Source organism: Physella acuta, unplaced genomic scaffold (assembly GCF_028476545.2).
Source record: "Physella acuta isolate Inbredline_101_S28 unplaced genomic scaffold, ASM2847654v3 ptg000236l, whole genome shotgun sequence".
NCBI lineage: Eukaryota > Metazoa > Mollusca > Gastropoda > Physidae > Physella > Physella acuta.
In genome coordinates this window covers 46,483-163,717 of record NW_026731755.1, presented here as the reverse complement: position 1 = coordinate 163,717, position 117,235 = coordinate 46,483, and the positions used below count along the sequence as shown (strand labels likewise).

Sequence of the window (117,235 nt, the reverse complement as noted above, 5' to 3'; positions counted from 1 at the left end):
GGCGTAGGGAAGGGGAGGGGGTGCGGGGTATGGGTGACAATAGGGGGCGCCAAATGGGTTTGAAAAACGAATTGAAAGTTTGAGGGGGGTGGGGTGTTAATTGAAAGTTTGAGGGGGTGCAAATGGAAAGTTTAAAGGCTGTTCCCGAGGGGGGCGCCAAATTGAAAGATTGTCCCCGGGCGCCAGGAAGGGTCGTTATGCCTCTGGCATTCATTAGACACATTGGAGTGTAACAAAGATTACGCCTAAATTTTATCACAGCCGTTACGGACAAACATTTTGTACTAACCTATTAATCATTTTATGGGACGGAGTAGCCTTGCTGTTTAGTGAATTCGATGCACCTAATACTATGCAAGTAAATTAATATCTGCTGCATAGAGCTGTTTAGTGTCTGACTAAATGTGCTAAAGTGGTGAATGTACGGTTAGGAAATAGCCTATAAACGATATATTTATCTACTCGATACTTGCGAGGCTAAGACAGAGGGGTGGGATGGGGGTCGCCTTGGGAAAAAACTTGAAAGAGACAACAAAGCGCCGTTACGCAAACATAGCCAATTATAAAACTTACTCAGGGGAGATTATTCTAAGTATACGCCCTAAAAGTTTACTAGACATTTCTTTTAAGAGCAAAAACAAATAAACGTATATAAAACCAAAGTTTCTAGTATTGTATTATTTTTTAATTATTTGTACAATACAGAATAGTACAGGATAGTACAGGTTAGAAGTTTTACAAATATCTCAAACACATATTAAAATTGAAAAATGTACAATGGATTTCGGCCCTTTAACCAACGCCGCAAAGAAGTACCGCACATCACGAAAGCCCACTACATATCTAGCGCCTTCTCGAGCTATGGACTTTGTTTTAGATAACGGGGCAGGTAAGGATAACTCTTTATCTTTCAACGATGAAAACTTTAGCCTAAAAATAAACAACACTATTATTAAGTTACTTTTCAGCATCCTTATCATCAACGTGATACAGTTTCAGAGGAATACATTTTTTTTTCTAGAAAATGTTATCAATGTAAACACAACCCACATTCTCTCATACTGTGAACTCTGTTTACGTAAGCAAATTAGTTCACGTGACATACACTTAAGTGAAGAAATCATGTGATTTTTTTTTTTTTTGCACAGATTTTAAGTATTGACATGCTTAAGTAGCATGCATTTCAGTTCTGCATTTCCTTATCGAAACTCTTTTTTCAAGATGTTAAATATGCGAAGCTAATTTTTTATTAACCATATTTATTTGTATACAATTATTTAAAAAATAGGGTTATGACTAGGAAAAAAAAGGGAGTGTTTAAGTTTTATTTGAGAGTATCTCAATACCTTATAATAAAAACTCAAGTTGTGCCGACCGCACCGGGTGACACCATTTAGGGAGTTAGGGTTAACAATAATGCTACATCTACCTGTATTAATAACATAATATAGATAAACCTCTTTACATTGTGCACCCTTTAAATCTATTATCCGGGAGAAAGGGGGGGGGGGTGATACTTACTGCAAAATTTACACAGGAGACAAAGTTTTATAGAATATTTTCAATCGATGATAGGGCAGAGGAGCAGCGACGGGGGTTGGTGAGTACAAATATCCCCGTCCGCCGACCCTAGGGGCGCCAACATGGGTTGATAAAAAATTAAAAGCTCATTTTAGCTGCAGTTTTGAATTATATATATAAAATATATGGGGTATGGGGGGGGGGGGCCAAATTGAAAGTTTGTCCCAGGGTGCCGCGAGGGGTCGCTACGCCTCTATGACAGGGGTTAGGTGATACGCCACATCTAATAATTTACTATGAAAACTTTGCTTTTTCCACTTGAATTAATACGCGGATTAAAATAATATGTGCTCAAACTCACGACATTGGCAATATAGGGGGGGGGGGGACGGGGTTGAAACCATGAGGCTCCGCACAGGGTGACATCCCCCTATCGACGCCACTGGTAGATTAACATCCTATGATTCTGTTACTTTTCTGTTTCATTTTCCATGTTTACACCAGGGCTAGTGTATTTTATTTTATTAAGGAAGGGAGACTATGAAGGAACTATTATAAAAACGAAAATTTCCGGTTACTGTTCTTTAAAACAAGATGGCGCCCATGTCAACATATCTGTAGAAATTTGTAGAGTTGAATGTTAGTTGTTAGCATTTAATTAATTTTAAAAGTAATTTTATCTTACGTTATTCATTCACCTAAATTAAAGCAAGTTAACTTGAAATTGTAAGTAGAGAGAATCTACTTAATTCCGCTATACATTTAAACATTTTTTAAAAAATCATGGGCATTCCATTCATTATCTTGCCATGCATGCATGTAGATTGTAGATTGTAGTAGACTAGTAGTAGAGGAACGGCAAAAAATCGGGTAATCTATCGTTTTGGGTACGTAAAATCGCCCGCGGCTATTAATGTACGAAAACATTACCTCATTGTCAAGGCTTTAATAGAAGTATATTGTCATATAAACCTAAATCAATTGCTGCTAAATATATCGATATAATTTATTATATAGTATATGACTATATAGGCCTAGGCCTATAGGCCAGAAATTAACTTTAATCAGCAGTGTCTGAGAGCAAGATTTACTATATATTAGTATATAGATATAGGGCCTAAACAGCAGCCATTTTTAAAATAGAGGGGCTTCCCCCTGAATCTCGCGCTATAAGCTTATAAAAATAAAACTTAAACAAGATGGCTGCTATAGTAAATGAGTATGGTTGCATCTGTTGGAAACATCACTAGTCTTCATTTATTACTGAAAAGCTGTAATTCAATTGTTTAAAAACAGGTACATAAATTACACAAGGAAACATGTTTGTATTTTAATAAACATAAATCCTCCTCAAAATGTGAAATAATTATTAAAATTTAAGGAGTCACCTGTTTTTCACATTACAAGTCGCGGGCGATTTTACGTACCTTAAACGATAGATTACCAAAAATCGTCCCCGCAAATCATAAATGCCAAAAATGGCATTAATTTTTTTCTAGTTTTAAATATCATCTTGAATATGTATTAAATTGTGGTAAAACTCCATTTTAGCGTATTTTATTTGCCGCTTCATGTTCACCTCCAGTTGAGCGTATTTTATTTTAAACACAACCAAAACACACAAAAATATCAGGGATTACCACATTCACATTTTTTTATTTGGTTGTTTAATGAAATTACACCAGACAATTACAATTGACAAAATATTCTGATCAGAAATACCAGATATCAATGTTGATCCAGGTTTATTTGACGTCATTTCCGAAAACATAATTCAGAGTAAATGTGGCATGTTTAACAGTTATTACACAAAACACAATCCATTCGGATTACACTCTGGGACTGTCACTAAAAATGATAGTTATCCATAATATCGTTGATGAGCAACTGTGCAGTGACGATTTGTTTGCAAGAACGCTACTTTACTCGAAAGTGCCAAATTACTACCCTTGCATCAGCAAAAGTTTTAACAAATACTGGTTAACTCCACATGTAATGAACTATTGAAAATCATAGTCGTCAATCAGAATAATCGGATTATGTTAGGTAAAGATGACTTTTTTTTACCTTAACATTTTAAAATCAGGAGTTCTTTGTTAAATCAATTTATATTTTATAATTAGCAGTCAGGGTTTTTAAACTTGAACAATTTTCCATTTAACTAAATAATAAGGAATATTTTAAAAATGGTTAGATCTTGGGGATATTGAGGATAAAAATCACTAAATATTTGAAAATAAAGTCAAATATTTACTATATTCTAATAAACTTTAGCTCAATTCTATCTGTGATGTATATCATGAAGTGTTAAACATCACTTGTATTCATATAATGGGGAGGAGGGTCTTGCAGTGATAAGTATGGTATTTTAGCTTAAAAATACTGTTTGTTGTTATTTTAGCAGTAGTAATTTACTATGTTGACAGATAAGATTTGGTTACATTAACTGGTATAGAACAGTATTCTGACATTTTCAGGTGTACTATGGTGACAGCTAAGATTTGATTACATTAACTAGTATAGAACAGTATTCTGACATTTTCAGGTGTACTATGGTGACAGCTAAGATTTGGTTACATTAACTAGTATAGAACAGTATTCTGACATTTTCAGGTGTACTATGGTGACAGCTAAGATTTGATTACATTAACTAGTATAGAACAGTATTCTGACATTTTCAGGTGTACTATGGTGACAGCTAAGATTTGGTTACATTAACTAGTATAGAACAGTATTCTGACATTTTCAGGTGTACTATGGTGACAGCTAAGATTTGGTTACATTAACTAGTATAGAATAGTATTCTGACATTTTCAGGTGTACTATGGTGACAGCTAAGATTTGGTTACATTAACTAGTATAGAACAGTATTCTGACATTTTCAGGTGTACTATGGTGACAGCTAAGATTTGGTTACATTAACTAGTATAGAACAGTATTCTGACATTTTCAGGTGTACTATGGTGACAGCTAAGATTTGGTTACATTAACTAGTATAGAACAGTATTCTGACATTTTCAGGTGTACTATGATGACCCCATACTAGTCTACTAACCCGCCAATAGTGGAATAAGTCCGCTAAGTTAGAAAAAAAATTACTATTTCACCACACCGTTCTGCTTTTGTCAAACTTTGTTCCGCTAAATTTGGTTTTAAATTTTTGAAAAATCTTAATTAAAAATGAGATTATTTCCCTAGTCATAAGTTTCCATTTCCTTGTCCTTTAACATGTTGAAAATGTGAACAGTGTTGTGACACTTTTCAGGTGACAGCTATGCCAGAGACCTGGGTGTTGATTGAGGTACAGAGTGTTGATGTAAGCAAGAGCAGTTTAACAAACATGGAGAACAATGAAGGAGGTAAATATATTGACTCAGTTTAAGTGTTGTAAAAAAGAAGAGTTTGGATTGAAAATGACAGGTAAATAGATTTACCCTGTTCTTTATACTGGGCGAATTCATCCACTACAAACTTCTAATCTCTGTCAATATTTAGTCTTCACTGTGTCCCCTATCTGTTAATCATCACTGTGTCCACTCTATCAGTTAGTCATCACTGTGTCCACTCTATCAGTTAGTCATCACTGTGTCCACTCTATCAGTTAGTCACCACTGTGTCCACTTTATCAGTTAGTCATCACTGTGTCCACTCTATCAGTTAGTCATCACTGTGTCCACTCTATCAGTTAGTCATCACTGTGTCCACTGCATCAGTTAGTCATCACTGTGTCCATTCCATCAGTTAGTCATCACTGTGTCCACTCTATCAGTTAGTCATCACTGTGTCCACTCTATCAGTTAGTCACCACTGTGTCCACTCTATCAGTTAGTCATCACTGTGTCCACTCTATCAGTTAGTCATCACTGTGTCCACTCTATCAGTTAGTCACCACTGTGTCCACTCTATCAGTTAGTCATCACTGTGTCCACTGCATCAGTTAGTCATCACTGTGTCCACTACATCAGTTAGTCATCACTGTGTCCACTCTATCAGTTAGTCATCACTGTGTCCACTTTATCAGTTAGTCATCACTGTGTCCACTCTATCAGTTAGTCATCACTGTGTCTACTCTATCAGTTAGTCATCACTGTGTCCACTCTATCAGTTAGTCATCACTGTGTCCTTTATCAGTTAGTCACCACTGTGTCCACTGCATCAGTTAGTCATCACTGTGTCCACTCTATCAGTTAGTCATCACTGTGTCCTTTATCAGTTAGTCACCACTGTGTCCACTGCATCAGTTAGTCATCACTGTGTCCACTCTATCAGTTAGTCATCACTGTGTCCACTCTATCAGTTAGTCACCACTGTGTCCACTCTACCAGTTAGTCATCACTGTGTCCACTATCAGTTAGTCATCACTGTGTCCACTCTATCAGTTAGTCATCACTGTGTCCACTCTATCAGTTAGTCATCACTGTGTCCACTCTATCAGTTAGTCATCACTGTGTCCACTCTATCAGTTAGTCATCACTGTGTCCACTCTATCAGTTAGTCATCACTGTGTCCACTCTATCAGTTAGTCATCACTGTGTCCACTTTATCAGTTAGTCATCACTGTGTCCACTCTATCAGTTAGTCATCACTGTGTCCACTCTATCAGTTAGTCACCACTGTGTCCACTCTACCAGTTAGTCATCACTGTGTCCACTATCAGTTAGTCATCACTGTGTCCACTCTATCAGTTAGTCATCACTGTGTCCACTCTATCAGTTAGTCATCACTGTGTCCACTCTATCAGTTAGTCATCACTGTGTCCACTCTATCAGTTAGTCATCACTGTGTCCACTCTATCAGTTAGTCACTACTTTGTCCACTCTATCAGTTAGTCATCACTGTGTCCACTCTATCACTTAGTCATCACTGTGTCCACTCCACTCTATCAGTTAGTCATCACTGTGTCCACTCTATCAGTTAGTCATCACTGTGTCCACTCTATCAGTTAGTCATCACTGTGTCCACTCTATCAGTTAGTCATCACTGTGTCCACTCTATCAGTTAGTCATCACTGTGTCCACTTTATCAGTTAGTCATCACTGTGTCCACTCTATCAGTTAGTCATCACTGTGTCCACTCTATCAGTTAGTCACCACTGTGTCCACTCTACCAGTTAGTCATCACTGTGTCCACTATCAGTTAGTCATCACTGTGTCCACTCTATCAGTTAGTCATCACTGTGTCCACTCTATCAGTTAGTCATCACTGTGTCCACTCTATCAGTTAGTCATCACTGTGTCCACTCTATCAGTTAGTCATCACTGTGTCCACTCTATCAGTTAGTCACTACTTTGTCCACTCTATCAGTTAGTCATCACTGTGTCCACTCTATCACTTAGTCATCACTGTGTCCACTCCACTCTATCAGTTAGTCATCACTGTGTCCACTCTATCAGTTAGTCATCACTGTGTCCACTCTATCAGTTAGTCATCACTGTGTCCACTCTATCAGTTAGTCATCACTGTGTCCACTCTATCAGTTAGTCATCACTGTGTCCACTCTATCAGTTAGTCATCACTGTGTCCACTCTATCAGTTAGTCATCACTGTGTCCACTCTATCAGTTAGTCACTACTTTGTCCACTCTATCAGTTAGTCATCACTGTGTCCACTCTATCAGTTAGTCATCACTGTGTCCACTCTATCAGTTAGTCACTACTTTGTCCACTCTATCAGTTAGTCATCACTGTGTCCACTATATCACTTAGTCATCACTGTGTCCACTCCACTCTATCAGTTAGTCATCACTGTGTCCACTCTATCAGTTAGTCATCACTGTGTCCACTCTATGTTAGTCATCACTGTGTCCACTCTATCAGTTAGTCATCACTGTGTCCACTTTATCAGTTAGTCACCACTGTGTCCACTCTATCAGTTAGTCATCACTGTGTCAACTCTATTAGTTAGTCATCACTGTGTCCATGATATTAGTTAGTCTTCTTATTATCAGTGTCTAGATTTTGTCTCCTAAAGCCTTATCTCTTACACACCATGATTTATGTTCTTGTACTTGTTGTCATATTTATGTAGAAACTTTATCAAACATAATAAACTCAACAAAAAGTAACAGAGATTATAATATTGGTATTAATTTATTATTAATATTAATTAATTGGTATTAATTAATGAATAAAATTAATTAATAAAAATTATTTATGTATCTCTGTATTAGATAATGTAACAATGCTGTTGTTCAAAGTTGTCATTTCAAATTTACAGATACCTATCAGTGTCAGCATTGCAGAGTGGCGTTTACAAAACTTGCCTATTTGAATAAACATTTGAGGTACCGACATGGTGGCGGTGGAATTACCAACGGGGCTCCGGATCTGATTGGTGACGCCGGTGAACTTTCTTCCCAGTCAAATAACTTTCCCCAACACCGGATCATGTGTATGGCAGAAACACCTTACACGTGTGACGTGTGTGGTAAATGTTTCACGCAGCTTCGGGATTTCCAGACACACCTTAGAATTTTCACTGAAGAGAAGCATTACTATTGTGTACAGTGTGGTGAATGTTTTCAACAGTATCATGCTGTACAGAATCATTTTAGATGGCATACAGAAGAAAACCATTACAATTGTGGTAAATGTTGCAAACAGTCTACACGTAAGCCACCATTGTTTTCTAAACACCCAGTGCACCCTATCATAGCAGAGACACGGGGGAATTGTAAATTATGCTATTTAACTGATAAAACGATTAGAAGAACATTTGTGAAGTGTAGTGTGTGTGATAATTTTTTATGTTTTGTGAAAGGCAGAAATTGTTTGGCAAAATATCATGTACTTTAACATAATTGAACTATTGAGGTACAAAAATTTATCGGTTTAATTTTAATAGAAAACAGTGCAGTCATTTTAAGATGTGTAAAAATATCTATTTCCTGATTTATTTTAATATTTAGAAATATTTAAAATGTTTATGTTTATATGTAAATGGATATAAAGTATTAAATTCTATCATTTGTTTTTTATTAATAACTTTTGGATATAAGTTTTTTTTTAACTATCTCTCTGTTTTTATGATATAAAATCAACACTAACAGCTATAACCTAAATCCCTAATCTAATATCAAACATGATACAATTACCAAGAAATTGATGGATGATGTATTAGTCACCTATTGTTCTTGCTTGACGTATAGTCAAAAGCATGCTCTCTGCTGCTGAAAACATCACCAAAAACCCTCTGTTGAGATTTAACTTTGACTTTGTGTAATAATATTGTCAAAATTAACATTCTTTATCTGTTGGCATTAAATGTTTTAAACATCAAGTTTTTCTTCGGTACTTTTTTAAAATTGACCTAACCTTGTGGTACTCTGTACTAATTACAATCAAATTGATGAGGCTTGGAGGTTGGCATGGTCGGATTGTTTACGTTCAAAGTTCAAACACCCACCTCCTCTCCTTGAATGCTGGGGACAGTCACTCATCTAGGAGAGACAACTCCAAAATCAAACAACTCCTGTCTTGTAGTTTGTTCTTGCTTGGACACATGCTATTTTTCATTTATATTAGGTAACAAAACAGGTTTTGATTCATTTTAACAAGATCATTTTTTATTTAAACTTTAAAAAAAAAACTGTACTTTACTAGGCAATGCTGGGTCTTGTTTGTATAAACATTACCAGAAGAGTGGGTGCTGTAAAAACACACAAAAATAATTTGGGATCTGATTAAATAATAGCCTATCAAAGTTACTTCTTACAAATGTAATACATTACTGTAACACTGGGTTGGCTTATGTCAAAGAACTGTAACCAAGTATTGTTGTCTTGGATTGCTTTGAATTTTTGTGACTGTTTAGTATGTGCTTTTGTTTGAGGGCTGAAATAACACACAGCAAAGTTACCTGGATGGTGTGGTCTGATTCTACACTATACCTGGTCACCTGTTGGGCATTCTGTACATTGTCTAGGAAAATTAAGAAACAGGAGGTAGAACATTTAGGAACGCCATATGGGACGGTGTGGCCTAGCGATGGAGCGCTAGACTGCTACTGGATAGTTTCGAGTTCGAATCCAGGTTCAAGTTAATGGAACGTCCCTGAGTCCACCCAAATCTGATGGATACCCAACTCACGTTAGGGAAAGTAAAGGCGGTTGGGCATAGTGCTGACCACATTTATATGCGGATGTCAAGAAACATAATTTCCACTTCATCTGTCTATGGATCGTTAGGTCTAAAGATGAATTTTTACTTTTATAGAAAGCCATATTCTGTCTTTGCAGAGGTCACTATAATTAACTATTGAGCTCTACTGCACCTTCCCCCATGAACTAAGGTTTCTTCCAAGCATCTAAAGAAGTGTATTTTATTTTATTTTTTTAATGCAGAAATAAATGACAACTTATTATTAAACAAGACGTCAATATTCAGAAATATAGAATAAATATAGAATCTTCTGCTTGTACTTGTATTCCTGATGGCAAATCAGCTGGTAGTGATGTGACGACTTGATTGTCCTAGCAGCCCCCAGACCTATACTGGCGAGATTCTAGTCACAATAATTCTGTCAGGCTTAGCCATGCCGAACAGGCCAGAGTAGGGGCTTTGCAGTGTTCCAGGTCGTAGGATGTGTAAGAAACTTGTAAGGTAAAAAAAAGGCATGTCTTGGGAGACGGCAAAACACACACTGGTGACCTCTTAAAGTGGACGAATATGGGTGAGCTCCAACATTGAGTAAGGAGCACTGGCAGCACAAGGTGACACCAAATTTTAAAATTTACTCTCACGACGCTTTTTTCCGGTTAAAATAAAGAATTAATAGGACAGGGGTGACACCACACCAAAAAGTTTTAGTTTTTTGTGGGGAGGGGGTGAAACCCGACCTAGTGACGTCACTGTTAAAGAGGATTAAGTAATAACAAACTTCAGCCTACGTAGCCTCTGCGGACATTGTATTGGGCACACGATGACCATAGACAAACATGACGATCAAATCGAGAACTCTTTTGTTGCACGTGTAGGAGAGGAAGATAAACACTCCCTGTAGGCCATTAATGACGATTGAAATAAACCTAAAAAAAATTACGTTGTTGAAAGTATTGAGTATTTGCAAAATAAAATCAAGTTATCAAAATTATATTAAGATTTTAAATTCTATTTAAATTTACAAAGTTATAAATATATATAAATTTAACGTTTTTGGACCTTTAGTCTTAATACAATTACATAAGTTCACAATGTGACTAGAAACGGTAGTTTTTCTAAAAAATTATTTAAATAATGTACTAATATTTTTAAGATCTACCCAGTGGCGTAGCTACCGTAAAGCTAGCGTAAGCAAGGCATAGGGGCCCAAGGCAAATAGGTGGCCCTTTCCTTTTTCGAAAGCCTGGGGGGGGGGGTGCAGATCGAAAGTTTTGAGGGGGAGGTGCAAATCGAAAGTCTGAGGGGGGGGGGGGGCAAATCGAAAGTCTGATGGGGGTGCAAATCGAAAGTTTGAGAGGGGGGTGCAAATCGAAAGTTTGAGAGCGTTGGGGGGGGGTGCAAATCGAAAGTTTGTCCCCGGTCGCCGGGACAGGTCGCTACGCCTCTGAGGGGCCCACTAACACTTTTTGCATAGGGTCCCAAAAATCCTAGCTACGCCACTGGATCTACCTTAAGGCAGTGACATCCAAAGCCTCAGCTACAACGGCCAAAGTCCAAAAGGCGCCTGTAATGGTCGAGAGTTTAGCGTAGATGAACACGTCTTTGACGAGGTCGCTGCTGGAGTACATGGCAGATTGCATGCGGCGTGTCTTGTGGATGATGCAGACGGTGGTCAGGAAAAACGACAGGTTGCAGGTGATGATCACGGCTAAAGGTCCCACGAGAGAGAGCCCTGTGGAGATTGGAGTTAGACCTAGGAGTCGTTTTTGTCGATATGTATGCGTTTTCATTTTAAACAGCTTTGTTTGACAAGATTAAAAGTGATGAAATATATAGCTCAACAGTCTTAATAGAAAATTGGATGATTATGCATTGGAAATCAAAGTACAAAGCCTGTGCCTTAATTTGAGAAGAGTCATATTATGGCCAAGAATCAGAATCCCCTCTCCACACAGCTGATGGACCCAAGGGACAAGACGTTACTTATACAGCTTGGAATCAGCAGTGTCAAATAAGCTGCCGAAAGGAAACCAAAGTTGGTTATCCTATCGTCTAAGGGGTTTTACTCCTGTTTGATTTCGGAGTTTTCTCTCCTAGATTGGGTTTCTGTCCTCAGTTGCAAACCTCATCTGCTAAGGGATTTGAAGTACGCGACTAATACAATCGAGATGCATGCAGCACACAACCACCACCACATCACCAGCAGACTGTGTTCCTTTCGTATATTATTATACTACGGTGGACATTCACAACATTCGCGCGGGGGGGGGGGGGGGGGAAGGGCGAGAACAGAAACAGATTAATCTATACAAATTATATTTTTTTCTATTTTGTCCGGGGGGGGGGACATGTGACGTGCTCCAAGGGCAGCTGTTTGAAAGAAACTCAGCGGCCAACAGAGTCCATTGTATTTGTAAATGTCTTTAACGTGTGAGGTAACTAACACTATCTGTTTAATTACTGACTAGCCATCGGTACCCGTTTCACGTGAAGTATAGACCTATATATTTTAAAATGTTGTACTTGATTAAGAAAAAAAAATAAAAAATAGTTATTGGTCAAAACGCAATGTGCTTTACTACACGCTGAACGACATTAGTGACAAAGCAAAGAAATAACTAATTAGCTAAAAATCCGACACATTTAACATAACACAGGCACACACTGATTGAGTGACTTAAAAGATTCCGTAAAAAACTCGACTATTCGAGGGGGGGGGGGGGACCGGAAGACTTTCTTCGGGCTCCGCCCCTCCCCCCTCCTTTCCCCGAAGAGATGCCTGAAAGAAACACTGAACTAGAGCATGAAACCAAATCAGTTTACCAACGAGAAACGTGTTATCCATGTAGCAGCTAGTCTCCCCATAACCTGTCTTGGTGCCGTCGTACACAACCAGGTGAGTCGCCACCACGGCCACACACACCACAGTGGGGACAGCGAGGGAGAGACCAACGGTCTTCATCAGCTCCACGTTCTGCTCCCGTGGGGTGCCGGGGAGGACGGGAGTCCTGGCCGTGAACACTTTGAACATGTGATGGCTGCAGACCAAAGTCCATGAGAACATCCAGAGCCAGAGGAAATGGGTTGTAATGCCGATAGTTGTACACAGGATGCCAGGTGCTGTGCTAAAGAAGTATTTTAAAATTGTGAGTTAATTCAGAGCAGGCGTTAAGTTCCTTCTATTATACGTGCACGACACATCGGAAATTAGAAAAATTGCTTATTAGTATTAGGAATATATATATATATATATATATATATATATATATATATATATATATATATATATATAGATAGATAGATAGATAGATAGATAGATAGATAGATAGATAGATAGATAGATAGATAGATATAAATATATATATATATATATATATATATATATATATATATATATATATATATATATATATATATATATATATATATATATATACATATATATATATATACATATATATATATATATGTATATATATATATATATATATATATATATATATATATATATATATATATATATATATATATATATATATATATATATATATATATATATATACATATTCCAAAATAAAATTAAAATGAAGATATTATCTTATAAAAATGATAAAAACATAAACTAAGCCTCTATGTTTAAAAACAATAGTCGCCATTGAAATTGGAATTCCACTGTTGTCGACATTGATCATCATCATTTTTAGGTACTCAACATAGTTTGGTGGACTCAGGGACATTCTACTGACTTGAACCCGGATTCGAACTCGAGATCTCCGGGTTAGTAGTATAGCTTTTAGCAGTGTCGCAGTTTAGCTCTCTACCGCTAGGCCACGCCGTTGCACTCGATTTCATTTTACTTATAGAAAAATTCACAAGATTTGAATAATTTTTGCCTATTCATAAGACTTGGTACAATTTTAATTTTTTTTTTTAATATTCGAAATTGGTCTGTTAAAGTATAATAATATGTTTAAATTTTAATCCATGAGGCACGTTTAGACGATTCTTCGCCTTCTTTAAACGACTTGGATAAAGAATTAAGACTTCTTACTAAATGTGTTGCGTCTAAATGCAGTTTAAGTCTATTTGAAATAACAAAACATTTAGTATATAATACACATTGGCGTATGCGTGGTTTGTTCATGAAAATGTGGTAAAAAATAGTTATAAATTATTATATAAATTTATCACTGGGCTTTCTTGTCTTCTTCTTCGTTCTTAATTTTAGTGCTGGAAGAGATTTTCTCAAACACAATCAAGTAATAGTGCCAACTTCTTATGCGACATATAGGCTGTTGACTCCGATTTCAGCCTGCTTTTCTGTTGGGTCTTGCTCCCATTTCCTTTGTCCAATCAAGAACAAACTACAAAGCAGCAGTTGTTTGATTTTGGAGTTGTCTCTCCTAGAAGAGTGGCTGTCCCCAGCTATCGAGCCTAACCTGCCGGGGGTTTGAACTCGGGACTTTTCGGTTTAGCAACCATGAACTTTACCGACCCGACCACATCGTTGGGTTTCTAGTCCGAGAAAGTCACCCCTGTAGTAATAATCTAAGACCAGATGGTAAAACAGCTTACGTGTGCGAACTGACAATGAGCGAAGCCTGAGCCAGCATAAGACTCAACGAGAGCACTACGTTGTTTTTCCCTGCCCTCGTGCGTAAAACCGGAAACACGGTGTAGGCGGTGACGGTTAGCAGCAGACAAACCATGGAGCATCCCAGACAGGACATAGTCACAGCGTACTCGGCCACTTCCGTTAAAGACATTTTATTCAGTCGTGAGGCGAGGCGTCTATGCTTCGTTAAACGGTCTAAAAAATCGCGGCAGATATTAAGAAAGCCGTCTGTGTCTATTTCTAGTTGTCTCAAATCCCGCGGATCAAGTATTGTTAATGTAATTGTCTTGAAGTATATTTTAACGATAAAAGTTGGAGGTATTGTAGTTTCGTTAAGAGTCATGCTGTATTGCGACATGTTTAAGCTTACGAAAGGGCAATACAAACAATTTGAAATTTTAAGTTCTTGGTCCTTTTTTCTAAGAACCGCTAAAGGTTTGCCTAGTAAAGTAAATAATGAGTTGCTCATTTCTTTTTCTATTTCAACTGACGAGCAGCTGAACGCGTTTGAATGTTTATATTTATCGCAAAAATATTCATCAAAATCTCTCGTTAGAACAGGAAAACTTGAATAAACGAGACTCCCAAAATATGTTTGAATTTCTAGAAAGGTTAACGAGTGAGTGATATTCAATTCGAATTGGTCTCTGTCAAGGAACTCGTTGGATTTAATAGTTCCTGTGATGTAGAATACAGGTGCAATAGAGTTAAACGTTATAGATGTGTTGGCTTTGGGTATTATGGTGTCTATAAATAGAAAGTAGGATGCACACGTTTCATTGAGTATACCAGCAAGCTGAAATTTAAAATAATAAATGCATAAATATAAATATAAATATATATATATATATATATATATATATATATATATATATATATATATATATACCTATACATATATATATATAAATATATATAAATATAAATATATATATATATATATATATATATATATATATATATATATATATATATATATATATATATATATATATATATATATATATATATATATATATATACCTATACATATATATATATATATATATATATATATATATATATATATATATATATATATATATATATATATAGGCATATATATATATATATATATCCTGCTACATATATATATATAGTATATATAAATATACTACCAATCAGATTATATAATTTGTACGATTGTTTATAGCACATAGCCTAATTACTACCAATACCCTACCTTACTTAGGAATTCCGTTTTTATTAAATGTATGGACGATACATTAACAAAAAGACTGTACAGTTTTTCACTTTCTTTGGTGAGGGTGTACCAGAGTCTAGGATGGTAGTCCAAAAGTTTTATGCCTGGGATCGCTCTGCAGGTTTGGTTGACAGGTTTTTTACCTGGTGCGCATTTTACCTGTAGACACTCACCCTAAAATTAGAGCATTTTAAATATCTGAGTTAACGTTTGTTTTAAAAAATATTTTTATAGGTCTACATTAAAAAAAAAGTTAATATTAGTTGTTTTTAATAATTTGATTCTGACTTTTAAAAATATATTTTTTTATAAAAGATAAAACTGCTAACAAAAATAACTCGGATAGTCTATAAAGATCGCTTGATAATTTTTATTCTAAAATGTTGTATATATATATATATATAGCTCTGGTTTAGAAAAAAAATAATTTAAAAAAAATAGTTTTTACATTGGCTTTGAAATTTATTTTTAAAAAATTAGTCTAAATTTACATAAATAGAACTTAAGAACTTTTTTATCTTCCATAAAAACTGATTTTTAGAAATTATTTAAATTAAATTTTCAAGCCGATTTCCATGTCAAAAATTAAAATAATTAGAAATTTTATTAATCTACTTACCCGCCAACATCACAGCTTGAAACAAAATGGCTTCAAATTTTAATGGAACCAAACACCTTAAACCTGTACTATGTGTAATACATTTTTGCCTACATAACTACATTGTTCTCGAGATACCTAAGTTACTAAAGCCAATGCAAATATAGAGTAAACTACAAGTAACAAATAAAATAAACACATACGCTAGGAGACTGCCACTCGTTAACATTGCACTGTTCGTCTTGTAAATTCTTGCGAATGTTATTAGCTTGATGTTGGAGTCTGCCAAAATTGATAAGAAGCGAGAAAGGGAGGTAAACGCTGCCATTGAATACTACAGATCGACCTGCTGTACAGCCTTGTCTTGATAATCTCCTGTAAACAAAGAAACTGCGATTATTTAATAGACGAATCAATTCTTTTAGAAGCTGTTCTTCTTGCATTTTACTTTTCATGAATCATTGAGACTAGAAGAAACTTCGACTCGAAGTTTCTTTCTAAATATTTCCACTGGCAATGTCAATACAGGCTCTTCCAGTTCATTTAAATATATCCATTACCACACATTTTAAACCTCCCCCTTTTTTCTCTTTACTGTGGATCGAAAGCCTCCGCTGACCTAGTGGTTCTACTTTTAGGTTTAACTCATCAACCCCTATGATTATCATCTGTTCATTATCTCAAGCTTTCAACATTCTGTTTTTGTCACAGTAATTGTTATAAGTATGTCCCAGTACCGTCCTTTGTATACTCAATGTTTACCGTGTAGCTAATGTGAGGCAGTTAACGACAGATAGAGACAAGACAGGACTTGTCGTCTATGCTGTCTATTATAATAAAGTATCAAGGTTAACTCAGAGAACTGTGTTTAAGTAATATAAAACAGGTAGGTCTATACATTAAAAACAAGTTAATAAAAAGTCTAGTGACAATTTAAGCGCAATTTCCTCAATTAATTTTTTGTGACCGAACGAAAGGATATTTTTTTGCGCTAAAAAAAAGACAACTATATTAACCTATATCAACGGAAATAGTTTTATTTTAACGAGTAGGCCTACACGATGCTCAGTTAAAACACCCGTAGATGTTTGCACCCCTTTTCGTTTCTCTCCACGCGAGCAGAGCTAGTCCCCGCCCCCTCGCGAGATCTGCGCGAGTCTGGCCAATGTCATCAAAGGGGGGAAAAAGCCTACACGATGCTCAGTTTTAACAAGTAGTAAATATCATCCTAGGCCTACAAGATGCTCAGTTTAAATAATTAAAAAAAATGTTTGTGACCGAACGAAAGGATATTTTTGAAAGCTTTCTTCGGAAATATTGGTCTAAATTATGGCAGGAATCGATTGGTAAATGTTTCAAGTCGCTAAGTGGTCTGGTTGCCGAGATATGGAGCAAAAACTGCATTTGTTCGAGGTTTTTGGGCTTTTCCTGGAAATCCAGGAAGGAATTCCGGGAATTTTTTTGGCCCACAATCATCCTTGGAACTTGCTTAACATATTTGCTTTTGGAACTAGTCCTCGATATTGTTTCGTTGAGGAGGAGATACGACTTAAAGGCTGCGGACACACATCCACACATCCATCCATCCATCCATCCATCCATCCATCCATCCATCCATCCATCCATCCATCCATCCATCCATCCATCCATCCATCCATCCATCCATCCATCCATCCATCCATCCATCCATCCATCCATCCATCCATCCATCCATCCATCCATCCATCCATCCATCCATCCATCCATCCATCCATCCATCCATCCATCCATCCATCCATCCATCCATCCATCCATCCATCCATCCATCCATCCATCCATCCATCCATCCATCCATCCATCCATCCATCCATCCATCCATCCATCCATCCATCCATCCATCCATCCATCCATCCATCCATCCATCCATCCATCCATCCATCCATCCATCCATCCATCCATCCATCCATCCATCCATCCATCCATCCATCCATCCATCCATCCATCCATCCATCCATCCATCCATCCATCCATCCATCCATCCATCCATCCATCCATCCATCCATCCATCCATCCATCCATCCATCCATCCATCCATCCATCCATCCATCCATCCATCCATCCATCCATCCATCCATCCATCCATCCATCCATCCATCCATCCATCCATCCATCCATCCATCCATCCATCCATCCATCCATCCATCCATCCATCCATCCATCCATCCATCCATCCATCCATCCATCCATCCATCCATCCATCCATCCATCCATCCATCCATCCATCCATCCATCCATCCATCCATCCATCCATCCATCCATCCATCCATCCATCCATCCATCCATCCATCCATCCATCCATCCATCCATCCATCCATCCATCCATCCATCCATCCATCCATCCATCCATCCATCCATCCATCCATCCATCCATCCATCCATCCATCCATCCATCCATCCATCCATCCATCCATCCATCCATCCATCCATCCATCCATCCATCCATCCATCCATCCATCCATCCATCCATCCATCCATCCATCCATCCATCCATCCATCCATCCATCCATCCATCCATCCATCCATCCATCCATCCATCCATCCATCCATCCATCCATCCATCCATCCATCCATCCATCCATCCATCCATCCATCCATCCATCCATCCATCCATCCATCCATCCATCCATCCATCCATCCATCCATCCATCCATCCATCCATCCATCCATCCATCCATCCATCCATCCATCCATCCATCCATCCATCCATCCATCCATCCATCCATCCATCCATCCATCCATCCATCCATCCATCCATCCATCCATCCATCCATCCATCCATCCATCCATCCATCCATCCATCCATCCATCCATCCATCCATCCATCCATCCATCCATCCATCCATCCATCCATCCATCCATCCATCCATCCATCCATCCATCCATCCATCCATCCATCCATCCATCCATCCATCCATCCATCCATCCATCCATCCAGGGCAATAAACACAAATTATATACACATTTCCAATGTATAAGACTGCAAGTAAAACCCAATTCAGTATATTTGAAAAGGGCTACGGAAAATGCCCGAAAATCACTTGGTCGGATCAGTTTTACCCAAAATTTATTTTCCATAATGGACAATTGCCTGAGTAAGACGAAAACCTGAATGGACTAAAGCCATAAATGCCAGAAAGGACGTTTGTCCGAATAAGACCACTATCCTAATAGAAATTCGCTTTAATGCGACAAATGACCGAATGCTCCTACAGCTCATAGTTGGCTACTCCTCTGCGCAAAATAAAGTTCCCTTTCAAGCCTGACGGTTTCTGTGACTTCGGCATTAGAAGGGGTAGTGTAGTCAGCACTATGCTCAGCCGCCTTTACTTTCCCTAACGTGAGTTATGTACCCATCAGAGCTTGGTGTACTCCAGAGTTTCTTCCAGGCATCTCTTCGGGGGGGGGCTTTGCCCCCCCGAAAAATTTTTACCGCCCCCCCGAACGAAATGAAATTTATATAATTTATATAGAAAATATATACTTTTAACAGTGTCCGCCCCCCCGAAGATTTCAAGTGCCCCCCCGGAGAAAAAAGTCTGGAAGAAACACTGGTGTACTCAGGGACTGTGTACTGACTTGAACCCTTATTCGAACTTGAGACTTACGGGATAGCAGTCCAGCTCTCTACCGCTAGGCCACTCAGTCTCATTCACATGGTCTAGGTGTAAATAATTTTTTGTTATGCTTGACAAAAAGAAAACAAAAAGCGTTACCGCTCGTCTTCAGGTAGACACGGCAATGTAAACACCTTGTGTCTGAAGGTGTGTGTCAGGCTACAGCCTAGCTGGAATTCCAAGGACATCTTGACCAGCTCCAGCTGTGTTGTTGCCTTAAAGACGTCGTCAAAACGGATACACTGGACGCTTAGGTATAGAGGCTGGAACTGACGTTGTATAATAATGTTTATACATATTATTTTGCACTACATATTATATATATATATATATATATATATATATATATATATATATATATATATATATATATAGGCAGAGAGAGAGAGGGAGAGAGAGAGAGAGAGAGAGAGAGAGAGAGAGAGAGAGAGAGAGAGATTCCAAGAATAAATTTACTGAAGCACAGTGTTTCTTCCAGACTTTTTTCTCCGGGCGGGGGGGGGGGGGGGGCGTCAATTATTTTCGGGGGTGCGGAATATGTTTTCTATTTAAATTGCATCTCGCTCGCGGGGGGAGGGGGGCGATGGACTTTCTTCAGGTTGGGGGGGGGGGGGGCGGCGGAAGAAACTGCTGAAGCATATCACACAAAAAAAGCTGTGAATATAGATTTTGGGACAGATGGTCAGTAAGACAGGTAGATTTACTCAAACATATCAAGGTCTATGTTAAATGCGAGTAAAGTACTCATTAGAGTTAGATGACTCGTAACCACACCCCTAACGTATACTATTGATCCAACCTAGGCTCTACAACCTTTGAAGAGCGTTGGTCTGTCATTTTACTTTCTTCTCTTCAGACATTTCTGCTTTCTTCTTCTTTATCTAGACTCCGAAATTTCGCAGGTCTCCTCTCCCACTCCACAGTGAAGGTAAATCAAACCCTAAATCAAACCCACAATTCTTACCTCTTGAACCCAGTTGCACTTTGCGCAGTACACATTCCTGTACACCGCCTGCGTTTTATTGTCCACAACCCTCGTCAGCAGCTCGGCCGTCACGTTCTCGGCACTGACGTCACCCTCGCAGGCCTCCCTCACGTCCTCGTCACCATGGTAACCGTCGGGACACGCCCGGATGTAGTAGAACGTGTAGTGGGAGAATACCTCACAGCCCAGCCTCGATCTCTCGGACACTTCCGGGTTCGTCTGTGTCCTCAGCGGGGTCAATAACTCGTTTGAGCTCCTGTTAAGCTTCACGACTTCCTCTTGTGTGAGCATGCGCGCTTCGACCCCGTAAGGAGGTGTGTAGTTGTCTGACACACTTGGGCAGCACAGTCCGTACACACTGCAAGTTTTGTTACAGAAACAGAATGGACAGTCCATCAAACTGCATCTCCAACGAAACAGGTCATTGATGTAAACGACTTCATCTCCTCTACACCTCAGCGGACAGTAGTTCCGATATACCTCATCCCCCGGGATCAACGTACTGTTTAGTGTGAATACTTTTTGCTTCAGCTTCCATTCCTCATACTCTACCTCCATGGGGTCTTCTGGATCAAACCACCTGTAAGCCTTTTCAGGTCTGAATTCTTCGTTATGCAATGTTTCAGAACTTTTATTAAACTCTGTAAATTCTACTGCTTTCAACATTTTGTTAAATGTGGTAAAAATGAATAAAATACACATTTGGCGTATGAGATATTTAGAATTTAAGTTCAGTATCATCATTACTGTTGTTGAGATTCCTTTCACTACTCTGAAATTTCCATCGAAGTCCAATAAAACATTTAAAAAATGGAACGGACTAAAAAAGATCATCTTATATACTTTTTAAAAACTTTAAATTATTTAAGCTAGTTCCCAATGGTAAGTTGATACTTCTTTCCTAAGACGTGTCACATTGTTTAAATCAAATGAGCAAACTGAAAATAAACACTTTTTAAAAAATTTGGTCATCTGGCCTCATTTTGCGACAACGTAAATACAATTTTTGTTCTGCTTTTGTATCTACAAAAAAACAAAAACAACAAAAAAACCAACAACAATAAATTATTAATCAGCATTCTTTTGATCAGTTATCTATGTCAGATGTTACATTTAAAGTCATACAAAATATTATATTTTCTGATAAGCACATTCAGATATTCAAAAAAAAGAAAACGAAGTAAAATATTAATTTAGAGGAACAATACTAACAGATTTCCCGTAGTTTTATAAGTATTGATATCTTAATATAAAAAGATTTTAAAACTTTGGAAACAAATACACATTTAAAAACTAAACTTAAGGTTATTTTGTATAATAATAGACAAAAGAATATTAAGTTTCAATTCTTGGAACATATTTTTACATCTTGTATTTTTAAGTTAGTTATTTCAATCAGAAAACAATATCTATTTATAAACAAATATAAAGGGAATAAGCATTTTTAATTACAGAAAATATTAAATTACTTGTAGTTAATAAAATATTTATAGTGATGCGAGACATGACGATATATGTCGTTGTTTTCTGGTTGTATTTATCATTGTTTTCTTCTTTTACGGTCTCTCCAAGGGTAGGCCGACTGGGTTAAACAAAGACTGACTTTATTGAAAATAAAATCTCAGTGTAGTCACTTACAAAAGCGTACACAGAGCTTTGATGACATCAGTTACTTTGACCTTAGGGACCTTGGTCATAGATGACCACAGTGGGGCTTTTCACCAACTATGTTTTGTCCACAGAGGGGTTAGATCATATAGGCTTACGCCATACTTGCTAAGGATGAAATTAAGAAAGGAAAATAGTCATGAAATTATATTTTAATGTGCAGCATGATGTTATAATATAATTATTCATCATGTATAAATACAAGTCATCATAACCACTCCAGTCATAAGCTGCAGCATATTTTATTGAAAAAAATGTATGCAACCATTTGTAAACGCTTCGAGAATAGATGTTAGTCTTAAAGAAAAAAACAAATGTACTGACATATTTGGATACTAATTCACATATGTCTTTTCGATAAACATAAATGTGATCCTTTTTACTTTCTCGTATATACGAACTATAGAGAAAGTATCGTAATCGTGAAAAAAAATCGACCTCACTGATACGGAAAAACATAATTTTGCAATCTTGTCCGTATGTCTGTGTGTCTGTGTGTAAACACGATTACTTGAGTACCGTTTTAGCTAGGTTGATGAAATTTTATATATTAAGTATTTTATCAAAATCGCAGATCCGTGTCAACTTTAGAGCGATTTCCGATAACCGGAAGTGGTACTTTTTCTACTTTGAATTTTTCTACAGCCTATAACTTGAGTACTATTTCAGATAGATAAATGAAATTGGATATGTAAGTAAAAGATCTAATTCTCTACCTTCTGTCAAATTTTGAGTAATTTCTGTTGACGGGAAGTACTTATTTATGCTATTTCCAATTTCTCAAAAAACGCATGTAAATTTATAAAGTACTAATAATATTGCGTACTATTATGCACATCTTTATTTGGCGTTCACTTGGTGTGCAATTCTTTTTTAACGAGATTATATTCTATTTTAAAAAGTTTGAGTATTTAAAATGGATTAAAAATAATGTCTATATCTCGAGTTGCAACCCCCCGTAGTGTTATATTAGAATATTCGAGAAAGTTTAGGGGAGATCACTCCCGGTTTATTAAACTATGATTTTCGGCATGCTTTTTATAGTGTGCTATGTATTTTCAAGTAGATCTACATTATTTATTTGTAAAAATGCACTTGTCGCATTATTGATATAACTGTTATTTGCTATTTTTTTAGTACATGTTTATATCTAATTAATGGCATCCCAAAGGAAATTTGTCAAATAAAATTGTATTATGTAAATCAAGAATTTAAAATAAATAAAAATAATGTCTAAAATCATTATTATAAAAACAAACTACATCTGGAAAAACCGCGTGAGGCAAAATCCCCGCAGTGGTAAAACACAGATAACCTAAAACATACGCCATTACCGGATTTATATTCCTTTTCAGCACAATTTTTAGCATGCCCACTAATAGTTTATAAAGAAGGGCATAGCTCTCTGAGAAAGGATCAAATGTCTGTACCATATTGTTTAAAGGCTATAAAACTAAACAGGGCGACGTGACCTAGCGGTAGAGTGATAGGAAACCCGATAGGCTCAAGTTCAAATCCGGGTTTCAAATATACCGATCAGTATACGTTTGAAGAATTCTTTACTAGGCCACATAAACGCACACAGTTTTAAATAGAAATTAATAAATGTTTTTTGAAGGTGTGAAGTAGTAGACGATAGTAAAGCTTAGTACATTGTGGTACAGTAGAGTTGACGATGGTAAAGTTAAGAAGATGATAGTACGATAGAGTAGGCGATCGTACAGTTAAGTAGACTTTGGTATAGTTCAGTAGACGATGGTAAATCTAAGTCGACGGTGGTATAACAGAGTGGGCCATGGTAAATCTAAGTAAACGGTGGTGTTACCGGTCAGTTGTAGGTTAGACAGAAATAGGTTAGAATAATCTAGAATTAGGGGAGAGTGTCTGTGTGAGTTGAGTTTATCCTAGAATATTGTTAACCCCGTTGTGTTTATGTCTTGTTATCCCAAGTTCGAATGCGGTATAAAAGCTGGAGTGAATGATTGTCAGGGGTTAGTTGGTAGCGGTTAGGACGAGGGCTACTCTGGAATGTGAATATTTGAGACCGAATAAAATTATCGAACGTAAACCTGAGTCGTTTTTGAGTTGAAACTAACCAGGACGTAAAAGGTGGTGCAGTAGACGATTGTTAAACTAAGTAGACAACGGCTGAGTACGTTGTGTATACTACATTAGAGTAGACGATGGTACAGTAGATGTTTTGTACATAGAGTTACGATGGTAAAGATAAGTAGACGATTGAACAGTCAGTAGAGTAGACGATGGCACATCTGAGAAAATGATTGAACAGTTCAATTACAGTTAGCACTTTTTAAATATTTATTTATGATTCACCATTTCAACACATAAGCTGGATAGGCTGTAAGCTTTATTCATAGATCAACTTGTCTTATTAAACAATCATAAATAGATGTACCCGCTAAAAATCTTGCGTACCTGATTGATTATTCAGGCATGTAAAATATCTATTTAAAGTAGGCCTATCTATCGACTTTAATTTTGGACAAACCAAATGACTCTTTGTATATGTCATACACAAAACACGTTGTCTTTATGAATCAAGGATATAAAATTTTTTTATTAAAAATCCATTAAAGTCGACGATCAATTGCGTTGTAAAATGAACGTATGACCAACGCGGTGTTAAGTATATAAAAAAATTAAATTGATTAAGTGGTAAGAATCCCATTGGCTGTTATTTGCTTAAGATTAACCGAAGCATGAATTGAATCGACCTTTCTGTAATCTGAACGCTTGTTCCTATTACGTTATTGCCATTGATTATGTTATACTTGGTCACGACAAGCCCAAGTACAGAGGAACCTTTGTTAACATTTTGAGTGCTGATGTAAGTGTGGATTTTAATTGCAGATGAATAGACAAAAATTAGTAAGCGAGAATGTACATGTTTTGACACTTTTTTTTTCGGGTAGAAATGGAATATTGTTAGTAAAGAACATTGAAAAAAATGTTATCTAAAAATTCAGCTGTAGATAAATGCAACTTCGATTTGTCTTAGAACGTGCAAAACATTACACTTTAATTCCGAAATACCTTGAGTTTCGTAAGAACATTCATGTGGGTAAATTAGACATGTAGGGGTTGTCTAAAGGCGACTTGGCACTTTATTAGGGATGGGTGGTTCGGACTTTCGTGACGATGTGTGTCGAGAGGAAGGGGAGGGAGGGGGGGGGGAGTTGAGAGTGTAACTATACACTATTGCTTATCCTAAATATAGTGTTATACACACACATGTTGCGGTTATTTTTAATTATTTTTTTAAATATTAAAAAAAAGTATGAATTGGTATAAAATTGTATTAATATATTCAATGTCGACAAAGTTCATTATATATTTTATATTAATCGCCGTTTTTCAATCAGAAAACAAAAATACAGTTTTAAGGGGGGGGGTTGTGCTGTGGTGCGATGTTTTTTTTAGGGTAGATGGGGCGGAAGCAGGCTTTGTAACTGAAATAGCAATATAAACAGAAAGTGATATTTCAACGCCAAGGGTAGACAAAAGTACAGAAAATAGTGCAAGTAAAGGCTAGCAGTCAGACACCATCGAGATCCGAAGCTACCATTCCACACGGCACCTATTTACCTTCGCCTTCCATGCATCAAGTCAGACGTGTAACCGCTTCTGCCAATCAGCCCTAAAAAAAATAAGGCTTTCATGGCAGACCACGTCGTAGCTTTTTTTTTTTTGCAGGTAGACGTGGGGTGGCTTTGACCCTTGACCCGAAAGGTCAAACCGCTAGCTTTCATAAACACAACAAGGACCATTATTCGACCACACAAACGACACACACTAATACCGGGACAACGATACAGACAAATAGTAGCTTCCTTTAAATGGGTGTAAACGTGTAGATGGGGTGGAAGCAGGCGTTGTAACTGAATTAACAATATTAACAGAAAGGGTAGACAAAGGTACAGAAAATAGTCCAAGTAAAGACTAGCAGTCAGACACCAACGAGATCCAAACCTACCATTCCACACGGCACCTATTTTTAGGGGGGCGGATCTAGAATTGTATTACCAAGTCGAATGAGTGGGGTGAAAATCATTATCAAATGCGTGGGTGACGCCTTATTTTGATTTTTCAAAGAAATAGGATATTTATAACTATCAGTATGATTTCGAGGAAATTTTTATATTTTAATTATTCTATAAGCATTATATTGGTAAGAGAGAGAACTGTCTAGTATTAATGAATACGTACATAATTAAATGCTAGACCATTTATGCAGGATCACGTTGAATATACCTTAGGTCTGACAGATTTGAAATCATTAAAACATAATTATATTAAAGTGCCTATTTAATTAATTTAATTACTTCAACTGATTTAGGCCTAATATTATCCCGCCCCATGTGGTGTCCCGAACACCACCCACACACGCTGAACATGGTCTCGGCTCTCCATGCATGGGCAACCTTTCTTTTTGTATCTGCTACGGAGTGTATAGTCTAGAAATTAATTAACCATTCTGGAACTACGCCATACCGTGCTAGATTGGAGACAAACAATGAGAGTTTGCTTTCAAGGAATATATTATGATAGGGGTAGGTTGAAAATAATTTAATGGTAGGCGTACGTGTGGCTTTGTGTGCTGAGGGGGAGTGGGGGTGGGGGGAGGGGGGCAGAGTTTCTTCCAGATCGAAGCCCAACCCCCCCCCCCCCCCCGGAATAAATTCAACCGCCCTCCCCCCCCCCCCCCCCGAACGAAATGAAATTTATATAATTTATATAGAAAATATATACCTTTAACAGTGTCCCCCCCACGAAGAAAGTCTACCGCCCCCCCCCCCCGAAAATTTTAAGTGCCCCCCCCCCGGAGAAAAAAGTCTGGAAGAAACACTGGAGAGGGGGGGGGGGGTCAGATAGTGTGACGTCACTAACTTTGGCCCTAACTGTGACGTCATCAGTTGATTCAAGTTACATTTCATGTAGGGATTAAATGTATTATATTTTCAATATGAAATCGACATGGTGAGTAATGACTACTGATAAATATACGTAGTGAATTGATTAGGGTTGATTATTTCTTACATAATATTGTGGGTGTGGAGGGTATGACCGCGGTTTAATTGACAGGGGGTAATGTCCAGGTCCTATGATCTCGGGTTAGCAAACGCGGTCACTACCACTAGATCACGAAGTTTGTGTATTCATTTTTCTAAATTTCATACTTCTTTTCATATTTTTTGAAGTACCAAAAAGAAATATATATATATATATATATATATATATATATATATATATATATATATATATATATATATATATATATATATATATATATATATATATATGCATATATTGGCATATTCCGTTTGTTTTAATCTATTCAGAAAGAAATCTACATAAAGTCACCTTGAGCTAACATATAGTTGTTTAAAATGTCATTGTCTAGGAGCTAGGGGCAACACGAACGTCATAAAAAATAGCTTCCTCGTAGCCCCCTATAAATCTTGGGTAATTTCTCTCTTTGTTCATTTCATTCTTACTGAGGCGTGGACAGGCCCCCTACAGACCAATATGCTGACACTCCTCTAGTATGGAAAAAAAACCCACAACGGAACTAGTATTTGATTTCAGTTCAATGTAATATCAAATAGATATGACTTAGTCTAGTGTTGCAGCACACGATTTCAAACACGTAAGAAATATAGACTTAAACAGTTGTATATATATATATATATATATATATATATATATATATATATATATATATATATATATATATATATATATATATATATATATGTATGTATGTATATGTATACATATATATGCACATATATGTATGCATAAATATATATGTATGTATGTATGTGTATATAATAAATAAATAAATATATATATATATATATATATATATATATATATATATATATATATATATATATATATATATATATATATATATATATATATATATATATATATATATATATATATATATACATATATATATATATATAATATATGTGTATATAATATATATGATAGCAAAATAGTAGTCTCTATCAGTAAAAAATCATTTCAAAATTGTTAAAATGAATATTACTTTAAACTTAAAATTTCCTTTTATTGTTGAATTTTTTTTTTGTCACAACGTATGTATTATTTCTAGCGTACTTTTTCCACTGAGGAAATAAATAAAATGTTCACATTAAAGTGGAAATGTAAACAATGGGTGAAATGTAGCTGTGTGTTGCTGTCATTAGGGTTTCTACAGTACGGATATGCTGCAGACCTAGGTAATATAGAAAACTATCGTTCATTTAAATTATGTGTCCGATTTAGGAGTGCATGTTGTTTTTGCGGAAAGGAAAGAACTTGAAATAAAAACACTATCTATCTATCTATCTATATATATATATATATATATATATATATATATATATATATATATATATATATATATATATAGGCCTATATATATAGGCCTATATATATATATATATATATATATATATATATATATATATATATATATATATATATATATATATATATATATATATATATATATATATATATATATGCGTGTGCGTGTGTGTGTTAACATTTAAAATTAGACGTGGCTATTTAAAGCTGGTGCAACACCTAGCAGATACGGCTAATACAAATTTACTCTAACTCTATCTTAGGTTGCGTCCAAACCCTAACTGACCAAGCTGGATCAATAACCACACCCAACTACCCGGAACCTTACCCTAACGACGCCAGCTGTTCTTGGACTATCACTGTAGCAGCCAATCAAATCATAGACCTTAGGTAATACCTGCCTTCTAGTATACGTTTATTTTCTTTATGGAGATGACTTAAAATACTAAGCAGATCTGCCCAAATTTGTGAAGCTAATATTAAAGTTACACGTATTAAAAATATATATTATGTAAAGGGTTTCTTCCAGGCAATGTTTTTTCGGGTAGAAAATTGAGCACAAAAAGTGCGCAATGGAATTTATTTTCTCTAAATCGAAAATTTATAGCAATTAGTAATTAATGAGTACATGTACATTTTTGGATAATTAAACATTTCTTCACGAAATATGACAACATTAAAGTATATTAATATTATAGTTTGTATAGCGCATTCTTCTGTTGGCACATTAGTCGGTTACGCACTTTTCCTTTTGCGACTTTATCTAAGAACCATCTCGGAGATATGCCTCAAGGATACTCTTTTAGAAAACCCGTCTTAACAATCTTAATTATTATACACTAGCTCCTTATGTTTTACATTTTTAGGTTTGCGAGCTTTGATACCGAAGCTTCCTGCTACGATTATGTTAAGATCTACGACGGGCCGAGTGCAATAACGACGCCTATCGGGACATACTGTGGTTTTATGGACAGCAACAAAATCAACAGCTTCTTAGCCAGATCCACTGGGAACAAGATGTTCATAGAGTTCAAATCGGATTCTTCAAGAGTGCTAGCAGGATTCAGCGCTACCTACAGAGCCCATGGTATTTTACTAGTTACTATTACTCATCTTGGTTCTACATTGAGCATGATGCAAAAACAAAATCCCACAACGCCTTCCTGTGCTGGTCTAGCCAATTGAGTTAATGCCAGACTGAATTTCTTCCCGGCATCTCGAAATGGAATTTACATAAAAAATATTTACTTTTATCAATGTCCACCCCTCCCCCATCCCCGGAAATTTTAGTAATCCATTACCCACGAAAATTTTAAGCGCCACCCCGGAGAAAAAAAGTCTGGAAGAAACACCGATTCCAGATTTTGCCTGTGGTCAACACCTTTCTTCCATCTCTCTAGTCCACGTCAACAAATGACTTCCCCTTTTTCGCTTCCCAGCTGGAGTTTGGAAGCATTTTATTTGATGGTTTGTTTGTAAAATTATTGAAGATAATTAAAGTATGGCTTTATTTCTATAGAAATCGAACTTATTGTTTACTTAAATAAGCCTTTAGGATTTCGGTGTCTTTTGAAAATAGTAAACAAAGACCCCCCACTTCAGCCTACAACTCCCCTAAAAAATTGCTGTTGAATTTTTCTTGAAACATCGATATTTTTCCAAAATCTTGTCAGAACTCTGTCAACATAAAGTGTTTTAATCAATTCCTATTACAATTGATTTAACCTGTTTTCATAAATGCGAAATAACGGCTAAAACACGTTTTCTAACATTGATTTTTTTAATGCAAAAGTGTGACGTCACACCATCTGAACTCCCCTTCATCACACACCGTCACAAAATTACGGACCCCCCTCCCCCCTACGAGTGTGACGTCATTTATGGACGACCTCTAAGTGAAAATTAATTTCATCATTTACTCTTGTTAGTTGCCAAAATTTTAAATTTTAAAAAAGGAACAAAAAATGTTTATTATACAATTCTTTTGTAAATTTAGAGCTTTTAAAACCGATCAGTGTGGCAGGTAAATGATGCAGAATCAGTTCTAAAATACGATGTCACCAATATTTTCTTTCCTTGTCATTTTCTATTCTCTAATGTGTGGTGAATCGCAAAAAAGCAGCTTAAAAATGAATTGCTATGCAACTCGCCACAGTCGGCTTTGTCTGTCGAAATTCCTATAAATTTTTACCTAAAAAAATTACTTTCCTCCATTTTAGAGCATCTTTAACATCTGATTTGGGTGTTCCATTTTGACGAAAGCGTATTAGTGTTAACGCAAAGTACCGCAGCGTAATACCCACCTTTTGTCTTTGAGGTTGTTTAGTTAAATGCAAAAGTTCTCCTCCAAATACTGCTAAATACAATTAATAATTTTACATTGCAGAATGTAAAAGCTTCACCTACGGTCCAGACAATTGCGAGAACGCATGTACGTGTGTACAGAACAACACCAGGTACTGTAACAATTTGAACGGGGTGTGTTACTGCAAACCAGGATTTTCCGGAAGCAACTGCGAAGTGGATTTCAACGAATGCAGCGACCCAAATATCTGTGAAGATCCTTACTCAACCTGCAATAACACAAAAACTGGCTATGAGTGTCTCTGTAAACCTGGGTTCGAGAAAAACGAAACAACTGGAGAATGTTACGGTAAATATGCTTACATCATTTATAAGATTAAAATAATTGTTAAATCAATATATATATATATATATATATATATATATATATATATATATATATATATATATATATATATATATATATATATCGATGGTATCGGTCAAAAAACGTCTATCTCAAAAGAATTCAAATTTCTGTTTTTTTTTGCATAAATCAAAAGCCAGTATAATTCCTCGTAATGCCTGAAAACAGGACATTCTCCCCGCCCCCCCCCCCGTCAATTACCACCAGGACATTACCCCCCCCCCCCCGGAGTAATTACCCCCTGTCAATTAACCCCCGCCCAGTAGGACATTACCCCCCTAGAGTTCGGGTTAGGGCTAGGTTTAGGGCTAGATTTAGGGCTAGGGTTAGGGTAAGGGTTAGATTTAGGCTTAAACCAGTGTCTAGCGTTGGTTTTGGTTTTGTGTTAAGTTTTAGACTAAGGTGGATGCTTAGCTTTTGGTGTTTTTCTTAAGGTTATTATTAAACTTAGTATATAGGCATAGACTTCTAGTTAGAGTTAGGATTCTAACTTGAGAGGGGGGGGGGTAATAACCCGGGGGAGGGGGGTAATTGACAAGGGGTAGTTGCTCTGGGGGGGGGATTTCCGGGGGGGGGGTAATGTCGTATAGCTGTCTTTCATTTAGTTATTGCTACTCTCGGATGAAAGGTTCTAGCGTAATTGTATCTAAGCATTGGAAAGATAGCTCCACAATAGTACTACGTGGTAGGGCGCCCCGCACTCTTTTGTGTCTACCTTAGCACACGTTTTGGCGTCCTGCACAGTCGGTTAGTGCTGCTGCTTGAATAAACGATCACACTGCTTTAGGGGCGTGCTCTTGCGCCCTGGGGTTTTCAGGATCCGATGTGCTTTAGTAAACACAATGGCACCTGCAATGTTTTGACACCGTACGTTGTAAACGTTTACTACAATCGCTGAATAAATCAAACGAAACCAAGTGCGGTAGAGTGACTCATGTGTCCCACGAGTACCCCCACGACGCCTGTGTCACTTAAACGTTCGCCGAGGTGTGTACAACTTTACATTTATTGAGGGGGATCAAGTTACACTTAATGATTTTATTCAACACAGCGGAGAGCGTCGGGGGAGTGGAGGGGGTGTGTGGTGGTGGGCGCAGAAGTGTGGAACTTAGACCTAAGAACAATAGTGTTGACAATATTCATACTTAGATTAATCGAGCTTCAATCAATCGATCGAAAATTATGAGTTATTTAACATATATATATATATATATATATATATATATATATATATATATATATATATATATATAATATGTATATGTGTGTTTGCATGTATGTGCATATGTGTGTACCTGTGTGTGTATGTAGGCCCATGTGTGTATGTATGTATGTGTTTGTATATATGTGTGTATGTATCTCTGTGTGTGTAATTATATGTATATGTATGTATGTACATATGTATGTATGTATGTATGTATGTATGTATGTATGTATGTATGTATGTATGTATGTATGTATGTATGTTTGTATGTATGTATGTATGTATGTATGTATGTATGTATGTATGTATGTATGTATGTATGTATGTATGTATGTATGTATGTATGTATGTATGTATGTATGTATGTATGTATGTATGTATGTATGTATGTATGTATGTATGTATGTATGTATGTATGTGTGTGTGTATGTATGTATGTATGTATGTATGTATGTATTTGTATGTATGTATGTATGTATTTGTATGTAGGTATGTCTGTGTGTATATGTTTGTATGTATGTATTTCTTTATGTGCATATATATATATATATATATATATATATATATATATATATATATATATATATATATATATATATATATATATATATATATATAATTTCACAACTATATTTTGTATATTTTACTGTTTCAGTACCAATGGTAATGTGCAGGCAAAGCAACTGTAAAACTAAAATCTGCTCACACGGGTGTGGGCTGACTTCGGCTCTACCTCCTGTAGAACAGTGTTCATGTCCTAAAGGCATGAAATTGGACTCGGTAACACAGGAGACATGTACAAGTGTGTCAAGTTCTTTATTGCATATGGGGATTAAACTTAGAGGGGGATGGATGCTAATTAACTTGCTGTATGGAAGATAAATTCATTACTGACGTCTACACGAATGACTACTTGAATTAGATATAAATATATTGACATACTCAAACAAAATTAATAAACAGTAAAGTTTCCTTTTCAAACCTGACGGTCTATGTGGCAAGTGAAGTAGAGTTCACTTGTTTCTGTGACCTCGGCATATGAAGAGATATTGTGGTCAGCACTATGCCCAGCCGCCTTTTACTTTCCCTAACGTGAGTTAGGTACTCATTAGAGTTGGGTGGACTCAGGGACGGTCTACTGACTTCAACCCGGATTCTATACCGCTAGACCACTCTGTTCCACTCAATGCACATACGCTAACATACACATAATGATACACACACGCCAACACACACACATACACACGTTCCCTTATACACATATACACACATAACTTCAAAAGGGTTTCCTTATCTCGATGGAAAAAAAACAAGTTCCATATGCTTAGCCTAAGAGTAGGAGTAATAATAAAATAAAGTTCGTGTTTAGACCTAGTGATCCACTGATAAGAGTAAGTAGAGTTCATTTTTCTTGAAACTCGGTAAATGATGAGTACGGTATGTTCAGCACAATGCTCAGTGGCGTTCACTTTCCCCAACGTAACTCAGGTGACTATTAAAGATGAGTACACGCAGGAACACTCCAGTCACATGTCCGAATCGAGATCCGAACTCTATACCAAACGCTCTACTATTTGACCACGCCTTCCCACACGCATTAGCAGACACATAACTTGTTTAATTACCTCGAAGCATATACTAATTAAGTTCAATATGTATAGCCATATTGTATAGATAATTAATCAGAGGACTTGTGTTTACTTATCTCGAAGCATATTCTAAGCAAGTTAAGTATGTATTGTCTTAGTGTAAAGAGAAGTAATTATCTAGATTGCCCTGACTGATATAGAGAAGTAATTAGACGACTTTATATCTAGATTGCCCTGACTGATATAGAGAAGTAATTAGATGACTTTATATCTAGATTGCTCTGATTGGACCTACGGCGAGGACTGTCGGTACAGCTGTACGTGTAACACAGCCAACACAGAATATTGCAACAAGGTGAACGGCTTGTGTAACTGTAAGCCGGAGTGGACCTCGCCTACCTGCTCTGAAGACGTCAACGAATGCGGCTTCTCAAAGTCCCCATGCACGCATGACCATAGCATCTGTAGGAATTTGGTTGGATCCTATGAGTGTCTTTGTGTGCCGGGATATCGTGTCATCAACACAACCCTGTGTGGAGGTAATTGTTTTGTTTTAATTAATGAATGCTTTTTCATATGGTTATACTATGAATTAAACATATAGGCCTAAATATACAGATGCACATGCACACAGACACATACGCAAACACATACAAATACACATGCATGTACACATACATATGGATATACATATACATATACTTATGCATGTGACACACAAACAAAAAACATACTTTAGTTAAAAATTTTAATATTGATTGAACATCAAATAAAAGAAAAAAAAACCACTCTTCTCATTGTGTTTGACTAATAATTTCTCGTTGTGTTTTTTTTAATAATCCACGTTTGCATACTTCAAACACTAATTGTTATCTACTTCAGACTGTGGAGAGGTTTTCAACAATGAATCTGGGCAGATTGACTCGGGTCGCTACTTAGAAGCACACACTTCCATTCAGCTTTGTAATTGGACAATTAAGGGGACTCCTGGAAAAGTCATCTCCATTCAGTATGTCTAAGTGTAGTTTATAAAATCTGTTAACTATTTATATAAAAGTGAAAGTATAAGCGTGAGTTTGTCCTTTTTTGAATTACTACACCTTTCATCCGATAGCCATTAAACTTTGAGCAGTTGATAAGATTACTCCAGGGCGGGTTTCGATTCTTCTCTATATACGGTACATAAAAATAAAAATCGATTGAGGTTCAACACCGTTCTTCCGATCGCCATGAGACGTTAGGGAGTTGATAAGAAAACTCCATGCGAGGTTTCTGCACAAAAATCTTTTTTTAATTTCACATGGGCGGCACCCCAGGAGGGCGCGATATTTCGCTAAATACAGTATATAAAAATAGAAGTCAGATGCGGTTTGACACCGTTCGTCCAATTGCCATGAAACTTTGGGTAATCGATGAGAATACTCCCGAGACAATACATTACGATTGCGTGACACGAAGCTTTTCCGTGAGCGCTATGACGCCTAGGCTCGTTTTAAACAGTGCGATAGACTACGGAAAAGATGGGGCATTATAGTTGTTAACTAAATCAAAACAGGGTGCAATATGGCGCCTGCGTTCGTTTTAAAGAAAACCTACAATATTGACACGGTGGCACACGACATTCGACTACTGAAACAAGCCAGTGGTGGTACGCGACGTCCCTGCGGTAGTGTAATCTGACGCTCCCAAGAGCACCTGTATACGTCCCTGAGAGCTAGGCGGTGAGTGATTAACGGTGATATTTCTGTGAGTGATTAGCTTTCAAGAGGCGTGCTGGGTGCTAGTGTAGTAAACCAGTGCACCGAAAAATATACTCCAAGCGCAGGTAGTGTTTACATTTACGTAACTCATTTTTAGAAAACAGCCACTGCGGCACCGTAACCGTGTGCACTTGAGATAGGTAACATGGTCACATGTCTAAGAATTAGGATAGGCAACACATTGATGAAATTCTCTTAAAATATTGCGTCGGACTTTCTACTGAGACCACGGCAACGCACGGGGATGGGAACGCTAATATATATATATATATATATATATATATATATATATATATATATATATATACATGTATGTTTATACATGTATGTATATATAAGGATGATTTAAGCAGCACTTTATTTTCAGACTTCTAAGCTGGACGGCGTACTGGTATGATTCTGATTCTATCCAGTTTTACTCTGGAAGTGGCTCGAACTCAGTACTCTTTGACAACGTTGTGTACTATGACTCTTGGAGTCGTGTGATCAGAACAACTAGCACAGAAGTGTCTATTAGACTACAGAAGGGATCATACAACCGGAATTCACCTACATTTTTAGCAAAATATTTGGTGCACGGTATATTATATTTTACTTTTCTTTTTTAAAGGCAAAGCATACAGGCGAAATAGTCGTAAGATTTTATGTATTCTGATATCTTTGTAAAGTATTTTTTTCTTTCTGTTTATCTATCTCTTACAAAAACCCTTTTCACAGTTTTTTTTTTTTAATTTTATTTTTTTAACGCTGTCTTTAATGTGCTGTTCCTGAAAATCATGGTCTATTTTGTCATTATTCACCATCGAGATCGAACCCCAGTAGGAGTCAACGGCCTAAATGGCGCATAAAAAGTTGACACGTAATACATAATTGTGTTGGATGGAAACACTTCCAACAATATAGTTAAAACAAAAAAGAAGAGAAAGACAATTGAAGATCGTAGAATTATACACATTTCACATGAGGTTATGTGTAAAAGAAAACTGCGCAACGAAAAACTGCAAATACAATAATTATACTAATACACTTTTATTTCGTCATATTTCGTGGTTAAGTGTTTTATTATGCTACTGTGTGTCTCTAGTCACGCCGGAATTATGTTGTATCTAAAAGTTTTCCCCACTCTAAAAGAATTTTAAAAATAATTTCAGACTGCCCAGAAGACTACTATGATTTCAACTGCTCGACGCCGTGTTCCTGTGTTAAATCTAACACACAGTCCTGTGTCAGCACTACGGGGGCGTGTAACTGTAAGCCGGGATGGTCATCTACATACTGTTCTCAAGACATAGACGAGTGCAACGACCCGTTGGCGTGCCCAGACTACTCAAACTGCATCAACACGCCAGGCAGTTTCCGGTGTGAATGCAAGGAAGGCATGCAGATGGTTAACGGTGCATGCGTCGGTAGGTCGAGTTGAACGTTTTAAAAACTTTATGTACACCGACCAGTGTTTCTTTCAGATTTTTTCTCTTGAATCTTTACGGAAAGGGGGGGGGAATAAACTTTCCGGTTGGGGTCCGATTTCAATATCTGTGTGTGTGGGGGGGGGGGGGGGAGATTGGTTAAAGTATATACTTTGTCTATACATTCTATTGCGTTCTCTGAAAACGTTTTAATTACAAGCTTTTTTGTAATAATTCACTAAAAAGGAGAAAATAACTGATTTTCATTAAATATATAATTTTAAACTATTATTTAAATAACTATAAAGAAAAGCGTAAGTCTCTTCCTAAATACTAGTAAAGTTATCCAACTGATCACGTTTTTCTATATAATTATTTAAATAGTAGTGTATCTTTATATATTTAAAGAAAAAACATTTATTTTCTCCTTATTGGAGCAGTATTACATAATAGCGAATATCAAAACGTTTTTTATGCATTTAAAAAAAATATAAACTCTGTTTACAGTGATGGCAAATGCAGTTTGCACTGCGACTTCGACAAGAAATTGTTCTCATGTGTGTGTTAGCATCACGCCCATTACCACTCGTCAACTGACAGCGATATGTTACTGCCCTATCGGCAAGGAAGTAGATGATGACGGCAATACGTGTGTCGGTATGTTTATAAGTGTTGACTAGATGATATGTCATTTGTGACACTTAGCTAAAAGTCAGACCCATTTTCAATATGTTTAATCTCTACATAGGCGTAGCGGCTCATTGCGGCACCCGGTTGATTTTTCATTTTTTCGACCGACATAAGTTTGTATACATTTTTTCGGTGACAGGAAAGATGCTCAACGGTAAAAAAACTACCACATGTACATAGTAACATAATAAGACACTTTTCCATGAAATATGACAAAATTGAAGTGCATAAGTATAATTAGATGGCATTTGCGCATTTTCCGTTGCGTAGTTTTCCGTTTGCGCATTTTTTTGGGAACCAACAACAGCATTTTACTTTCCCGTAAACCGAGTACAGAGGAAGAAATTTTGACAAAAAGTCATGCATATTACTGAGTCGAATTTAAAAAAAAATTGTCTCTGTGTATGTCTGTAAACACGATAACTAGAATGCCGTTTAAGTTAGGTGGGCAAAATTAAATTAATGATAAAGTATTTGATTGTATGTGCTTGTTTAAAAGATCGATAGTAACAGGAAGTTGTACTTTGTTTAATGGAAACACAATAACTTGAGTTTCAGTTAAAAAGACAAATGAAATATAAATAGCGTTGTCAGTTTACATATTGCAATATGTTTCCACAGACTGCAAAAACTTTAGATATGGACCCGATTGTTTACGGCAATGTTCCTGTGTCCGCAACAACAGCCTCAGCTGTAACACAAGGCAAGGCTATTGTAACTGCAAACCAACATTTGAGGGTTCAGACTGTAATGCTGATGTCGACGAATGTTTCCGTGGGACCTACACTTGCCCCGAAAATACAACTTGCACAAATACATATGGCGGATACAAATGTGACTGCGACTATAGATATGGCTACTATGAATCTAAAAACGGAAGCTGTCCACAGCTTGGTAAAGATGTTTTTTTTTTAAATTTTACATTATGATTATATTATTCATCCAGCGTCTTTTAACCTTCAGCAATACTACTCTTTCTAATGTATGAAGATAAAATGGACTCTGTGTCTCTGTATGTATGTAGGCCTATTTGCGTTTGTGTTACGTTTGGGTTTTTGGTTGTTTTTGGTTAGGGTTTAGTTTAGAGTTAGGTTTAGGGTTATGTGTTATGTGATATTTTTTTCAAAAGTTTATAGTTGCAACGGGCTATATGGAAAAGAAATGTATTTCCTAAACCCGGGAAATGCCGGGTATATACTTCTTAATAAACACATAAGTCACGGTCCTTCAAAGATATGTTTTTCACGGAGGCCAGTGCAGGACCTGGCTGGGATGGCTAGTTAGGCTACAATTATAATACAGATAACTCTAAGAAAAAGATATACAAAACATGGAGTAACGTAAACTCTATATATAGATCTAGATACGACAATCTGTTTAAAAAAGAAAGCAGTTTATTTATTTTTGTTTCTACAATTTATTTAACCAGAAGAAAGTTGGTCTATTTGTTATGTATTTTTTAATAGTAAGGCTTATTTTCAGATTAGTTTACAACTCTACCATAAAGTATTGTAAGCTAACCCCTTCTCGCAACGATTATCTGTCTCTTATTATACGCATTATGGTACACATTTAAATGAGATAGACTGCTAACCCGTATGTCTTGAGTTTGAATCCGGGTTCATGTCAGTAGACCGTCCCTGAGTCCACCCAACTCTGATGGGTACCTAACTCACGTTATGGAAAGTAGAGTTGGCTGGGCATAGTGCTGACCACACTATCCCTTCAAATGCCGAGGTCGCAGAAACAGGTGAACTGTAGGCTACTTCATTTGCCCCATAGAGAGACAACTCCAAAATCAAACAACTGCTGCCTTGTAGTTTGTTCTTGGTTGACAAAGGCTTTGGAAGCAAATTCAAAAAGAAAAGCAAGCTGAAATTGAAGACAATGGCCTCAATGACACATAACCAGGCGTAGTCGAGTCGGCAAAAGCTCATGGTTGATAAGTTCGAAAAAGTCTCGAGTTCAAACACTAAAAATTAAAAACGAAGAAGAAGAAGATTTGCCCTATATATGCCGTCAGTCTTGGACGGGGAACTTTACGCATTCAAATACTAAAAATCACATTGGTAACTCTTTTTACATGCTTGTATTTAACTCACTTCCTCATCAGTCTAGATCGAAACGCCGGAGCGAAATTGCAGGCACTTCTACTTAACAGATACGGTTCATATTTGGAACGTGGGTCAAAACATGAAGACAATGCATCGTGACATTAAATTTGACTTAATTAGATGCCGAATTAATTTTTTATTAATTAATTACAATTTCGACATGTCTATCCACACGCGTCATCACGGCAAAATCGCGTCGTCACGTTCAATAGCTGCGCAATGGTTTTTAGTCATGAAACTCTATTGAAAATTAAAAAAAATGTGCAGTACTAAAAAAATTCATAAAAAATGTTTAAATAACAACCTTTATGTACTAATGCACTAAAAAGTAGAAAACAAATTATAGACTACTATTTAAATAACTATAAAAAAGCGTGGATCTCTTCCTAAATATTAGTAAAGGTATCCAATAGACACTAAAGTGACCCACGCTTTTCTTTATAGTTATTTAAATAGTAGTCTATAATTTATGTCCTACTTTTTAGTGCAGTAGTACATAAAAGCTTGTTATTAAAACGTTTTTTATGAAAAAAAAATTCACATGAGTTTTTCCAGACGTTAAACAATAATCACGAATGATCAAATGTAATATTTCATTGATAAGATTAGACTATTGTGTTTTACATTGTTAGCTACCCAGGTAATGAATATTAAGATACAAATTAACAATTTTTTTCAGGCTGTGCTTTCAAATTAACGAATTCAACGGGTACTATAACTAGCCCTAATCCTACTTACCAGCAGTTTAGAAATGCGAACTGCATCTGGGATATTACTGTAGACACCAAGCAGGTTGTCTCTCTCAGGCAAGATCTCTAAAGAAAATTATTAAAATTATCTTTACTGGGCCTATTCATATTTAAACATTTTTTTTGTCAGTTGCTCAGTCTAATTTGAAAAAAAAAAAAATTATTGCTTGTGCACATTAAACTATTATGGGCCTACTTATTTAAAAATGATATTTAAATTTAAAATACTTAGGCCTATTGCAATCAATTTACATTCACAACATCATTTAAGACATTTAGGTAGGCTATAGATTAAGATTTTCTGTGGACAAAATATAAATTACTGTAAAATGCAAGACGAAAAAATTAGTGATATGTTGCGTATTTTATAAAAACAAAAATTATTATAAAAAACATTAGTTTTTATTTTTTATATGAAATTGATTTAACTACCTTATAACATTTAACATTCGTGTGAAATAGGAATGATGTGCAAGTGAAATTTACTCAAAACTTATCATGTCTTTAATTTTGCACTCAACTTACAGGATATCTAGTTACCGAATATATTCTGATGCCAAATGCACATCTGCTTATTTTGAAGTCTATGATGGAAACACAACTGGCAGACTAATAGGAAGATACTGTCAAACCATTCCAGATATACTTCGAACCAGAAAGAATAAAATGACTATTGTTTATAAAAATGAGTACACATATTATGATTTCCATGGATATTTTACTGGGACCTATATTTCGCATGGTATAAAAGACAATGAATGTTCATTGTTATTCTCAATAAGTATATATAAGAAACTATACATGTACATTCATTTATGGCATATATAGCCCATTCATATATATATTATAAATCCTTATATATTTTATGTATTATGAAATACAATTTATAAGTGTTTTCTTAATTACTTCATTATAGACTTACGAAAAACAAAATTTATTAATACGTTTATCTTTATTTTTTAAGTATGTCCCAGTTTCTATTACGGGACCAGTTTATGTGACACTAAGTGCAGATGTGTAAAAGAGAACTCGCAGTATTGCGACAACATCAGCGGCATGTGTGTCTGTAAACAGGGTTGGACCGGCAGTGACTGTTCACTTGATGTCAACGAATGTCTTGGTACAAACAACAAGTATTGCCCTCCGAACTCTAACTGTTCCAATACAGTTGGTAGCTATAGCTGTGTCTGTCACCTTGGGTATGTGATGAAAAAAGCAACTCAGACATGTGAAGGTAATTTCAAAGATATTTTACTGCAATATCTACATGCATACTTAAGTACAAATCTAAAAAGTTTTAACATAATAGTTATCTTTAAAATTATCTTTTAGTTGTTTCATTTAATAATTCATAAAAGACATCTAACATGAATAACAGACAAACAACAAATATTTATTTGTATTAACAGCAGCCTATGTCCTAGTAGGGACGACAGGCAAACATGACATGATAATTAACAGTATTTATTAAAAAAAAACTTTTTAAATTAAAAATAAAATATTGAGCGTATATTACAAATAGATTTGACACTAAGATGATAACATCATATTTTTTTAACAAAAATTCCAAAATACATTTAAATGTATTGTAAAAGGCTAAATAAAAGCATTTATACATTTTGAGAAGGGAGGGTAGCAAACTCTGCTTGATTAAATTTACTGCTGATTACATTTTTTTTACCATATACCCTGCCTTGATTGATTGTAGCAAGCAAGGAGTGTGTCATCAAAAAATGTTCCCATGGTTGCTACATTAAAAGTGTTGGTGTGGAGGTTTGCACCTGTCCTGAGGGCTTAGTACTTGATAACAGCACACAGCAGTACTGTGTTGGTAAGGCTTTTATACCATTGTCATATCTAGGCCTACGTCTTCTAGTCAATTATAAATTATAGCCTACTTGTTTTATAAGTATGAGATCATTGATTTTTTTTACCTGTATCTGATATTTTTATATTTGTATAGATTTAAAAATATCTTTAACCTATGTAAGCCCTGCTAGGGGGGATACCTAAAATCTACCCTACTAGGCTTATCTAACTAACTACTGTCCGGTTAGTGCAAGCCCGGCTAAACCCAGACTGGTTAACAACCTAACCTTAGTCTAAATAATTAAACTACTAAAAAATAAAACAAAAACTTTAACAATATAATAAAATTTATTTACCAAAAATATGGAACCAAAGGAAAATCACAAAAAAAGAAGAATAGATAAAAACTACTGACGCAAAACAGAAAAAATAATTTATATCCAACACAACAGGACAAACACTATTTGCAATAAAACAGAACCAAACAAAACCAAACAAAACCAAACACCCAATTTCGGACTACGTCCTAGAAAAAGGAAAACAAATAAATTAATTACTTTACAAAAAAAGTTATACACAAGGCACTAAGTTGACACAATTGAAAATAAAATGGATATTATACAAAATGAACTTTCAAATGAAAGTAGTACAAAGAACACACTTAAACGTAAATATCAGGTCACTGAGCATAAAACTACTAGTTCAAGGCACACAATAATCAGCCTCAACAAGAGGTTCTCATAAAATATGTAAGTAAAATCTAGAGATAGATTCTAGATTCTCTAGATCCATGACTAAAATCTAAACCCAGACCACCATACTACCACGTGGTCTAGATACATCAACCATTGAGATTTCTCAAAGTCGAAGTGACTAAATAGTACGTAGTCACTTCGTATATAAAATAAGAAAACCATTAAAAGGAAACCATAATAAAACAGTATAAAGATAGCTCTACTTTACCATACACCACATAAATGTGATACAGAAACACTTCAACACACAGGCCTCGACATTACCGCTGAATGTCCCTCCCTGTCCACACACCACATTCACGAACAAAAAAAACAATTCTACGCAAAAGAAAATAGTCCCTAATCCAACAATAACTAACATTCAGGACATAAAGCAAAGTGGAGCAACAATCCAAAACAAAGTTTGCATAAATAATAACATTAAAATATAAACAAGACACAATAACCAGGCTACAAACCATTGTAAAATCAAAATCATATCAGCGCCATAATAGCGGACTACTTAACTAAAAACCACAATAATCCTCAAAGGAACACAAAAAGTGACACTTACCTTTTTGTAATAAAATAATAATTAAATAACTCCCCAGCCCCTTACACCTATATCAGCCTACTTTAGTATTGAAAGAAAAACTACTGTATTTACAATAAATTAGTAATTAATTAAAACTAAATAATAATTAAATTTAAATTTTTAAAAAATTCCATTTAACACTATATATATTTTAAATACTCCAACAAGTTCTATTAATATATTTTGAAAATTAATGTTGTCTGAAAAATGAGAAATTCATTTCAATAATATTTAATAATGTTTTGATTTGAACTCTAGTTCCTTACTATCCCTATGGAGAAATGGCCAAGGATTCTTTACTCAACAACAGTGCCACAGATCTTCAGTCCTACCTAATCAGTGAACCAATCTACTTTGAGTCAGCAGCACCATTCAGTGGTAATGCACAACCTGCGGCTTATGTAAGTTTATTCTTCTACATTTGTAGCCTTCATTATAGACCACCTAAGGTATATATAAATAGTTTTGCTAAGTCAATTAATCAATGTAGATTTTGATTTTATTCTAATTCACACTTTCTATATATTTAGTCACAATATAGTATCAGAATTTATAAATATTTGTCTAGCCCAGGGGTCTCCAAACTTTTCAGTCCGAGGGCCACCTTAACTATCAAATTTCAGTTCGGGGGCCAGTTTCTTCCAGACATGTGATTTTTCTTAGCAAAGTTCCTCAGCCATCACCAACAAACATTTTTTCCATGGACAAAAAGATCTACGCGGGCCGGATGAGAGGACCTCGCGGGCCGGGTGCGGCCCGCGGGCCGTAGTTTGGAGACCCCTGGTCTAGCCTGTATTGCATGTAGACTAAAACTTGAAAAGAAAGCTAAACTATTGATAACTGTTTCTTTTTAGGTGATGTCAAATGGTGTTTTTGGTTTTGGATCAAAGCCCATGAAGATCAGTGGATTTTCTGATCTTGATTTGGCAAATCAACAAGGGCAAAATTTAGTAGCACCATACTGGGCAGATATGGATACCACAAAAGGTTTAAAGATGTTCCATTAAATATATTTTTTTTCTAAGTAATGAATTGAACTGCTTGGAAAGCTTTGGACTGTTAACCATTGCCTTAGTTTAAGATTTTAATTTTTAAAGCTGGATATGTAAGAATAAAACATAAAACATTCTATTTACTTTCTATAAACGTGTTTGTCATTGTTAACTGCATACTTAAAAAAAGTTTTCTGATTCAAATTACATGTATTGATATTATTTAAAAAAGGGAAAACTTACTATCATGTCTATGAAAAAAGTGGAAGCCTGTTGTGGGAACCTGATGAAAAGGGATCCCCCCAGAGGAACACTGTCCTGGAGAGAGCCACTAAAGATATAATGGAATTCTATTCTCTGTATGGGTTTGGTGTCACCAAGGTGTTGGTGATAACATGGGAGAATGTTCAGCCTTTTGGATTTTTGGTAAGTGGAAATTAGTATAAGGGACAGTCTTATGGATTGTTGGTAAAGAGAAGTTAGTTCAGGGACAGTCTTAATTGGTAAAGGGAAATAAGTAAAAAGATACAGACTTATATGTTTATGGTAAGGGGAAATTAGGGTTGTGGACAGCCTTATGGATTGTTTGTAAGGAAAAAACTTAGTATAAGGGACAGTCTTAATTATTCTTGGTAATGGGAAGTTAGTTTAGGGGACAACATTATTGATTTTTGGTAAGGGGAAACTAGTGTTGGGATAGTCTTAATGATTGTAATTATAATTAGAGAGTTGTGTAGGTGATAATGATATCCTTCTTTATATTAATTTGCCGAGATATTTTTGGATGCATGATTTTAGAAGATTGTGGAAATTAGTGAGTTTAGTGTGGTTGGGTGGGTAAAGCTCATGGTTGAAAATCCAAAAAAGAAAAACAGGCTGAAATTATAGTAAACATCATATATGGCACATAGCAGGATGACATGTAACAATTAATTATTGTTGTTAGGTTGGGATTTGTGATAAGGGAAATTATTATTTCATTTTAATTATGTCAGATTTAAACATGCATCTCTTTATTTACAAACAAGATGCCTTTACTTAAGAATCACATTTTAAGGTGGGCTAGTCATTGCACTTGTGTTAACTACAGACCATACTACACATACATTTCTAGCTTTAAAATTTCAGTTTTTCTAATGAGAAGTTATTAGACCTCTTGTTCATACATAAAATTTGTCAGTTCAAAATGAAGTGAATTGCAATTGCATTTACAATCACTATACAAAAGAAAAACATGAGCTGTAGATTTTAAGCCGAAAGTGTAGTAATTTCACCTGCCTTAAAAAACACAAGTAAAATTAGCAGCTTAAAAGCCAAAGTGAATCATTACCATTTTTCCCCCTTGCAAGAAATGTGACTAATATGATTTTAAAGGAAAAAGAAATAAGGATATTATTTGCACAGTTAGCTGTGTTTTAATTATTAAAAATAATTTAAACAATGTATTTACTTAACACACCAGGAAAACAAAACAAATACCATTCAAGCAATTTATGTCAGTGGATGGGAAACAGTTAACAAAAATGGAAGAGATACATTCCTAGGTAAAGCATTATATATATATTATTTCAACTTTTGTTTTAAATTTTTATATGGATATTTATAAAATACGTTTTACTTTTTCATTAATTACTAAATCAATTATACTTTTAATGTATTTTTCACTGCCTATTAAGAAATGTTTTACTTTTTAATCTTGTCTATTGAAATATAAAATACCAAAACAGACTTTGAGACTTCGTACGCCATCTTCATTTACCAACAAGAAAAGATGAATTGGAACTACCAAAAAGGGAGACCTATTAGCATAGGGGCTAGTAACAATAAAAAAGTTTTTGATGATTTGGACACTGAAATTGTGACTAGCTTGGACAAAATCCCTGGAAATACTGGTACTGGTACTTTAGTGGTTGTTGATAATTTTTCACTTAAATTTTTTTTTTTTGCAAACTGCAGTCAAAAATAAATGGAAAGGAAAAACCATAAGAAACACTGTTATTAGAATATTAGTTACATTATAGTTATATAATATTTTAACTTTCAACTGTTTGTTTTACTGGAAAAAAGCAAATTGATTTTAAAAAATTATTTTAAAAATTGGTGTTTTAACATTTTAAATTTAAATATAGACAACATCATTTATTTCAGTGATATTTTTGCCTGAACATAAAAATACATTCATCAAGTGTATGATACATAAAACATATTTTTCTATTAAATAGTTTACATCACCATAATGCAATTGATCACTATTTCAGGTTATAATGGAGTCAACACTGTCAAAATTGGCGAGGTGTCAAACAGTGATACCAAATGTAACCAATACATCTACACAAAAGCCTACCTTCTCTCCGACCCTGTGTTCCAATACAAAAAAGACAAGCTGTATAAATGTCCATGTACTGTACAGAGGCTTGGACATCAGTGGCGGCTCTATGAGAAAAGAGGAGATAATAAGGACATTCATTGCTACGTCATCAGTGAAGTGGCTAAAAGGAGGCTGTTGTCACAAAATAATATGAACATGGTAATTAGTTTATAAGATGTATATGAATATTATATATAAAAACAACTCCTGTTAAATTGAACAGAAATAGTAATTTAAACACACAGTAAACATGATAATTATTGTATGAGATGTATATGAATATTATATATAACAACAATTCCTATTATTCCTGTTAAACTAAAGAGAAATAGTAATTTAAACACACAGTAAACATGGTAATTATTGTATAAGAAGTATATGAATATTATGTATAACAAAACCTCCTGTTATTTTAATATAATTATAAATTGAAGGGAAATAATAATTTAAACAAACAGTAAACATGGTAATTATTGTATAAGATGTATATAAATATTATATATAAAAACACTTCCTGATGTTTTAAATAAAATTAAAATTGAAGGGAAATAATAATTTAAACTAACTGTGAACATATTTGACTATTGTTGCTTACATTCTCTGTTAAATGAGACTCATTTAGTTTGATGTTCTTTCTTTCTAGAAACATAGTACTACATTTGAGTTAAATAAAGCATTTAAAAATTACATTTTAGTTAGTTCAAAACCTTAAATTATATTCTTTTAAAATTATAATAAAAATATATTTTTTACAAAGTTTATAAATCACATTTTTAATAATGTTTAAAAATATATAACATAGTTGAAAAATCAAAAAGATGATGCTTGTCTAAATATTTATAAATCATACAGCTATGCTGCTATAAAGTGACAGAACCAGAGAACTTTGAGTGGAAAACTTATCTAAAGCTCCAGCAAGAGGCCACATACATACCCCCTTCTCCTGAATCAGGCCACATATTAACCAGTGATCCTTGGTCCCAAATTTATAGTGAAAATCTTGAACTCTGGGAGAATCTGCAAGCAAAGGACAGGTGCTGTAAAAATTCCAGCAAGACCAAATATTGTGACTGGTTCTATCATATTTTCTCAGACAAAGGCTGCTCTTTCTTTGTAGAGTGGGTCCCCAGTGAGTGCATTTTTTATTCTAAACTTTATTTGACTTTTTGTTATATTTTTTAAAATAATTCTATAGTAAATGGTGAATTATACAGCAGAATTTTAAAATACTTTGAACTGCTTTACTGAATTTAAAATTGTATTGCATTCTTTTTACTTTGTATTAGATTTTTGTTGATTAAAGGAAACTAAAAGAAAATAATACCGCATACATTTTAGTTATTTAGAACTCTTTTATTAACTGATGCTTGAAAAGTCGACAGCTTAAACCCATGGGAAGAGGAAGCAACCCGTCTAAGAGAGAAAACTCCAAAATCAAACAACTGCTGTCTTGTAGTTTGTTCTCAGTTAAACAAATGCTATTGACGCAGATCTAAAAAGCTAAAATTGTAGTCAATGGACTGCATGGCACTTAATAAATTTACATGTAATACTTAATAGTTTTGTAAGAAATCCCTTCCAACCTTAGAAATAATGGTGAAGAAAAAGAAGAACTGATAATTGTTTTCTGTGTTTAAATACTTAATTTTAAAATTTTGAAAAATTACAGTATCTGCATTGGGTGACCCATCCATCACAACACTGGATGGTGTAACCTATGCTATGAATGGATGGGGAGAGTACCACCTGATGGAAATACCCAGTGAAAATTTTACACTGCAGGTAGAAATACATTTCTTACAGTCAGCATTCTCACTGTTGTATAGCACCAGTCTGATCAGTATTTATTAAATAATATCAGTATTTATTAAATACACAAAACTAATAACTAATATCACTATGTGTATAAATGCCAACCTATCATTGTAATAAAGTGTAAGTCCATTTCTATAATAGAAGATTTGTTAAAATGATAAGAGGTAAAATTTACTATTTTTAAATGCAGACCTAATACTTTTATATTAATTATATTTTTCATTACATTTATTTGGAATTTATGATAGAATGCACAGCATTGTGCTATTGATAAACCAAATAAAAATATAGACAGTATTTTTAACTGTAAATTAACTCACAAGCGGTGATAGAAATTGGAAGGAAAAACAATTAATAATAAACTAAAAACCACCAACAATTTTTTAACAAGAGAAAGAAATAGTTAAGTAGGGCCTATCCTTTCAAACTTTACAGTCTATAGAGCAGGTGAAGTAAAGTTCACATGTTTAAGTAGCCTCAGCCTATGAAAGAATAGTGCGGTCAGCACTATGCCCAGCTGCCTTTACTTTCCCTTATATGAGTTAGGCACCCAACCATTTTTCAAATAAATTACATTTTGTTAGGAATAAATAAAAAGATTATGCCCGGCTGCCTTTACTTTCCCTAACATAAGTTAGGCACCCAAACATATTTCAAAAACATTATATTTTGTTAGAAAAAAATACCAAGATTTATGTTGTGATGATCTCTACCTTGAAATGAATTGTCATTTATATATAGGCTAGGACAGAGAGGACAGTAGATATCAATGGGACACTCACCAATGCAACTGTTTTCACTGGCTTTGCTGCTAAGGAATCAAATGAGACAACTGTTCAAATTTTGCTTTCAACCTCCAATAAAAGTATGTTTATAAGCATTCAAAGCAATTAAATAGTTCAACGTTAGATGTATTTAATTGGCCAACTGTGTTTTGTTATTAGCGTTATATTGTTAACATTACTTTTTGTATGATGCATTATAAAAAAAAATGTTGACCAAATTTGTTGGTGAAAATGATAACACAAACATCACAATCTTTAGCAGTTAGGCAAATAAGTTTGGCTGTTTAGTTATGTTATTACAGCAACTAAAGCAACATTTTATGTGGCATTTTGGTTCAGAAATATAACACTACTGGTGTTATTTTAAGTACTGATAATAACAATAAAAGATATTTAAAATTTAACAGAATGGCTTTAAAGAAATATGTTCATTTTAATTTTTTTAAATTAAAATTTAAAACAAATTTATAATAAAATCAAATTATTCACAGTTTATGCATACCATTTTTCTTTGAAACATAATGTAGCGATGGAACTGTCAGTCAATGGCATTGACATCACTGCTGACTTCTACAGTAATGAGGATGATCATATTGTCTCCACTACATCTCTGCAAGTCACAAGAGAAATTAAAATGAACAGAACAGTAGCTGTTGTCACCTTTGTTTGTGGTATGATATGTTTTTGTTATTTAAAATTTTATATAAGATTGTTTAGAAAATCTGTAATCATTCTTGATTATTTCTAACAAGATTTTGTTTATTAACGTTTAAAATGTCATAATGAGGATTAGAAGATAATTGTCTTTAATTTAGGCTTAAAAATGCCTTATTTTTAAATATGTAAATCAATTATTCCAATATAATTACTTTTAAACGAGAGCTGTCTCAAAACAAAATAGAAAATGTGGCCTTATTAGACGTATTACAATTACAACCTTATAAAGATATTTTTAAATTTAAAAAAAAAACTATTTCTACATTAAGAACATTTCTTCTCTAATTATTTGTGTGTTATTGCTAAGTATTGGTTGATAAGATTAAAATTTATAGAAACTAATGTATAAGCAACTGTACAAAAAAAATTCTATTTATATTAATTAAGATAATAATAATAATGTTGTTTGTTAAAAATATCAATTTAAGCACACACAAAATTCTAATAAGGAATTAGTGTAGTATATCTGTGTATATGACATGAGCATACATGATAAATCTATATACATTAACATAACTAAACTTTGTTTAAAACTACAGGTGTAACAATTCAAGTACATGTAGCAGTGAGAAGCCTTACAATTGTTACCGAAGTACCTATAGATCTACAGGGTGAAACAAAGGGTCTTCTGGGAAATTTCAATGGCAACATGACAGATGAATTCATCCTTCCAGATGGGGTTGTTTTATCAGCAAATTTGACTGAGAGAGAATTATTCCAACAATTTTCTCAAGCATGTAAATATCTGCTTTTCTATTTTTTTTATAAATGAAAGCTTTTATGATGTCATATGCAGCCATTAAGAACAGAAAATCCATATAAAACAATAACATTGAAAAATGTGTAAAAGATTAATTATTTTTTGACAGGCCTTTCATTATTCATGAAACAGAAATGTTAAAAAAAATTCCTTGAAGCAGTTAGCAATTAGCCACCCTTTTCTAATCGATGATGAAGTTTCAGTAATTTTGATATAGTGATATATTATCTGATATAGATCTAGATCTAGATCTAGTTCTAGATTCTAGATCTAGGTCTGAAGTCTATGTTATGAAAGTGACTTACTTAATATTATACGTTTAAAAAAACACTAAACCCAACCATGCATTTATTGATACGACAATATGAACTATACACAGAAATCAATGCAACATCATTTAATGCATACAATTTTTAGTGCATGCCCTTTTTGTGAAATAATAGTCTTATTCTCTACCTGCGCAATTTTAGGGGTGGTCACGACAGCTACAAGTGTATTTTCTTACAAGGAAGGGGAAAGCACCAGCAGTTACCAACATCCAGAGTTCATTCCCATGTTCAGAGATGAAGCAGACCCAGCTGAAGTTGATAAAGCCAAGGAAATTTGTGGGGACAATGATGCTTGTATCTTTGATTTCATGGCCACTGGTGACGTGGCATTTGCTGAAAGTACTAAAGAATTCAGTGAAGAGATGCAAGCTTTGCATAAAAGCTTAGGTAAGAATAGTCTTGTTTATGAGTTTAGGAGAGAATGGATTAATTTGTAAAACTGGATAGTATTATTTGTATAGGATTAAGGTAAGAACAGATAGTTTTGAATAGGAATGTACATAATTCCCATTATAACAATAAATATAGAAAAGTTCTTTAACAGTTAGTTAGTGACACATCTAGGGGGAACATACTTTTGTGCAGGGGTAGATCAGTTTATAAGTCACAAAAGGAAGACCAATTCTGTTAACATGGTTATTGATATATTGAGTCAAAGTGCTACACAATGTTTACAATCTTATTGGTTAATAAACCACATTTTCAATTTTACTTTGACAGGTTATTGCTGTATACTCTAATCAGTGGTGTTTGAGTTTACTGCTCAATTCTCTTTTGGTGTTTTTATAAGTAGCCTATTTTAATTTTGGGTTTAAAATTTATTCTTTATTTATTCGCTTCTGTTTTTGTTAGAAGAAGCTAGAATTTTGAAACTATGTAAAAGTAAACACGTGAATTTACTCTTATTGAAGTTAATTGAGTTATCTTTTTATATAAAAGAATAAATTTTATTTAGGGGTATGTGTTATACCTGTGTCCAATAATGCCACTTCAATGGAATATCCATAAAAAGCAACTTAGATTATGGTCGTAAACTAAATACACAAACATGGCTTTTTAATTTTTAATGTTAATCCTATTTATAGCCTTAAGCCAAGACATACCATAGCCTTAATCCATATTTCTGAACATTAAACTTAGCCTATGATTACAATATTACTAATAACCAAATTGACCTGTTTTCAGAATTGTATGTTGTTTGATATTAGTAGTATCATTACTACAGTTATTTACATAAGTTAAATAATATTCACGGTGAGTACAAATTTCCCGTGTTTACCAGCAAACAACATACCCACATTGCAAGTCAGAAACAGCAGTTTAAGCAGTAGTGGTCGCTGGCTGGTTCAACATGGAGTTCAGTCCACAATACAACTTGTTGCTGAAGATGGTGATGGCGATAACATAACATATGAAATTGTTGGCAATGTGAGCGATGTGATAGTTGGCGATGATGGAGTGCTCACATACAAACCAGATTCTAAGAACCCCATACTTCTTCAGTAAGTAAAACGTTAAAACTTTATATTTTATAAAATGTAAATAAGAAGAATGCATTATTTGAGTTGTAGAGAGGTTGATTGCTTTTATGATGAGTTTTGTGATTGAGTATTAGGGTTGAGTCTGTAGTTCTTTCCCTGAATAAATGTAACTCCAATTGAAATCCGATTTCAGTTAGACTAAAGGCAGCAAATGCTGATTTTTAATCTCTCTCTAAGTTTAGTAAAACATATACATATTACTTCATGTAAAGTAAAACTGAGACATATTACTTCAACTGCCCACTTTTTAAAAGTGTACTCTCTGACATAAAAAAACAATGGCAAATCAATTATACTCCTAGAAAATTGAATTAATTCCATGATTAATATTTATTTTATTTAATAACTAAAACTTTTTCTAGGGTCAGGGCCAAAGACTCAGCAGACGCATACTCCCCTGTGGTTTTTATACCTGTGACAGTGTGTCCAACATGCAGTGGACATGGCATCTGTAATGTGGATATCACAAGGGAGGAAGAGTTTTTTAATGGCCGCTTCCAGATATTAACCTGTGATTGTTTCCCTGCCTATACAGGTTTGAAATTAATTCAATTCTACTATGTTTTCTTTACCAGACAGGTTTGAAATTAATTTAATTATTTTTTTGTTTTCTTTATCAGATAATTGAAATATAATTATAGATTTATTATAAATATATAATTTAACTTAAAGAAATAAAAGACAATTAGAAACATAGATCAACAAATCAGTTTAGATAGAAAGGAAAAGAAGACATTTTGGATACAAAAATGTTTTAAATACTTTTATATAGAATGAATTAAACATCAAATTTGTTTTGTCATTTTATTAAGCTTATTTCAAAAACCAAAATCAGTTTCCATTGGCAATACACTAAAACTATCTAGATCTACGTAAATTATAATTTTGAAAAAAAAAAACAGCTCAGAAATTTAAAAAATAGTGTTTATTAAATTTCTGTTTATTCTTTTACTTTCTTTCATAGCTGTCTTTGGAAACATAGGTGCCTTTTTATAAATGATTGTTCTGATTAATAATTGAAAATGTTAAGAATATTAATGTTTAAATAAAAACAATATCTATTAGTTATTACTTTTTTAGCCCTTAAGTATATAGATTAATTTAAATAGAAATATAATTTTAGAATAAAAAAAGCAGATTTTGTTTGATAGGCCTAATATTTAAAAAAACTTGCAGCCAAAAATTTAAAGGATTTAATTTTGTATTTAAATTTGCTAGGTGACGACTGTGAATCAGAACTTGATGCCTGTGCAAATGAACCATGTTCAAAAGGACAGGACTGCACTGACTTAACTGCAGCTGAACAAGGGAATGATACCATTGGTTACACATGTGGTGTTTGTCCAATAGGATTTAAGAAATTAAATGGCAGATGTGTTGGTTAGTATTTTATATTTCTGATGCTAGAGCTTACAACTGCTAACCCTAAAGTCTCAAGTTCAAGTCTGTTGGACATCCCTGAGTCCACCCAGCTCTGATTGGTACCTGAATCACGTTTTGGAAACCATATTAGTTGGGTATAGTGCTAATTGCACTTTATATACCAAGGTCTTTGAGACAGTTGAACTCTACTTCATCTGACCCTTGTGTCTAAAGAAGCACAAATGTAATAGATGATGATATTAATTCATTGTATTATTACTCACTTGTAGCAGTACAAAAGCCATGTACTTTATTTAAAGTAGTTAATATTTTATATATTTGATATTGGAATTAACTTACAGTAATACTTTTGCTACCGTTATTGAATAAATTGAATAAAATGTATACATTGAATATATTGAATATATTGCAACCATTAAATATATTGAAAACATTAAATACATTGAATAAATTGAATATAATGAATACATTGAATACATTGAATACATTGAATACATTGAAGACATTGAAGACATCGAATACAATGAATGTATTGAATATGTTGAATACGTTGAATACATTGAATACTTAGAATACATTGAATACAATGAATACAGTGAATACATTGACTAAATTTACTACATTGAATACATTGAATACATTAAATAACAACATATTTTTATGTATTTGCCACAAAAAAGATATTGATGAATGCAGCAACAAGACCATTTGTGAGCAAGTGTGTACCAATACAGAGGGATCTTTCCTTTGTAGTTGTCAAGCTGGTTACAGACAAGTTTTAGAAAATGGAGGAAGCTGTTCAGGTAATTATTTTACATTTTACTTTTTTAAACAAAGAATGAAAATGTCATGGAATTGGTTTTATCATCATGTTAGTTAAATTTAAATTTTTGAAAATTTTTGAAAACTATGTGAAATTATAGCATGTTTTTGTTGGAAGCAACCTCACTAACATTAGCCCAAACTAAAGTACATACTTTAACCCTTATCTTACTGTCTGTTTGTCCTGAAACTTGCACCACTATTAAAAACAACATGAAAGAATACAATTACTATATTTATAATCATTCATTATAAAACCATATAAAGTTAATTTCAATTTTAATGCCCATAAATTCAATATTAATCAATTGCAATTAGCTCATATATTTTCAAATAGTAGCTGATTTAAATAATTAACTGATATAGCAGACACACAAAAATAAATATTTAAATTTTCTTTTTACCTTAACAATTATTGAAAATATATTAATTTGACAGATATCAATGAATGTGCTGAAAGAACATCCAAATGCCAACAGAATTGCACCAACACCAAGGGCAGCTACTCTTGTTCCTGCCAGCCAGGTTATACTTTGGATACAAATGGCTTCACATGTACAATGGGTAATGAGTTTTAATATTTGATTTAAATAGAAAATAAAATGTTATTGAAATTAAAAATTTTAAAAGATGGTTATGTAAGCCATTTTAGAAATGATCTTGGAAACAGGTTTATTTTTTTAAATACAAATAGCTTCACATGTGCATCAAGTACTGAATTTGATATTGAATTCAGTATAGAAAATTATTATTAGTAGGATTTTGAAAGTTGAACATGTAGATCAAAGAAAAAAGTTAAAAAAATAGTAATTTAAAACTATGATGAAATTTATACCTGTTCTGAGGCAAAAATTAAAGATATATTGCAGAAATTCACATCAACATAGGTTATAGAGACCAAAATAGCAACTATTTATTCTGGTCTGTGTGGGCTTATATTCATAATATCTACCAGTTTTCACACCTCTGGTTAGCATAAACCTATGTCTTAATTTGAATTGTCATGCATTATAGAAATTAAAAATCATATTAAAATTTGTATTACCTTTAGGGCTTACTTTAAAAAAAAAGTGTACATTCTTTTTATAGTGCAAAGATCTTAATGCTTGCAAATGGTATTAAAATCTTGAAATTCTAGAAGATAAAAGTTCAGAAGACAAATTTGTAGTGATATCATACAAATTCTTATGTTTTAAACCTAATGCAAATTTTGCAAGTATTGATTTCTTTTATAAGTTGAAAGCATTCATTTTAATATGTTCTTTTGTATGCATGCAAATGTAATTGAACTTTTAAACATGGGCTAGGTATTTTTAAGTATTTAAATAATCACCGATTAATATAATTTTTACCTTAAAAGCATTCTTTAATAAGGGACTTTGCAACTAACATGTTCTCTTTTCCACCTATCGTAACACACTTTCGTTATTGCTATTTGTACTTGTTGATTCCAGGTATGAATTTTTAAAATAGTTGAATTTTTAAATGTTTTTTCTTATTGCAACTGAAATAATATTCATTCTTCTCCCTATCACTTAAAACAATCTGATTACAGACTCTAAAAACCAAGAGCTCTGCTATCAATGTCAACAAGTTTGTCAAGTCAACAATGAACAAGTTACCTGCAGTTGTAGATTGGGTTATGAAGTGGATCCAGATGACAACTCAAGCTGCATAGGTAAAAATCTCTTAATACAATATTCTAATTATAAAACAGAGGTGTCTTGAGGGAGAGGGGGGGGGGGGGGATTTATGGGGTGTGACACCAAGGCAAAAATTGCAAGTTACTTAGGGGTGATACCAAATTTAATAATTTTATTATGAAAATGATGCATTTTTCCCCACATTAATTAATAGGTATATTAATTTAATGTTCTAACAAATAAATGCTATTAGGCAAAATGAGAGTAGTGTGACACCAAGTACAGCTATATATATATCTTGAGGCCTTTGTAGCCTTCGTAGCCTTAAATATATATATATATATATATATATATATATATACATATATATATATATATATATATATATATATATATATATATATATATATATATATATATATATATATATATATATATATATATATATATATATATATATATACATATATTATAATTTTTTTTAATTTGGGGGTGACACCACAAGGTGCCTCTATGGGTGACACCCCACCTAGCATCACAAATGATTATGAATACTGGCAAGGAAATAAAATATCTTGTCAATTTATTATTTTTAAAAAATTACTTTTTTCAGATACAAATGAGTGTTTAAGTGTAGCCCAACCATGCAGCCAAAACTGTACAAATCTTGAAGGCTCTTTCCAATGTTCTTGCAATGCTGGATACAAGCTTGCAACTGATGGGGTGACATGCACAGGTAGAGTAAATACAAAGTTACAAATATATACACAATATTGGCCTAACATTTTATGATTTCAATTTCAAAGATTATTCTGATTTTAAAATAAAATGATTCAGTTCTAAAATAGAATAAATTAGAAAAAACCTTGTACAATAAAAATGTCAACATCTTAATAAAAATTTAGTGTTCTCTAAACTAAATATAACTATACTTGCAAAGAACAAAAATGTGATACTTTATATTTTGAATATATTGTTGCTTAATGCCATGGCCTGCAAAATAAATAAATAATGTTGATACTGTTTATTTTAAAAATAATTTGAATTTAAAAAAGGATATTTACCACTATTTTTACAAGAGAAAGCAAAGAAAAATGGTTTCATTGCTTGTATTTTTAAATTATATTTTAATTTTAAATAAATGTTTTGAAAAAAATAATAGGCTCTGTATCACAGCTTGAAAAAAGATAATATATTCTTTGGTCAGTATTTAAAATTAAATTATAATTTTTAAAAAAAAAAAAACTACATATTTTTATTAAATAATTTTTAAAATATTTTTTTACATTTTTAAAACAATTAAAAATGACATTTCTGAGTTTTTTAAATTGAAATTTAATTTTAAGCCAGTATTTTTCAAAAATAAAAATTGTTTTTGGTCTATATCCCAGCCTGCAAACAACCCTACTATGGTGAGAACTGCTCAAGCATCTGCCAGTGCAGTGGCCATGGAAACTGTAGCTCAGTCACTGGCTGTGTCTGTGACAAAAACTGGACCGGCAAAAACTGTGAACTGGATGTGGATGAGTGCAAACAACCCAACGCCTGCCCTGAAGGGTTTGTCTGCAAAAACACATTTGGCTCTTACAGTTGTGATTGTCCTAGTGGATTTGTTAAAGAAAATGGTTCCTGTGTAGGTAAGAATACTGCGACTTGCATTTTATTAATACATGTTAAAAATTGATTTTAATGCATTCTATGTGATAATGACCTTAGTTGAAAAGTGGGTTGGAGGGTGAGTGAGCAAACAATTATACCATTCTAGACTAGATATTCAATGTGATGTAGTTTTTTAAATTGTTCTAAAATGACTGACAAGGTCCACTGACAATGAAGTTTGTTTAAATGCCATGTATAAATAAAAAAGTTATTATTAGTTTGTTCTAGAGTAATCATTGATCAGACTGAGTCTATTTGTTATGGCTTTCTAAATTGGACTTATTTATACTAAATAAATTGGACTTATAATTTTTGTGTATTTATTATTAATCAAAATAATACTAATCTGAATGATTAGTTTTTAAAAATCTCATATTTTGTAATAAGTCACTGATTAAATTATTCCATATTTGATTGTAGACTTTGATGAGTGTAAAGACATTTACACCAACACAATTTGTGACAAAACTTTGGAAGTTTGTGTCAACACAGTAGGCAACTACAGCTGTTCATGTAAGCCAGGATATGCCAGGAATGCTCAGAATGTCTGTGAAGGTTTGTTGTTTTATTTCTATTAAAAAATACTATAGATGTTTTTTTTAAAATATTAAATAATTTTAGTATTTAATGTAAAAGTATAATTAAATTTAAATAGTTCTGACTCAAGTTAGGGAAAATAGAATAGACTTGTCAAAGCTACAGACTTAAATAAACTGCGTTACAAATACTTTATAACTTAAATGTATGTTTAGGATTGAAGTTCTATGTTACATTTAACTAAAGTAAAAATATGTTATGTAGTTTTTTTATCTTTATTTTTTTTTCTCCATTAGAAATTTTTTCTTCAACAGAAGATCAAATTGGCTAAAATATTAGATTTTAAATCTATTTTAACCAACTAAAACAAATGACATTTGGTTTATCATTTTACTCAGCGCCAAAACACAAAATGTTTTTATTTTTACCTGTAGACATAGACGAGTGCAAGAAGAAAACAGATAAGTGCCAACATATCTGTGAGAACATACCTGGTTCATACAACTGCATGTGCTGGCAGGGTTACTATCTCTCTGAGGACTGGACCACATGTATCAAAGGTTGCCCAATCTTTGAAATTTATTGTTCCGAATATGAGAGATTAAATTCTACTACTTAACCGAATGTATAGGGGTTATTAACTAGAATACCAAATAGGATTTTAAACTTAATTTTTGAAAGGCTTTAATAATTAGAAACTAAATTTGTTTATCTTAAATTTGAAACTATATTTAAGCAAGAAAGCCCTTATTACATGATAATCTGACTATTTTTACAATTGTATTGATAGCATTATATTATAAAACAGTATTATTATGAGTAGTCCTACTTAAAATTTAGAGATTCAAGACAAGATTGAAAAACAAACTGCATCTACAAGTGCAGTTTATATGCTGGAATGTGTTGGAATAAATTGATTATATTTATATTGTCAATCAAGAAGATTGCCAATATAAACACAATTGTTTTTGAATAATTTACAGTAAGAGATCCATGTCAAGGCATGGCTATAAACTGCAGCTATGGGTGCAGTGTTAGTGCTAGTAAAGTAGCCACATGCTTGTGTCCTAGAGGGTTTATACTAAAGGAAGGTAACCTGTGTGAAGGTAAACATTCTACTTGCAATTTTCTGTCTTACTTTAATGAGTGTACATTATCATAAAAAATAGCTTTACTTTATGCTTTTTTTTGGTAGAATTGGTTATCAGGAATAATTAGATTCAAAACTTTTTAGATATGATCATTTATGTTTTTGCAACATACTTTAATTTTTGAAATTTTTAACAGTTAAAGTTTTTTTATTGTAACTAGTGAAGCATATTTCTGTAGTCTTAAAACATTAGCATTATTCAATGAGTTTAATTTGAATTATTTATTATTTACTTTCTTAGAATTGTTGGAATTTTCACATGATCTTCTTTCTTAAACATTGAGAAAATATATTCAGTTAAACTTAATAAAAAAAACGTTTGAAAATGTTTCATTGATTAAATAGCAGTTTAGACTATATTATACAAATAGGCCTATAAATTACAAAAATAAAACCCAATTTTTAATTTTTAAATATGTTCTGTTAAAAATAAAGTATCCAACATTAAAGAATAAGCATGAGCTTACAATGTAAGTAATATTTTAAAATAATACTTTTAAGATGTTATAGTATTTATTAATAACTAATTCAGATATTTTCTATAATCTTGCAAACACAGACATCAATGAATGCCTGAATGACACAGACAATGAGTGCACACTGCATTCATCTTGTGTCAACACTGACGGCAGCTACACCTGTTCTTGTTCAGCTGGCACCATGCTGGACAATGATGGACGCACCTGTATTGGTCAGTACATTTTCATGTACAAGTTTATTGTTGTTGTCAACTACATATATGATAGAATAATTGACATAGGAGCACATTAGAACTTAGATTAGCCTGGAATGGGTGACTGGTTTTCAGGGCGGCGTGGTCACACTTGCTCACACACAGACCTCTGTATTGTCTAAGCTTTAGCCCCAAGTGGCCGGCTGTAAAATATATTTGACAAACTTCCTAACATCTTTGTGATATACACATTCATTAAGACTTCAGACACATACAATTTTACAATTGTTACAAAGATAATACATTTACATTAGCTTTACACAAGGCCTACCATAAACATTACTAAAAAATATCCTTCTCATTTATACATTGTTTTATACTAATCCATACTTATTAATTAATATTATAACAGTACAGCTAATAAAAGTAAGTGTTAATTACCTTCCAATGAAGCCACACAATCCTCTAAACACGTTGCCAAACCTACGTTTAATTTCTCAGTGGAGAACAAGTGCCATAGAACCAAAATGAGTATGATTTTATGATGGCAAGTGCCTTAGCACCAAAAAAACGTGTAGCTCCGAAGAGTGGAGAAGGTAGAGTGACCGGGCTGTGGCGTCCCTACCCTACAGGTCACATGACTCAGGCTCCGCCCTCGTGACCGCAGTCTGGGGTTGAGGCCCGGTCAGCCTTACAATACCGCTGGACTAAGGTCCAGGTGTGTACCGTTACCTGTGGGGTAGAAGGGGGGAGAGGTGGAGACATCATGATATATATTTATAATCTATCATAACAATGACTCCAGAAAAGTTTTAGTGGATAGCCATTACAATATTTGACATCAATTTGGTTGCAGTAATTAAATTGAGAGCACTTATATTAGTATAAAAACATTTGTATTCAGTATAAAATAAAATTGATTTAATATTAAACTACTCTTTAAATAATGAAAAACAAATCATGAAATCTTTATGTGGTCTTTGGAATAGCCTTCAACTAAATTCTCTTTCTGTAATCAGTTTATGTGTGATGGCTTTATAGTATCATCATTAAATTCTTAATTGCAGTTTAGTATAATCAGAAATTACTACTTTTCAGCTTGCAGTGGGGGGACATGGGGATTTAACTGTAACCAAACATGCAGCTGTAGTTCAGGGTCAGATCACTGTGATGCAGCTACTGGTTGTGTTTGCAAGTCTGGTTATACAGGTGGGTATTTGATACAGAGGTGGGTATTGGATTTAGAAGTGGGTTATGGATATAGAGGTGGGTTATTTATAGAGGTGATTCTGGATATAGAGGTGTGTTCTGTACACAGAGTTGGGATTTGTATATAGAGGTGGGTTATGTATAGGAGTGGGTTATGTATAGAGTTGGTTCTGGACGTAGATGTGGATGACATAGAGGTGGGTTTGAAAATAGAGGTGGGTTATGTATAGAGATGAGTATGGCCATAGTGGTGCCGCTGGATACAAGAGGTGGGATTTGTTTAAAAATTTGGGTTTTGTATGTAGAGGTAAGCTGTGTATTGAGGCGGTAACAGAATAAATAATTAGGTATTGTATTTAGAGGTGGAATCTCGATAGAGATTTAAAGGGTGGGTCTTACTTACAGATGAGGGCATCTTTTATAGAAGTTTGTTCAGTGTAGAAGTAGACAGCTGCAGTTTTAGGAGTGGGTTTATTTTATTGAGGTCAGTCTTACTGATTTTTGAGTTAAATTCAAATTACTACAATTGATATTAGTATATGCAATATATTCTCTCAACTTTTCTAAACACCTGCATTGTACTCCTTCTTTTTTCTGCCAAGTACAAAACTACTAAAAGCAGTATCAACAATTTGATTTTGAGGAATAGATTGAAGACATGTATCCATTTTGATAATTAAAATTGTATTTGCTTTAACCAGGAGCGCTGTGTAATGTTGACATTAATGAATGTGTCACTGGGGATTTGGTGTGTAATTCAAGCACCGAAGTTTGTGTCAATTTACCTGGAAATGCTACCTGTGAGTGTCAATCAGGCTATTCAAGAACCGGAGACATTTGTGCAGGTGTGTTTTTCCACTATAATCCATTCCACTATAATTTCCATAGTAAATCCACTATAATAAAAAATATGTAATCTTTATTATTCTAACATTTTTATTTAATATTTTTAGATTTGAGATCATAGTTTGAGCATGATATTTTTTTAAGTACAGGAATCCACTATAATAAAACATAGGTCATTTTTATTTTACTAACATTTTTATTTAATATTTTAAAATATATTTTAGCTTTGAGAACAAATTTATAGTTTGGTGGGTTATTTTTTAAAGTGCAGGAACTTACATGTTTCTCTCTTATTATATTTATCTATTATCATTATCTATAGATTATCTATATATAGTTATTCAATATTATTGATGAGCTGTATGTTGTTTCAGACATAGATGAATGTCTGAGTCCTTCAACTAACAACTGCAGTCAACAATGCAACAACACTGCTGGTGGATTCAACTGCTCATGTTTCCCTGGCTTCACTTACAACTCAAACAACAACACGTGCTCAGGTTAAAAACAAGCATTTTTTTTTTACAGCTCAGCTAACATTTGATGCTCCTTGAAATAAAATTGTAGCTCTGCTACAAATATTCATTTTTTTCTCTTTTGAAATCTAAAACATTATCTCACTTAAAGTACAAAAATATTCCTTACAATTACATTGCAAATTTTAAAAAAAAAACTTTCTTTTTAAATATTTTCTTTAGTTTTAAATGAAAGTGTTTCAGTTTATTATAAAATGTCTTTAATTTTCAACTCTTGATACAACAGTTAACTAAGAGGCTATTTTGCTAGCAGTATAAATTTCTAAAGAAAAATAATACATGTTTTCTTTTAAATATGTTGTATTTTAGATAAAATGAAAGCAGTTGCTGTTTCATTCAGCACTTAATTAATAAAACACCTGTATAAAATTTAAAAATAACACCTATTTTGTAATGCACTATTTGCAGATATAGATGAATGCTTGACAGGAACATCAAAATGTGACCAGAACTGCACCAATACTGAAGGGAGCTACACATGTTCTTGTACACCTGGTTGGTCGCTAGACGCAAATGGTCTCACATGCAAAGGTAAGTGCTTTTGAGCAAGTTTAATGCTGTCTAGAAATGTAAAATAACCTGCTCAAATAAATGTTAATGATACATAACAATAGCCTGTTTCATAATATCTTTTTCCTGTTATTAACATTCATAGGTGCAAGGTTTGGGGTATTGATTTAAGTTTTATTATAATGTTTTTTTGTTATGATAATGTTAGGGAAATTTTTTTTTAGCTAGTATTTTTAAGAAATATAGTTGGGCATGTATCCTAATGCTGATATAGCAATTTCATAGCATATCAAAATTTTATTTGACTAATTTTTAACTAAGCTTTTGTAAAATAAAATATGAGATAAAAATATTTCGCAATTAAGTAAAGTAGTATATTAAAATACAAATAGGGATTCCAAAATTGGAGTCAACAATCCAGATGATACATTACAAGTTAACAAATAGTACTAAATTATAATGTTGGAGGACATTTGACTTACTTGACTTAGTCCTCTTTGCTCCTTATGGAACATAGGGCCTCAACCATTTCCTTCCATTTCTTCCGATCCCCGGCTATTAATTTTGTCATCTCTCAAGACATCCCTGTTGGCTTCAGTTTTTCAAGAAGACTCCGCCTCCAGGTCTGTCTTGGGCGCCCTCTCTTCTACTTTCCCTGGAGGTTCCTGGAGGACATTTACTCTAACAATAAAGTTAAGAAGATGATGAAAAAAATTGTTTTGGCTGGTCGCATTGTTAGGGCAAGGTACAAGGAAGCCAATAATTGCTTTGAAATGCCTTCCCAGTATAATGTTTAAATATAAAATTTGAGGATCCATAAGACAGATTTGAAGTCTCCTGTTCACTTGAACTTGGCAATTAAAGACATGATTTTGTGTTAAAATCAATTTATCTAAAGCTACATCAAATCTGATTTATATTTTCTACTGCAGATGTTGATGAGTGTGTCCTGTCTACATCAAACTGTCAACAGAAATGTACAAACAATGTTGGCAGCTATACATGTTCCTGTTATGATGGCTATGCTGTTAGCAGCCAGAATGCTTCAGAATGTCAAGGTAGGTTCCTATTTATACAATTCTTTACAACTTTAAATTTTAGAGTCATGCTTTAAGATATCTTTTTATTGTATGAAGACATAGTTTCTCTAATATTTAGATATTTAGAAATGATTGTTTGAGCAGTTTATTTTATGAGTATTCCTATTATTGCTGATTCTGTAAAACAATATTTTTGAATACTAGTATTTTCTCTTTTATTGGTTTAATTACTGCATACATTTTACTCATTTTACTTTTACATTAGTTACATTTTCTTAATATGACAATTATAGTAGCAGTAAAATTTATAACAAATAATAAAGATTTAATAAAACATAATTACAGAGTTAATATTGCACCTAATTAATAAAAGAGTAAAAAAAAAAAAAAAACTAGCACCTATTGCATGTAATGTGCTTTTTGCAGATGAAGATGAATGCCTGACAAAAACATCAAAATGTGACCAGAACTGTACCAACACTGAAGGGAGTTACACATGTTCTTGTACAACTGGTTGGTCACTCGATGTAGATGGGCTCACATGCAAAGGTTGGTGTTAAAGGTCACGCTGTGTGATGTCCACCCTGAGTTCACTCAGCTCTGATGGGTGTCTGAAATTTGTGCTGGAAAGTAAACGCCACTGGTCATAGTGCTGACCGCACTATACCGGCATATGATAAGGTCACTGAAACAGATGAACTCTACTTTATCCATCTCATTAGTCTTGGCCACAAATGGGAAAAATGAAGTATAATTAAGGCATTTATTTATTGTTTTAAATAGCTCTTAATTAAAATTAAAGTTAAGGAGTTTTCCGACATTTTTCCTCTGTACCATTAGACTTGATAAATATTACAAAATATGCAATTAAAATGTCAGTTTTATTGTGTCAGTAATGGTCAGTTAACCAAAAGCAAAAGCAAATGTTATTTTCACTTTTTACAACAGACACAGACGAGTGTGCCTTGTCTACATCAAACTGTCAACAGAATTGCACAAACACTGTTGGCAGCTATACATGTTCATGCAATGATGGCTATGTGGTTAGCAGTCAAAACGCTTCCGAGTGTCATGGTAGTTTCATTTATTTATATTGCTCTTATGTACACAAATATATTTTTCTTGTGCAGAATCAAAATTTTATTTTTGAGTCTGTAATTATAAATTCAGATACACATGCTGGTTTTGTTTAATTAATAAAATTGCATTACAATATGTTATTTTATGTAGTTGTTTGAGCTACTTTTAATTGAATGATTTTTTAGACATTTTTTTGTGTTTTCGGTTTAAATAAAAAAAATACAATCATTTGTATTTACATGACAAAACTGTATTATAATTATTTAATTTTGTCTGTAAGTGATTAAGCTATTTTTAAAAAATTAAATGCTTTTTGACACATTGTTTTTTTTGGTAGGAACTTCAACTCATAATGTTCAAATCACATTTCAAATGGATGTGTCTGAACTTGAACTAGAAGATGTTAACAGCACAGACTACAAAACATTAAAGCAAGAAGTGGAATCACATGTATGCTTACATTTATGTTTTAAATAACTTTCTATTACCCTTTTTTCTAACAAAGATGTTTTGAGAAATCCAGTTAAAGAAGTTTTTAAAACTGAAATCTATGAGTCTGCAGAGATATAATAATTTGTTTCATCTAAGTTTTAAAAAAAACAAAAGCAGTGTTTTAATTTTTGCAAATTTAAATGAAGAAGTGGCATTAAAAAAAAAGTACGCCACTAATTTCCCAAATAAATTTATTGAGAAAGCTTCATATAGAGTTATAACTATTTATCAATCTTAGAATTCACAATATATGAAGTTATAGTGCCAAGAAAATGAATTAAGGGCGCTTCTTGCCTCTTTGTTTTAATGAAACACGATATATAAAAATATAGAATTTATTTTGGCTATTTCCCTTTTAACCTCTATTTATATATTTACAAATGCAAACTAGGCAATATCAAGAAGAGAACATTGAAAGTATAAAAACTACTAATTGGAAAAACAATTGTTAACATTTAATAGGCCTAAAATTTTCATAATTTTTTAAAATTTGTTTTACTAATATTATATAAAGCAGGAAAAAAAAAGAATTCTGAACTGTCTAAAAATATGTTAATGTTGTATTAGTCTGTTTTTTCTAATTTATTTTCCCAAGTATTTGCTCATATTGTGAATTTGCAAACACATTTGCATTTATTCATTAGATGTTCAAGAGACTTCATGCAACTGGCTTGGCTATACTTGATGTTAAAGTAAAGAAAATGAGGTAAGAGTTTAGCAAAGAAATAGTAGCGTAGTAAAGTGCCTTTTCAAACTTCACAGTCCAGTAGAGTTCACCTGGTTCTATGACCTTGGCATGTAAAAGGGATAGGGTGGTCAATATATGCTTAACATCCTTTACTTTCCCTATCAGTGGACTCAGGGACACTCTACTTAGCAAAGAAATACTGTGCTGTACTGGCGCTCTACTGCTAGACCACGCCATCCCACTTAGAAAAGAAATACTGTATTTATACCTGTTGATTGCTTAAGCACACATATAAAATGCGTTAATTAATATTTCTATTCAATTTTATCTTGTGCATTTGACTTTTCTCCTCCTTAAATAGCTTTTAATTTTCTATGGGTCCTTTTAAAATGTCTCGCTTTAAACCTTTAAAACCTTTTCTATTTAACTTCATATCTCAAATAGTATTCATTCTATTAGAATTCATCTGTAACATTTTCTCTTCTTGAAGAAAGGGAAGTCTCATCACAGACCTCGCTGCATTAATTGACAAAGTCCTTGAAACCAACCCAGAAAAAGCACTGAAAATTTCTCTACAGTTAGCTATTGGTGAAGTCAGTAACTTGAACAATAAGTCTTCTGTTATCATAGATATCACTGTGGAATCTAATCCAGGTAAGACCAGAGATACAATTTAATTAATTACTTGTAGATATTCATCCCATAACTTGAATTTACAAAGTATCAAAGGATGGAAACTTTGTTATTCAATGCTCATATTGTAGTGGAGCCTGGCCTATTGGTGAAAATTGTGGTGTCGAATAGTGATAATAAACTTCATGTCTTGCCATTGTCAAGACATAGAATGTGCAATACATTTAAGAACTGACATTTACTATGTGATGTAAAGTATCATAACAATCAAATAAATTATTACAAGGATCATGCACATATATAACACAAAAAGGAGAAGTATGTTATGCATTTCAATATGCTTTAAAACTAGAAAGGCTTGAACAATTAAAAATTTGTCAACACAAAACCTTTTTTTTTAGTCTATGCATCCACTTGTGAACTACGAAATCGAACAAATCCATGCAAGGGGAATGAACGCTGCTCAATTGAAAATGGTTCCACTGTTTGCCGGTAAGTTACTAGGGTTACCAGCTTATATTTTTATGAAAATATTTTACCACATATAGAGAAATAAATAGTTTTAAGTTTTTAATAACTCAGACACAATTATTTGTCGATTAGTCATTTGTTTTCTTAAATTTCTTGTTTTTAACTGTTTTCTTTTTCTCATATATTTTCAGAGTTGAAGAATCAAGTATGTTTATTTTTCAATTTTATATTGTTTGAGAAGTTATATACTTTAAACTATTTCTATCACAGTTATTTTTAGCTTGCTATTGATAATAATTTTGTTGGTTAGCAAACTTATTCTTAATGACTTAATAGATCTTAATTTAATTTAGTGTTTAATTAGTAAAATCAGATTATAGATCTATTAAATCACTCATATGGTTAACAGTCAGCTATTTTATATTGTCTAATATTAGGATATTAGATGATTCATCTGGTTTACATAAATTATACATAGCTACTAGTGAATTTTGAATTTACATCATTCATTTTTAAACTAGCAAACTGTAAATACAATAAACTTCTGATCACCTATATAAAAATAAAACAAAATGGCTTCCATAAGTATGATAATGTTTTATGTATGTGTATCTTATTATAATAAGTATGTATGCTCTTTTAAAATCAATACAGGTTACCTACAGACCCTTCTAGGACTTTCCATTGGATTACCAGCTGCAACGATTATCTTAATTGTATCAGGGCTGGTAATTTACTATTGCTGCAAAAAAATGTCTAGAAAAAATAAAATATTTATTTAACTATATTATTTTTATTACAACTTTTCAGAATATACCAGTTGATTTTATGTAATTACCATTTAAATAAAGTTTTTGAAAAAAATTAATATATTTTTAATTTACTAAAATAACTTAATTACATTTTTTATCTTTTGCAATTTCAGTACAATATAAATATATTTTTTGATCTTTAAACTTCCAAAAAAAATATCATTAGATTACTATCTTCAAACATGCTTGTTTTAATTGAATTAACTACTTGCTTTGTTATTAAACTTAAAAATGCAGAAACATGGATTGTAAAGAGTAATAATCTTTTACAATTTTTTCAACATAGATTTTTAAAAATATTTTCATTCTGTAAAATATTTAATCATATAAATAGGCTCAACTATATTTTTCAAATAAAATAACTGTTAGCTATATAATACACATTGAAAATAAATAATAAAATAGTTTTTTATTAACATAAAATAATTAGTGAAGTTACTTAATTGTACAAGTGTTTTCATTTTCCTTTTGAAAGGATTCTCTATGGAATTCCATATTTTTACTTCATAAAAAATATATATTCTACTGATCAGGCTTAAGACAAAAATACTTTTAATGTAAACACATAGTACTGCATGCTTTAGTCCAAACAATTATTTTAAATTAGATTTGGAAATGATGATTTTTCAAACTTTTGTAAATTCCAGTGATTGCTGCAAAACTGAAATTCAAAATATAATAGCAAATTTGTTTCTTTAACTTGTCATTTACATTAATGTTTAACCATGAACATGTTGTAACATGTATAAATGTTTATATCAACATAATTATTTGAATGTAAAAATTTTAACTTTATCAGGGTAAAAAAGAAAATTATTATTATGTGTTTAAAAAATATCTTTTTAGCATGTGAAAACATTTAATTCCAAAAGCCAATTTAATCAAGCAAATAAAATCTTTCATTTTTAAACAAAGTAGTAAAATAAAGGGGAAAAACTTGTAAAAAAATGTAATACAAATTCAAATCAAAAGCTTAATATTGTAAATAAAAAGAAGTACTCACATCTAAAGATACAACACATTTCCTTTAGGTATTTAGACTGTTTTATTTAAGCACAATTACAATATTTTGTAGATTTTGTACATATCAAACAGTGATTGCCTTAAATACGTTTATTAAACTTCTACAAAAACTTGTCTTTAAAACCTGTACATCAGTAGCTCTTAAAGAAATAAAAATCGTATTTTTAACAGAATTTCTTAATAATTGTTTCTTCTGTTTCTGGATTTTTATTTATCTAATTAAAGAAATTAAACTTACACATAAAACTTATTTACACGACACGCATATTATGCTCATACATTTTCAGAAACTGGCAGAAAGGTAATTTTACATGAAAAAAAATTATTTTGATAACAAGCTTGTATAGGCTATATTTATGGAAAAATGAATAAAAGGACTTTTTTTAAATACATAATAATGCGCCACTTTTTAAATAGCTCAAAGAAAAAGTTAGATGGTATGCTATACGGTACTATACCGTAACTGAACATTTATAAATGAATCTAATCGCATGGCCTAAAGAATTGCTCTTCAAATTAATGCACACAATGTGTGTTTAAGCTCGGAAAGTTAGTACTTTATAATAATATAGCTATTTTTAACCAATTTAAAACAACATGTCAAACATCTTAAAAAAAGTCTAATTTTATGCCACATTACATTACCATCGAATCTATGGCATACGTATCAAATTTTAAAGAATTAGGGCCTGCAGAAAATTCTATTAAAAGTTTCGACTCAAGGCGAAGTAAAAAGTCTATATTTACAAAGGGACATTTAATTGAAAATGTTATAAATTCTAAACACGGGGGAGCGGATGGCGTACAAAGCTTAATGAGCACATAAGTCACGACCATTTAGAAATAACGTTTACCTCAAATGCCAATGTAGGGCCTGTATTATCTATATATATATATATATATATATATATATATATATATATATATATATATATATATATATATATATATATATATATATATATATATATATAATTACTATCCGTATGTCATTACCATATATATATATATATATATATATATATATATATATATATATATATATATATATATATATATATATATATATATATATATATATATATATATATATATACATATATACATATATACATATATACATATATACATATATACATATATATATACATATATACATATATACATACATACATACATACATACATACATACATACATACATACATACATACATACATACATACATACATACATACATACATACATACATACATACATACATACATACATGCATGCATGCATGCATACATACATACATACATACATACATACATATATACATACATACATACATACATACATGCATGCATACATACATACATACATACATACATACGTACATATATTTATATATATATATATATATATATATATATATATATATATATATATATATATATATATATATATATATATATATATATATATATATATATATATATATATATATATATATATATATATATACCTTAAAACCAGAGGCGTATTCAGGTTTTCGTTGTAGGGGGAGCGATAAGAGCAAATAAAACCGGGAGTGATCTCCCCTAAACTTTCTCGAATATTCTTATATAAAACAACAGGGGATGGGAACTCGGGATATAGTTATGATTTTTAATCCATTTTAAATACATAAGCTTTTTAAAATAAAATAGAATCTCATAGAAAAAAGCAATATTATTAGTACTTTGTAAATTTAGATGCGTTTTTGAGAAATCGGAAATAGCGTAAATTAGTACTTCCCGTCAACGGAAATTTAACAGAAGGTAGAGAGTTAGATCTTTTACTTACATGTGAAATTTCATTTATCTATCTGAAATAGTACTCAAGTTATAGGCTTTTGAAAAATTCAAAGTAGAAAAAGTACCACTTCCGGTTATCGGAAATCGCTCAAAAGTTGATACGGATCTACGATTTTGATAAAATACTTATATATGACATTTCATCAACCTAGCTGTAACGGTACTCAAGTAATCGTGTTTACACACACACACACAGACACAGACACACAGACATACGGACAAGATAGCAAAATTATGTTTTTTACGTATCAGTGAGGTGCACGATTACAATACTTTCTCTATACTACGTATATACGAGAAAGTAAAAAAAGGCGCCGAATTTTTAATACGTTCTATATACGTGTATTATATATATATATATATATATATATATATATATATATATATATATATATATATATATATATAATTACTATCAGTATGTCATTACTTCGCTATGATGTAAAATACATTGAAAGTAGCACTCTGAAGAAATAAGAAAAAGCCCAAACAATGTTGGCCGACAAAACAAAAATTGTATCAATCTAAACCAGGGGTCTCCAAACTTTTCAGCCCGAGGGCCGCATTAACTATCAAATATAACTTCGGGGGTCAGAGTTTTTTCCAGGCATCTCATTGGGGTGGCATTTTTCCTCAGCCACATACAACAAACATTTTTTTCTGTGGACAAAAAGGTCTCCGAGGGCCGGATGAGAGGACCTCGCGGGCCGTAGTTTGGAGACCCCTGATATAAACAATATATATATATATATATATATATATATATATATATATATATATATATATATATATATATATGTCCCCCCGCCCCCCCCCCCCTCGCTACGCTACTGACTGAACACACATATGTGAATGAGCTGTAAACAGTTGTCCATTATAATAGGGAGCAGGATAATTTTTTAAAGGGCCAGTAAACTTTTTTACAAATGTAAATAGATATTTTATTTGTGTGTTTTAACAGTTTATCGTAGTGAGGTCGTTGGGTTAATTTACAAAATAAACAGGCGCATAAAATTAAAGAACTTGCTTTTGACTTTTATTTACATTTAAACCAAACTTTCAACGATCCTATAATGTAATATTTACTATAGACTGTGTATACCGGATCAATTATTACATTATTCAACATATAACATTTTAACAAAGATTGCCTTTATTTATTTCGATCTGACGTATTCTAGTTTCTTTTCAACGTATGAAAATCTAGCTGTCTTTCCTGGGCCTCTGAAAGTTTAATGTATTAATATCCTATTAAAACGTCAGTCTATTGAATAGTTGAATTTCACTATGAACTCAATGCACCGCCTTCGCTGCGTAAGAAAGAAAATAATTTCAATTAGCTCTGAGCTGATTTTTTGATTGAATGAACGATACAACATTGGTCAATTATACGCGTTGAAAGCGTAACATATACTGAATAGATCTTCGTGCGTATGTATTGATAGCTCTGATCGCTGACAGTTAAGGAAGTAAATTATGATTGGTTGAAATAGATAGCAGTACAGAGGAATTGCTTATATGTAAGTGCTTATGTATGTAAAGAAAATAAGTGCTGACGAGACACTTTGTCAACAAAAATAAAGGCAGATTTAACTCATACTGGTAATTAAGGGTTCAAGTCCTTGGTCAAATGAAAAGAATAATTAGGCATCCAATTAAGTCAAATTTAATGTCATAATGCATTGTCTTCATGTCTTGACCCACGTACCAATTACGAACCGTATCTGTCAGTTAGAAGTGTCCGAATTTTCGCTCCGGCGTTTCGATCTAGACAGACAGACAGAGGAAGTGAGTGTCATAAAACGCTTGTAAAAAGGAAAGTTGATCAAAACAAATTCTTCGATACAGCTTTCTCTTAAAAAACCAAGTCGGAACAAAAATTTCGACATCTCAATATATTAATTAACATGTTTAGGCCATTTTATAATCTACTTTGGGCATACCATGCCGAGAACTATTTTATTTGATAAAAAAAATAATGCATAAAATCGACATACATATAATCTTTAGTGAATGTTCTTTATTAGACATACAAACTCTATCGAATGAAGTAAACTAGACGTACACAATCAATAAAATTCAAGCTCTATCGAATGATCTTAATTCGACATAAGAACGCTTATGAATAACCTTGATTAAACTTACGAACTCTATCAAGAACTACATTTTTTGAGGACCACTGATTTACATTGAACGTTGGCCTACATACAGAACTGGGAACATATTTATATGTATATATGTAGCGTTTGATACGCAGCTGACATTGGCGATTAGTGTTTATTCGTGTGAATAATTTTAAATGCCTGTATACAATCTAACGTTACGAAAATAAACCAAGCAGGTAGAATAAAATAAATGAATAAATTTAATATTCGAAATCAGTGTTGTCACTAGGTCGGGCTTCGACCGGTGCGGCACATCACCCCCCCCCCCCCCCCAACCACAAGAATTGTAGAATATATATATATATATATATATATATATATATATATATATATATATATATGTGTGTGTGTGTGTGTGTGCGTGTGTATGTGTGTGTGTGTACATATATATTTGTAATTGATTTTGTTTAATGGTGTCAATTATAGCGCACTATATTTTACTTCGCCTATAAATTTGCAGTTGGTGTCACTCTCACCTCCCCCCTACCTGCTAATAGCTTTTAAATGTTGACAGTTAAAACTAACGATATTTATCTATAGTCGATTGTTAATACATCTGGATGTAGCATTGTTTGCTCAATAGTTTGCATGTTTACGTCAACCCCCCCCCCCCCCCCACTGTCGGGATCGTCAATTTTTACTAAAATACTTTTTAACCATAATTCAGCATTCATTAAACTGACAAAAAGTATAATTGTATAGTAAGTGTCACACCCCCCAAAAAATGGTGTCACCCGGTGCGATCCGCAACCCCGCCCCTGCCTCGCGACGCCTCTTTTTGAAATAAAAAATGAAATTTCAATGTGTGGGCTTGCAAGGGGTCAAACTAGAATGAGGTTTTTGTTTTGTTTTCTTGCTGGTAACAAGCAAACTAAATTATTTTAGCTCATGAAAAACATTTTAGAGTGTTTTATATGAGAAATGTTTACATTAAATGACTAAAGAAGAATGAAGCATTTAAAAATCTGCGTTTCATTATCTTTAATTAGATACCTACTTTAATAATTACAACAATCTATGGTTCAGAAAATACTTTTTACGAACTCAAGCAATTAAATGCTACCTTGTAAGAACTGCTTAATTGCGAAGCTGTTTGTTATTCTTCACTTATGTTTACACGTATTAACACGGAACTCAGAAAAGCTATAGTCCGCTGTAAGCTTGGCAAGTAACTACATTCGAACGAAATAGGCTGGATCTCGTTAACGTTTTTCTCAATACAGAACTTATTCAAAAATACATTATTGGAATGAGCACGACATTTTGTAAAGCGTCTATTTTTTTACTTACTAAGCGGTTGTGAAAAAAAGTTTTGAAGCGACAGTTCACATAACTAAAGTAAATGTAACTTTAAAATCGGGAGTTAAATTATTCTGCCATCTTAACGCTAACCCTATACCTGACCCACATATACACGTTATTCAAGATGTTTTGTTATCCTTTCATACCCGGTACACTCGGTGTATATATTACTTCCTCATTTAAATATATATATATGTATATATATATATATATATATATATATATAATTTCCTCATTTAAATATATATATATATATATATATATATATATATATATATATATATATATATATATATATATATATATATATATATATATATATATTAGCATAAACAAAGTCACCTTGACTTAACCGAACTTGAAAGTGAATGACTTTGTCCAAGCGCTATGAGCAACGCCAAACCATACACAAATACTTCCGTGTTGTCTTCTATAAAGGTTACCTAATTTAACTTTCTTGTCGTTTCAACAGTATTGAAGCGTGGAGGTCCCAACTGACCGATTATTGACACATGCTGAAACGCATGTAACAGCAAAACGGTAAATTGTATTGAATTTCGGTTAATCTATTTTGTAACTGTATCTAAATTTTTCTCTAATATTTCTAATTTTTTAAACTATTGGTAGAAAACGCGATAACTTACTATAAAGACATTACAATTTATTTGTTAATAATATTATTTATTTAGTCCAAAATGGCTCTTTATATATTGGTTCGTGGCTAATTTTGTAACTCGATTTAACCCACTTTTAATGATGCAATTTCACTCACGCATTCACTCGTTTCTGAAAACAACGAAATCATTTCTACTTTTTACATATATTAAATTAGTCATTAATAATCTATATATATAATTCTCTTCTGGGAGACGCTAGAAAACAAGCTGTAAGCGCGCTCCCTACCGCCCCCACCCCTACATGGTCTGGTGAGCTGTGGTTCACGCTAAATATTTACATTCGTGGAGCCGGGTTTAGTGACGGCTATTAGGGGCAGATAATTTTGTTTGAAACGATTTTAAACTTAGGGAAGGTAATTAAGAGGAGGCTGCTTTCACGAGGGGGGGGGGGGTTGGGTGAAAGGACGGTGGGGGTAGTATCGTCCTTAACAATCTACTGATAGTGTTTTAAAGCAAATATTTTCAGTGGCAGCATTGGTACTGTCGAATTCACAAATTATGAATTACTGAAAAGTAGAAAATAAAACAACTAAATAGCGGCGTATGATATGCCGCGGGTCGGCTCGTTAACTTTAAAATTACTAAATCCAATTAAAAAGGGGGATATGACATGCCTAAATACTAGGTGACGGCGGTGAACCGTTGGTCACGGATGGTTGGTTTCTTTCTTCAAAACTGACCACGAAATAAGAAGGGGCAGATAATTGTCTATTAGATGTAAGCTCTGACAGAGAAAAGTTGTCTAAAACACTAACTATCTAAATCTACTCCCTGGCTAATAATCTAAGGGCGTCAGTGCAACCGTGGCTAAACCCACGGTGGTTAAACCCTAACCTTTGTCTAAATTTAAAAAAAAAAGATGATCAACTGACGAAAACTGTATTACAAACGTATTACTTTTCGTCACGGATTTTATTTCTATTTCTATTCATAAATGAATGTATTATTTCTACTATATTTTGTTTCAGAAAATAACAATGGGTATATTCAAGTGGAAAATAAAGCAACAGGTGAAATGTTTATTTGTGTTGGTGGCATTTAACCTCATGCTACTTGGGTCGGCCACAGGTAATTCTTTAACTCAATTGCTTATGTAAACAAGGCAAGGTTGTAAAGAGATATAATTAAGGGAGTGTGGGGGGGGGGGGGGGGATATTAAAAAGTTAACGGTAAAAGACAGTGTGAAAAAGAAAATAACTTTACCGCTATATACAATGAAATAGAGGTGAAATAAAATAAGTACTTTAAAGGCTTAATTATTATTTTAGTAAAAATAAATTTAAGCACTCAAGCAATAAATATAAAACGGATAAGAAAATCAAATAAAATAATAGATGACTAGATGAATTACTAATTGAACGACCGACAGACTGAAAAACTGATCGAATGAATGAACAATATATTGATAGACGGAAAAACCGATGACTAAATTAATGACTAACTGACTGATTGTCGAATCAATCAATCAATCAATCAATCAATCAATCAATCAATCAATCAATCAATCAATCAATCAATCAATCAATCAATCAATCAATCAATCAATCAATCAATCAATCATGGACATGAGCATGAGCATGAGCATGAGCATAAGCATCCACAACCAAAAATACATCCATGAACGTGAACCTGAACCTGAACCTGAACCTGAACCTGAACCTGAACCTGAACGTGAACCTGAACGTGAACGTAAACGTGAACGTGAACGTGATCATGAACTTGAACGTGAACATGAACATGAACATGAACATCCACAACCACAACCACAACCACAACCACAATTACATCCATGAACATGAACATGAACATGAACATGAACATGAACATGAACATGAACATAAACATGAACATGAACATGAACATGAACATGAACATGAACATGAACATGAACATGAACATGAACATGAACATGAACATGAACATGAACATGAACATGAACATGAACATGAACATGAACATGAACATGAACATGAACATGAACATCTTCACCCACAAAACAAAAGTATAAACCCAAAGATACATGTATATAAATACATAGATATATACATTTAATTTATCACAGCGTGCGATCCAGTAATATTGACTGAACAGGCCGGTTCTTTCAACACACCCAACTACCCCGACCCTTACCCCAGCGACGCCAGCTGTTCGTGGACCATATCAGTTGCGACCAATCAAATCATCGACCTGAGGTAATATGCGCAGAATTACACCTATTATAAAAAAATTTACTATAGCATAAGCAAGTAGTGTATTAAAATCTCGTTGCCATTAACACTTACAGAGTTCGCCCCCCCCACCCCCCCCCCCGAAAATTTTTTACGTCCCCCCCCCCCCCCCCCCCCGAACGAAATGAAATGTATATAATTTATATAGAAAATATATACTTTTAACAGTGTCCGCCCCCCCCCCCCCCCCCCGAAGATTTCAAGTGCCCCCCCCCCGGAGAAAAAAGTCTGGAAGAAACACTGAATACTTACTTGATTACAGCTTGCGTAACTAAAGAACACACAGACGCAATATATACATACCTCTCAGTCTAACTGGTGCTACGTATCTTGTACATTTTGTTTATTAATTAATGCGACCATTCCATCTAAAAGTAAGTTTTCTTACAAAATGTCTTGTATATTTTAGGTTCACGAGCTTTGATATCGAAGCTTCTTGCCTTGATTATGTCAATATTTATGACGGGCCAAATTCACAATCAACCCTAATAGGAAAGCATTGTGGCTACTTTGACACCGACAAAATTAACAAGTATTTTGCGAGATCAAGTGGAAACAAGATGTACATAGAATTCAGATCAGACTCTTCTGGTGTACTAGCAGGATTCAGCGCTGTTTACAGAGCTTATGGTAAAGTTTTGTTTAAAATTAAGTTAAGTCGTTATTTATTGCATGGTGAAAGAAATGTATTGTTCTAAATTACATTGGCGTCTTTTATTCTTTTGCTATATGTCAACGGTCTAAATAAAATTAAGGGAAAAACAATTGTTTTTGTAGAATGCAAAAACTTCACCTACGGTACAGACTATTGCGATAAAGAATGTCCTTGTGTGACGAGCCAAACCAGGTACTGTAACAATATATATGGCACGTGTTTCTGCAAGCCGGGATTTTCCGGAACAAACTGCGCTGTTGATGTGAACGAATGCAGCGACCCCAACATCTGTGAAGATCCCTACTCAACTTGCAAAAACACACCAACTGGCTATGAGTGTCTGTGTAAACCTGGGTTCGAGAAAGATGAAAAAACGGGAGAATGTTATGGTAAACACACACACACACACACACACACACACACACACACACACACACACACACACACACACACACACACACACACACACACTTACTCTCACACACATTTTTACACACTCAGGTTCAAACACACACACACAAACACACACTATATATATATATATATATATATATATATATATATATATATATATATATAATTATATATAATTATATATATATATATATATATATATATATATAATATGCAATGACTGTGTATTATTTACATTCTTATATCTTGTGCATTTGCTATTTCAGTACCAATGGTAATGTGCAAGCTAAACAACTGTAAAACTAAAATATGTTCACACGGGTGTGGGCTGACATCAACTATACCTCCTGTAGAACAGTGTTCTTGTCCTAAAGGGATGAAGTTGGACTCGTTAAAATGTGAAGGTTGGTTGGTTGTTTTCGATAATGAATTTAAGCCATAATTAAAAATCGGAGATTAGTTATTTAAGTATTTGATTGTACATGCCGGTTTATTTCAATCTCTAATCAATATGATGTAACAGGAAATGATATTTAAATCTATATCTGTGTGAACTATAACTTGATTACAGTTTCAGTTAGGTAATCCAAATAACATATGGAACTATTATATCCTATACAAATGCATCTTTTAATTTTTAGTGTTACATACTTCTATTTCTGATTACTCAAAACCTCCAGAGTATCAAATTTTATATTAAACTAGACGACACAGTTTCCAGTTTGGAAACGGTCTGTCGACTGCACTGCACAACACAAACAATTTCCCATTATGCCTATTCCGCCCTTTATGTTTTTACTTTCTCGATTATACGAAGTATAGAGAAAGTCTTGTAGTCGTGCAAAAAAAAAATCGAGATGTTTACAAATCTCGACGTTTTACACCTCACTGATACGGACAAACATAATTTTGCAATCTTGTCCGTATGTCTGTGTGTCTCTGTGTGTGTGTGTGTGTGAGTGTGTGTGTGTAAACACGATAACTTGAGTACCGTTACAGCCAGCTAGGTTGATGAAATTTTATATATAAGTAGTTACAGAACTTATTCAAAAATACATTATTGAATGAGCACGACATTTTGTAAAGCTTCTATTTTTCACTTACTAAGCGGTTGGTGAAAAAAAGTTTTACGTGGAGGTATATATAAGTATTATATCAAAATCGTAGATCCGTATCAATTTTTGAGCGATTTCCGTTAACCGGAAGTGGTACTTTTTCTACTTTGAATTTTTCAAAGCCTATAACTTGAGTACTAATTCAGATATATACATGAAATTTCACATGTAAGTAAAAGATCTAATTCTCTACCTTCTATCAAATTTTGTGTAATTTCCGTTGACCGGAAGTACTAATTTACGCTATTTCCGATTTCTCAAAAAACATTAACCTCTTCAGTCTCGAAAGGGAAAATCTGTCAAACGTATTCAAACAAAAATTGTTAATATTGGCGGAACTTAGGTCGAATTATGCCTGAATGGGTTTTGGTCCTGAAACTTACAAAAGTGTCTAACTGGACTGCTAACCCGTAAGTCTCGAGTTCGAATCCGGGTTCCAATCCTTGAGTCCACCCAACTCTGATGGGTACCTAACTCACGTTAGGGAAACAAGTGAACTCTACTTCACATGCCCTATAGAGCGTCAGGTTTGAAAAGGGAACTTCACTTTATAGTCAAGAAACACATATTGATTTAAATCTATAATATTTAAGGCCTGAAAGAGTTCAGTTCGTTTACGTTCACGTTTACGTTCACGCTCACGCTCACGTTCACGTTCACGTTCACGTTCACGTTTACGTTCACGTTTAAGTTCACGTTTACGTTTACGTTTACGTTCACGTTCACGTTCACGTTCACGTTCAAGGTCACGTTCAAGGTCACGTTCACGGTCACGTTCACGGTCACGTTCACGGTCACGTTCACGGTCACGGTCACGTTTACGGTCACGTTTACGGTCACGTTTACGGTCACGTTTACGGTCACGTTTACGGTCACGTTTACGTTTACATTCACGTTTACATTCACGTTTACGTTCACGTTTACGTTCACGTTTACGTTCACGTTCACGTGTTCACGTTGACGTTGACGTTGACGTTGACGTTGACGTTGACGTTGACGTTGACATTGACGTTGACGTTCACGTTCACGTTCACGTTCACGTTCACGTTGACGTTCACGTTGACGTTCACGTTGACGTTCACGTTGACGTTCACGTTGACGTTCATGTTCACGTTGACGTTCACGTTGACGTTCACGTTGACGTTCACGTTGACGGTCACGTTCACGTTGACGTTCACGTTGACGTTCACGTTGATGTTGACGTTCACGTTGACGTTGACGTTGACGTTGACGTTCACGTTCACGTTTACGTTTACGTTCACGTTCACGTTCACGTCCACGTTCACGTTCACGTTCACGTTCACGTTTACGTTTACGTTTACGTTTAACTTTACGTTCACGTTCACGTTCACGTTCACGTTGACGTTCACGTTGATGTTGACGTTGACGTTGACGTTGACGTTGACGTTGACGTTGACGTTGACGTTGACGTTGACGTTGACGTTGACGTTCACGTTTACGTTCACGTTCACGTTTACGTTCACGTTCACGTTCACGTTCACGTTCACGTTCACGTTTACGTTTACGTTTAACTTTACGTTCACGTTCACGTTCACGTTCACGTTCACGTTCACGTTCACGTTCACGTTCACGTTCACGTTCACGTTCACGTTCACGTTTATGTTTACGTTTACGTTTACGTTTACGTTTATGTTTATGTTTATGTTTATGTTTATGTTTGCGTTTGCGTTTGCGTTTTGCGTTTGCGCTTGCGTTTGCGTTTGAGTTTGAGTTTGAGTTTGAGTTTGTATTTGCGTTTGCATTTGCATTTGCATTTGCATTTGCTTTTGCTTTTGCAACTGTGTGTTTGCTCTCTTGTTTGTGATTACGTTTATGTTTACATATGTGTTTGATTTGTGTGTTTGAGTTTGTGTTTGTGTTTGTGTTTGCGTTTTTGTTTTGGTTCATTTTATTGTTTGCAGTTGTGTTTGTGTTTGTGTTTTAGATGGTTGTGTTAAGGGTTAATTTAAAAAGTAATATATTTCCGAAAACCAGGCAATGCCAGGAATATGAACACACAAGTCTTGGTCCTTTACAGATAGGACTTTTACAGAGGCAATTCCAGAGCCTGGCCGGGACGGCTAGTTATATAGAAATTTATGATAGTTCATTTCCGATGTAATAATTTTAACTCGATAATAAAATAAACGCATGTATATTCATAAACCTGGTGCTTTTTTAATAGACTGCCTGGACTGGACCTACGGTGAGGACTGTCAACACAGCTGCAAATGTAACAGAGACAACACTGTGTCTTGCAACAAAGTGAACGGCTTGTGTAACTGTAAGCCGGAGTGGACGTCGCCTACCTGCTCTGAAGACGTAAACGAATGCGGCTTCTCGAGGTCCCCTTGCACGCATGACCACAGTGTCTGTAGGAATTTGGTTGGGTCCTATGAGTGTCTCTGTACGCCGGGGTATCGTGTCATCAACCCAACTCTGTGTGGAGGTAAATAATTTCTTCCATGGTACGTTAAAACGTTTGGGTTTGATGATTTGTTAACACTAGGAAAGCCAACTCGTTCGTTGTTTTTATTTAAAGCCTAGAGTTAATAGGCTTCTTTTGATAATTTAATAATTGAAAATTCTTTGCAAATATACTTAACTAAAACGTTTATTTAAAAAACTTCAAAAATGTAAGTATATAATATTTAATATAGAAATTTAGCTCCTATATATCATATATAGGCTATATATACATATATATATATATATATATATATATATATATATATATATATATATATATATATATATATATATATATACCTATATGTATATGTATATATATATTTAGCGAGAGATCCTGTACACATACTACTTTGAATTTAATCCTTTCAAGCCGATGTAATATAGTATTTTAGCTTCCTATTTAAAAGTTAATTTTATTGATCATCACTTGTAGATTTATGTATTAAAAACCTTATTTACATACCACCAAACATAGAGCATCACTTTGTACAAAACTCTATCTTCCAGTCTGTGGTGAAATCTTCAACCCTCCGTCGGGGGTGATAAACTCAGGAAACTACCTAGATCCATATTACATAGGACAGCTCTGCAGCTGGACGATAAAAGGATCGCCAGGAAAAGTAATTTCCGTGCAGTAAGTTTGAAATTTAAAGAATATTCTTGTTGGCACAGAGGCTTACATGGAGATTAACTTTCTTTGTATTGCAGCAGACATCATGAAAGCGACAATTTTTTTCAAATTGCCATTCTGTCTTTTGTATTTCTCCCCTTTGTCCTATCTGGGAGATTGGTCTTTAATCACGAGGGTCATGGGGTAATCTCTACTGCCGATCTGAAATGTAGATTTTGTGGTGCCATCCCAAATTTGTATTTTTATGCGCATATTATTTCCAACTATCCTCGTTGCTTAAATATTAATTAGTGCTTGTATGACGACTTATATTTATACTAGATGCGCCATGTACAAGAAAACCCTCGGACCTGGGTCTTCGTATCTTAAACTTTTCTCTTAAAGTAAAAAATAAATCCTCGCTCGACAGCTCGTCTCTGAAAATATTCCGCAGATAGAAACATTCGTATGATGAGGCACCAATGTAAATATGATTTAAAGGGTCATCCATACATGACGTCACGCTTTTTTGACGGTTTTTACCTCCCCACCTCGCCTCCATCACACGTCGTCACAAAAAACCAGACCCCCCTCCCCTAAAATGACATCACACCTCAGCCTACAACCCCCCCCCTCCTCAAAATTGCAATTTAATTTTTCTTACAACATCAACATAGAGTATTTTGATCAATCCCTATTACAATTCATTAAAACCGTTTTCTAAAACGCGAAATAACGGCTAAAACTAGTTTTCTAACTTTGCTTTTTATTATGCAAAATAGTGACGTCACACAATCTGAACCCCCCCCCCCCCCCCCCCCGTCATCACACACCGTCACAAAATTACCGATCCCCTACCACCTACGTTTATGGACCACCCCTAATCTAAAAATATAATTTCAGAATTTTAAGCTGGTCCTCCTACTCATACGATTCTATCTTATTTTACGATGGAGCTGGTTCAGTACTTGACAGAGTTAGCGGTTATCCTTATAGTCGTATAATACGTTCAAATAGCCAAGAAGTCTCCATAAGATTACAAAAGGAATCCTACAACAAGGATGTGATTGCATTTTCAGCAAAATACTTGATACACGGTAATCTTTGTTTTATTTTATTCTTGAGCCTAGAATTCGACAGTTGAAATCTTGCTTTAATTATTGATATAATTTTTTATCATTCTTTTGAAGAGCATCTTTAGTCAGTAAATTCTGAACTTAAAAAAAAAACATCATCTTTTTCATTCGATTCTAAGACATAAGTGGCAAGTAGAGTTCATCTGTATAAATAATATCGGCAAAGGGTAGTATAGTAAACAGAGGCGTAGCGATGGGGGGGGGGGGGGGAGGGGGGGCGGGCGTGCGGAGCGCACCGGGTGACACCATTAAGGGGGGTGACACCAAGGCAAAAAAAAAAAAAGATAAAATATATAGAGAAAAATTTGAGGGGGGTGCAAATCGAAAGTTCGAGGGGGGGTTGCAAATCGAAACGTTGAGGTGGGGGGGGGGGTGCAAATCGAAAATTGAAAGTTTGTCCCCGGGAAGAGTCGCTACGCCTCTGTGGGGGGGGGGTGGGGGTGACACCATTAAGTGCCGCACCGGGTGACACCCGACCTTGCTACGCCGCTGATAGTAAACATTATACCAAGCTGAGATAGTTTTATAAGATACCCATCAGAGCTGGCTGGACTGAGCGACGTCCTACACACTCGAGCCCATGAAACGCAATCGATACTTTCGAATAAGCGATCGAAACTTCTACCACATGACCACGCCTCTAGAAATATTTTTTTACCCGAAAGTGTTGTAAATTTATCAAGATTTTTTTTAAAATTTAGATTTTCAAAATATTTTATATTTTAAATTTCATATTCTTTTCATTTTATTAATAAACTTTCAGAATGCCCTGAAAACTATTATGGCTTTGAATGCACCACGCCCTGCGCCTGTAACAAAGCAAACACACAAACTTGCGTCAGCACAACAGGGGAATGTATTTGTAAGGAGGGATGGCTACCTCCTTATTGTTCGACATCCTGTACTTGTATTAAAGCAAACACAGAAACCTGTAACAGCAATACCGGAGAGTGTACGTGTAAAGAAGGGTGGCTTTCTCCAGATTGCTCAAAGCCCTGTGCATGTAATAAAGCAAACACACAAAGCTGTAACAGCAAAACGGGGCAGTGCTATTGCAAGCCAGGCTGGACATCTTCAGATTGCTCTGTCGACATTAAGGAGTGCTTGAACGACCCAATGTTGTGTCCCGATTATTCCAACTGCATCGACACACCGGGCAGCTACACGTGTGAATGCAAAGAGGGCATGCAGATGGTTGACGGCGCATGCGTTGGTAGGTTGAATCAAATACTAGGTTAATAACAGCTAGGCTTACTGACATGTTAAGCCGATTATTTTAAAAAATCAAATGCCAACTAATAACCCAAACTTTATTTTACATTTAGAGTTCCCCTTATCTACAGCTTTCTGGGTAAAACTCTAAACTCATTTAGTGTCCAACTGAAGATTATAATCAAATCTACATCTACATCTACATCTGCACCTGCACCTGCACCTGCACCTGCACCTGCACCTACACCTACACCTACACCTACACCTACATCCACACTCACATCCACATCCACATCCATATCTACATGTATATCTGTATCTACAAAAGATCTTATTCTCTTCATTCTTTCGAATTTTGACTATTTTTTTGTGACCGGAAGTTGTTCCTTACTCCTTTTCTACTTCAAAAAAAAAAAATCGACATAAGAAGTTAAATATTATTATCCCTCTATTTGAGAAACAAAGCTCCCTTATTCAATATAGTATGACATACTTTTAAAAATTATATTATCATAACTACAACGTTAACATCACTCGTATGTTTACTGTGATAGCCAAAAACTTTTGTTTTCAGTGAACCAAAATGCTGAGTGCTCCGCGACTTCTACAAGAAAATGTTCTCACGTGTGTGTTAGCATCACGCCTATGGTCGCTGGCGTGCTGACAGATGTGTGTTACTGCCCTATCGGCATGGAACTAGATGATGGCGGCAGTCAGTGTGTTGGTATGTTAATAATTTTTCTCCAAAGAATAATTATATTAATTTAGGCTCATGTACAAACTACATAAAGGTGAACCATTTTCTATTCAAAAGCTTAATTTTTTGTTAATTGGGCAATAATTTTGCGTAAAGTTTATGCTTACGCTTCCCTTATCCAAACGCGCCGGCTTTATTTTTTTCATCGGAAATGTCTGTTATTAAGTTAGATATTTAATGGTGAGTCTAGAGTGAAAAAAATAAACGAATTTTATTAATTATAATGAGTGCTTGTTTTATTTTAATGAATTTTTTTCACGTAAGAAAAGAATCAAAACAAAAATAAGAATAACATCATTTTTTAAAATGAAATGATAGTTTTTGTTAATTAACATTTAAAAAAGAGAGATTGTGAGTTATGCTTTGCAAAATATTCTAATATGGTGCTCTAATTAAAACCTTGAGCAGAGAAAAAATTAAATATTATTTTATCTTCCACAGATTGCAAAAACTTTAGGTATGGACCCGATTGCTCACGCAAGTCTCAGTGTATTCCCAGCAACAGCCTCAGCTGTGATACCAAACGCGGGTACTGTAACTGCAAGCCAACATTTGAACTTGCAGACTGTAGTGGTGATGTTGACGAATGCTATCGTAATACCTACACATGCCCCGTCAACACAGCTTGCTCCAACAAAGAAGACGGATACAACTGTGTCTGCTTACACAGCCTTGGCTACTATGAATCAGCTACCGGAACCTGCACTCAATCGAGTAAGAGAATTTTGTTTGTATATTATATATCTATATATATATATATATATATATATCTATATATATATCTATATATATTATATATATATATATATATATATATATATATATATATATATATATATATATATATATATATATATATATATATAATTTTGTATTAACTATGCACAATTTATTTTCAGGCTGCATTTACACATTAACGAATCCAACGGATACGATAACTAGCCCTAATTCTAATTACAGGCAGTTTAAAAATGCCAACTGCAAATGGACTATTACTGTGGCCACCAAGCATGTTGTCTCTTTAAGGCAAGATCATTTGAACAATTATATTCACTTCGCCTGTTTAGGTTTAAAGAGTTTCAGTCCATTGCTTAGTCTCAATTTTAAAAATAACTAATGATTTCGAATACACTGAAATATTAATAAAAGAGAAATTGAATACTTATTGAAATCATAATGCAGTTTTTTATTTTGAGTAAAGAATTTCAGCAAAATGCAGATATCTTATTTTTTAAAAACATTACTTTTTTATGTAATATTGATCTAAATATCTAGTTACATTGAAAATCATGTAAAATACTGATGAAGAGAAAATGTATGTTTGATTAAATCTAAACATATTTTTCTTTTGATTTTCCATTAAACTTACAGGATTTCTAGTTATGAAATATACTCAGATAACAAATGCACCTCAGCTTATTTTGAAGTATATGACGGGGACACAACAGGCAGACTTATAGGAAAATATTGTCAAGTTATTCCAGATATACTTCGAACAAGAAAGAATCAAATGACTATTGTGTACAGAAATTCATATTATGATTACCGAGGATATTTTACCGGGACATACACTTCTCATGGTATTAATGGCCATTACAATTTATTGTTATTTTCATTGTATAGAAATCTATGAACAGGATGTACACAGAGTTTCTTCCAGGAATCTCTTCGGTGGGGCTCTGCCCCCCCCCCCCCCGAAGAAAGTCTACCCCCCCTCCCCTAACGAAATGGAATTAATATAGAAAATATATAGTTTTAGCAGTGACCGCCCCCCCCCCCCCCCGGAGAAAAAAGTCTGGAAGAAACACTGGCTGTACATACATGCACACATTTATATATATATATACATATAAGCTTATACGTATCCGTATAATATATGCAAATGCAGGCTATAATTTTTGAATTGCGAAATTAGATTTATTAGTGTTTTCTAATAATTTTACTAAAGGCTTAGATTTAAGAAACTTAATTCAGTGTTACTTTTGCCTTTTTTTAGAATGTCCCGGTTTTTATTTTGGGAAGAACGCTTGTGACACCAAATGCAGATGCGTGAAAGTTAACTCACAGTTCTGCGACAACGTTAGCGGCAAGTGTGTCTGTAAGCCGGGGTGGACTGGCAGTGACTGTTCACTTGATGTCAACGAATGTCTTGGTACAAACAACAAGAATTGTCCTCCGAACTCTGACTGTTTCAATACAGTTGGTAGCTATAGATGTGACTGTCACCCTGGGTTTGTGATGAATGCAGAAGCTACAACTTGTGAAGGTATATCTAACATTTTTCCTGCTAATGTCACCCCATTCAAATTTTTGAGTAGACATCTTGACAATTTTTAACATAATAGCCTTAAACAAAATAGGATTTAGAAGTTTTGTTTAGCATATATTTTTCAACAATCTTTACAATTTTCTAGGGCTTAAAAGAGCTACAAAAAAGATAAAAAGAATATTTACTTGTATAAACATTTTCTATTAAAAAAAAACTTTTGATAATTAAATATATTTGCATTGTTAATTATTGAATTATTTTCACCCGAAAGAGGAAGAAGCAATTTTTTTTTAAAATAATTTAAAACCTTTATAATAACAACATTTTAAATGCACCGAATATAAGAAAATAAAACATGCTTGCTTTTTTAAATATAAGATTTGGCCGCTAAAATTTAAAAGAGATATCATGAACAACCTAAGCTTTCATTAAAAAGAGCAAGCTTGTTTTATTTACTCATTTTCAGTGCATTTAAAATCTTGTTAGATCTATACAGGCTTAGACCCCAAATATATGTGTTAAAACTCGATTACTAATTTGCAATCTCTAAAAGACAGTTGTCTGCCCCTTCTACATGGACGACACTCATCGCGTGATGTCATCTATCTCGTTATCACCACTTCTGTTATTGAATATAGTGATCTGTCGAGTGATCGTTAGCATTTAGTCTTGTTATCTTCCATTAGTTTCGAAGCCGATTACTTAGATTTTAATGACTAATTAGATTTTTTTTAAAAACTGCATTTTTTCGAGGTGTTTTGGCTTTTCCGGGAAATCCATAAAAGAAACCCGGAATTTTTATTTCCTATGTTCATCCTCGTAACTTGCTTAACATAATTACTTTTGGAACTAGTACTCGGTATTGCTTCGTTGAGGAGGAGATACGACTTAAAGCTGCGGACACACATTCATCCATCCATTCATCCATCCAGAAATGACGGGTTAATAAACGCAATTCTCCAGAATGGAAATTGCGCTAAAAAAAAGATATTCATGCATTTCCCTAGAAGAATAAAGTATCTAAAGAAATTTTAGTAGAAGAAAGTATCTAAAATAGTGAACGAAATCGCTGCATTACAAGTTGGTCAAAATCGAGTCGGGTCGGTAAAACTCGTAATTGCTAAACCGAAAAGTCTCGAGTTTGAACCACTGGGCCGATGAGGTTCGATAGCTGGGGACGTCAACTCTTCAAGGAGGGACAACTCTAAAATTAAATAACTGCTGCCTTGTAATGGTTCATGGTTGACTAACAGCTATGGAAGCAAATCCATAAAGAAAAGCAGGCTGAAATCGGAGTCAACTGCCTATATGACGCACAACAAGTTGACACGTAATATTTAATTGTGTTGGAGAGAATTTATTTTATCATTAAAAACTAAGAATGAAGAAGAAGAAAAAATAATAGGTGCAAGATTTTCCACACAACCACAAACAAAGATACAAACTAACGCACTTTGCGAACTAAATAAAAGTTTGTGAAAAAAAAACCCAATTTCAATCTATCATTAAACCGAAATTTTTTGTTAGATAACTTTATCTTCCACACTTAATTATGATTGTATTTTAATATTCCAAGCTGCATTTGTTTTATTGTTGTAGCAAGCACTGAGTGTGTCATCAAAAAATGTTCCCATGCCTGCTACATTAAAAGTGTTGGTGAGGAGGTGTGCACTTGTCCCGATGGCTTAGAACTTGACAGCATCACACAGCAGTACTGTGTTGGTAAGGCTTTTATACCATTAACTTTACTTCTTTTAGTAACTTAGAAATTATACTTATTTGATATTATTTAAATCAGTACTGTTTATTTCTAAGTATTATTTTAATGCTATAATTTACACATTCATACATTTAAAAAGCTGCATTTTAAAAAAAAATTATTAAAAAGTAAGAAAATGCATTCACACTGCTACTGTTTGTTTCTGATAGTATTCAATTGAATTCAAATGATAAATAAAGACACATAGGCCAACACAAATTTTAGTAGCATTAATAGTAGGCAACAATCACTATTTTTATTGAAATAAAATGTAGGAGTTTATTTTTAAATTTACATTGGCCACAATATTAAAAGTTGATGTAATTAATATGCAATGCATGTATAATCTGAACTCCAGTTCCCTATTATCCATACGGAGAAATGGCTAAGGACAGTTCCCTCATTGACACTGCCATAGATCTTCAATTCTATCTGATCAGCAAACCAATCTACTTTGTTTCAGCAGCACCATTTAGTGCAACAGCACTGCCTGCAGTATATGTAGGTTGTTTATTCTAATTTATTTTGTATCTTGCATTACATTTAGTTTTATATGTGTAGGGCCTATTTTTGTGACGTTAATCTGTAATCCATTTTTTTATTTTTATTTTAGCTCATGCCTTCTTCACAATCAATAGTGTTAAAGGTTTAAAAAAATTTTGATCTGCATTCAAACATCTGGCTTTCATTTGAGAATAAAAATATTTTAAAATAATTAGCACCAGCAGTAGATGTTAATATTTATTACAAGGCTTTAATGTTATTGCTAAAAATAAGTTATAAAATTAATAAATGTGTTGAAATGAAAAAAAAAATTTAATTAAGCATTTATTTTATACTAACTCCTTAAGATCTTTTTAAAATGCTTTTTAATGCTTTTGGGGAATTAAAATTTAATCAAAATATTCAAGTCTAAGAATTTAAATAAGAAAAGAGATGTAAAGTATGTCTCTCTTGTTTTTAGGTGATGTCAAACGGTCTTTTTGGATTTGGATCAAGGCCCATGATAATCAGTGGATTTTCTAATCTTAATTTGGCCAATCTACAAGGCCAAAATTTAGTTGCACCATATTGGGCAGCAATGGACAAAACAAAAGGTATAAACATTTGCCTTTAGAAAGATTGTTAAAGTAATGAATTGAATGGCATGGAAAGCTTCTGATTATTTACATGGTTTTAGTTTATGGCTTGATTTTTATCTATAGAGCTGAATATGCAAGAATACATTCAATACATTCTATTTATATTATTAATATAAATTTGCCATTATTAATAGGCCTGAACATTAAAAAAAAAATTAATTAAATTTATATTTATTAATATTATTGAAAAAGGGAACATTTACTATCACATCTATGAGAGAAGTGGAAGCCAGTTGTGGGAAGCTGATAGAAAGGGATCACCACAGATGGACTCTGTCCTGGAGAGAGCCACTAAAGATATAAAGGAATTTTATTCTCTGTACGGGTTTGAGGTCAACAAAGTGTTGGTGATAACATGGGAGAACGTTCAGCCGTATGGATTGTCGGTAAGTGGATATTAGTGTTAGGGAGAGTCTTATGGCAGTGAAGCAACAGATCAGCTAGGGCCCATGAGAATTAAAAGACAGAGGACCCTTACCATGGGCTTACCCAGATTTTTGAATGTAAGGAAAATTGCAAATACAGAAAAGGCTTATATATATATATATATATATATATATATATATATATATATATATATATATATATATATATATATATATATATATATATATATATATATATATATGCTACATATGATTTTCTAACTAACCTTCAAATAGTCAATTGTTGAGGGACAAGATTTAACAAAAAATAAAAACAACAATTAAAGGTCGTTAAAGCTGTCCAAATATAATGGTCTATGAAGCCAAAATTAACCATATTTATAAGCTTACTTGAAAAAAAGTGTGTGCTGCTGATATTCATCTAAAGAGTTTAGTAATCCCTCAGGTGGTAAAATGCTATTAATATTAGCAGCCTAACCCAGTTACTACTTCCATTCCTAACCATGCAAATAATTTGAACAGTGAGGGTTAAATTTAAATTTTAAAAAGATGAGGACTTTGTTTGCATAGTTGATATTGTAGTGACTCAATATAATTTTAACAATGTGTTTATTAAATACTTTAGGGTAGCGAAACCAATACCTTCCAAGCAATTTATGTCAGTGGTTGGGAAAAAGTTGACAAGAATGGAAAAGATACATTCTTAGGTATATATATATATATATATAGTTTCCAAAAAAATCTTTGCTATTTTTTTAATTACTGCATAATATATTATCTTAATGCATATTCATTTAGTGTGTTTTTCTATATTTTCATTGAACAGGAATGTATCAATTTGTTTGCTTTGTAAAACTAAAACATAGAATTCCATTTCAGATGTTGAAACTGCATATGTCATCTTCATATACCAACAAGAACAGATGAATTGGGATTACCGCCTAGGGAGGCCTATTAGCATAGGGGCTAGTAACAACAACAATCTTTTCAACAATTTGAACACTGCTGTTGTGGCTATTCTACAAAAAATTCCTGGAAATACTGGTACAATTGGTTTTTTTTAGTGATTTTTGCTGTTTTTTTTCATTGCAGTATTTATTGTCCGCAAAACAATGAAGAAAAAAGTTAAGAGTGTAAACCATAGAAAACAAAGCTATGTAGAATTATGAGTCAGGGGTTGGCATGGTCGAGTCGGTAAAAGCTCATTTTTGCTAAAAAAGTCTCTGGTTTGAACCCTCGGGCAGTTGAGGCTTGATAGCTGGGGACAGCACCTCTTCTAAGAGAGAAAACTCCAAAATTCAAACAACTGCTGCCTTGTAGTTTGTTCTTGGTTGGACAAAGGCTATGGAAGCAAATCCAAACCAGAAAAGCAGGCTGAAATCGGAGTCAATGGCCTCAATGGCTTATAACTAGTTAACACATATACTTAATTGTGTTGAAAAGGGGTTGGCATGGTCAAGTCGGTAAAGCTCATTGTTGCTAAACCAAAGAGTCGAATGAAGAAGAAGAAAAGAAGAATTATGAGTAATATTTTTTGTTCAAAAATTGTAAAAATATGAATTACTATATAGTTTAAAATAAACTATGTTTAAAAATCTTTTTTAACTTTAAAAAAAAATTAAAAATGAAATTATACAATATTATTCATTTTATATTTTTAATGTAGCTTAAAATTTGAAAAATGCACTTCGACATCTGTTATTTTAATACTATTTATTAGCTTGGAGATTAATACAATCTTAGAAACATGTGTTTTACATAGGTCATTATTTTCCACCAAAAAAACTACATCTCTATAATATTGTTCATCACCATTTCAGGGTATAATGGAGTCAACACTTTCAAAGTTGGCGAGGTGACAAACAGTGATACCAAATGTAACCAATACATCTACACAAAAGCCTACCTTCTCTCCGACCCAGCGTTCCAATACAAAAAAGACAAGCTGTATAAATGTCCATGTACTGTACAGAGGCTAGGACATCAGTGGCGGCTCTACGAAAAAAGGGGAGATAATCAGGACATTCATTGCTACGTCATCTGTGAAAACATTAAAAAGAAGCGTTTACCAGGAAATAATATGAACATGGTAAATATTGTATAAGATGTACGTGAAAATTGCAGCAATGCCATTTGCCTGAAGTGCATCTGCATAATAAAAATTCTGGACAAAGGATAATGACCAAAAAAAATTAAATTTATTTGTCAGATTATGTAAATAGCTTTTCCTGTTATTTAATAAAATTGCCATTCAATGAAATAATAAATCAAACCAACTGTAAATATGTTTGTCTATGATAACTTATATTTTCTATGGTTTTTTTTGAGATTCATTAGTTGATTGTTTTCTAAAACAAAAGCTTATTTCATTAAAAAGTATTTTAAAAGACAATAACTGTAATGTAAAAGAAATACATATATAAGTAATATATATACTTAGACACAAAATATACATTTATGTGTTCAAAAGTTGAGGGTAAAAAAAATAACAAGACTGATGCTTGTATTATATATATGTATATATATATATATATATATATATATATATATATATATATATATATATATATATACATATATAACTATAAATCTTATAGCTGTGCTGCTACAAAGTGACGGAACCAGTGAATTTTGAGTGGAAAACTTATCTAAAGCTCCAGCAAGAGGCCACATACATCCCCCCTTCACCTGAATCAGGCCACATATTACCCAGTGATCCATCATCCCAAGACTTCAATGAAAATCTTGAACTGTCTGAGAATCTGCAAGCAAAGGACACGTGCTGTAAACAATCCAGCAAGACCAAATATTGTGACTGGTTCCACCATATTTTCTCAGACAAAGTCTGCTCTTTCTTTGTAGAGTGGGTTCCCAGTGAGTACATTTTAAAAACTTTTTGGTTTGAACTTTTATTATATTTTATTAATTAATAGGAATTAATAGAAAGATAGCACAGCATAACTTTCAAATAATTGTCTCTGTTTCGCTTAACTGATAATCAGAAGAATATTTTATTCTTTTTACTTTACCCATTTTTACTTATGTCATGCATAATATTTTGTTAGTTAAAAAAAATTGGAAATAACACTAATAAATTTTAGTTATTTAGAAATATTTAATGAAACTAATAATTGTTAACTATACACAAATAGTTGATATATGATTATTTTTTTAAAACAATTGCAGCATCTGCAGTGGGTGACCCCTCCATCACAACACTGGATGGTGTAACCTATGCTATGAATGGATGGGGAGAGTACCACCTGATGGAAATACCCAGTGAAAATTTTACACTGCAGGTAGGCATATGTCCTTCATAGTCAGCAGTAATATTATTATATTGCTGAAAAACCAATTAGATTTTATTTATATTTCAAAATGTGTATTAATCCAAACTTAACATTTAAAATATAGTTTAAAACCATTTGCATAATTAAAGATTTAAATTTTATGATATAGTGTAAAATGTAATATGTATATCAATGCAAACATAGCATTGTTATATAAATTGCATATTTTATGGAATTAATTAGGAATTTATGATTGAATGCAAATAGTAGTTGGTACACCATCTTTTCAAAATTAAATAAAAGAATAGACTACTTTTACTGTATATAAACTCACAGGTGATGATGGAAATTTTATGAATGTGAAACTACAAATAACTTATTCATAACTATCACACGATTTTCTTACAAGCATACTTTTGTTAAATATTTAATCTATGTCAGCCGTTTAATCACATTTGTATTGTCTTTACACTATTGTTAGATATGAAGATAGCATTTTGACAGGAATATACACCACAATTCCTTCTGTAAATATCTCTACCTTCAAAACAATTGTTTATATTTCAGGCTAGGACAGAGAGGACAGTAGATATCAATGGAACACTCACAAATGCAACTGTTTTCACTGGCTTTGCTGCAAAAGAATCAAATGAGACAACTGTTCAAATTTTGCTTTCATCCTCCAATAAAAGTGTGTTCATGAGATTTCAAAACTTTTAAATAAATAAATTCTTATTACAAAAACTGAATTTGAATAGTAAATTGCTTTTCTAAATAATAACAGAAACACATCTTTACCAACTAAGGAAATGGGTTTGGCTTTAATGCTTTGTTTATAAAACATTTGTTTCTGAATAATTTATATTGGCAATATTGGATATTAAAATATAAAAAACTAGCTTTAGCAATACCTGTTTATTTTGATATTTAAAAAAAAAATTTAAATTTTAAAAAAAATTACAGTTACATAAGAGTATTTCACAGTTTATGCATACCATTTTTCTTTCAAAAACAATGTAGCGATGGAACTGTCAGTCAATGGCATTGACATCACTGCTGACTTCTACAGTAATGTCGATGATAATATTGTCTCCTCGGCTTCTCTACAAGTCACAAGAGAAATCAAAATGAACAGAACAGTAGCTGTTGTCACCTTTGTTTGTGGTATGATCTGTTTCTGTTGTTTAAAACTTTATCCTACATTGCTTAGAAAAATGAATGTCTTTAAAATTTCTGATATTTTGATTTTGCCTATTATTGTAAGCTTGAAATTTCAAATTAGGAATAAAAAATAATTGTCTTTAATATGTGAGTGCAATCACACTACCTGCTTTATTACTATTTTAATAAACATAAATTGTGTTCAGCAAAAAAAAAAATAATGTAAAACTTTTCATTTTTAAATATTTAAACAAATTCTTACTAAGAATACTATTAAAAGATACCCATCACAAAACTTAATGGCAACACATGGTAAGAAGTATTAGAACTTGAACATTAGAAAGAATATATAACTTATTTTTTATTATTGTGTATATTTGTCAATAAGGAGAACATTTAAAGAAATCAATGTAAAAGAAAAAAATCCAGTTTCTTCTTCATTCAATGTGATGTTTAAAAAATAGCACTTTAAAAATAATAATTGAGAAATATTTAAGGTATATTTATTTGTGTATGTTGTGAAGATTTTTTTATATTGCCATAAACAACTTTATTCACAGGTGTAACAATTCAAGTGCATGTAGCAATAAGAAGCCTAACAATTGTTACTGAAGTACCTAAAGATTTACAGGGTAAAACAAAGGGCCTTCTAGGAAACTTTAATAGCAACAAGACAGATGAATTCATCCTTCCAAATGGGGATGTTTTATCAGTAAATTTGACTGAGAGAGAATTATTCCAAGAATTCGCTCAAAAATGTAAATTTGTTTGCTTTTTCTTTTTGTTTTTTTATAAATGAAATCAAATTCTGAAATGCTATATTTGCATTGAGCTTTTGATTTTTATTTTTCATCATCTTATTTTTGCATAAAGATAGAAATGCTTGAATCAAGAAATGCTTTGCATATAGAATCAGCATAGAAGAAGTTTAAGATAAGATACTTATGAATTAATTTGAAATTTTAAATTTTTGTGTAGGCCTACCAGAAATATTTCAATTTAAATAAGCTATTTTAAAAAACAAAGTTATATTTGTTAAATATAAATGAATATATAGGGGTAGGGGTATTATCTCTAAATTCCAAATGCAAATGTACATTTAAAAATATATTTAACAAAGCAAATTTACATAAAATAATAAAATTTAAAATAATGAATAGATTAATTAACATAATAATTAGCCACCCAGCTTCTGTTCTTTGATGAATTTTTAATTTTTTTCAGGCTTTTAATTAGCATAATGTTAATCTTTTAAAAGCTCACTAAATGTATACAACCTTTTATTAATATGAGAATGAATACTTAAATCATTGAAACATTATCTAGTGCCCATGGTTGAAATAATGTTTTACCTAGTTACTAATTAGTTACACATTATTTTTTTCAGGGATGGTCACACCAGCTACAAGTGTATTCTCTTACAAAGAAGGGGAGAACACTAGCAGTTACCAGCATCCAGAGTTCATTCCCATGTTCAGAGATGAAGCAGACAAAACTGATGTTGACAAAGCCAAGGAAATTTGTGGGGACAATGATCCTTGTATCTTTGATTTCTTGGCCACTGGGGACAGGGTGTTTGCTGAAAGAACTAAAGAATTCAGTGAAGAGATGCAAGCTTTGTATAACAGCTTAGGTAAGAATTGATTTTGAATGAGTTTGGTTAATAGTTAATATTGGATTTGTTTATGTAATAGCTTATGTAATATGTAATAATGGTTATTTTATATCTACACAATACACTTGACTTTAAATAAATGGAGAAAATTTCTTTAACAATTGGTTATTGACACATCCTAGGGCATATGATTTTGTCTAAGGGTAAGTCACTGTATTCTTAACAAGAAGACTTATCCTGTTAATATTATTTCATTTAAATATATATTTATATATTTATTTATTTATTTATTTTTGTATTTAGTTATGCAAAAGTATAAAAATGAATTCATTCTTTTTCAAATTTATTAAGTAACTTATTTAAATAAAAAGATTTTTGTTTTCTCAGTATGTGTTATGCAAAGGTTCAATAATGCAACAATAATGAAATCTTCTTTAAATAAACCGGGAGTGATCTCCCCTAAACTTTCTCGAATATTCTTATATAAAATAACAAGGGATGGGAACTCGGGCTATAGACATGATTTTTAATCCATTTTAAATACTTAAAGTTTTAAAAATAGAATAAAATCTCTTAGACAAATTAATTGCACACCAAGTGAACGCCAAATAAAATAGCGCATAATAGTGCGCAATATTATTAGTACTTTCAAAATTTACATTAGTTTTTTGAGAAATCGGAAGTAGCGTAAATTACTACTTCCGGTCAACATAAATTATTCAAAATTTAACAGAAGGTAGAGAATTAGATCTTTTACTTACATGTGAAATTTCATTTATCTATCTGAAATAGTACTCAAGTTATAGGCTTTTGAAAAATTGAAAGTAGGAAAAGTACCACTTCCGGTTATCGGAAATCGCTCAAAAGTTGATACGGATCTACGATTTTGATAAAATACTTATATATGAAATTTCATCAACCTAGCTGTAACGGCACTCAAGTTATCGTGTTTACACACGGACAGACAGACAGACAGACACACAGACAGACACACAGACATACGGACAAGATTGCAAAATTAAGTTTTTCCGTATCAGGGAGGTGTAAAACGTCGAGATTTGTAAAAATCTCGATTTTTTTTTTTTTGCACGATACAAGACTTTTTCTATACTTCGTATATACGAGAAAGTAAAAAGGGTGTTAGATTACTTGTGGTAAATACACAATATTTGCTAATTTCAAAATTAATCCTAATTAACATTTTAACTCAAGTCCTACCCTGAATTTATTACCTAAACACTAAACCTGAGATTACAATACAAATAACCTAACACACCTATTTTCAGATAAGTATATTGAGGGATATTGTATACAAATAGGCTTATTCATGATATTCAAATAAGGTATTTAATTTTCATGATGAATTTTCATGTTTACCAGCAAACAACATACCCACATTGCAAGTCAGAAACAGCAGTTTAAGCAGTAATGGCCGCTGGATGGTTCAACATGGAGTTCAGTCCACAATACAACTTATTGCTGAAGATGGTGATGGCGATAACATAACATATGAAATTGTTGGCAATATGAGCGATGTGACGATTGGCAATGATGGAGTGCTTACATACAAACCAGACTCTAAACACCCAATACTTCTTCAGTAAGTAAAATAGGTTAATTCTAGTAAGTTTTATTCATATAATTAAAATAATAAAATATGCATTTTTCTCTTCTAAATACATAAAGAGGACAGAATCTTTAAATAGTAGAGCGGTTGATTAAAAATATAAATATTGTAATTCAATACTACGGTTTAGTTCGTAGTATGTCCCTGAATCCACCTAACTCAACGATAAGCTGATTTGAGTCTGGTAAACTTAAGGCAGCAAAAGTTAATTTGACAATCAGATTCTATTTTTTAATAAAACAGATGGATGCTTCTTCATATACATTTTTTTCTGAAATAGTACCTTACCACTATAAAAATTAATTTATATTATTAGAAATTTACATAACTGCATTATTACTTCATTATTTGCATAAGCAATTAACATGTTTTGTAGGGTCAGGGCCAAAGACTCAGCAGACGCATACTCCCCTGTTGTTTTTATACCTGTGACAGTGTGTCCAACATGCAGTGGTCATGGCATCTGTAATGTGGATATCACAAGGGAGGAAGAGTTTTTTAATGGCCGCTTCCAGATATTAACCTGTGATTGTTTCCCTGCATATACAGGTTTGAATAATAATATTTCTTTCATGTTTACTTTGCTATAGAAATATAAGTTTATACTAAAAACTAAAAGAGAAAGAAAAGATTCACACACAGATTTACAAATCTTTTTAGTATGAAAGGAAAAGTAGAAGTTTTGGAAAACAAAAATGCTTGTTTTTAATATCTGTATGTGGAACAAAAAATAAATCTATATTTTGCTGATTTTTCAGCTCTCTTTAAAAGCCAGAATCATACTTCATTGTGTATTCTTGCAAAACCTTAAAGTTATAAACAAGAATTCTGAGACGAAAAAAAAAACAACATCACTCAGAAAATGAAAACATGTTTCTTAAACTTTTATTTAACTTTCTTAAAAAATAAATTTCAACATTAGCTGTCTTAGAAAAGAAAAGTGTCTTTTAATGAATATTTATTATTATTATTTATAATAGTAAATATTTGTAAAATAATGTTTGTTTATAAACAAATTCTATTTGTCATTACCTTCTTCTTAGCACTAATGTATAGAGATGAATTTAAATAAAACATTAATTAAAAATCAATTTTTTGGTAGGTCTAATTTTTTTAATAACTTTAAAGACTTGCAACAAAAAATATAATTGAATTTGTTATATTTCTAAGGTGATGATTGCAAATCAGAGCTTGATGCATGTGCAAATGAACCATGTTCAAAGGGACAGAACTGTACTGATTTAACTGCAGCTCAACAAGGGAATAATACCATTGGCTACACCTGTGGTGTTTGTCCAATAGGATTTAAGAACTTAAATGGCAGATGTGTTGGTTAGTATTTTATACACTTGAGTGTAATAAAATATTATATTATTAATTCCTCAAAGTAATAGATTAGCTATGTATTTTATTTAACTAAATTATTATTTTTTTTTACTTATATACAGAATGTAGGCTATGATAAATTATTCTAATGTCTTTGCTTCAAAAAGATGTTGATGAATGCAGCAATACAAGCATTTGTGAGCAAGTGTGTACAAATACAGAGGGATCATTCCTTTGTAGTTGTCAATCTGGTTACAGACAAGTTTTAGATAATGGAGGAAGGTGTTTGGGTAATCATGTTTCTAATATTTAACATTTTAAAAATAGTGTGATAGTGTGATGTAAATAATTTGTTCTCTATGAAAAAAAATTAAACATCAGCTATTTTTTCTTAGTAGGTTCCCTGTCTACATTAGCCCTAAGTAAAGTACGTAGCCTAAATCTTATTTTATTGTCTGATGAGAGTCCATCAGTTAAAAACAAAAAATGATACAATACTATATTTTCCCTCTTTGTTTGAAGTAATATTATTAAATAACTTAAATAACTTAAAATTCCATTTAAATCAATTGCATATTTGCTAGTTGATGTTAAAATAGCTGTTAAAATAAATTAAGACTTTATCCGAAAGTAGTTTTTTGTTTTGTTTTTTGTTAATCTTAACAATAAGCAAAAATAATTTAATTTGATCTAAACAGACATCAATGAATGTGCTGAAAAAACATCCAAATGCCAACAGAATTGCACCAACACCAAGGGCAATTACTCTTGTTCCTGCCAGCAAGGTTATACTTTGGATACAAATGGCTTCTCATGTACAATGGGTAATGAGTTTTAATATTTGATTTAATAATAAAATGCTATTTCAGTTAATAATTTTAAAATATGAACATGTAAGCCATTTTATAATTGATCTTTGAAACAGTTATTTTTTTTTGGGTACAAATGGATTCACATATACAGTGGATTATAAGATTTTAATATTGAATACAATAAAGAAAATTATTATTTGTAGGCTTTTGAAATTCAACATTTCATTTAAAAGACCTAAAACGAAGGTGAAAAGTACAATTTAAATCTGTTCAACTTTTCTATTATTTTCTCGCATCAACTCAAATCAATTCTTCTCCCTGTTAATTAAACAATATGATTACAGACTCTAAAAACCAAGAGCTCTGTTACCAATGTCAACAAGTTTGTCGAGTCAACAATGGACAAGTTACCTGCAGCTGTAGTCTGGGCTATGAAGTGGATCCAGAAGACAACACAAACTGCATAGGTAAAATCTTTTAATACATCAGACTAATTATGAGCACAGACAGCATGTGCTAAAAATTTAAAAATGAGCACATGATACAAATATATTTTCATTAAGTCCTGTTTTGTGGAAAAATGTTTTATTAGGTGGTCATTCTTTGCTAACAAAAATAACATTTTTAAATTATTGATTTAAAAAAATACTGTTTGAACTATAAAGTGCACAGTTTTCTAGTCTCCAAATAAGATATCACTTAAGTTATTTTTATTTTTTTTATTTTTCAGATACCAATGAGTGTTTAAGTGTAAACAAAACATGCAGCCAAAACTGTACAAATCTTGAAGGCTCTTTCCAATGTTCTTGCAACGCTGGCTACAAGCTTGCAACTGATGGGGTGACATGCACAGGTAGCATTCATTATAAATCTACAAAAAATACAGAAATAGACCTAACATTTTATGAGTTATATTTTTAAATATTATTTTTTATTTTATTATTAAAAAAAAATTCTAAAATAAAGAGAACTACATATAAGACATCTTGAGGCAAATTATGGATCCAAATAATTATATCTTACAGAACTTACTAAGAATAAAAATGATTATGCTATTTTCATTTTAGAATTTTTTTAAACAATTGTTTGCTTATGCCTCACCCTGCAAAGTATATTTTTTTTGGAACTCTATATTTTAAAAATAATTTCAAATTTCAAATAAAATAAAAATAGGTTTACTAAATGTTCAAGGCTGCAAATGACTAATATTTTTATTACTTAATTTTAAAAATATATTTCAATTTCTAAATTAGTATTCTTAAAAAAATTATTATTGGCTCCATATCTCAGCTTGGAAAAAAACAGTATTTTCATTATGCAATTTTAAAAATTGAACTGTCATCTAATTTAAATTAGTATTTAAAAATCTAAACATTTTTGGTCCTTATCTCTTAGACCCTAAATAGTGTATAAATTTTAAATTTATAGTACAAAAAAATTAAAATGACTTTGGGTTCATTTCCTAGCCTGCCAACAATCCTACTATGGTGAGAACTGTTCAGGCATCTGCCAGTGCAGTGGTCATGGAAACTGTAGCTCAGTCACTGGCTGTGTCTGTGACAAAAACTGGACTGGCAAAAACTGTGAACTTGATGTGGAAGAGTGCAAACAGTCCAACACTTCCTGCCCTGAAGGGTTTGTCTGCAAAAACACATTTGGCTCTTACAGTTGTGAATGCCCTATGGGATTTGTTAAAGAAAATGGGACTTGTATTGGTAAGAATATTATCACGAACATTTTATTAATTCATTTCAAATTTTATATTTCATGTTAAAACCTTCTTGTGAAAATACTTTTGATTTAAATGTGGTTAGATTGGTAATTGTAAAATCCTTTATTCCTACCAAAATAGGCCTTTTCTTTATTCTCATACTGCGTTTTATTTCAATTTATTATTATTTTTTATATTTTGTTTTTTTATTGAAATTTGAGTAAATTTCAATGATTTGTATGTAAAATCTAAAATTTAGCAATCAGGTTTATTTTATGTTTGATTGCAGACTTTGATGAGTGTAAAGACATTTACACCAACACTATTTGTGACAAAAATTTGGAAGTTTGTGTCAACACAGTAGGCAACTACAGCTGTTCATGTAAGCCAGGATATGCCAGGAATGCTCAGAATGTCTGTGAAGGTTAGTTGTTTTATTTATATTGAAAAATGCCCTAGATGTCCAGCATTTTGTTAAAGTGTTGTATATTTTTTGTATTTTGCTGAAAATTATCACTAAATTTAACCAGCTCTCACTCATATCTAGGGAAAAAAAGCTGACTTGTCAATGTAACAGACCCTCTAACTTAATTACATAATATATTTGTTGTAAACATGTATAATCAAGAAATTTTATGATCATTGTTTTCTCTACAATAGAATTTTTTTCTTCTGTAGAACGTCATGTTTGCTTAAGTGTTAGATTTTTTAAAATGTTGACTTTTTTCTTAACCAATCAAAATTAATGACAGAGTGTATCCTTTTACTTAGCAGCAAATCAGAAAAAAATTGTTTATTTTTACTTTTAGACATAGACGAGTGCAAGAAGAAAACAGATAAGTGCCAACATATCTGTCAGAATAAACCTGGCTCCTACAACTGCCTGTGCTGGCAGGGTTACTATCTCTCTGATGACTGGACCACATGTGTCAAAGGTTATCCACTGTTTATAAGTTTAAATTTTTCCAACATAAATATATTAAATTCTATTGCATTTTCTTGTGTATATGGCTTATTAACAATCATGCCCCATGGGATTTTCAACTTTATTATTAAAAAAAAACTTTTAAAAAAAATTACATTTGTTTATCTCTAATTTAAAACCATATCCAAGCAGAAAAGCCCTTATGATATGATTAAAAGACTCTTTTTTCTACATTTGTATTGATATGTACTCATTGATTAATAATACATTTTTATGGATGGACAATATAAATCATATTTTTAATGAATACCTAACAGTGAAGATCCATGACTAGATTTCAATATAAACTATTTATATATGCAGTGTGTGCTCATTGTGATGGTATAAACTGAATTTTTATACATCGTTATTGATTGGCATGGGTAAGTGGGGTAGGGTGCTAGAGCACTGAGTTCAGAACATATGGTTACGTCTGTTTGATGTCCCTGAGTCAATACCTGCTCTAATGGGTACCAAACTTAGTAAATGCATTTGGGCTAAGTGCCAACCATATTATCCCTTCATATGCTGAGGGCACATAAGCAGATGAACTCTACTTCACCTATCCCATGGACACTTTACTTTAATTGATTGGCACTATAAACAATATTTTTATAAATACTTTACAGTGAAAGACCCATGTCAAAATTTACCTATAAACTGCAGCCACGGGTGTAGTGTAAGTGCTGATAAAAATCCCAGTTGCTTGTGTCCTAGAGGGTTTATACTAAAGGGAGGAAATCTATGTGAAGGTAAGGATTCTACTTAAAAGTATTTCAATATTAATCAAACTTTAATTATTGCAGATTTATCTTTAACCTTAGCTTCTGCTTTTGATTTTTATGAATTTTTGTTGATAATTTGGAATTCCATAATGATTGTATGCAAAATCATTTTGGATATAATCAATGTTTTATTAAGTTTTAAATTTAAATGATGTCATGCAATTTGTAATTGTTACATATTTTTTCATTAAGCATTCATTTGCAGTGCTAGTGGAATATATATGTAGTCTAAGAACATTAAGATTATTGAAAAAGTTTATTATTATTATTTATTTAGTAGCTTTTTTTAAATGGCTTAATATTTATTAAATAGATATTTGTTTTTGTTGTTTTGAATGTATATATTTTATTGTCAAACATTGACAAAATATAGTCAGTTAAACTCATTAAAAAAGAAAATTTCAATAAGTTGCGAGATTATAATTAAATTTAGACAAATTATTATGTTGAATGGTTTGATTATACATAATATAACATATTGCTTTATTAATACACTTTTTATAAAAATATAAAAGCATAAAGTTTAATATTTTCAATATTATCTGTCAATAGCAAATGATCAACATAAATAAATAGGAATTGAGCTAGAATTTTAGAAATATTTTACACTTTTTTGGTTGCTAAAATATATCATAATAGCTAATTTAAAAGTAATAGTTCTGTAATCTTGCATACACAGACATCAATGAATGCCTGAATGACACAGACAATGAGTGCACATTGAAATCAACTTGTTTAAACACTGACGGCAGCTACACCTGTTCTTGTCCAGCTGGCACCATGCTGGACATTGATGGACGCACCTGTATTGGTCAGTAAACTTTCTTGTAAAAGTTTATTGTTATTTGCATCTATAGTACTGGTCTAGATAAAGTATCCTATTCCAAGAAATAATAGTTTAGTAGAATTAAGTAGAGTATTCAATAACTAGAGGAAATACTTGACAAGTTGGCTTAATTAAAAAAAAATTATTTTTATTTTCTTGATATCATATCCAATTAATTAAATCACTATTCTGGAATCACTAATTAAATGCAGGAAAAAGTTGTATGGATAACCATAGTAATATTTGGCAATGGGGAATACTTAATTAATGCAAATATATTAATATAAAAAAGCTTATTTTGAGTATGAAATAACCCTGATCTTATATCAAATAATCATCACATTTTTATTTGCACTTCAGAAAAGCTTTTAAAACACATAGTAACTGCTTAATAATAAAGCAATTAGATTTACATTTATAGTATAGTATAATCATCAATTTTAAATTCCCAGCATGTAGCGATGGGAAATGGGGAGTTAACTGTAACCAAACTTGCAGTTGTGGTTTAGAGGGAGATCACTGTGATCCAGCTACTGGCTGTGTTTGCAAGTCTGGCTATACAGGTGAGTTGTGGACATAGGGGTGGGCCATGCATAAAAAGGTGTAAACTGGATAAAAAGGTGCATTCTGGATTCAGAGGTTGGTTTTTGGACATAGAGGTGGGATTTGGGTATAGAAGTAGGCTCTGGATGAAGAGCTGGCTAATGGATATTGTTGTAGGTTTTGTTAATAAGCTGGGATTTTGTATACAGAGGTGGATTCTGGACAAAAAAGGCTAGATCTGAATATAGAGGTGGTTTTTAGATACGGTGGTGGGTTTAGATATAGAGATGGGGTCTGGATAGAGATGTGAGTTCTGGATGTAGGTGGTGGGTTCTTAATATAGAGGTGGTTTCCAGATAGAGCTGTTTTCTTTATATAAATATTGATAACGTATTTTAAGGGAGGTTTTATAATAAAGAGATGTGTTGCATATGTAGAGATTTATTCTATGTAGAGAGATGTGTTCTTTTGTTTTTAGAAGTAGATTCATTTTGTAGAAGCCTGCATTATTGATTTTAAATCATGTATTAAATTCAAAGTATTTAATAATTAAAATTTGTATATTATTTTACTTAATATATAATATTTGTATTGTACTTTAGTTAAGTTCTGGCACTGCCTTTTATGCTAGTGAGTGTTCAAATCCAAATTCAAAACCAAACTTTCCTTTAACGACAAGGATAATACTACCAATAGCGTGGGGGATATCTTACAGACACAAATAAAATTTGATAGTGAATGTTGTGTTTGCTTTAACCAGGCACACTGTGTGATACTGACATTGATGAATGTGAGACTGGTGATTTGGTGTGTAATAACATTACTGAAGTTTGTGTCAATTTACCTGGGAATGCTACCTGTGAGTGTCTAACAGGCTACGAAAAATCTGGAGACAATTGTACAGGTGAGATTTTTTTCACTTATCTACTGCACAGTGAAATATGTAATGTTTATAATAAAATTTGTATTTAATATCATTTAGCTATGAGATCAGGGTTATAATGTGTTACCATTTTAATCTTTATCTTTGCAACACAATTGATAAACTGTATATGGTTTCAGACATAGATGAATGTCTGAGTCCTACAACCAACAACTGCAGCCAACAATGCAACAACACTGAAGGTGGATTCAACTGCTTATGTTTCCCTGGCTTCACTTACAACTCAAACAACAACACATGCTCAGGTGAAAACATATTTTTACAGATTTACTAACAACACATCTTTAGGTTATAACATTTACTAACAATTTTACCAGTAACGCTTTCTAAGGTTTGAAGGTTTATTTGCAACTTTGCTAAAAACACTTTCTCTTGTTAAAAGATTTTCTTGCAACTATTTTAGAAGAAGGCCTATTCATTTTTTTATTGAAATCTAAAACATAATACCTCCAATATTAAAAAAAAAAGTACTCCTAATATTGCACATTTTAAACAAAATTCTTTTTGAATATTTTTTTTAATTGTTCAAATGATGGTCTATTATTCTAATATAAAAAATGTTTAAATTTTAACTCTAATGTGACGGTTAACAAAATAGCCTCTTTGACCTGGGGTTTCAAACTCAGTATTTTTTGCTTTAGAAACCATAAGCTGTACTGGCCCCAAAAAAAAAACAAAAAAAAAAAAATAAAAAAAATAAAAAAATAAATAAAAAAAAAGCTGTACTGGCCCGACCATGGAGACCCACATTTGTTATTTTCAATTTGCTGTCTTTTAGTGTACCACACAGTTAATTTCATAAAACAGCTTCCTGAAGCACTTAATTAATAAAACACTAGAGTGAGCGTACAACCTAACTTCCATTGCATAATTCAATATTTGCAGATGTAGATGAATGCTTGACAGGAACATCAAAATGTGACCAGAACTGTACCAACATTGAAGGGAACTACACATGTTCTTGTACACCTGGTTGGTCACTAGACGTAGATGGTCTCACATGCAAAGGTAGGTACCAATCAGAACATTTCTCTACTATTTTTCTGAATGCTTGAGTTCATTCTCTTAGTAAACTTGTCTGTGTATATTTAAAACATGTATCATTTGTTTCCATAAAGTTTTTTAATATTTTGTTGCTGATTTTCACATTTTACTTCAGACACAAACGAGTGTGCCTTGAATTCGTCAGACTGTGAACAGAATTGCACAAACACTGTTGGCAGCTATACATGTTCATGCAATGATGGCTATGTGGTTAGCAGTCAAAATGCTTCAGAGTGTCAAGGTAGGATTTTTTATACAACTCTAAACAAATTTTAATTTTAGAGTCATGCTTTAGACATATTTTGTTAATGTAGACACAATATTTTTTTATATATATAAATGATATTCCTAGTGTCCTAGTGTATTATACTAGTATTCCTAAAATTGCATTGTTTTAAATAGCTTGTTTAAATATCAGTATTTTCTTTTGAATTGTTCAAATTATTGCATGCAACATTTAAATAATGGGCTCTCATTTTAACTTTAAATTTGTTACTTTTTTAATATCACCATTTTGCAAGCAGTATAATTTCTAGAATAAAAAGAAAGATTTCATAAAACACAGTTTCCCTCCTCACTTAATTAAGAAAACACAAACAACTAATAATACTCATTGTGTAATGTACTATTTGCAGATGTAGATGAATGCTTGAATGGAACATCAGAATGTGAACATAACTGCACCAATACTGAAGGCAGTTACAGGTGTTTCTGTACACCTGGTTGGTCACTTGATAAAGATGGGTTCACATGCAAAGGTAGGTACCAATCACAACATTTTTCTACTACTTTTCTGAACACATGAATTTATCCTCTTGGTAAAATTGTCTATGTACATGCATTTCCATGCATTACCTTTTTAAAAACACGTTTTTAAATATTTTTGTTGCTCCGTATAGAGCACATTAAAATTAGTATTACTTCCTCGATTAAGATTATTAAATATGCAATTAAAACACATGCATGATTGTAAGTTATAATCTAGTAAACATCAAATGTGATTTACTCTTTTTTTACTTCAGACACAAACGAGTGTGCCTTGAATACGTCAGACTGTGAACAGAATTGCACAAATACTGTTGGCAGCTATACATGTTCATGCAATGATGGCTATGTGGTTAGCAGTCAAAATGCTTCAAAGTGTGAAGGTAGGTTTTTTTAAAATACATTTCTAACTTTTAATTTTAGAGTTTGATATATTTTTTAATGTAGACACAATATTTTTTGCACATATAAATGAATTTCCTAGTGTATTTTACTAGTATTTCTAAAATTCTAATGTTTTAAAAAGTCTTTTTAAATACCAGTATTTTCTTTTGGATTGTTCAATTTATTGAATGCACACTTTAAATAATGGGGTCTCAATTTAGTTTTTAGTTTTTTTTTATATATGACCATTTTGCTTGCAGTACAATTTCTAAAAAAAAAAATTCTTAAAACACTATGTCCCTCCAAATTTAATTAACAAAACACAGACAAAAAACAAACAACTTTTACTCATTGTGTAACCTACTATTTGCAGACATAGATGAATGCTTGAATGAAACATTACAATGTGAACATAACTGCACCAATACTGAAGGTAGCTACAGGTGTTTCTGTAAACCTGGTTGGTCACTTGATGTAGATGGTTTCAACTGCAAAGGTAAGTAATGGACAATCTTAGTGCTGACCAGAACTGTGTAAAAGTCTGCTCAAACTAATACTGGTGAGGTTCAAAAGTGGCCATTTTCTTTTCAGTAACATTCATAGAAGTAGCATTTCTTTCATAAATTTTCCTTAGGATGGGGAGGAAGGAGAGATACTTGAAACTTCAGGGCAAGTGGGTGTAAAGGGATCAGATATTGGTTAAAGTATACATTTTCTATAGAAAAAATATTTTTCTATTTTGCCTGGGGGTTGGAGTGGGGGGCGGGCGGGTGTGTAGATGTGCTCTTAGGTGCGGGTTAGGTCAGTTTTACTGGTTTTATTATCAGTGTTTCATTTTGTAATGAGTTATGCTATTCATGTTTTGTTTTATATTGTCAAGAATTATATAAATGGACATTTATTCAATATTATGGTAAATGTATTTTATGTATCTAAGTACCTTTTTGCTCGTATTATTGTTAGACCTAAGTATAGGAAGCATAAATTTGAAATGTTTACCCAGTATTTTACTTAAGATAATTATCTTAGTATGCCTATGTTTACATAAAACATTTAGTATGTGTTTTCATAAAGTTTTGGTGAAATTCCTTGATAATGTTTGTTCATTTGCGTAATGCAAACAAAACTTCATATTACCTTTTTAACCAAAAATTGTTAAATATACAAATATAAACATGTTTCATTATATAAGTTTCTAACTATTACACTAAAGCAAAACCTAATGTTATTTTCACTCTTTACTGTAGACACAGACGAGTGTGCCTTGAATACATCAGACTGTCAACAGAATTGCACAAACACTGTTGGCAGCTATACATGTTCATGCAATGATGGCTATGTGGTTAGCAGTCAAAATGCTTCCGAGTGTCATGGTAGTTTTTTTTTTACAACCCTTTATAACTTGAAATTTCATTGTATATATAGACATGATTGCTCTTTTCTATACAGAAAGTTATTTTTTGTAGTGAACGGACAAATTGTTTTTTGAGTCTGTAATTATAAAATTAGGTTTAAATCAAAAGATACACATACTCGTATTTGTTTAAATTTGTTTATAATAATAATACATTTTTTTGTGTTTACATTTTTTATTAAAAAATACACTTTTTTGTTATTTACATGATAAAATAGTATTATAATTATTTATTTTCTCTTTAATTGTTGTTGCATTTAAAAAAAATATATATTTATGACATATTTTTTGCTAGGAATTTCAACTCACAATGTTCAAATCGCATTTAAAATGGATGTGACTGGAATTGAACTGGAAAACATTAACAGCACAGACTACCAAAAGTTAAAACAAGAAGTGGAATCACGTGTATGCTTACTCTCTTGTTTTAAATTAGCATTCAATGATTTTTTTCTAACAAAGATATTTTGAGAAATCCAGTTAAAGATGATTCTACAGAGCCATAATAAATTATTTAACTAATTTTTAAAAAAAAGTAGTGTTTAATTTAAATTTGTGAAAATGTTAATGTAGAAGCAACTTCAAAAACATATCATGCCACCAATTTCCCAAATTAATTCATTGAGAAAGCTTCTGATAGAGTTATAACCATTTATCAATATGATTACAAATGAAAAATAGGAAATATTAAGAACAGACCATTTAAAATAAAAAAAACTAATAAAAAGGAAAATAAATTGTTACATTTTTATAGGTTTTAAATTATCCTAATTAATTTAAATTTGTATTGCTAATATTGTTAATATGCAAACGCATATAATAAAGCAGATGCTAAAACAAAAACTATGAATAGGCTAAAAATGTGTTAACATTAACATTGTATCTGCCTATAATTTTTCTAATTTATTTTCCAAAAATACTGCTCATATTGTGAATTTGCAAACACATTTGCATTTATTCATTAGATGTTCAAGAGACTGCATGCAACTGGCTTGGCTATACTTGATGTTAAAGTTAAGAAAATGAGGTAAGATTTTAGCAAAGAAATAGTAGCATAGTAAAGTACTTTTTGGAACCTCACAGTCCAGTAGAGTACACCTGTTTCTATAACTTCTGCATATAAAGGTATGGTGTGGACAACATTATGCCCAGCTGCCTTTACTTTAACTTAATGGTAGTTAGGTGCCCATCAGAGCTGGGTGAACCGAGGGTTGTTCTACTGATTTGAACCTGTATTTGAACTCTAGAATTTCAGGTTAGCAGTATAGAGCTCTACCACTGGGCCACGCTGTCCCACATACATATAAAATGTATTCATTGAGATTTCTATCCTATTTTATTTTATATAAGTATTATTTGATTTTTCTTTTCCCTAAATAGCTTTGTATTTTTCTATGGATTAAACCTATAAAACCTATTATATTTATTTTCATATCTCTAATAACATTCATTCTTTTAGAATTCATCTCATAACACTGTGACTTTTTCTCTTCTTGAAGAAAGGGCAGTCTCATCACAGACCTTGTTGCATTGATTGACAAAGTGCTTGAAACCAACCCAGAAAAAGCACTGAAAATTTCTCTACAGTTAGCTATTGGTGAAGACATTAACTTGGATAATAAATCTTCTGTTATTATCAATATCACTGTGGAATCTAATCCAGGTAAGATTAGGGATACAATTTAAGAATATTGTTGAGAAAAGCATCCCATCATTTGAATTAAAGCTCATGGTTGCTAAACTGAAAAACCGAGTTTGAACCTTCGGGCAGATGAGGCTCGTTAGCTGGGGACAGCCACTCTTCTAGGAGAGACAACTCCAAAATCAAACAACTGCTGCCTTGTAGTTTGTTCTTGGTTGGACAAAGGCTATGGAAGCAAATCTAAAAAGAAAAGGAGGCTGAAATCGGAGTCAATGGCCTCAATGGCGCATAACCAATTGACACGTAATCCTTAATTGTGATGGAAGCATGGTCGAGTCGGCAAAGCTCACGGTTGATAAATTCGAAAAAGTCTCGAGTTCAAACCCTCTGGCAGATAAGGTTCGATCCCTCCCAACACTAAAAATTAAGAACGAAGAAGAAGAAGATTTGAATTTGCATAGCATTAAAGGATGTAAGCCTTGTGATCCAATGCTCATATTTATTATAGTGGAGCGTAGCCTATTGGTAAAAATTGTGATTTATAATAGCAATAATAAAGTTCATGTCTTGTCTTTGTCTTGGTTTTTAATAGGCATAGCGTGTGCAGTACATTGAACAACAGACATTTAATATTTGATATAAAGTACAATAACAATCAGATAAATAAAATTACTACAAGAATTATGATTATTTAACTCAAAAACAGACAGGTGTTTTATGCACTTTAATATAATAGAAAGATTTGAATAATTTAAAATTTGTTAACAAAAACCTTTTTTGTTTAGTCTACGCATCCACTTGTGAAGTACGAAATCGAACTAATCCGTGCAAGGGGAGTGAACGCTGCTCAATTGAAAATGGTTCCACGGTTTGCCGGTAAGTAACTGGGGTTACCAGCTTTTATTTTTTTTAATTTAACTATTTTACCACATATAGTTAAATAAATAAATAATCTAATTTTTTAAATAAGAATTATTTGTTGATTAGTCATTTGTTTTCTTAAATTTCTTGTTTTAACTGTCTTGTTTTTCTTAAATTTTTTTCAGAGTTGAAGAATCACGTATGTTTATTTTTCAATTTTATATAAGTTGAGAAGTTATACACTTTAAAATATTTCTATCACAATTATTTTTAGCTTGCTATTTATAATAATTTTGTTTGGTTAGCAAACTTATTCTCAATGACTTGATACATCTTAATTTACCTTAAAGTTTAATTAGTAAAAACATATTATAGATATATCAAATCTCTCATACTATTATTAATCAGCTATTTTACTTTATCTATTATTGCGTTAATAGGAAATTCAATTGTTTGTATTAATTATACTTTGCTGCTGGTGAATGTTTAATTAACATTAATCCATTTTAAAGTAGCAAGCTGTATATATAAGTAACTGCAGATCACATTTATAATAATAAAACAATATGGCTTCCAAAAGTACGATAATGTTTTAAGTATGTGTATGCTATTATTATAATTATGTATGCTCTTTAAAATCAAAACAGGTTACCTACAGATCCTTCTAGGACTTGCCATTGGATTACCAGCTGCAACGATTATCTTAATTGTATCAGGGCTGGTAATTTACCATTACTGCCAGAAAATGTCTAAAAAAAATAAAGTTTATATTTAACATTACATTTTTTAAAATTACAATTTTAAGGAAAATATCAATTGTTTATGTTTAACTACTATTTAAATATATTTTTTGTGTGTAAATTTATTATATTTTTAAATTTACTAAAATAGCTTGATTAAAATGTTTAAATTTCACAGGATTCAATACATTATTAATAAATTTGTTCTTCTTTAAATTTCCAAATAAAATATCATTACATTACTATCGTCAAACAAATTTTACTTATATTAAAACAACAAACTACTTTGTTATTAATCTTCAAAATGCAATAACATGGATTAAAAGGAATAATAATATTTACAATTTATTCAATATAGATAGCTTTATTATACATATTATTATTCTATAAAATTTTAATCAGAAATTGGTTGATTAAAATCATAATGATAAGCTATAACTATATGCCATTTAATATAATAAGTATTTACTATATAATGCTCCTTGAAAATAAATAATCAAACAGTTTTTATTTAGATTAAAATAACTATTAAAGTTATTTAATTGTACAAATGTTTTGAAATTACTTTTTAAAGGATTCTCTTTGGAATTTCATATATTGTTTTATAATTTATATGTTATATATTTTACAGGTCAAGTTTAAAATTTAAAAAATGTAAAATGTAAAAACATAATATTGGGTGGCTGAAACACACATTTTAATTTTATTTTCAAATTTATGTAACTACAACCTTAGTTTGTTTTTAAATAAAACTATATAAGCTCTAGTGTTTACTGTAAAATTGCCATTCAAAATCTAACAGAAAAATTATTTCTTTAACATGTCATTGACATTAATATTTAAATATGAACGTTTTTACATATATACATGTTTATATCTATATATTTAAGTGTAGGTGCAAAATATTATGCTTTTTCGGGTTGAAAAAGAAAATTATTATTATATGTTTTAAAATATATCTTTTTAGCATTTGGAAACATATATTTCCAAAAGCCAATTTTATCATTGTAGACAAAGTTGTCAAATAAACAAAAAATACTTGTGAAAAATGTAATACTTATTCACAACAAAATAATTACAAATATTTAGGTCTGAAGATACCAAATTTTTGTTTTTTGAAGTATTTAGAATATTTTATTTGAGCCTGATTACAATATTTGTAGATCTTGTATATATCAATTGCCTTAAATTAGTTAACTAAACTTCTGAAAAATCATGGTTTTTTTAAACTTTCCTTTTCTGATACATCCTTAGCCCCTAAGGAAATAAAAAAAAAGGCAATTTTAACAACGTTTCAAAACAAAAGTATGTTTCTTCTGTTTCTTGATTGGTGTTTATTTTATTAAAAGAATGGGACTTACAAATAAAATTTATTTTGCCAATATGCATATAATGTTGGTATATTTCTAGGATTGAACTAATTTTCTATTCTATTTTAATATCTAGCTCCTATGCTATTTTTAAACACATAACTATCATCAGCACACCAAAAAAACAATCCAAAACAAATTTTTGCTGCTGTGACTTTTGAGAAAGCATCCTCTATATTGTCATCTTATTCCAATTTTAGAAATAAAAGGCTTTTTACAATTACCCCCACCCCCAGAATAAATATGCTGTTTTCTTATACTGAACAACATCATAATTGTATATATATATGAATGTATATAAAAGCATATATATACGAATGTGTATATATATATATATATTTATATAGGCCTATACATATATATATATATATATATATATATATATATATATATATATATATATATATATATATATATATATATATATATATATATATATATGTATGTATATATATACCACCTCACCTTAGTTTCCTTACTCCTAAAATTAGAGCCAATAAAGCGATACAGATACATAGGCCTATAATGATGTATAACAGCATTAGGTTGTTCTGATCTTTCACAAAATTACGACTATATAATGTTGGTATTACATCACTGTCATTTGCTGTCCAT

At 32.6% G+C, this 117,235-nt stretch overlaps 3 protein-coding genes and 1 long non-coding RNA gene across 4 annotated transcripts in view; 2 read left to right on the top strand and 2 right to left on the bottom strand.

Moving 5' to 3' along the window:
- Positions 1-2,147: 2,147 nt before the first annotated feature.
- LOC131938182 (zinc finger protein 239-like) lies at positions 2,148-8,690 on the top strand. The gene is made up of 3 exons (XM_059296096.1): positions 2,148-2,247; positions 4,787-4,880; positions 7,738-8,690. The coding sequence occupies exons 2-3, from the start codon at positions 4,796-4,798 to the stop codon at positions 8,313-8,315; spliced, it is 663 nt and encodes a 220-aa protein (XP_059152079.1). The 5' UTR covers positions 2,148-2,247; positions 4,787-4,795; the 3' UTR covers positions 8,316-8,690.
- Positions 8,691-10,172: 1,482 nt separating this feature from the next.
- LOC131938175 (adhesion G protein-coupled receptor E3-like) lies at positions 10,173-14,386 on the bottom strand. The gene is made up of 5 exons (XM_059296088.1): positions 14,196-14,386; positions 12,444-12,745; positions 11,130-11,352; positions 10,409-10,546; positions 10,173-10,218 (listed from the first exon to the last, which is right to left on the bottom strand). Exons 1-5 carry the CDS (start codon positions 14,384-14,386, stop codon positions 10,173-10,175), a joined length of 900 nt encoding a protein of 299 aa, XP_059152071.1.
- Positions 14,387-28,586: 14,200 nt separating this feature from the next.
- Positions 28,587-69,648, top strand: LOC131938174 (uncharacterized). Its single transcript, XM_059296087.1, has 53 exons — positions 28,587-28,590; positions 29,048-29,174; positions 29,651-29,871; positions 31,171-31,437; positions 33,354-33,500; positions 34,563-34,826; positions 35,170-35,296; positions 36,415-36,626; positions 37,199-37,453; positions 37,961-38,110; positions 38,765-39,037; positions 40,937-41,063; positions 41,534-41,748; positions 41,971-42,240; positions 42,715-42,837; positions 44,403-44,545; positions 44,999-45,131; positions 45,369-45,562; positions 46,599-46,680; positions 46,864-47,034; positions 47,395-47,663; positions 48,357-48,633; positions 49,174-49,286; positions 50,061-50,184; positions 50,632-50,775; positions 51,361-51,558; positions 52,052-52,297; positions 53,193-53,412; positions 53,814-53,986; positions 54,670-54,831; positions 55,515-55,637; positions 56,095-56,220; positions 57,212-57,334; positions 57,913-58,035; positions 58,691-58,936; positions 59,379-59,513; positions 59,930-60,055; positions 60,479-60,601; positions 61,205-61,336; positions 62,417-62,527; positions 63,229-63,372; positions 63,748-63,873; positions 64,318-64,440; positions 65,352-65,477; positions 65,886-66,008; positions 66,408-66,533; positions 66,877-66,989; positions 67,676-67,737; positions 67,885-67,977; positions 68,210-68,373; positions 68,754-68,844; positions 69,015-69,028; positions 69,478-69,648. Exons 1-53 carry the CDS (start codon positions 28,587-28,589, stop codon positions 69,603-69,605), a joined length of 8,232 nt encoding a protein of 2,743 aa, XP_059152070.1. The 3' UTR covers positions 69,606-69,648.
- Positions 69,649-116,378: 46,730 nt separating this feature from the next.
- LOC131938185 (uncharacterized) overlaps positions 116,379-117,235 on the bottom strand; it is a 19,060-nt gene continuing 18,203 nt past the window's right edge. Inside the window, exon 3 of the long non-coding RNA XR_009386282.1 lies at positions 116,379-116,507. This is a non-coding gene — a long non-coding RNA (uncharacterized LOC131938185). The remainder of the gene's footprint in view (positions 116,508-117,235) is intronic.

Coding starts and splice junctions, on each gene's coding strand:
- LOC131938182 (XM_059296096.1), top strand. CDS start 4,796: ATGCCAGAGACCTGGGTGTTGATTGAGGTACAGAGTGTTGATGTAAGC. Junction 4,881..7,737: donor CATGGAGAACAATGAAGGAG/GTAAATATATTG, acceptor TCAAATTTACAG/ATACCTATCAGTGTCAGCAT.
- LOC131938175 (XM_059296088.1), bottom strand. CDS start 14,386: ATGTCTTTAACGGAAGTGGCCGAGTACGCTGTGACTATGTCCTGTCTG. Junction 11,353..12,443: donor GGATAACACGTTTCTCGTTG/GTAAACTGATTT, acceptor CAATCTCCACAG/GGCTCTCTCTCGTGGGACCT. Junction 10,547..11,129: donor TTGGATGTCACTGCCTTAAG/GTAGATCCAGTG, acceptor AATTTTTTTTAG/GTTTATTTCAATCGTCATTA.
- LOC131938174 (XM_059296087.1), top strand. Junction 66,990..67,675: donor AGCAAGAAGTGGAATCACAT/GTATGCTTACAT, acceptor TTTATTCATTAG/ATGTTCAAGAGACTTCATGC. Junction 67,738..67,884: donor GTTAAAGTAAAGAAAATGAG/GTAAGAGTTTAG, acceptor TTTCCCTATCAG/TGGACTCAGGGACACTCTAC.